Below are 144,179 nucleotides of genomic sequence, written 5' to 3' on the forward strand. Positions count from 1 at the left end.
AAAAGCGTTGGTCTCTATGATCCAAGTGCAAGTCTTTTCCATGATCTGACTATGATACTTATGGGTTCGGTCAAATCAGTTCAGTTAGTTAAGGCTCTTGACTACGTTAGAGTAAAAATATCATGGAGGAATCACCCGTGCTTTCCGGGCGAGGGAAGTTTTTCCAGGTTCGGTTTTGGAAGAACCGAGGGATTAGTCTCTTGTTCGGATATTCGTGGGCGAGGCCTTGACTGAAGGACCCTACCCCGCATGCAAGAAGTGCTACTTTCGCTTCTGCTAGCACCCCATGATTCATTGCACAGCTGGTATTATAGCAAATTGGCTAAAGTGAATCAACCGAGAAGCCAGAAATGTCAAAAATTTATGAAGTAGCCAATAAAAGGTTATAATTGTGTGATGAAATTCATACAAATTGATATTCAGAATGAAGATTCATAAATAGGTAATTGGGTCTTCAAATGGAAGTACCGCAATTGTATGGAATTCCTTGAGGCCTAGACATGATGATATTTACCTTAAAATTCCAAGGACCGTGACTACCCGTATATACTAAGAGTATAACTGCAGCTCTTTACTGGCAGTATATACGAGTAAATCTAAGACCTTGAAATTATAAGCAAAAATACTATCCAGATGATGAATTTGAATGTGGTTGATATGATTTTAAAATTCTGCTTGAGAACTGATGAGTTGATTTGGATTCTGATTGAAAAATGATGATTCCTGAATTTTGGTTGAAAAGCGATAAGCTGAGCAAAACCACAATAAGGATGAATGGGACGAGTCCCTATGATGATGTTCGTAACTGGAATGACGTTAATGACTTCAACAAATCACTATGAGATTAGTGGATTGTGCTGACAGATTGCTACTGTTAACACTTGACCCAGTGAATCAAGTTAAGGGATGACAAATTAAAAACCTATATAATTGAAATTTCCCTTGGAGGAATGTTCAGATGGAAATTTCGGTCTAATGAACCATAATTATGGTAAGGATATGAATGATATGATTTGAATGAATTGTTATCTGATGATGAGTTCTATATAAGGGATCTTTATCCCAGGATTCTGTTGGGTTCACCAGACTATAAGAAACCCCAGAATCAGTTGGATCTTAAGGGAAAGAGTTATCCTCTAATTGCGAGATGAGGACATCTCGCATTTTTTAATTGGGGTAGGATGTAAGATTCCTCCCTCCAGCTTTTGAGGTGTGTAGGTGTAAGAACCTTCCCTTCTGATCTTATAATTATTCCCCTCTTTGAAATAAGAGAAAGATCATGTTTTACCCTCTTTTGGCCTAGAGAGAGAAAATGTCCAGAGGGAGGTAATTCAAAATTGAGATATTTTTGGATATAAAAATCCTCCTAGTGTCTAAAATGGTTTCCCTTGAAATAAAAATTCAAAAAGAACTTTCCAATGTGCAATTGGAACTAATTGAAAATAGGTATAAAAAGGACCTTAGCCTAATTGAAAATAGGTATAAAAAGACCTTAGTCTAATTGAAAATACCTAATTGAAAATAGGTATAAAAAGGACCTTAGCCTAAGGGTCCAAATTTTTGAAAATTTTTAGATTATGGTCTAATTAAGGTTCCTATGGGACCAATAAGATTAATCCAAATGTAGGGAGGAGATAAATTGAAGAATAAAAGAAAAACCCCCCAAAAATGAGTAAATGCTCACATAAGATGAAGAGTGGACTAAGGACCAAAGAAAATAATTAAAAATTTGAATTTTGACACCTCTCAGAGTGGGGATCTCCCCTCATGAAGGAGGTGCCTTTTTTCTCATCATTACCCCCAATTGCTAATCAATAAATTGAGATATTTTATCTCTCCTCTCTCCTATTTCAAAACTAGATCCAAAAAGTAAGCTGAACTGACCCAAAAATGGTCAAAAATTAACCAAACTGATCTGGAAAATTCTAGAATCAGTTTGCTTGGTTAGAGGCTCACTTTTTCCTATAAATAGAAGCCTCCCCCTTTGTAAAAGCTTAATGGTATTTATGCACTATTACTCTGCTCTTGTCCTTACATTGAATTTTTTAATAATTCAATTGTTTTTATGCACTATTACTCTGCTCCTGTCCTGAGCCATTTACATTGAATTTTTTAATAATTCAATTGTTTTTATGCACTATTACTCTGCTCTTGTCCTGAGCCATTTACATTGAATTTTTTAATAATTCAATTGTATTTGGCCTAATCCTCTCTAAAGTGAATTGGTGGTCACTCTTGCTTCAAACAAGAGTAGAACCCTCAATCCCTCAAGCCAAAGGAGAGCTTACAAGCTCTATGTAAGTTATTTTTCTTACTTGTTTAATTTATGGTTTTCTTGATTTTCATGTTTTACAGTTGATTGAATTAAATTCAAATGCTATGCCTTTGAGGAAAAGGCCACCCCCTTCTCTTCTTTACATTCCAGCCTTTCTTAATCCTAGAAAGATTAACTAAGGGATTAATTAAACTCTTCTTATTGTTTACTCTCTTGAATTTAGAAAATTATGTAGATTAGAGCTCTATGAATCTAATTTGAGTTAAATAAGGTAAAAATAGAATGATAAAAATGAGAATTGTTTAGCCATACAAGGGAGTTTATGGTAAAATTTTCCAGAATTTTGTGAAAAAGAAAGTTGTTTTTATGTTATTCCAAAAGAGTAATTCCCACTATGTCTGCATCTAAAAGAAATATTCTAATTACTCCATGTACATATTCAACTATGAATATGCATGGATATCACTGATATTAATTATTAAATTTGATTTTTATGCATAGAAAGATGCATAAAGGAATTATTTTTATTTCAAAAGTGTTACTCTCATTAAATTTGATTTTTATGCATAGAAAGATGCATAAAGGAATTATTTTTATTTCAAAAGTGTTATTCTCATTAAATTTGATTTTTATGCATAGAAAGATGCATAAAGGATTTATTTTTATTTCAAAATTGTTATTCTCATTAAATTTGATTTTTATGCATAGAAAGATGCATAAAGGAGACCGCTGCTGCTTCGCGACCTTCCCTCCCTCTTTCCCCCCGCTCTCTTCCTCCCTCTTGCCTCCTCTCTCTCCTTCTTTCTAGGCAACAGATACCCCGATGCTGGGCAGGAGCTCTCAGGCCAGCCAGGCAACCTAGAGACAGCATATCGTCATCCTAGTGTTGAGAGAGAGACAGCTATCCCACGAGGACGACAGGCCCCGTTAGCAGCAGTGGGTTCCCACAGAGAACTGATTTAGTGTCCTTCAAGAGGAGCCGACTGGGGACTCCTTGAAGGGCGCGTCGACTTGTCATCCGCAGAGAGAGCCGCAGGAGGAGCCTACAGGCTGGGCGGCCATTCATCCTCTTCACCCTCTGCCACCACCATTCTGCCTTCTTCCTCCTGCCCACATTCAACCCCTTCCTCTACTAACACTTGAATGAGGAAAACACTTTGTTGGTGGATGATTGTTTGTACAAGGTTTGGATGAATCCAATAGGAATAACCCTCTGCCTCCCTAAGTTGATGAATTAAATAGAGGATGAGATGAAATCTTTTTTCCTTAACACGTTGAAGCCATGCTTATGGTTGTAGATACAATCTCCAGATCATAAGGAGCACATACGCGTAAATCGCCTTAATATTTGCAAGGATGATGCATCCATCATGATAATGGAAGCGTGGCTTAAGGCTAAAAAAACATGTTGCGAAGGCTAAAAAATAGGCTCGATAAGATGAAGGTACTACTCAACAAGAAGAAGAGGCTCAACAAAAAGGGCATGCTCCAATAAGAAGCTCAAGCATTTTGAATTATTCATTTTGTTAGTATACACTCAATGCCCGTCTCTTAGCATGTATTTCACATCTATGTTTGGTGTACATTTGTAAAGGCCCCCATTGTGGGGAGAAGCCATTGGTGTACGTGTATTTGGTGGGAACCCCAGTGGGGTCATGATTGGGGATAAGAGATACGGAGGGGTTAAATGGTTTAGCTAGGGCCTAACGGTATGGGTTCACTATTAGGGGATAGTGGTTGATTGGCCACGTTTTCAGGGCGATGACCATGTCTATGCCACGTAACCACCCACGTTGTGTATGCGTCTACCACACCACCCACGTTGTATGTGTGTCTACAACACTATCTACAACACTATATATGGACATAGTTATCATAACCCAAGCTATCCAATGCTTTTGAGTATCCACACCCTTTACACTTAATCCTGAGTTTGTCTAGATCGCCATCTAAGCTCTACTTGAGAGTGCACATTGTACCTGACTCAAAATTTTTCCTCACGAAGTCAAAGAATGGGCTTTCCCTCTTCTAGAAGAGATACTCGTGCCTAAGCTCCACCCTATATCCCAATTTGACTGCTAGTTTGAACTCCTTCGTAAAGTAAACACCCGTAAAAAGGACCCTACCGGGAACAGGAAAGTTCCATTCTTGGGATTTCTATAAGGAAGCAATGGTACCTTGATTGAGTCGGGACACGTCATTTTAGCCTCCACAAAGCTAAATAGCTGCTCTAGATCGCTTCCTTTCAAGTTACAATTCCATACAGGTTTTTCGTTGGGCATTGGCTTTGTCATTACGCATAGGGATATAACGAGTTGACATCGTAGTAGAACAATCCCTTGCCATGGGGTATGTACACGTCAGTGTGACCACCGTAATAGCCTCGTCGAATGAAGGCTGCTTTGTTTGGTTCAGGCCTATATATAGGGTATGTATTAGGGTAGTAATGGGTTCGATAAATCTTCATAGCCATTAACGATACGGTCATACATTTCGTTATATCTATAAGATACTGATTCCAATACTTCTCTTGTGCTTTCCTAAGAATTCCTCCCAGAATTAGGATGTCCTGCTCGAGATACTTGATCAATTCCTCTCTCTTATCTGTGATATTGAACTCATTCAGTTCGTTGTGAGGGATTGATCCCTTGCTGCCCAACTCAGGGTACATTATCTAAACTAAAGACTTCAAACTGCCTGGAAATAGCTTGAGGGAATCCCGTAAGTCCACTACCGGTATTTTTGGCCTCATCTTATCATATACAAGCACTTGATACACATTATGTTCCTTAATAATTGGTTTTAATAACCACTTATTAATAATTGGTTTTAATAACCACTTAGTCTCATCTTCAAGCAGTGATTTCAGGAGCAAGATTCCATCAAATCGGGATAGATTATGGAAGTAAACCTTTTTTGTACCACACTTTTTTGAATAGCTGATTAATCCCTTAAGGAAGTCCTCAAACATCAATCGATTCTTCCTTGAAATTACCTTTATAGTATATGTTTTCAGTACAATATGTGATTGGTTTCTTAATTTCCAATATAGAAATACCTCTTTCACCTACATAGACGTAGCCCATGGCATAAGAAACATGTATATTGTCTACTAGAATAGTTTCAATGTCCCCAACAAAGAAAGCCTTTGTGTTATTGTTGTTAGGCTTGCTTGTGGTTATATACAGTGCTGTTCTTTTCGAGGCCACAAAACCCTGAGTCTCATTCTTGGAGTGATAGTTGCCCTAATTCTCGTCCTTAGATTGGAAACAGTTAACCTTGAAAGCTTTTCTTAAACATGATTTGACCGGAATGGGTTTTACCCTTTGAACTAACTCTAGTTCAAGGGTCTTAATAAGATTGAAATAATCTCATAATTCATTATAATTCCTTATGTTAGGCTATAATTCTTTTTCCCGTTTAGCTTATTGAAATAGAATGATCTAAACTGAGACATCCGTTTTTTGATAGTTGTTCGTTGTTGATCTATCAATTCCTTAGCGAAATCTTTATTTCCATATAAACTCTCTCTATAACCCTACCACATAAAGATCGAACGTAATTATTATAGCATTCTATCACTTCATAGGCATGTTCCTCGAAATTCTTAGACTTCTCACAACAACTTCTTGGAAGGGCTTTCGCTTTTAAACACCACTAGTTGGGAATCCGTTCTTTGCACGTTTTTTAAGGCTTCCAAAATCAAATTCTACCCAAACATCCTCCTTCGTTTCCCGAACCTTCAAATTTGTGGTAGCTTTGTGAAACTCTTCCTTAAGATAATATAGAGAAGAGAAGAGGCTCCTGTATAGGTCACATTTGTGCAGGTTAAATATCCCCGTATACGGTATACCCTACCTCTAAAATCTTGAAATGTTGGAAAGTACAGGTTATAACCACTATAAGCCTTAGCCATTGATAGACCACTTTGCTCAATATTACGAGCCTTATTCGATTCAATCATGAATTCTTGCAATAGTGATCTGTAGTTAATATCTACCGAGTTCTTTAGCTCAGATACGAAACCATCGCGGTCTATGCCTATAAAATCTTCATCTGCTATCAATCTATTCTCTATCAGTTGTTCATGTTCTTTGTCAAGAATCCTACAACACTATCATCAATCCTAAATCCTATAGACTGTAATAATGAGATAGCAGGCAAATAATCATCCTCTAATATTACAGTTATTCTTAGCTTAAACAGTTCGAGGTTCTTACTGCTTATTAGCTGGTAAACGATAATAGACATCCAGTGAATCGGTTAAGTAAACCACCCCACAATGCTGTAATCATTAATTTCCCATCTTATCACTCTCTTTTGTCTCTATATGGGATGGGAGGAACTACCATTGGTAGGTTAAACTTAATCGGTACCAGGTTTAACTCATATAAACACTTTACATACAAATACTTCTTATAAGGTTTACTCACTAATTTATTGTCTGTAGGATGGTCTATAAAAACACAGACTATCTTAAGGAAACCTGTTCATAGGAAACATTATGAATCCTTTCAGACACTTATCGTCCACAGAGATGGGCGCAATTCCTTTTATTACGTTAACAGCCACCCCCACCACAAGTCTTGTGAGTAGAACACAACCCCAAACCTTTATGTTCTTATACCACGCAGGCAGTGCAGTGGGCCCATCCAGTTTATCTGAGTTAATGTTATTGGGCTTATAGGGTGGGTCGATCTTATCACAATTCTTTGAGCTAATCTCATTGGAATAAGTAAGAAACTCAAGTAGGAAATAGATCAATATGAATGTTATCAACACTTGAAGGAAGATTCTTACAAGTTCCACTAGATTCAGCATATTTCTATAATTTAAGGCATACCATACCGCTAATGCAGCGACCAAGCTTGGGATAATCAACCTATTAGCCACCATTATTCTCTCTAATAAAGATTCGTGAAAAAGTTTGAACGAAACCCACTCATTTAAGAATGAATTCTCCCTTAAACCTATTGGAGGTAGGACAATCGGTAATAGAAGTAAACCTCACAATAGAACGATCTTTATGGAACTAAATCTATCAGGGGTATTAGAGAAATCTAGGGATTTGAAAAACTTAAGCAAGCTAGCCTTTACATGGGATTCTAGTGAAGGGAATGGGTTTGAGGGCAAAGATACTAGGTCTGATGGTGGGGCTATGTCTAACGGAGGGTTTGATACAAGGTCTGATGGCGGGGCTGTGTTTGACGGAGGGTTTGATACAAGGTCTGATGGCGGGTTTGATTGTGTGCTTGACGGTGGCACAAGCTTTATTTGCACAAAATGTAGAAGAATATAGTATAACAGAAAGATCGATAGAAAACAAAGTGCAATAGATAGATAAGTAAACCTCCCTAGATAAGTAGCGTTAATCGCTAGATAAGTAGTACGATCCGAACGAAGTATTGAAAGACTAGATAAATCACACTAATCGCTAAAGACTAGAGCGAGTTACTCCAAACCAAATGATCTGCACCGATAAAAATGGTTAAGCCACCACCTGCAACGCTAGATAAGTATGCAAGAAGCCATTCGGCAGTGCCGATAAGTATGCAGTCAAACCAATAAGTATGTAGTCGGGACCGTCCCAAACCCCACCCCAATAACAATAATAGACATCCACTGAATCGGTTAAGTAACCACTCCGCAATGTTGTAATCATAATCCCCATCTTATCACTCTCTTTTGTCTCTATATGCTAAGGGACGGTAGGAACTACCATTGGTAGGTTAAACTTAACCAATACCAGGTTTAAGTCATATAAACACTTTACATACAAATACTTCTGATAAAATTTACTCACTAATATATTATCTGTAGGATGGTCTATAAAAACCAATAGGAAAGGCCTAGAGTAACATAATTGAATAATTGTTTGGCTAATGAGAAATTTCATGCCACAAAGATTGTTGAAGGACTATATACGTTTTCAGCACCTGCTACTGCTCCCGCTGAGGCCATTATAGCCTCTTCTGCTCTAATTAATTTCACACCTTCTAGCATAACTAACTATTGGGTGTCTATTAGGGTTACGAGAGGGGCTACAATGCGCCGGCTGTTTGACTTGACTGGAGAGGTCTTGGTCGAGTGTATTTCGCAAAGTCGCCAGGTTGCTGACACTGTGTGGGTCTACTCAAAAGCTCCACATTCGATCGGGGTAGAATTGCAATACGAGAAGTACAGTCCCACTCCTACTGTGCAGCACCAAAATCTTCAATAACTCACTGAAATATGTGATTAGGTAATTACAATGGCTCGTATACACTTTCAAGGATCACTCTCCAAGTGGCAGGGGACTATTCGCCCAGTGATTGAAGGCCTAACAGCAAGATAAGAAACCCATTCGATTTCTCATTAAAGGCTTAGTGATTGCATAATTTCGAGGTTCCAACTGCTATGGATAGAGGGATTTGAACCCCAACGACTGAGTAAGGTCACCATAACCTAAACCTAACATGTCTACCAATTCCATCATATCTGCACATCAATTCTTATTTCGAAACGTTCTTATTGAGAAATCATTTTTCATGTTAACTGGGTAGAGCCGAGAACGCCAATGGTGGCAGAGCAAAGCTCGGATGGCATAGCAATTAGGGGAAGCTGAAACACCACCATATATTTTGATTATCTCTCAGAAGCATGACTCGCTCAATGAAATGGAGCCTATTGGACTAGATGCATCATAAATTACGACAATCCCTTTCAACCCCTTTGGTTCGGCCCTCAAAAAGCGCTCTCCAAATCAAGTTGGGGTGGCGAAAAATGCACCACATGAGAATGCTAACTAATGACCATACTCACGGATGGAGAGGGATTCGGACCCCCGGTATTTTTCCAAATACTTCGGTTTTCAAGACCGACTCTTTAAACCGCTAAGACATCCATCCCTTTCCCAACAGGATCATGAACCTAGAGCCATCAATAATCAACGGGAAAGCGTGCCAAGCCTGCAGATCTTTGTAAATTTCTCGCAATGTAGGTTGTACCGTAGGGATGGGGGCTTAATGAATCCCCCCTCCTTTTTGGCCCCTCCGACCAAAAGGGTTAAGCATGGTAATTGATCATTCTATTTTAGATTGATAAGAACTAAGGCATCCTAATAACTGGGTTTACAGCCTTGGGCAATAACAAACTTGAACCGCTAACTCTCTCGGTGTAAACGAGGCACTCTACCGATGGAGCTAATTGAACGAGGGGTTTTCACCCCATTTAACGATTGATTCTTATTCGTAGTTGGGATGCAGGGATAGATTCATTTCCTCCTCGAAGAACTATACGAACTATAACATAGGCTACCGCTTTGCCCTTCGGGGTAATCTCGGGAAGAGGGACTCAACCAACTATCAATGTCTACGGCGTTGGGACTACCCTTTCGAACTGCACTTCGGGGCTCAACCAACTATCAGTTTCTATGGCGTTGGAATTCACTTCGTGCCCAAATGAGCACGTAGACATGGATTTATTCATACCCTGATTGAATAGGGTGTCATTCGCAATGACATGGAACGCTAGCTGGAAACGCGGTCAACTAACGGGCACAAGTGCGGTGCATTATTTTCATGAAGGTGTGACTCTTGGTTGGAGAAGGTGTGACTCTTGGTTGGAGAAGGCCTTGGTCTCGTCTCCATAATCCGGACCGCCAACGTCAAAGCGAGATCATATTGGTCCAGTCCCCATCGGCAAGGGTGAGGTGCATCCACTCAGATAGCATGGGGAGGTCGTTTCTTACCGGTTCTCCCACCTCCAATAGGTTTAAGGGAGAATTCATTCTTAAATGAGTGGGTTTCGCTCAAACTTTTTCACGAATCTTTATTAGAGAGAATAATGGTGGTTGATAGGCTGATTATCTCAAGCTTGGTTGCTGCATTAGCGGTATCGTATGCCTTGAATTATAGAAATATGCTGAATCCAATGGAACTCATAAGAATCTTTCTTCAAGTGTTGATAACATTCATATTGATCTATTTCCTACTTGAGTTTCTTACTTATTCCAATGAGATTAGCTCAAAGAATCCTGATAAGATCAACCCACCCTACAAGCCCGATAACATCGACTCAGATAAGTCTGATGGGCCCACTACACTGCCTGCGTGGTATAAGAACATAAAGGTTTGGCGTTGCGTTCTGCTCACAGGACTTGTGGTGGGGGTGGTTGTTTAAGTAATAAAAAGAATTGCGCCCATCTCTCCGGATGATATGGACTCGCTTAATGCCGCATTGTCTGAAGCGATTCAGAATGTTTTCTCAATAGATACCTATATTACGAAAAAGTATTTCAAAGATTCGAGTGGGATCTATTTTGTTTAGAGAACCTAAACTTAGATAAGTTTGATATGGACCAAGAAAGATTTCAATCTATGTGTGAGGATTTCAAAGGGTTTGACAATAGAAAAGTGAAGGTATTACGACGTATTTACATTGATTTCAAGGGGTATAGTGACTTAACCGGGGATGTATCAAAGTCTACAGAGATCCGTGATATGATTCTTAGATGTTCCGCACGAAATCCTATGATAAAATAGGAAGATTACAAGATTTTGTAAACAAACTTCTAAATAGATTATCTAAGGAATGTGCTAATCGATAACAGACAAGACAAACATCTCTTTTACTTGATACAAACTTGTTAAGTGATACAACCTTTAACTCTAGTGTCTCAAACCCTGGCTTACCAAAAAATACGGATTTCGTCCTCCCCGTTTCTATCGAAAATACCTTCATCCTTGGATAAGCTTAGGCCTACGCCTTCGGAGAATGTTTCTTTGCTAGAATACACTGAGGGCAAACTGAAAGAGAAGCCCTCACCCTCCAATGCAGGTAATTGTGTGCCACCATTAAGCACACAATCAAACCCGCCCATCAGACCTTGCATGAAACAATTTGTCACACATAGCCCCGTCGTCAGACCTAGTATCTTTGCCCTCAAACCCACTCCCTTCGTTTAGAATCCCGCACAAAGGCTAGCTCGCTTAAGTTTTTCAAATCCCTAGATTTCCCTAATATCCCGGATAGATTTAATCCCATAAAGATCGTTCTATTGTGAGGTTTACTTCTATTATTGGTTCTCCTACCTCTAATAGGTTTAAGGGAGAATTCATTCTTAAATGAGTGGGTTTCACTCAAACTTTTTCATAGATCTTTATTCTTGTCCTTACCAATAGATTCACACAAGCTTAACAAGTAAGTTTTTTGCATAATGATGAGTAAATAGATCTGGATCAACAAATTGTTCCCCGAAATCTAGAGCGATCACCGACAAGCGGAGCGGAGGGCTTCCCCGAAGGAAGCCTGAGCGAAGCAATCACCTTTCAATTATCTGATCACGTTTCACCTCCAAGTTTGCTCTTTGAATCGCCCAAGAGCGGGTCGTTTGCAGCACACGGACCGACGAGCATAGCGAAAGGCTATTGGAGGGAGTCCAAAGAAAGTTGGAAGAGCTTGTCGACTTGCATTCATGGGCTTCTACCATTCAATTCCACCAACAAATCAACTTTGGACTCTTTCAGGAAAAGGTCAAACTTGCTTGTTCGGCAAGCTTGCCTTTGAAGTCTTTGACATGCATGGTGGCTTTCTTTCGAGTCAATGAAACGTGGCACTGAATCTGCTTGAACATTCATTTTCGGGGTCTTTAAGGGAGCGATCATCTGCAAGCAAAAGGCTTCCCCAAAAGGAAGTATGAGTGATCACCCTTTCACCAACAATCTAACTTCACCGGAGCTCTCGCTTCTTGTGCAAATCTGATGGTAAGGTAAGGTCTTGTTAGGGAGGATAATTTATTTGCGATCGCCCCTAAAATGAATGTCTTTTTTCGGTCCTTTTTCCAGAGACAGTCTTCTTATTTCCAGTCTTCTTCTCGGAAGAAATCCTCTCGATCTCATTTCTAGTGGATTCCAGGATTTTCGCAGCTTCTTCGTTTGATTTTTCTTTCAAATGTAGTATCTTTTCCCTCTCCTTTTCTTTTGGCCAACTCGTTAGGTTCATGACCTGAAGACTGCGGGTTCGAACCCTATCCCCGCACGTAATGCTCACAGTAGTAAAAAAGCAAACAAAGATTATCATATGATAATCCATGCTTAAGAATGGGAAACGTTCCCGTCCTGTAGTTCGGTAGGAAAGTAGTAAAAAAGTAAATACAGATTATTGTATAATAATCCATACTTAAGAATGGGAAAAGTAGCCTCACGAGGTGAATTAGGAACAATTGGTGAGAATAGCCTTTTTCGATGACGAAACAGGATCGTAACTAACTGCTTATCGGGGGTCGAGGCGGTCCCGACTGCATACTTATCGGTTTGGTTGCATACTTATCGGTTTGACTGCATACTTATCGGTTTGGTTGCATACTTATCGACACTGTCGAATGGCTTCTCGCATACTTATCTAGCGTTACGGTGCAGATCATTTGGTTTGGAGTAACCCGCTCTCGTCTTTAGCGATTAGCGATTAGCGATTAGCGTGACTTATCTAGTCTTTTAGTACTTCGTCGGATCGTACTACTTATCTAGCGATTAACGCTACTTATCTATGGAGGTTTACTTATCTACCTATTGCACTTTGTTTTGCTATCGATCTTTCTGTTAAGCTATATTCTAATACAATTTGTAACTTGTAAGGAAAGACTTGCACTATTGTAACTCGTAAGGAAATATTTGTGTACTATGTATGAACTCCATACTTAATGTTATTACAAGTTAGGACTTTAGTTTTCTCATCTTGGTCGCAATATGAATTGATGGTGATGCAAGTTTATTTTTTGCATTTTGAATAGCATTTTTCACACAACTTGATGTGAATGATTGATGAGTTGCATTTTGAATAGCATTTTTCACACAACTTGATGTGAATGATTGATGAGTTACATCTGACACACAAACCTTGCTATGCCTTGCTCTGAGTTGTACACATAACTTGTTGTGCCTTGTTTTGAGTTGTACACATAACTTGCCATGCTACTTGGCATATTTTTCTACATAAAACTAGGCATAAAATAACCCTATAAGCTACTCTAGGATACATACAATAGAGCTATGTATGGGTTAACAATATGACGTTTGATGGGTTAAAGTGAACTAGTATAACACCAATGTTAATAATATATTGAAGCTAATATAGAGTAGTGTAACAAGGTATTAATTAGAGTTAAGGAAGTAATAATGATAAGCTTACCCATAAATATTTAATGTGGTGATGCATCCCTAAGCTTAAGGTTCAACCAATTTTAGATTCTTTCTAAGCATGCAAAAACAACAATAAGTTTCTAAGTACATGAAAGGGAAAATAACATGGAGAAAAATCCAATTCATCATGTTGTTAACGGGATCTGTGTAGACATGCACATGTGGCTTGAGCTAATCTATTAGTGGGCCAAAGTAAAGCATGAGGTGCCCTTGGAATCCAATTTCATAGGCAGATATTGTCATAGGTGTATATGCTCCCCTTGATATTCAATTTCATGCATTGGTTCTAACATGAGAGCTTGAAAGTGGTGGTTTGAGCCACACTTATTTAGTGGACTTGAAATTTCTATTCTTATTTTATTTCCAATTATAAAACTGCTCTTAAGAAATTCAAAGATGTGGCAATGAGGAAGTTGTGCTCATTTGTGGTCTTGTGAATGAAGGATATGATGTGATTGACAACTATATAATAGTAAGGGTACATATATGTTTAGAGCTTGAGACAAAGATGGAGGATGAAGTGTTGAAAAATAGAAAGGATGAGGGTGCTAAAATTGTGAATATGTCATGTGATTATGATTTTGGTGGTATGTAGCATGTGTTGGTGGTTTGGAGTAAGGGATATGATGTGGAATGGAAAGATGTTTGGGATTGGAATGACATGTAACATATTGAATGCTTCTACAATTTATCCTCATACAAGCATGCCAATATAAGGCAATATTCTTAATGATTCTAAAATATGGTAAATACAAGGTCCTAATGTTATAAATGTTCATTCTCGGGTTTCATAGTATCTAATAGCTTTCAATGAAATTTCTATATTGATGGTAATAACATGATTTGAACATGTGAAGATTGAAATTTTATCTCTTGTTCATAATATAGGTTCGCATACTTAGTTTTGTAGAATCAAAGTCCATGTAGGCGAAGATCCAAACTTATTACTAATCTACGAGCTACTTACCATGCCCATCCAACTCCTTTGGGTACCGAGTTTAGATGCCACTAAGGTAGATTTGAACCCAGTACCTCCTTTTGGGAGGCATGTGCATGTTATCGTTGGGCTATAGCCCCCAACTACACCAACAACATAAAGATAATTAAAGAGCTTGCGGAATATATTCTTTACTCAATAAGAGTTTTATAGGTGATAATGTTCCATGCATTCCAAATAAAATGGCCACATCATTGTACATGATTGCGAATCTAATTGCTATTGAAATCCATCCCCTTACGCTTCCTCTTAGCATGCCTTCATCTATGAGATCGATTAGTCACAAGGTTGCATCATGTTTGTTGGTGATGCCATAGTTGGATGTTTATTGTTAACACCTTTTTTCTTTGTCCCTTTCCATAGTTGAATGCTTCTCCTTTAAGATCATATATTATGCAATCAGATAGAGAGATCAATTACAAGTCACATCTTTGCCTATTCTCGAGAAGTTTTTTTAAAATTATCTTATGGAGGGAATTTTATTGAGCACTTTATCTTGGATGTAGTAAATCATACCACGTATCATTAATAGATTCCCATTGAAAATATACATTACATAAATGATTATGCCTTTGAAAGGGTTGTTTCTCCTTCTAGTTTTGTTTGTTGTGGCATGTGGCAGCTTTAAGCTTTGAATGGCTACTAGCTTAGTGTGCATGATGGTTAGGGTATTTAAAGGTGGGAGGTCCAGTTGAGGGAATCTTCCCCTTCGCTGCTGTTGATACAAAAAATGTGTAAGCACCCTTTGACATTGAGGTTTTGATTTACCAAATTTATGACATGTGTTTTTTTGCCATTATATCACAGGACAAGTTAGGCTCAAACTAATGCTTGATACTTTTAGTCTTCATACACATGAATCGATCTCTTGATCAGATTGAGCGAGCTTGTCTCACAGCTCTAACAAGATGCGTGAGTTATGACTGACTCTTGGGCTCTATGTGTGGCAAGAACAAGGAAGTAGTGTATAGCCATGGTCTTCAGCTTGGGAGATTGGTTTAGTAGATTTTTTATTCATTATAGTTAGAAATTTTGCTAATGTGTGCCCGCTGGTAGAACGATCGGGCCTCATGATCGAGGTTTGGGTTTGATGTCTATGAACTACATGGCGGGGGCAACTTGTGTGAGCCGATGGATCATTCCACCTTCCCAACACAAGAAATTTTGCTAATGTGCATTGCATTGCAAATTATGGAATAGGCTTGCTACGAGGTGGCGACTCCAATGTGACCGGTAGTTGCAATGGAGAGCACTGGAGGTTACAGGTTCACACTCGTGAGACTTTGAAGTAATAAAACAACAAACATAAGAAAAATGTATGTTCTTTGGGTCCACAATATATTAAATTGATTTGTTGATTGTGGGTCCTTTTTCCACGTCACAAAGCTAGTGATAGGTGGGCCTTGCCTCATGACTAGGGGGCCTTGGGCACGTGACTATTGCATAGCACGAATTAAAATCACGCCGCGAAGATTAGCTAATTTACTCGATAAAGGAAGGCGCCCAATTTTCTCGATTGGAATGCATTTTGACGTCCGGTTCCAGAACCTCTCACAGTTCACTTCCTGCGGATCCGCCATAGCCAGACCTCAAAAATGTCCGTAACTGTTAGGGTTTTGCATTCTGCTGCCCTGTCGGATCGCCATAGTCAGACCTTGCAACTTTTATCCGCTAGGTTTCCTTCTGCAGCAAGGTCAGAAAACGGATCTCTATAAACAGACCGAGGCTTCTGCACCATCGACACTTCTACCGCTCGCATTACCAGGCTGCTCTGTGGATCGTCATAGCCGGGCCTCGAAAGTTACTGCGCGCTCGTGTTTCTGCGATTGCCATAACTAGAAGTTCACAGCGCCGGGGTTTTCTTTTTTTTTTGCTGCGCTGTATCTGCAGAGTGGAATCGCCATTGCCAGACCTCGGAAGGCAGGGTTTTCTTTCTCGCCGCGTAGAAAGCATTTCTAATCGTCATAGCCCGGAAGCTAAAGATTTGTCGTTCCTTTTTCCAGCTGCAGAAGAAAGCGTTTCCAGTTACTGCACTGTTGTATCGATTTGGAAGCTGTGAGCTAGGATTACCATCGGCATTTTCCCCATGCTCAACTTGCTCTAATTCTCCCCTGATGCTGCATCAGCTTCGCCTTCATCGGGCCGAGCCCTATGCATGCGTACACACGGTTGCCATCGGGACAGCACAGCCTTCCGTCTCCTTCCCCTCCCGTCTCGCCCCGCCTTTCGTCTCCCAAACTACGCTATGGGCGGACAAAGAGCGGCCGCATGCAGAGTATTGCCCCACCTCTCCCACCCCGGACCTTCTGGCAGCGGTTCGCATGCCTCCTCCTGTCCGTGCTGCTGAGGCGCCATGGATTCTTCCTTTTGGCCCCCCTCATTTACATTTCGGGCATGCTCGTGTACATGGGCACCATCTTGCCGGACGCTTCCAAAACCGCCAACATCACCCCGCGAGGATCAGTTTATCGCAGCCCGGAAGTTTACAAACGTCTGTGGCCGGCAATGCAGAAAGCCAACAGCTCCTACGGGGTAAGTGCTCTCTTCGCTGAAAACATTTTGTCTTGCTAAAAGTTCATGCGTTCGTGTTAGAATGATTGAAGTTGCCTCATGCATTTCCAGATAATATCATGATTGCTTCCTACGAGTGCCTTCGAACGATGCATGCATCTAGCTAAGTTCTTGTCATTAAAACTTTTAGAGCAAACTTACTCTCCCATAACACTATTCTAAATGGGTCCTCTATGTATGGTTAGATTCCCGAATTTTCAAATTATAATCTCCATGGATATTGAAGTTCTCACAGGCTTACAGATCCGAATCAATGGAAAAAAAATCCAGGTTGTTTAGTGTATCTGCGACTGGAGCCAGTATATTCAACAATTGAAGGGTTCTAATCTGAACTCTAGAGTTTGATCTTTCAATGGCTACACATGGAATTCAGGTTGTGCATGACAACGATACGAGATTTGGTTCCCCAGGACAACAACATGCAGCATGCAGAAAAAGTAACAATCACTTACCAAGGTGAAGGTACTTGACTTAAAAGCCCAGAGAGTACATGGAGGCACAATGGTGCAAGTTGGGCAATAGGTTGGTTTAAGGAAATTGGCAAGAAAAACCACCAGCAGTTTATGTGGTGCAAATTGATGAAAACGGGACGAAATTGGGCCTCACAGAAGTATTGAGGGTTTAAAGGAAGATTCTCCACCAAATACATCCGATATTTTGGGGATTTTCACATACATGGCTGGAAACCTTCTTGTGCGGTGGCTATGGTCTAGGGTACCCTGTCCAGGTGACCCACTGGTAAGCCAACTCATGCATAATCTCGGCATAGCATGGTGGCTGGGGCATTTGTGGACTGCTTATCTGGCTCCTAACAAAGTAATCCCTTGTGGAAGATGTATGGAATGGGAGACAGGCGTTTCATTTAGACCCGCAGAAAGTAGACCAATCAGCATCAATTTGTGCTAGTTGCACTTTGCATAGTTGGGTAGGCACCCTATTGATACTTGCTGTGGGCACCCTGCCTAACAGTCATAGCTGCTTTTTTCTGTTATATATTAGGGCTTGCAGCATGGGCAGATTTTCTGCTAAACCTTAATCCTTACTATTCACCTAGCATCGATTGAAGCCCATGCATGAGACATCCATTCCTAAAGGTCAGGAAGGGCAATCATCCTCAATGCTCTGCTTGGATGATCTAGATCAACTAATATCCATGCCATTGCTGGAACTGAAGCGTCTGAAAATGATGACCTAGGTACAGTTCTTAGTCCATGTATGCAATATTTTTGGAGTGTAATGATTTCAAATGATCTTGATGGAAATGCTGGAGTGTCACTTGCGGAATCTTCTTACCTCGATTACCAAGTTAAGTGGACAATTTCTGTGGTGCATTAACCCAAGAGAGAGACTCAAGGAAGAGAGAGACACCAGACAATGATTGGGTCCCAAAACCCATTGAAAGAGCCACCATGTAGATCAACTGGTGTTGTGAGATTGTTTATAGAGAGAGAATTACAGGGGTAGACTCATGCAATACAAGGACAATTATCTACTAAATTTAGAGAAGCCAAAGATAAAATGTACAACGCTTTTTGGGAAATAGAAAGTGATCAATGATAAAGTAGAAGTGTCCAAGTGGATGACAAATGTCACCAAAGCATCAAAATACAGGTTGCTGAAATGCAAAAATGCAATGTGTAAAAGAAGAAGAAGAAGAAGAAGAAGAAGAAGGAAGTGATATGGTGTTGATGGTGTGGCGATGGTGACGTGGTACTAACATGTGGTAGGATAGCAGCGCAGGGCCACCCTACAGGCTTGGAATGATACGACTAGCTTTTGGAATGCAAAAGATCAAAAGCTTTTTAAATAGTAAAAAGAGGAGCTTTTACTATTAAAAAAACGCTTTTTGGGCTATAAGTGAGTTTTAAAGCGCTTTTCTCAAGTGCTTTTGGGCAAAAACTTTAAATTTAGCTATTCTCTCATTGTTGAGACATGTAAAAAGACAAAAGAGCTCTCTAGCTCTAAGAACTTGTACTCAAGACTCCCCCAAGGAGTTTTATCTAATATAACTCCGAGGGGGGGTCGATCCCAGGCTATTCCGAGCCCTAGTGTGGTGTCGAGCTAGGTTGAGGTTAGGGTTAGGGTTTCCCCCATTGCTCCTTTGCTTCCTCTTGCTCCTAGCCTATTGCACGCATTAGACACACCTTCTCTCTCCAGCTCATATAGGTCATTGAGCTTGCACTCTCTCTCTCTCTCTCTCTCTCATAGGCCCATTGGGTCTTTAGTGGACGCTTATATCTCTCTCTTTTTTTTTTTTTTCCGTGAAATGGTGTTTTATATTATATGTAAAAAATGTACATCAGCCACATGGCTCACACAGAACCTATGGCCCCCAAAAAACCCCCACAAAAGATCCTCTAAAGGATCATGACCATGCAAACCTGTACACTAATAAGAAAGCCTCCTAGCAAAATAAGCATCCCAGATAAAAGCATCAAAGATGAGCCAGCCGAGCCGCCGTAGACCATAACGAAATAACATCTGCATCCAGTAGCTGAGCTGAGAGAAGAGAAGAAAACTGCCAAAGCAGCAAACCACGGATACGTAGAATGTGCCCATGTATTCCAGACAAGGAATCAAAGATGAACCCATTCCGTGTAGTCCAAATATTCCAAAGTCCTGTCCATCTAAGGAAATGGAATATCACAAGGTGACTGTCCGAAGTAATGACTTGAGGACAAATCCCAAATATCCACTGATGAGCCAAAACAGTAGACCTCTCTACTGCCTCCCAAAAGTGAGAGACAAAAGACCAAATCTGACGGGCCACTGGACAACACATGAACAGATGCATAACTATTTCAGTGCATGTCGTGCAGAAGAAGCAAGAGGCCAATGTAATTTTACGACGGCTGAGCTGATCCCGTGTAGGTAACCCTCCTACCAGCATCCTCCAAATGAAAACCTTACCTTGGTAAGGGAGTTTAGATTGCCAACCACGCATAAGAGTTTTCAGCCACCATGATTTAGACTTGTGCAATCCCCACACCTTATTGGCCTTGGCTGAAACCCAATCTTTCTTTGATACGAGCTTATGATAGACCTGGTTAGCTGAAAGTGATATCAAGTCACTAGATTTACATAGTGCCCAATCAAGCCAAGGCTGATCTGCAGATGGCCGAGGCAATGGAGTAAAAGGCTCAACTGCATGCATGATGTCAACCCATAGTGGCTGAAATGTCCGAGGAACCCTAAAGTGCTGCCGAATACGACGAAATGAATATGGCCTGTCACGACCAGGTATCACAGCATCTCGGATTCTAACCAAGCCTAACCTGACCATGCGGTTGAGTCGTATGCGTGAAGCATCTCTGTCTGGCCAAACAATGACACGCGACTCCACAAATGTTTCGAACTGCAAAGAGTTCAAAAGTAGTCTTTCATGACCAGGATCCCACCGAGCCAATAGTAGAACTGCATGCCAAGAAAGGAGAATATGCGATAAAATGTGAGAGGAGCGAATACGGACAAGATGAGCCGCATTCACAATGTCCCACCATGAAGCCTGCACACGTGTCCGTCCATGTGACAATCCCTCCAACTCAATCAAGTCACGAGCCATGAATACCCAAGGCTGCTCCTGCAAACACATATCCTGAAAAAGCGCCCACCTACGCGCCACCATATGCAAGTGGACATCCAGTAAAGCAGCCCCACCCATTCTTTTGGGCGTCGTAATGTGATTCCAAGCTATCCATGTTTGACCCATAATATTTCCTTGCCTCTTCCACAGCATAAACCGAATGGGAGCAACCAAACGAAGAAGAGATTTGTGCGTTCAAGGTAGCAAAGGCAAAAAAATAGGAAATCATGCTAAGCATAATAACCTGAGCTACCTTAACCCTCACGTGCACAAGCCACCCTTGAGCTTTCCAATACACAAATTTATCCGAGATCTGAGCAGAAATCCAAACAAGAAGCGCTTGGGGGTCCACATCCACACCAACCGGATACCCAAGATCCCAAAACAATTAGGACCCTTTTTATCATCAAAGTACTTACAGAACCTCTTTCTTGAACACAATTTGAGAAAAATTTACCCCCAAAATCTATCTTCTGCTACGTTGCTCTTTGATGGAGATTCTGATCGCTTCGTTGGCTTCAAAAGGGAGGGTAAAACCCCAAGACACCTGCTCCAAATACTCCCGGGTCTCGCCCCTCCTCCGTTTTTAATGTTAAAACTACAGTTTGCTGTTTTTAATCACGCGCACGCGATGCGAACTCGAGAGCTTTTTCTTTCTTTGCATGTCTTCTAAAATTAGATAAAAAGCAAATCCTTTTTGCATGAAGGTCTATTCTAATGGTTTACATTGAGTTTGGGTTATTGTAGAACATAGCTTGCCGAAGCCGTGTATTCTGGAATACAACTCAAGTGTAGAGAGAAGTTGTATTCCAGAATACAACTTGATGAAGCTGTGTATTCTGGAATACAACTCAAGTGTAGAAAGAAGTTGTATTCTAGAATATAGCTTATTGAAGCTCTGTATTCTAGAATACAACTCAAGTGTAGAGAGAAGTTGTATTCCAGTATACAGCTTGCTGAAGCTGTGTATTCTGCAATACAACTCAAGTGCACAAAGAGAAGTTGTATTCTAGAATATAGCTTGTTGAAGCTGTGTATTCTGGAATACAATCTCAAGTATAGAGAAAAATTATATTTTTGAATATATAATCTCAAGTATAGACCATGCGATGCCATAGCATCTAGGCGAGATAACATAGGATGAGTGGCAATGGTAAAGAAAAGAGGGCTAAGAGGACAGTCTTGCCGGAGAGAACGGGTAAGAGAAATACCATCCGAAAGTCCTCCATTGAGCATAATCCGCGTGATAGAGCCAGAGCCAAGTAAATGCACCAAATTAGCCATTTTGGGACCAAAGCTCATAGCTGTCATTAACTGAGAAAGGAAAGACGAGCTGACATGATCAAAAGCTTTTTCAAGATCCAGCTGCACCATCACAATCTCTTACTTCTTTGCCTTGGCATAATCCACTCCAATTTGAACATAAAGAATATTATGCAAAATATTCCTGCCATGCACAAATCCATATTGATATGGATGAATAAGAGTAGGAAGCACCTTCTGCAAGCGATTGGCAAAAATCTTTGTAAAGATTTTATACATAATACCCATAAGTGAGATCGGGCGCCATTGAGCCAAAGAAGTAGGCAAAGGGACTTTGGGCAACAAACGAAGTATGCCCAACTTCCAATCGGCAGGCATATATCCCTCATCCCAAACCCTTTGACAAATAAGTGTCAAAGGCTCTGCAAGCTGATCAGCATATTTTCGGAAAAACTCATTTGTCAAACCATCCCAACCAGGGCTCTTTCCCTTGGGAAGTTTGGAGAGAACAGCTTCCACTTCCCCTTGAGTAACAGGAGCATCAAGCTGAACCGCCACATCAGGGTCAACTTGATATCGAACTTCAGCAAACAATGACTCCCTTGTAGCCAAGACAGCCGGCGAGACATCCTCTCGAGGGGCAAGCAAATCTTCATAAAACCTGATGCAATGCTGAATAACCTCAGAAGGTTGAGTAACAAGGTTGCCTTGGGCATCCATCAACCTAACAATATTCTCACGCATATGTTTTTGATGCAACTTATCATAGAAACGATGAGATTGACAGTTAGCATCCCGCAAAGCATCAAGACGTGCAAGTAGTTTAAAGCGAACATATTGTGCTTCCTGCACCCTAGATAGCTCCTTTTTCAGCCATTCTATGGCATCCACAACTTCAGCATCCATAGAGTCAGTAAACATGAACGCCTGCAAGCCCTTTAAAAGCGACTCAAGAAGAGCCACATGCTGTTTTTGTATAAAGGCATTAGCAAGACCATAATGCCGCGCTAATTTCCGAGTGTTGGTAAGGAACACTGGCCAAGCATGATAATCAGCCATGGACACTCTTGTGGAGAAATGTCGTATCAACTGACGTATATAAAGATCAAAAACTTCATGCTCCAAAAAAGTGTGATTTAAGCGCAAAGGCAAGCGTCCCAACAAGCCTTTATATGCATCCATAGGAGGAAGTTTATGTATCGCAGCCTCTTGGCTTTGTTCAAAAAGGTGCAAAAAGAAAGGTATGCCGTTTACATAAAGCACTATATGGTCTTAAACAGGCTCCTCGTGCTTGGTACCACAAGATACATGCATACTTGACTGCCAAAGGGTTTTAGAATAATTCAGCTGAGAGTACACTTTATGTTCGCCACATTGGGAACAATGTTCTCATCCTTATTCTTTATATGGATGCATGCTCGTCATTGACCCTAAAGAGGGTGATATTTCAGCTTTTAAGGCTGATTTGCAGCATGCATTTGATGTCACAGACATGGGGCATTTACATTACTATTGGGCATACAATTTATACCTTTTGAAGGGGGTATCATGTTATCTCAGTGCAGATACGTTGAGCAGCTCCTTGAGCATTTTCACGTGACAGATTGTAAACTTGTTTCTACTCCTATGGAACCAGGTCTAAAACTGTCACTTGAACATGCTGGTGAGCCTTTTGATGTTGCCACCTATCAACAGGCTGTGGGATGCCTTATCTATCTATGCTCTACTCGTTTCAACATACAATATGCTGTTTCTCAGTTGAGCAGATTCATGCATTGTCTGAGCATTATGTTACGACCCTGTGTTTTTCCCTCTGGACAACGAGCAGGTGGACACGGGCACGGGACACACAGTGTGGACAAGCATCCAGTTTGGGTATGAAAAGGAAAACCAATATGTGGCCAGCCCAAGTGTGAAAGGGGGCAAAAAAAGGATTTTTCAAGTCATAAGGTTTTTAAACCTTTGAATGATAAAAAAATAAATATTATTCTTTGAAAAGCATGCGTTTTTGCTAAAGTTGCTTTTGGCGTTTTTGGAGAAAAAAAAAACACATTGCCTCTTTAAAAAGAGCGAAGGGTGGCGGAATCATGAGGTGGTCGCCGTGTGGAGTCGCTGACTTCTACGCACAAAAGCTATAACGCCAGGCGGCTACCAGGCTGAGGCGCATACGGTTACAAGCGGCGAACGGCGTTGTTGCACATATGGCTACAGGCGCTAGGCGGGTACTGCTACGCTGAGTGATGTTGCTGCCGCCGCTATGTGCTACTGTTGGTCGCCGCTAGCTGCTGCTACTGCCACTAGCCACACTGTCGTTACTGTTGTCTGATGCTGTTGCTGCCGTGCTGCTTTTGGGCGCTGATAAGATGCTGATGCACATGACCTACAGCAGGGTGCTGCTGCACATGGGCAGCTAGGCAAATGATTAGGTGGTTGAGCATGGGTTTCTACCAAGTAAAGAGCGACCAAGCGACTACATCTATGGGCTACTGTCAGCAATGGGCAGCTAGGCAGACGTCAGGCAAGAGTTTCTCTGCAGACAATATGGCAGTTAGACGAGGGTCAGATGGGAGGCTCTCTACGCCAGGTGATTGCATGTGTGGAAGCAGTTAGCGTGGGTCTCTCTCTATCACTCTTGGAAGAAGGTTTTTGGCACTGTGATTGGATGGTGTATGTGTGGGTTTCTTATGGAAACAATACATGGGTCCTTGGAGAGGAGACAGGACTTTGGTATCGGGGATACAGGCCTATGGTTTATGGATACATGTCTATGGTTTATCAGATACAGGTCTTTGGTTTCGTGAGGAAAGCATGTCTCTGGATTCATGTGAACAGGTTCTAGTTTTCTCGAGGTTACATGCAAGCTGTGACTGTAGGAAGGACATATGGTTTGGTACAGCCCTACTGTTGTTTGGGAAAGGGTTGTGGGATCCATGATAGAGATGGATAAGACCTTTTCAAGTAGGGAGGTGTCGTACAGGTGTGCCTTCTCTATGGAATGCCTTGCTGTAGTAACGAGAGTTCTTATTTGGAAAGTCATGGGTGAAAAGCTGAAAGGGATCCTATTGGTAAAGGATTCGACAAGTTGTACTTTGTACTCATATTTGATCAAGTAAAGAAATACCGCAAGGGGCGCGTTTTGGGGCCAATCGGTGTCCTTGTACTATTTGCAGGAGCATTCTAGCTCCCCTGTTTGATTTCCTTTTCCAGGTTCTCATGGTTGATGAAGTGTTTTGTGTGTGAGTGTTTGTTCCACCGCCCGTTAGATTTCTGAAGGCCGGTTTTATGGTTCCGTTGCTGGGACATCGTCTACTTTCTCAAGGAGGCGAGCCCGTGGTTGTCACATCAAAAGCTTCAACATGTGGACAGTGAAAAGGAAGTACAGGAGACAGTGCAGGATTGTGTGTCTTTGCCTGTATGAGGTGAAGAGTAAAAGCTAAAGAAGCTCAGGAGAAAAGACACCAAGGACATGAAATAGTCAGCCAGGAACAAGAAGCAGTTGAAGTGTTATGGTGCAAAACATGGGTTGAAGGCTATGGCTTTCGACACTTTGTCACCAGTGGTATCTTCACGGAGGCTTCATGGGTTCAGAAGGCAGCTTCTTTCTTTGTCTAGCAGTGGTGATCTACTATGCTTCATTGGGACTTGTGCTTACCACTTGGATGGAGTGTAAGCAAGCTTTGGGTGCCTGTGGATGTATCAGATGAGGCTCAGTTGGAAGAGGAGGAGGTTTGGCCTTATTGTTCAGGATGATTGTTTCATCACCCAGATGCACTGGAGGGACATTGCTTTGGTCATATGGGGAATCTTTCTTCATTGGATGCTTACTGTGTTATTGAGTGCAATCGAGGACGCTTGCTATTTTTCAAGAGGGGGGTATGTTACGACCCTGTGTTTTTCCCTCTGGACAACGAGCAGGTGGGCACGGGCACGGGCACGGGACACACAGTGTGGACAAGCATCCAGTTTGGGTATGAAAGGAAAACCAATATGTGGCTAGCCCAAGTGTGAAAGGGGACAAAAAAAGGATTTTTCAAGTCATAAGGTTTTTAAACCTTTGAAGGATAAAAAAATAAATATTATTCTTTGAAAAGCATACGTTTACGCTAAAGTTGCTTTTGGCGTTTTTGGAGAGAAAAAAAAACACATCACCTCTTTAAAAAGAGCGAAGGGTGGCGGAATCATGAGGTGGTCGCCTAGTGGAGTCGCTGACTTCTACGCACAAAAGCTAAAATGCCAGGCGGCTACCAGGTTGAGGCGCATACGGTTACAAGCGACGAATGGCGCTGCTGCACATATGGCTACAGGCGCTAGGCGGGTACTGCAACGCTGAGTGATGCTGCTGCCGTCGCTATTTGCTGCTGTTGGCCGCCGCTAGCTGCTGTTGTCGCTACCACCACCGCTAGTTGCTGCTACTGCCGCCAGCCACTGTCGTTACTGTTGTCTGATGCTGTTGCTTCCGTGCTGCTTTTGGGCACTGATAAGATGCTGATGCACATGACCTACAGCAGGGTGCTACTGCACATGGGTAGCCAGGCAAATGATTAGGTGTGTGAACCCAACTTACTCACGGGCACTTTTTCCTTGTGACTGGACACAAGTTTTTTCCTCGTGTGAACACACTTATGTGTGTTGGGCACCTTGTCCTAGGCTTTTATGTGCTCCTTTTACTTTGTACAACATTATTATTATTGAGTATTTCTTCCAGCACTCTAGCTCTCTCATGTTTCTGGTTCAAGCTGTGTGTGTGTGTGTGTGTGTCTGTGTGCAGGCAAGCTTCTCCCATATCCAACACTTAAAGATAAGCTAAGTATCTGTGCCACATGGCACAATCCTTATTAAGGCTTGTTATAGTGGTATCAGAGCGAAGGTTATATCTCTCTAATACGAGGGATAATGATCTTTACACATGGTACTTTTTGCTCTTTCTTCAAGCATTGGGAAGCACTCACCAACAAGAAGAGGACCAAGCCACCAAAAGTGGAAAACAAACCCAAGAATCCACATGGTCAAAGAAACTATTACCAATTTGGATACTATCCTTCAAGATCCCAACTCGATGAGAATTTTTGAGCAACTATCTAAGAAGATTGTTCAAATGAAGAAAGGGGATGTGCAACCAACAATGGAGGATGCGGTTGAAAATCAAAAGTCTTCATCAAAGAGATCTCTTTCAAAGAGATCACCTAGTCCTCCACCTTCTCGTGGAAGAAAGAGGAGCCATTCTAAATCAACCCACTCTCATCTTGGGAAAAGCCACAATCGGAAAAGGTTTTGGAGCCCCATCTTCTTCATCAAGCCTTTCATCTTTCTCATCATCATCATCATCATCTTCTTCTTCTTTTTGTTCCCCTTCTAGGTCACCTTCTCCATGGCAAGAAAAGAAAGGTAAGCGCAAAGCTACGAAGTTCAAAGGAGGAAGAATATTGCGGTTTACACCATATGATGGAGTTTATGGCTACACAGACAAAGCCCTCACTTTTATTTGCCAATTTGATATTGCTTTTGGTTCGGAAAACTATTTGGAGTCATCCAAGATTCGCATGGCTAGTTTACATCTTACCGAGACAGCCGATGCATGGTCGGGTGCACTCATGGTAGAGGGAACATCTTCCAAGAAACGGAAAGACTTCAAGAAGCAGTTTTATGATCAGTTTTTATCTAAGAAGTTTGAAAATGATGTGCACCTTGCATGGAAAGATTGTGGATGGAAATCGGTGAAATAGTTGATCACTATAACAAGAAATCTTGAGATGCATATCTCAAGACTCAAGGTTACTCCTTTTAAGGAAATTTTGAGAAGTCTAAGTTAAGAAAGTATCAAGTGGGTTTGCATTTCAACATTAGGGATTTTGTGAATGTATGCCCGAATGATACCATTCAAGATTTGATGCATCTTTAGTTGTTACTAGGGTCTATATGGTAGACAAACCAAAAGAAAAAGACAAGTATTGGAGATCAAAAGTCTTTGGTACTTGATAAGCGTGAGAACTCCAGGAATAGGTTTCAGCCTATGAAGTCGAGGGGTATTCCAAACTCGTACAAAGGAAAGCACAACTTGATCAATGAGCAAATAGAGGCCTACCGCAAGGAGGGGAAATGCTTTAGATGTGGCAAAGAGGGGCACTTGTGGACCCAATGTTCGGATTTTCCTAAAGGGACCTAGAGAGCAAGAGAAGTCCAAGGAAAAGTCTTAAGCCAGTGGTTGGTGGGATTCCTGGTGTATTAAGAAACACTTCGGAACCCGAGGCTAGAGAGTTATGTCTCTCTTGCGGAAAAATGCGGGACAAGACTAGTCTACTGCTGTTTGACATGGGAGCGACACATAATTTCATTTCCATAGAGCTTGCGGAACAGTTGGGTATCAAACTCGAGGAGATGGGACTGGCGTTGCATGTCATCAATGGGAAAAAAAATGAGTGATACAATACCTTGGACATGTAGTGTCTTAGGAAGGAATGCGGATGGACCTAGCAAAGCTTGAGGCCATCAAGAATTGGGCAAAATTGAAATCTGTACATGAGGTGCACAATTTCTTGGGGTTATGTTCCTATTACAGGAGGCACATTAGAAACTTTGCCACCATTGCCTCTCCATTGCATGATCTAACCAAGAAGAAACTAGTGTTCAAATGGTGTGAGCGTCACAGACATGCCTTTAACCTATTGAAGGAGAAGCTTACTATTGGACTGGTATTGGTCATTCCAGACCTAGTGAAACCTTTTGTGGTGGAGTGTGATGCAAGTGGGGATTGTATAGGGGCAATTTTGCAACAAGAAGGGTATGTGGTTGCCTTTGAGAGCTGAACGTTGCAACATGTCGAGAAACACTTGTAGGTTTATGAGAAAGAACATCAAGCTGTGATTCATGCTCTTACTTCATGGAAGCATTATTTGCTTGGGGTTGATTTCATGGTGAAGATGGATCATCAAAGTTTGAGACATTTTCTGACCCAAACTAAGCTTTTGGAGAAGCATATAAGTTGGACAAATTTTTTGTCCAAACTATCTAATCGTCCTCTAGCTTCCACATAATCCCACCAAAGTCCTTATCATGCACATAGTGATCTCTCATGGAATCCAATTCTCTATGATAGCCAATGGTCAATGAATTTACCTGTGGTCTCCTAGATAGAGCATCTACAACCACATTCTTCTTTCTAGGTGTATGGATATTCTAGAAATGAAACAAATCATTATTTCTTAAAAGAGGGATAATTGATGATGGATACACGGTTATGCATAACCAAGGATTTGTGGCAAAAAGTGATTGAGGAGTCACTTGCACCACCTTCTGCAGGGCATAACAATATTTCTTCTACTACACAAGCATTGGAATGGTACTTTTATTGACCTAGCACGAGAAAGGATATTGACAAGTATGTATCCGAGTGCTTAACTTGTTAAAAGGTCAAGTATAATTGTCAAAAGACTCTAGGACTGCTTATGCTTCTATTTGTGCCGAGAGGCCATGGGAAAGTATAGCAATGGACTTCATTTTTGACTTGCCAAAGACAAAGTTTGGGAATGATGGTATTTGGACCATTGTGGATAGGTTTAGTAAGCAAGCTTATTTCATTTCAGTGAGAAAGACCGTCAAGGCAGACCACATGGCAAGGATTGTGTTCAAACATCACGGAATGCCCAAGTCTGTTGTCGGTAATCAAGATCCCAGGACCATGAGTTTGTTTTGGAGGGTATTGCTCGATAATATGGGGGACGAAATTGGATTTTTCTTCATCATCCATAGATAAATGGCCAGAGTGATAGCAAATTCAGCCATATTGGATTTGTTAAAGTGCTATGTGGCAAAATAGACGGAGTGGGAGAAGTATCTTCTACTATTGGAGTACAACAATACAATGCATAGTTGCATAGGAAAGGCATTGTTGATCTTTTTAGGAAGAGAATTATACTAGAAAACTCTTGCTTGAGGGGGACTCTAGAGGTGCAAGGGGTGGGAGTATCTGTTAGAGGTCAAATCCAAGGTTATTTTATGTGAAGGGTGAAAACTGTGAGGGTAAGATGTTCCCCGAAGCCAAAGTTAATCATTATTTCTTGAAAGAGGGATATTTGATGATGGATACATGGTTATGCGTAACCAAGGAAGGTGATTGGGTATTGTTGAAGTTTGAGAAAGCAAGGCTTTGCAAGAAGAAGGGCAAAGAGAAGGTTTATCCTAAGTTGTACAACAAGTACTACGAAGATCAATGATGCGGCATTGAGACTAGCATTACCCGATCATTGGAGGATGCACAATGCTTTTCATGTGAGAAGAGCTTATAAGGGTCCCAAACCTTTGGAACCAATGAATGAGGATCCACCAGAAGTTGAAGAGTTAGAGGAAGTTCTTCAACTAGAGCAGACTGTCTTTCATAAGGAAAGAAGGGGATCGCATGGCAAGGTTACTAGAAAGTACCTTGTCAAGTTCATGAATTATTCTTCGCGGTTTATCCACAGGGTTTACAGGTATATCAAGAAGTTTTTCAACTGACAACAACTGATTAGAAGTAGAGGCGATGTGAGTGGCCTTTGTATTTTGACATTCAAGAAACCAGGAACAAAGGAGAATGTTCAAGGTTTATATTCCACTGTAGAGAATTGAGTATTCTAGAACTTGAGGGTTATTGTCCAAGTCGTACCTAAAAGGAGCAACTTTGAGATTGAACAACACTAAATCTTTTGTACAAGTCATGGGATTAGCCATCTCATGGAGGCACTGTTTATCAATGAAGGAAATTAGAAGTGAGTACATGGATATGAATACTGTTAGTCTAGCATAGTCAGGGATATGAATATTGTTACTCTACCATAGTTAGACACTGGCATGGGTAATTGGACTACAGTAGAAACTGGTGTAAAACCAAGAAATTGGTGTCAAAAGCAAGGAATTGTTTGTATATTCATTTGTTTATTTGATTTATGCTTGTGAGGATATTTGGGTTAGGGTTGCCCGGTTAAACCCAAGGACGAGTAGGTGTGCACGTGTTTGTGTCTTCTGACATATAACGGGTGCGTGTTGATCTTGACAAGAAAAGAATCATGTTGGGAAACCCCTCCTTGAGGGCGACTCTAGAGGTGCAAGGGGTGGGAGTATCTGCTAGAGAGGTTAAACTTGAGGTCAATCTATGTGAAGGGTGAAAGCTGTGAGGACAAGATGCTTCCCAAAGCCAAGCACAAGAGAAGAGGACATTCCGCATGAAGAACCATGTCTCAAGAGCCAGAGAGAGAAGAGCTAAGTCCACAAAAAAAGGAGAGAAAAGTAGAGAAAAGCAAGACCTAACAGTTGAGGACAACTGTTTAATAAGTTGGATGGATGTCACCGAAAAAATGCAGGTTGTTGATATGCATAACGCAACGCGCACGCAAAAAAAAAGTTAGAAAAAAGTTTTGAAAAAAGAAGAAGTGGCGTGGTGTTGATGACGTGGTAGGAAAGTAGTGCAAGGTCACCTTGTAGGCTTGGAATGATGCGACTAGCTTTTGGAAAGCAAAAGATTAAAAGGTTTTTAAAAACTAAAAAGAGAAGAGCTTTTATTATTAAAAATATGCTTTTTGGACTATATTTATAAGTGAGTTTTAAAGCGCTTTTCTCAAGTGCTTTTGGACAAGAACTATAAATTCAGCTATTCTCTCATTGTTGAGACATGTAAAAAGACGAGAGCTTTCGTGTTGTAAGAACTTGTACTCAAGACTCCTCCAAGCAGTTTTATCTAATATAACTCGGGGGGGAGGGGGGCGGCCCAAGGCTATTTCGACTCCTAGTGTGGTGTCTTCTCTCTCCACACACACTCTCTTTTGTTCATTTTCAGATTTTCTCAAGGTTTTACGCATGAAATTGTTGTTTTCTTGAAGATAAGCTAAGTACCTGTGGCAGAGTCCTTTTATGAAGGCGTGTTTCATCAAAAGCTGGAGAGAGAGGAGCTAGGTCCACAGTAAGAAAAAGTAGAGAAAAGTAAGACCTATCAGTTGAGGATAAATGTTTAATAAGTTGGGGGATGTCACCGAAGCATCAAAATACAGGTTGCTGATATGCAAAAACGCAACGTGTAAGAAAAGTGACGCGGCGATAATGATGTGGCACTGACATGTGGTAGGATAGCAGCCTAGGGCCACCTTACAGGCTTGGAATGATGCAACTAGCTTTTGGAAAGCAAAAGATTAAAAGCTTTTTAAATACTAAAAAGAGAGGAGCTTTTATTATTAAAAAGATGTTTTTTGGGCTATAAGTGAGTTTTAAAGTGCTTTTCTCAAGTGCTTTTGGGCAAGAGCTATAAATTCAGCTATTCTCTCATTTTGAGACATGTAAAAAGATGAGAGCTCTCTAGCCCTAAGAACTTGTTCTCAAGACTTCTACAAGGAGTTTAATCTATTTTAACTTGGAGGAGGACCCAAGGCTATTCTGACCCCTAGTGTGGTGTCTTCTCTCTCTACTCTCTCTCTTTTGTCTATTTTCAGATTTTCTCAAGGTTTTATCCGTGAATTTATTGTTTTCTTGAAGATAAGCTAAGTACGTGTGCCATAATCCTTACGAAGGCTTGTTACAATAAATGTTGATTTCCCTTTATTGTTGTTAGACTCTTGTTGATTCTTGCCTTGGGATGCACACTTGGTCCTTGCTTTAGCTGCTAGACCGTTGTGGAAGGCTGATGGGTCGGTGGACAAGCACAAGGCTAGACTTGTGGCTAAGGGCTACGCTCAGCGGCTTGGCATCGACTATGAGGACACTTTTGCACCTACAGCTAGGATGACCACGATTCGGACACTTCTTACCCTTGCCTTTTCTCAACGGTGGTTGGTGTATCAGATGGATGTAAAATCTGCGTTCCTGAATGGTGACTTGCAGGAGGAGGTGTATGTTGAGCAACCTCTAGGCGTTGAGGTTTTGAGATCAAAGGGAATGGTTTACAGGGCACGGAAGGCCTTGTATGGTCTTAAACAGGCTCCCAGGGCTTGGAATCAGAATATTGATTTCTTTTTTCTTTGAAAGGGTTTCTTGAGATCAGTTGCAGATCCGAACTTGTATCTTTTTAAGGAACGCGGTATGGTCACCTTGATTATCCTCTATGTGGATGATCTTATTCTCACCATAGTGGTTGAGTACTTTAGGTACGGTGTGGTATGGTATGGTGCGGTACACGTACGAGTACAAGTACGTAAAGTACGCATCGAGATGAGTACTTTAAGTACGTTCACTTTTTTTTTAAAAATGTGTATTAAAAAAACACACATTATAAATCATTCATAATTTAGCAACACTAGTTAGTACACAAAGATGTACAAAAACAATTGAAATGCAAACATGTATGCTATATAAATGTCAAATGAGCTGTTAAATGGGCTGCACTACATACAACATGAAGTCTTGCTGAAGCTGAAATCCTAGTATATACTACAAAGTACAAACGCCAATAGCCATATGGCTGGCTCTCACTCATCATCATCCAAGCCTGAAGATGAGGCTCCTTTCAGTTTCCCACCCTCCCTCCCTTTCTTCTTGCTGTGCACAGCCTAAGAGAAGGACTTATTGATTTTTTTCAGCTCCTTTCTTCAAAGAAGGTTTCTTGTCCGAGGACATGGCTTCACGAGATTTCTCTACTGTTGCTCCTTCCCCTGTTGATTCTCCAGCACCATCACAGCCTGGATCCCCTGCTCCCGCCGCACCACAAGTGGTTCCTATTCCCAGTCTTTCCTCTCTGAGTTTCTCTCATCCAGTCTTGCTCCCACCCCTACCCACATACCATCCTACAATCCTCCCCAAGTGAGTGACTCCATGAAGCTTACCGCAATCAACTATCATACTTGGTCTTTCTACACTTAGTTGTTGCTGGAAGGAGCCGGCGTGTGGATGGCTATCTCCACACCTCACTTGGTGGACCTTGCTTTGAGAAGCATATTGGATGCTCGAGCTGGTCTTATCATCATCCATTGCATGACTCCATCCATACAGGCACAGTTTGTCTCCTCTCGGAGTAATGCTCATTAGATGTGGACAGAGATCCAGAGGAGGTATGGGAGAGTTTCAACAGTGAAGATTGCCAAATTGGAGTTAGATCTGGAGAAGCTTACCATCACTGAGTCAGATAACCTGATTGAGAAGATTGGAGAGTTTTCCCGTATCAAGCTGCAGCTTGAGGAGTACGGGAGCACCATCAACAATCCCATCCATAAACTTCTTGGTAAGTTGCTTGCTGTAACGCGCGGAAGCTCTGGGAGTCTTCTTTCAGCCCTAAACACTCCTGGCAACATGCTGATGCAAAACGCAGATATAGAGAGAGAGTAGAGAGAGAGAGGTGCTGGAAATTCAGTATATTTCATATGGTACAAAAAGGTACTCTGCTACAGCCCTAGGCTGCCTTCATAAAAAGGTGTAAACACCCAAAAATCTGGTCCTACTATAGGACTCCTTTTGACCCAAACCCCTAGAGAGTTGAATGGTTACAATAACAAGCCTTGGGTGCCTTTTATAGGCCCTTGGGAAATATGAAGCGCTGGCTGACTAGCAGTCGGCCAGGCGACTGGACCAAATAAAACCAACGCTGAAGCGCCTGCCCTCCACATGCAGCCGACAGGTCCTGTAGTCAGCCGACAGCATCCTCTGGTCCTCTCCAAGTTTGCCCTAGCCAATCTGCACCCTGTGCTCCATAATCCAAGCTCTAATGGTCTTTTTCTGGTCACCTCTGCTGGAGAATCTCTGAGAAATGTTCATGGCACATTCATGCACATGACACTTGCTTCCTTTGATTCTTTAAGGGATAATATTTATTTCCGTGATCCTCTCTCCCCTTTTGACGAAGTCGTGAGTTATCTCCACGACAAGTGCATGCTTCGCGGAAAAGGCAAGTTGGAGTCTGCTTTTGTTGCCTCTGACAAGGGCAAAGGCAAAGGCGGAAAAGGGAACTCCAACAACAGCAGCAACAACAACAAAAACAAAGGCGAAGGCAAGGGTAAATATGATTCTAAGGAATCCAAGGACAAAAGCAATGAATGCGATTATTGTGGCAGGACAGGTCATATTGAGGCTTGCTGCTTTGCTTGTCGTGATGATTCTCGAGTAGCAAAGCCAAGTATAAAGCCTAGGATGCTTCTAAAGCATTTGACAAGGACAACACCAAAGATAAAGGCAAAGTTTCAGAGGAGGGATCTGCCAAAGTTGCATACATGGCAGTCACAGATTCATCCACTTCTTCAAAGGATTCATTCTTCAAAGGATTCATTCCTCGTGATCACAGATATGACTTCTCCTGAAGAGGTTAGTGTCACATTTGAAGCGGTGGAATGGGTTGGTGATAGTGGTGCTTCTGCCCACATGACCAATCAGGCCCATATCTTGGAGGGCTACCAGACTATCTTTTCTTCAGATCGTATTGGCGACTACTCTTCGCTTTTTGTCACCAGTGTTGGTAATGTTTCTTTGGGTTCCTCTGCCACCTTACATGATGTTCTACATGTACCACGAATTTTCAAAAATCTGTTTTCAGTATACAAGAGTTCTCAGAAGGGACTTGGTGTGTGCTTTGATGATGAGGTCATCGAAGTAATCGACAGGAAGACTCTCACGGTTGTTGCCAATGGAGTCCATGATGGGAGTCTCTACAAGATCACCAATTTTTCTTCCCAGATCCCTCACATTGATTCCCATATTCATAAGCTTTTCTCATGTGTGTTGGCTTTGGTTTTTGAGGCAGATACTTCTTTGTGGCATTCTCGCTTCGGTCATGTACCCATTGCTACCTTACAGAAGTTCCATTCTGAGTAGGTTGTCAGCGGACTACCTCAGTTTAGGTCTCTCTCACACATCTGCTCATCTTGCATGATGGGCAAGCATCATCGAGATGCATTTCCAATGGAGGCCACTCATTGAGCAACCCGAAAACTGGATCTTATACATGCAGATCTTGCAGGACCTATGGAGGTTGAGTCTCTTGGCGGGGTTCGATATTTTCTTCTTCTTGTGGATGATTTCACTCGCAAAGTTTGGGTATGTTTTTTGGCTCGCAAGTTAGATGCTTTTGCCAGTTTCAGGACTTGGATCGCGATGGTGGAAAATCAGTCTGGGGGTAGAGTTTTTGTAACATGTAGCGGAAGTATTCGTATTGGAGGATCCTGTCACACAAATGCTCAGACCGTCTTCTGTCTGGCAAAGACCTACGAATGAGCGGATCTCTTGGGCAGCAATGTCCCAATCTAAGATTTCTTGAACCTTTGATGGATCCAGTCAAATCCCATGGGAACCGATGATATAGTCCAAATATTGAACTTCTTTAATACCAAAGACAGACTTTTTGGTGTTTATGTAGAGCTCATTATCTCGCAAAAGTTGCAAGACTTTCTCCACATCTTTCTCATGCTGCTCCGCAGTGGCTGAGAAGAATAGTATGTCATCAAGGAATATGAAAACACACTTCCCAATGTGGACTGTGAAAATCCTGGACATCATTTTATTGAAGGTTGTGGGTGCATTTGTAAGTCCAAAAGGCATGACTACGAACTCGTAGTGATCACGCTCTGTCCAAAAAGCTATTTTTGGAATGCCAGCTTTAAAAATGCGGACCTGATGGTAACCACTCTTGAGGTCGATCTTGGTGAAAAATTTTGCACCGTCTAAACGTTCCAAAATGTACTCAATCCTTGGCTCTGGAAACTTATTCTTAATGGTGAGTTTATTTAATGCCCTGTAGTCTACACAAAGGTGTGCAGACTTGTCCTTCTTTTGGACAAATAGGATGGGTGCAGCAAATGGTGAGGAAGAAGGCCGAATAAATCCGGCTCGGAGGAGCTCAGATAACTGTTTTTCTAACTCACCCTCTAACGTCTTGGAAAGACGATAGGGAAACCTGTGTGGAGGACATAGTCACAAGGAACGGGGGACGGTAAGGGGGGACGGGGACGGGGACGGGGATGGGATGGGAGACGGCCATAAGTAGGGAACGGGGACGGGGGAGGGAACGACACTCAAAAAATACTTTTTTTAAAAAAGTTTTTCTACTCTACACTTGTTCTACTTTGGAAGTCCGTCAAAATGAGCACAAATTTACATAAAATGGTAAGCTTTTGAGTCATATTAACAAAATACGCCAATCAAAGAGTGAAGGCGTTGATTGTATTAATAATTAAGTAGATACAAAATGAGAGAGAGAAAGAAAGAAAGCTGTATTAACGTCTACGAGAGAGAGAGAGAGAGAGAGAGAGAGAGAGAGAGAGAGAGAGAGAGAGAGAGAGAGAGAGAGAGAGAGAGAGAGAGAGAGGCCTAGAGGCCTAGAGGCTTGGAAGTTGGAAGACTCGAGGCTTGAGGGAGAGGTGAGAGAGAGAGAGAGAGAGTCTAGATAGTAGAGAGTAGGGCCTTGTGTGAGAGGCTTGGAAGTTGGAAGTTACTAAGTTAGAAGAAGCTTGAGGGAGAGAGACTAGAGAGAGAGAGTTGCTTGAACTTTGAAAACTTGAAGGGGTGTGTGTGTGCTTGTAGCCTTGTAGCCTTGTTCTTATATAGATATTAGATAGGCAAGAGAGAGAGGCAAGGGCAAGAGAGAGAGAGAGAGGCAAGGGCCAAGCCTCAAGGGCCAAGGCCCCAAGGCTCAAGCCTAAAGGCCAAACCTCAAGGCAAGAGAGAGGCAAGGGCCAAGGCCCAAGGCCCAACCCTCAAAGGCTCAAGGCCTCCCCAAATGGCCAAGCCACACGGCTAGAAACAGCCAAGGCAAACGGCTAGAAATGGTTCCGCAAACGGCTAGAAACGGGCAAAAGAAACCAGTCTGATTGCGTAGAATGGCTCCCTGCCGTCCCCCCACAGTGTCGTCCCCCACAGCCGTCCCCGTTCCTACTGCCGTCCCCTTCGCCGTCCCTTGTGAGGGACGCCTCCAGGGGGACGTCCGACCGTCCCCTGCCGTCCCCGTTCCTGAATCGTCCCGACTCGGCGTCCCTCTGTTCCAACAGTCCGTCCCTTCCGTCCCCTGTGACTATGGTGGAGGATTTGATCCAAGGACCAAATCAATATGATGGTCCTCAGGATGAGAGGGTGGGAGACTAGGCGGGAGATCGTCCCTAAGCATAATGTCCTAATGTCTGGACAGGTCGTCTGCTAACTGAGGGACTGAAGATGAGATGGATGCTACCGATGAGGTAGAGGCTGTTTGAGCACGAACATAAAGTAGTGCTCCTTCTGCTCCCTTGCAGATAGCTCATCGGGCTTGAAGATGCAAAATCAATGGGATACTAAGAATGCTTCTATCCCCACGAATCATGATAGGCTCAGGAAAACCTTGACAGATAGTAAAAGTGTCCTGCCCCCAATCGGGAATAGGCTCATACTGACGGAACCACTAAATTCCTAAGATCATGTGACACCTCAATAGAGGCGAGACAATGAAATCTCGTTGGAATGAGGCCTTCTGAACATCAAAGGCAAATAGCTGTGCCTTCTGAGAAATGTGGGTGCAGAGACCAGGTGTAAACCCGTCCACATCCAGATGGTATGGGACTAATGTGCAGCTCATTTTGTTAGCCAACCCTCAATAGAGGCGAGACAATGAAATCTCGTTGGAATGAGGCCTTCTGAACATCAAAGGCAAATAGCTGTGCCTTTTGAGAAATGTGGGTGCGGAGACCAGGTGTAAACCCGTCCACATCCAGATGGTATGGGACTAATGTGTAGCTCATTTTGTTAGCCAACTGGGGAGAGATGGCGTCTTCAGAACTGTCCATATCGAATAGGACTACAAACTATCGGCCCTTGGCAGAGCCATAAGCTCGGATGAGGCTTTTTTGTGTAGTATCGCTCTCACCCTCCTGCTTAGCATCAAATACCATGGATGGCATAGCATGCATAGAAGGTAAAAGTTGAACTGCATTGGTGGTAGTAGGTGGGGCTGGAAAAGCTGGGGAGGCTGTGGCAACTGTGGCAGAAGGGGCTTTTGTGTCTTGTTCCGCTTGCCATTTGTGGCAATCCTTCTTACCATGCCCTATGATGTGACAGAAAAAACATCTGTTTTCTGACTGATACTTCTTTTGCTCCTCTGGAGGAAGATAACCTACAATAATGCTTGCTTTAGCCTTTTCATCGGGGTTTTTCTTAGGCTTAGATTCTTTATCTTTCTTACCCCCTGAACTGGAGCTATTATTGCCGTTCTTCTTAGCATCTTTAGAAGATGCATTACCTTTCCCTGGCTGATTGTGGATTGTTGCTGTTGGGGTTTGGTATTGGACTGAGATGACTGCTTGGGCTTGCCTCCGTTCATCTTCATTTCTTCATTATGAGCGACAGTCAAAGCCCGGTCATATGTACTGGGTTTAAAGTTACAGACTGTGAACCGAATGTTAGGATCCAATCCACGAATGAATTGCACCATCTTGGCCTACGTAGATAGCCCTAACTGCTGTGCTAAAGTAATAACCTTGCCAAAAAATGTTTGTCACCATGCAATACAGTGCAGAGTGCATGTGACAGTTTCATTCCTCCGGATTGATAATGGTGGCGAGTTTGTACGATTTGATGACTTCCTTGCTTCGAAGGGCATTCACCGACAAACTACAGTTCCTTACACTCCTTAGCAGAATGGAGTTGTGGAATGAAAGAACCGGACCGTCAAAGAGATGGCTCATGCTTTGTTGCATCATGCAGGTCTCCCTCCTACTTTCTGGGGTGAAGCTATGGCTACCTTAGTTTATCTCATCAACCGCTCTCTCACAAATGCGGTTGAGGGGATGATTCCGGAGGAGGCCTTTACAAGACACAAGCCTTCTGTATCTCATCTTTGTGTTTTCGGCTGTGTTGCTTATGTGCATGTCCCAGATAAGAAAAGGACCACACTCACCCCGAAGTCAAAGAGGATGATCTTCACAGGCAACAGTCTGAGATCCAAAGGGTACCGCTTCTGGGATCCGGAGGTTGATGACATGATCATTTCCCATGATGCTCCATTTGATGAGAGCTTGTTTGGCATTGATTCCTCTCCACCTGATGCATCTTCTGACTTTCTGGATAATCCATTCTCGGTAGATGCTAGTCATCTTTTACCTCTTCCACGTCTAGCTCCTCCTCCTCCCCGTGTTGCAAGTTGCAACCCCGGTGCCAGCTGCTCCTTTACAGTCACCCATTCCCGTTGCATTAGTTCTGCAACTCCCAGTCCCTCGACGAGTCCTACTTTGACTCCAGGATTACCCTCACCAGTGCTTACCTCATCACCACTTCCAGCAGCATCGGATGAGACCTCTACTGTAGCTGGATCTTCTTCTTCACGCTTTGAGAGGAAGGCTGGCCTACCTCGGTGGATTCCACAACTCTTTAGAGATTTTGTCTCATTGATGCACAGCTTCATAACCAGATCTCTACCACCACCCCTGGCCCTCGCCGTTCATCTCGAGCTTCCACATCTCATCACACAGTGAATTATGCTCTCATGAGTTCTCTCTAGGAGATTGATGAGCTTGAGAGTCCAGAGGAGGCTCTTTCACAGCCGTAGTGGCGGCAAGCCATGGAAGCAGAGATGGCCTCTATTGAGAGGAATAACACTTGGTCTTTGGTACCACGGCCTTTCCATCACCGTGTTATTGGTGTGAAATGGATTTTCAAAGTCAAGTTTCATGTAGATGGTACTTTGGAGAAGTATAAAGCCCGCCTTGTTGCACGAGGATATGCTCAATAGGGAGGTGAAGACTTTGGTGAGACATTTGCTCCTATAGCTAGGTATACCACCATCAGGATTGTTTTGGCTCTAGCTGCACACTTCAGATGGCCCGTGTTCGAGATGGATGTTAAATCCGCTTTTCTGAATGGAGATTTAGAGGAGGAAGTTTATGTTGAGTAGCCTCTTGGCTTTGTGATTCAGGGACAGGACACCCATGTTTATCTTTTGCAGAAGGCTCTTTATTGTCTCAAATAGGCACCCCGTGCTTGGTATCAGAAGATTGATGCCTTCTTGTTATCTCCTGGCTTTGAGAGGGCATATGCTGACAGCAATCTCTATGTGCTTCTTTCTGAAGGAGATATTTGTGTCATTGTTTTGTATGTTGATGACCTCATTCTTTTGGCTTAGATACTGGGTTGGTCACACAGGTTCAGTCCAAGCTTTCAGAGACATTTGAGATGACTGATCTTGGCCTTCTACATTATTTTCTTGGGCTGGAGGTTTGGTAGAAAGATGACCGTATCTTCATTTCTCAGCAGATGTATGTGAGGAAGTTGCTCACACTTTATGGGTTGTTAGATTGTACGGCTCTCTCGTGTCCCATGGATCCCAATGCCAAGTTATCCAAGGAGGATGATACACCCTTCGTGGATTCCACAGAGTACCGGCAGGTTGTTGGCTCATTGCTTTGCCTTGCCAACACCCATCTAGACATCTCCTATGCTATGAGTGTCCTCAGCCAGTTCTCATCATCCGCTCGAAGGTCTCATTGGCAGGCAGCATTGAGAGTTCTTTGTTATCTTCGAGGTACTTCAGATTATGGCATCACCTACTCGTGGTGCTGATTTGGTTGGCTTCACAGATTCTGATTGAGCAGGCTGTATTGATACTCGGAGGTCTACATCTGGATATTGCTTCATGTGTGGTTCTGGATTGGTTTCTTGGAAGTCTCAAAAGCAAAGGACTGTTTCTGCTTCTTCCACCGAGGCTGAGGATAAATCCTACCTTCTCTTCTCTATTGAGGTACTTTGGATTCATCAGATTCTGGAGCATTTGTGTTGTGCCGACACTTCCCCGGTTATTCTCAGAGTGCTAATTCTCTAGCACAGAATCCTGTGATACGGGGATGATCCAAGCATATTGAAGTGCATTATCATTTTGTACGCGACTGGATCGAGTTGTGCCTTCTTCGACTGGCCTATTGTTCTACCAAGGACAATGTGGTTGATCTCTTCACCAAACCACTTCCAAGACCAAATACATATAAGCGAATCTGGTCTTGGAGGGTCGTATGATATCTTTTGCACTACGAGAGCGAAAAATAGTCAATGCTTGGTGCTTCTTTCTAAAGAAAGAAGCTATGCGTTTAGCATCCTCGATGATGGGCTTCACCCAACTCAAGCTCCCAATATCCTCCATAAGAAGATCCAAGGAGTGTGTAGCACAAGGAGTCCACACAATGCTTGGAAACTCTTCCTGAATCAGCTCACCCATCCTATTGTGGTTAGAGACATTGTTTGTTACCACTTGCATCACATTCTCTGCCCCCACCTCCACAATAGCTTGACGTATGTGGTGGTAGATAAAATCAGCTGTGATTCACTCCCTTGTCTTGCCTGCATCAACTGCACGCAAAAAATAGGTGCCATGACATGAAGAGACCAAGATATTTATTATGTGGCGCCGCCTCGTGTCACTCCAACCATATGAAATGATGGTGCAACTAAACTTCTTCCAACCTTCTTTGATAGATTGGAGAGAAGTCTCAATCCTCTCCTTCTCTTCCTCCAACATGGTGGTCCTCATCTTATTGTACTCTAAACCTGTCCACCCATCCACATTGCCTACAGCTGCAACAACGGCAATCATCCTCTTCCACTGGTCTGTGCGTAGCACATTGAAAGAGATATTACACTCAATGAGAGTGCGCTCTATCTCAATCTTTGCCCTACGTTGTCTCTCCTTGATCCATGACATGGAGTGCAAGGAGGAATCAATGTTGTGTTGCCTAGAAGGCTGTCCAATAGGTGCAGAAGAAGCAGGCACTTCCTCATCCTCAGATTTCGTAGCCTTTTTCTTGCTAGGTGTTGCATCTGTGGGCAAAGGATCTAACAACACATCATCATCAATGATAGTGCTACGAATCTCTCTGCCATGTGGAAACTTCTTGGGGTTCTTCCTTATAATAGCATCAGCCATCTCCTGTGGAATACTTGGGCACCCACCAATTCCCTTGCCCCCTATCTTTGACATGTGGCGGATGACCCGCGTGATCGAGCTAGACTGTTGCAAGTTACAATAATGGCACTTCCAATGACGAGTGCCTGAACCTGCTGATGATGTGTTGTTAAGGTGATGGTGTGTGCAGCCTAGTAAGGATTTGGTGCCTTTGGCATCTTGGACAAGTTGCAATTTACAAAAATCAATATTAGAAGTCACATTAGCGACTGAATTTTTGAAAATAGAGGGATTCAGGAATGAAAATTGAAAAAAATACATTAAAAAATTGGGGATTAAATTAGGGATTGTTAAAGGGGCTGAATTTCTGAAAATAGAGGGAATAATTGGAAAAAAAATTAAAAATACATAATTAATAGAGGTAATTTTCTAAAATAGAGGGCTTAAGGAATGATTGAAAATAGAGGGAATTCTTGAAAATAGAGAGAGAGAGAGAGAGAGAGAGAGAGAGAGAGAGAGAGAGAGAGAGAGAGAGAGAGGCACCACACCTTAACAGGTATGACAGCAGACAACCGGCGTTGGTACGGGTTTCGGAAGCGCACAGTACGGTGTAGATACAAGACACGTATGAGATACGTGACAGTGGCCCAAAACACAAGAAAAGAAAAAAAGGTACAGAATCCTACGCGATGCGAAAGCAACCAATTGGGGATTAAAAAAAAGTCCACGTCAACTGTTCCATACGCCATACGTAACGTACGAAATGGATTGAACCAATCCGTACAAGTACGGAATGCAACTATGATTCTCATCTCACTGGCGGTCATGTGGAGTACATAGATGTGACGGTGGCTGCCTTGTCAAAGGAGGTTGAGTGACAGATTTAGGCTTACTCCATTTTCTTGTGAGCAGGTTGATGCCTCCTTGTATCGGAAGCTTGTTGGTTAGATTGGACTTGATTTCTCCAGTGGGGTTGTTGAGCTCATTTATGCAGACACCTTTGAAGACTCATTGGGACGCAGGATTGCCGATCTTGCGGTATCTGCAGGGTACAAAGGATCTTGGACTCTTCTATGACACTGGAGGGGGAATGAAGGACCGAGTCAGTCTCCGAGGTTGGAGTGACTTTGACTGGGGAGGAGATCCAGACACGAGATCTACATCAGGCTACGGATTTACCCTTGGCTTAGGAGCTATTTCTTGGAGCAGCAAGTGGCAACCAACTATTGCCTTGTCTTCTATTGAGGCAGAGTACCGGGCTGCTTGTGGTGCTACTTGCGAGGTGGTTTGGTTGCAGAGGGTACTTGGCGAGATTGGGTCTCCACAAAAGGAACCCATGGTCATCCAGTGCGATAACCAGAGTTGTATGGCTATTGCTTGGAACCCGGTTTTCCATGCCCTGACCAAGCATACAGAGATACAATATCACTTTGTTCGTGAGAAGATTTTGGCTGATGACATCTTGCTTATCTTTTGTTTGACAGCGGACCTCTTCACGAAGCCTCTACCTGAGCAGATGCTCCGTTAGCACTCCAGCTCACTGGGGTTGGTTCCACATCCAGGAGCTGAGAGGGGGTGTTAGCAGTCATCTCCTGTCTTTACCATATAGGGAGTGAGAGCCTTGTGTCCCCACTCCAACTCAGTGGGGTTGGGGTGTTAGTAGTCATCTCTTGTCTGTGCCATATAGGGAGTGAGGGCCTTTGTTGTGGGTGTGCCCGTCCATGTTAGGTTTCTCTCCATTTTTTCTCATTGTCCATTTTCCCTGTTTTTAGGACCCGTGGGGGGGTGTTCTTTTCTGCTATCGGTTGTGGCAGTGCTGGCTGACCAGGTGTGGCCTATTTTTGCTGGCTGACTCTTGTTTTTATTGGCCGACTAGACTTTTTTCCAGTCGTGAGCAGTCTTGCTGCTGTAGGCTTGTTTTAGGCTGGCTGACCAGCAGTCCAGGATCTTCTGTATATAGTTGAGTTTATACAACTTCTCTCTCCTACAGTTCTGCGTTTTCTCTCTCACAGCAGTTTCTCTCGTTTCCGCTGTGCATTCCGACAGGTGAGAGTAAAAAGCTTGAGATTTTGCAGGACTTAGATTTTGATTAACGTGTAGAAAACTTCAATGAGCATGATGCTTTTATAGGCTTATAGCCTTATCTTACACATCACACACACTAGAGCAATGAAACATGCTAGGCCTATCACATCACTGCTTATTACATTCACACATAATATGTAGCTATAAGTGGTTGTTGACACACATAAACACACTAACACATACTAAGAGGTGGTTTACACACAGACGGTACACATGAGATTCCAAATCCCAACAATCTTACAAACTAAGGAAGACACCGCAAGGGAGGCAACAATAGAAGCCAAGAGCTGGAGGTCCGCTTCAGAAAAATGGCAAGGGGCGGTGTTCTCGGTTGGGAACAAACAGAGCTGCTGCTATGGAGTCCTCGTGTAAGGGAAAAGACTGAGCTGACTCTTGCGAAAAGAAAAAGCAACTCAAGAACAAAACCTGTGCTAGGAAGACAAGGGAGGGAGGGGGATGGAAGGAGGAGAAAGCTAGGGTGAGGGAATCATTGGGGGATAGCTAGAAAAGGGAGAGGGGTGGTGGAAAGCATGAGGGAGGAGGCATGCGTGAAAGGGTGCATAGGCGGAGGGAGAGGGGGCATTAAACAACAAGGTGAGCAGCACAAGGGGGACATGGGGGCAGCAGTGCAGCGGAAGGTGGTAAAAGGGGGGGAGGGTGCACAAAGTGGAGGAGGATGGCGGAAGGCGCATAGGAGGGGCGGTGTAAGGCGATGGCGAGGGTGGGAGGGGCGGGGACTGAGAATAGAGGGCGGTGAAAGGGTGGGCGGTAGGTGCGTGATGGCGGGGAGAAGCGCGAGTTGGGGAGTGTGCAGGTTGCACAAGGAAGGTGTCATGTGCACGCTAGGGGCAGGCAGATTGGCGAGCTAGAGTGTAATATGTTGTGGGCGGACATGTGCTTTTTGGTCCGCTATTGATAGCGTGTGCGCTGGCTCACTTCTTTGATTCCGGGAGTGCGGATGCATCCGGGGTTCGCCACTTAGTGGTCCGCATAGTGGCAGACCTAGCACGCGACCCTGGATATGTATGTATACACGAGGTTGCTCTGTCTGAGCGGGAGGCAGTCGCCATGGGACACAGCCACTGGCGCTTGATCCGAGATTCTTGCAGCACACTGGGTGGGCAGATTCGTAGCCGCTCGGATGGGGACTATTCTCCATCCAAGCCGCTTGCGAAGGCCCGTCGTATGGCTGAGACAGCCTCCACCTCAGCAGGTCATCCATGAGGATCATCTCATGGAATGTACAGGGCCTTGGCGGCGCACACTATGTATGCTATCGTGAATGCTTGAGGCAGGAGCTTCAGAGATGCCTGGTTGGGGGCAGTATTGATATTCTGATGATGCAGGAGCACCATTTGAGTGAGAGCAGGATTCGGAGATATGGTTCCGTGATGCCTGGCAGATGGGACACATTTTGGTCTGCAGGGTTTGGCCCCTTGGGTGGGCAGGGAGGAGTATGTATGGTCATTGCAGATGCATGGCGGCAGGCCATTGAGGATCGCGGGGTCATTGTGCCGGGTAGAGCACAGTATGTTATTCTGAGGATGCATGATGAGCTCTTTGGCGTGCTCAATGTCTATGCGCCTAACCATGCTAGTGCCAGAGCAGAGTTCTGGACCCTTGTTAGAGATGCATTGCCCGAGGCCGCACATTGGTGTGTCGGAGGAGACTTCAACATGCTTGAGGACCCGGTAGATAGGGTGGGAGGCAGTCATGTTACCGTGCACGGCACGGAGCTTGCAGCTTGGGAGCGATTTTGCATGACACTGCGGATTACTGATGCGTGGCAGCATGAGGCATTCTCTCGCTCTCAGGACAGTCTTAGTTTCTCTCGATCGGATCGCCGGCAGGGAGGGACTAATCTATCACGGATTGATCGCTTCTATGTGGGCGACAGGTTTTGGGAGCGTGGGAGCTCCGTTGGCATTCTCGTTGGCACTTCCTTTTCCGACCATGCGCCAGTTATTTTGACACTTGAGGAGGGGACTAGGGAGACCAGCTTGCAGTTGAGGATCCCAGAGAGGATACTCACAGATTCCAGTCTTTCTGATGATATTGAGAGGATATGGCATGATAGCCAGAGCTCTGACTTGGATGCAGCAGGCCAGTGTGCCCAAGGACTCATTGAGCTCAGCTCTTTTTTGCACGCTGTAGCCTTGACACGGCTGGGAGAGACATGAGAGCGGGAGCGTCACTTGAGGCGTAGCCTTGCTTCGCTCCAGCGCCTTCAGGAGCAGCAGCCTACATGTGAGTGGGTGGCGTCCCAGCTGAGCCAGGCACGCCAGGAGGTTAGAGAGGCAGAGGAGCAGAGACATGAGTTCTACTATCATCGCCAGGCCTCACAGTGGACGCAGCTGGGTGATAGAGTGACTGGGAGTTCTTTGAGATTACCAGACCCCGCCATGCTCGAGCAGGTGTACGCCAACTCAGGAGACAGGACGGCTCGTTAGCCACTGAGCCCGGGGAGATTAGAGTCATTGCCACTGAGTTCTATAGAGACTTGCTCTCAACGGAGCCACCCACGGAGGCATGTGATGCTTGCAGACAGACTGTGTGGGCCCATGTACAGAGAAGGGTCACAGATCGTATGCGCACAGTTCTGGGTGAGCCTCTTTCAGAGGATGAGCTGGTTGAGGCTTTGAGGGTCCTTCCGCGTCATAGTTGCCCTGGGGAGGACGGTTTGACGCCAGCCTTTTTTATGCGTTATTGGGACATTTTGGGGCCAGGCCTCCGCAGGGGCTTTCAGTATGTTTTGGACACTGGGGTGATGCCACAGAGCTTTTCAGAGGGCTTGATCTTTCTTATCCCCAAGGGGGCGGGAGTGTCTGATGATATTCGGCAGTGGAGACCTATTACGATCCTCAATACTGTCTACAAGGTCCTGGCCAAGGCCTTGAGTTTGAGGATCCAGCCCTTCCTTGGGGAGTTGATTCATGCTACCCAGATAGGATTCGTCAAGGAGCGCAGTATCCTTGACAACATTTTCACCTTCTGGGAGGCGACGGCCCGAGCTCGATTCCTCGGCGAGGACCTCGTCGTTATGCTTCTCGACTTTGAGAAGGCATACGATAGAGTCGATTGGGGTCTCCTAGAGGGCACTATGCTTCGCTTGGGTTTTGAGCCAGTCTGGATTCGAGGGGTGGCGGCTCTATATTCCACAGCCCGTAGCCAGGTGGTGCTGATGGCAGGAGGACGGGGACCGAGTTTTGAGTTGACCAGATCAGTTTGTCAGGGATGCCCTCTCGCCCCGTTTCTTTTTCTCTTCTTTGCTGAGGCCATGAGTATGTATCTGACAGCAGAGGAGGTTGGTTTGAGAGGACTCCAGCTCCGAGTCCGGGGAGAGGACCTGCTCGATTCTGAGTTTGCTGATGACATGGGATTATTTTTGCATGGCCAGGAGGCCAATCTTCAGAGGGCAGAGCAGTCGCTACAGGTTTTTGGGACAGCTTCGGGAGCATTGATCAATTGGCGCAAGACAGTGGCCTTTTGGATCAGTAGCGCTCCCATTCCGGCATGGAGCCCAGACCCGGGTTTTAGATGGATTCCTCCTGGCACAACAGTGCGGTATTTGGGATGCCAGATTGGACTTGATTTGTCACTTGAGCAGCAGATCGCCCCGCTTCTTCTGAGTATTCGGAAGAAGCTTTTGTATTGGAGTACAGCTTCGCTATCCTTGGCTGGGAGGGTGGTGGTGACAAATCAGGTGCTTCTAGCGACCATGTGGTACATCACATCTTGCTGGATCTTCTCGAGCTCTTGCATCAGCCAGGTACAGAGGCTGATTAGGAACTTTCTTTGGTCTGGGCGGGACGGTCAGCCAGCCCGGGCTAAGGTTGCTTGGGTAGTTATTACTCTTTCATTGGCCCAGGGAGGCTTGGGCATTATAGATCCAGTTGATCAGAGTAGAGCCTTATTGGGGAAGCTTATTGTTCGGGGGCTGCTTCCAGGCGCTGAGCCTTGGAAGGAGCTTCTTTTTCAGCGACTGCAGGCTAGGGCTCCTCCAGCAGGGGGCACTTGGGCACCAGAGATACGATGGATCTTCATAGAGATGAGGAGGACAGGTCTCAGTAGAGGATGGGAGGATAGATTTGCCTTGAGCATCCTGCGAGCTTGGGAGCTGCTGAGACCGGGGCTTCCTCAGAGACCTCCTACTTGTGATGAGGAGCGGGCCAGACAGCCGCTCATATGGAGCCCCGCGGTACGCACTGAGCAGGGTCATATGCTGGGCTCTCAGCCTCGTCTAGCCTGGGGACCATTGGCGGCAAGCCCAGCACGCAGTTTTGGAGACTGGCAGGCTTTTTGCAGTCTCCCAGAGGAGGTCCAGGTAGAGAGGCTGAGTCACCTCAGAGGGGGGCTGATTATGCGGGATGACATTCAAGAGGCACTCACTGAGGAGTGGTTCACGCCTTTCGAGCCAGCGGCCCCACGATGGATGGGAGCCTTTACACAGTTGGAGATCCTGATTGCTGTTAGAGCTTGCACTGAGGATGTTAGATGCCTCTACTATGAGATCCAGGATGAGGGCAGACTTCAAAGAGTGGAGGCGGAGTCGCCTTTGGTTGCAGAGTGCATCTTTCAGAGGATACGGGTAGTGGCCGCCGCTTCCCGGAAGTGGCATATTGATCCAGACCCTGCAGATGTGGACTCTGATTGGCGCATTTGGGCATATGATGCGCGCCCTTTGGCCCGGCTCCAGTGGGACCCTGGCGAGTACGAGTGGCATGATCCTTATGCGTCCCCTAGGGCCACAAAGATTACCTTTTTCCAGTACACTGTTCGGTTGGGGAGGCATATTCTGACTGCGAGGAGGATGGTCTCTCCAGCCGCAGCGGAGCATTGGCGGCTGCAAGGACTCTCACAGGAGTTCCTGGAGGATTTTTGGACCAGGCTCTGGGCTAGTCAATAGGCACGCAGGATCTCGACTTTTCAGTGGCTGGTTGCCCACAAGGGCTCTGTGGTTGGCACCTGGCTTGTCTACAGTGGTCTTCCGGCGGCCTGTGGCCGATGCGGCCACCCTTTGGAGACATAGAGACACTGCCTATGGGACTGTCCACAAGCGCAGCAGATTTGGCTGAGGATGCTGCGCATTTTGGTCCCCCTCTCTCCAGAGGGCATGTATAGGTGGGGTGCCGCTGCTTGGTCGACATCGTCAGGGCTTGCTCTGGGATACGAGACGGAGCAGGACAGCCAGGCTATCAGATTCATTAGGGGCCAGCCTCGCCTTGTTCCTTCACCGGACTTCTTGTTCGCCGTCTGGACACAGGAGAGGGATCTACGATGGGAGCTCCTTAGCAGCCTCACCATCTGGTTCACCTGGAGAGCCCGGTGTTTCAGGGCCTTTGAGGGGAGACTGTTCGGGGGATTTGGCAGGAGCTGATCCACACCCTGCGCGGACAGTATGACCGCATCCGGGGCGACTCGGATGCGGCGATCTTGCGGCGCCAGGCCTTCCACACCACTTGGTGCAGCGGCCCCTTCTATACGCTACACGCGGGAGTCCCGCGCTGGCATTACAGGCCACCTGTTTGGCTTTTCCCCCCTCCTATTGTATGATATAGCTCTCAGTTTGTTGTACTGATCTTTGTACCCTCTTTGCACCTAGGGAGAGTCTCCCTAGCTGCCTTGATTGGATCTCTGCTCTGCCTTCTTATGAGCAAGAGAGGTTTTTTTGTAGCCCAGTGGGCGATTTTTTTAAACTAATGAAAGGATCTTTTCTCGGAAAAAAAAAACATATTACACTCTAGCTCGCCAATCTGCTTGCCCCTAGCATGCACATGATAGAAGGGGAGTGATAGGGCACAGACAGTGCAAGGGAGGGAGGGACGGAGGGGGGGGGGGTGGGGGGGGTGCACCCCAGCTCTAGCGAGCTACTCGTTTGCACATTTTTAGCTCTTTACCTTTTGAAGTGGGTATCTTTTAAAGTGGGATTTAGACATCTGATGGCCTCACAAAATTTAAGTGAAGTGGCATATGGGGAAGGGAGGAGGCCAATGTAGTATCTGTGAGGACATCTTTTGAAACAAAATGATTGCTCAGTAGATGCTTGGAGTTGGTGTGATTTTGGCACTTGTATATTAAGTATTAAGTAGATCCTTGAACATAGATTGAATAGAAATTCTTAAATGACATAGTAAGGGATTATGTTTGGATGTATTGGGTTCGAATTGTGTGTTTATAGCATTGGATTTTATTGAAAGAAGTTGTCTTGCAGATTATGGCAGCATGGCAGCATCAAAAGGAAGGAGAATTGTGGAAACCTTGTATCAACCGCTCGGGATCTTTAAGAGGTATTGGATCAGCTTCGTTAAGCAGTGCATTTGTATTCCCATAATCATGCATATAAGAATAAAGTCAATTCTTTTCCTATGTAGCTGAATTAAACTTCATGCCATTTAGACTTATTTAACATGTTCACAAATGTCCATTGCTAGTGTTCATTATGGCTGAGTCTGCCCTTCATCTCCGGAGAAGTGATATAAACTTAGTTTGTGTAACATGCAGAAGCTTAATGAATAGAATTGGTTACTTCAATCAACAGAATTCAGCAATCTTTCGTGATGAAGATAACACACACGAGAGAGAGAGAGAGAGAGAGAGAGAGAGAGAGAGCGAGAGTTGTATTAACGTCTTCAAAAGGTCAAAATGATCTATGAGACCAAAATGTTACATCAAGTCCATGGAATACATCATCATGGTACTGAAAGTAAAACTAAAAGAAAATATCCGTAAAAGAGAGAGAGAGAAAAAAAGATATAATAAGCGTCTACTAAAGACCCAATGGGCCTATGAGACCAAAGTGATACAATAATGTCCATGGCATATCTCATCATGGAATGGAAAATAAAACAGAAACAAAACATAAACATAGCTATCTCACTGGGGTGATACAAAACTATCCATGGAAACTCATCATGGAATACTAGGAACATAGAAACATGAGAGAGAGAGAGAGAGAGAGAGAGAGAGAGAGAGAGAGAGAGCTGTATTAATGTCTACTAGAGGCCGAACTCGACCTATGAGACAAATCAATGTACAGCTATCAATGTCTTTTGGATGTCTAGAAAAAAAAGGACAAAATGAACATGAAATAAAGTATGAAAGTACTGAGCTAGTGGAGGGGTGTGATGGATGGAGCACTACTGCTAGAGGCTCAGTATGCAACCTATATGCGTAGGGTATATAAGAATGCAATGCAGATCTGTCTAGCTCCAACCAGTACCATAATGGGGGTGTAATATGTGATACATAGGCGATGGCGAGGCAAAAATACCTCGGAGCATGATCTCCGGGTGTGAGTGTAAGTGAGCTAGCCGCTCTTAGATATGGTGCTGATGTCGAGCCCGTATCTCTGTGATCTCCCTCTGATGTAGTTTGGGAGTTTGGTAGCCTGGTGCTCTCGGTCTCCGTCTGGCTCGGAGGTCTGCAACGCGCTGAAGTGTAACCCCCTCCTGTGTCAGGGTAGGCACTAGGATAGATCTCTGGAAGAAATCAGTGAGCTAGAGCTGTCGCCCACCTCTCCCTGTGGTATGAGTGTCTCTGTGTGGCGCTGTCTCTAACAAGAACTGGCCAAATCTGCGCTGGTCTGCGGACTCCATGATCTGGCAGAGTGAGGGATGTCCACTGAAGATGGTGGTGTATCTCTCTCTAATGACACTATATGCTCTGCATCTGCATACATAATGTTCCTCACTCTCAACCTCCTCTTGGCATAGTCTGCATATCCTCTCTGCTCTGGGGATCCGTGCTGCCCTGCTTGCCTCAATCTCAAGCTGGTGTGATGACACTCTGAGCTGGCCAATCGCCACTCGGGCACTGTAAGGCATGTACACATCCATGTATCTAGGTCTCTGTATGAATCCATCTGCTGAGATACGCATAAACTGATCTCTGTAGTATAGCATCTTCGGCAGTAGAGGCTGATTGGGTGTAATCCAAGTCTCTTGAGTGTATCGCTGCCATAAATCCTGCCGAAGGACTCTGTTCCTCTCACTGTGAGAGTTGGATGTGTGGTGCATGTATATCATACTGGAAAGGTGGCAGGTGATCTATGTCGAGACCATTCTGAGTGAGCCACTGTATCATCTGTGAATACCATGATCTCCTATCTCCACTCTCTGCGAGCTGCCTGGACGCCTCAAAAGCTCTATGTGAGAGTTGATCTGATGGCATATCTCTGATCCTCTGTATGAAGCAAATCGTCTCGAAGAGGGCCTCTACTAGCATACGAGGTGCAACAAACTCCGTCCGGACAATGTCATGTGGGACGGAGGGTTTGTTGCGGATCATCCGTGAGAGCATGAGAATTTGAGGCCTCTCTATCTGAGACCATGTGGGGGTGGCGAGCCCAGGTGCCCATACTGCTGCAGCATACATCAAAGCAGGGTTGACTAGTGTGTCAAACAACCACCCCTTCGTGCGGGGCTCTTGGAAGTGTGCTTGGTGACATTGTCTCTCTAGCATGGCCAGAGCTGTATACCCTCGTGTGAGTCTATCCTTGGCTGCCTGTGCCATAGTAAATCTTCCTGGCGGAGTCGTAAATGTAACCCCCGGGGGTACACATATGAGTCTACCACCTCTACCTGTCCTCTTGCTAGTGTGAAGATGGCCTGTTGTCGAACCGGCCCTGAGGTGTGGAAAATCATGGCCTTGGTTTTCCCAAGGTTCACTGTAAGCCCCCTCTGTGTGCAGAAGTCATCGAGTGCATGGAGATGATGCTGTAGTCCCATCCGCGACTTAGAGACCAGAATAATATCATCTACATATAGCATAATGTGGACTGTGGTACTTGAGATGTCTACCCCGTCCCCACCACCGTGACCAATGAAGTCAGCCACCTCATCGATGTATAGCCCAAATAGTGTAGGAGAGAGTGGGCATCCTTGCTTCACACCTATGGTGCTAGCAATAACATCAGATAGTCCCCCGGGACCTGCTCATATAAAGCATAGATGCCCCAAATCATCTCTGATGGGATCCCCAATGACTGTAGGCGTTGGAAGAGTCTCTCTCGTGGCACTATGTCAAATGCTTTGCGGAAATCCACAAAGCAGCAGTAAAGTCACTTCTCCCGCGCCCTAGCTTGGTCAATCAGACATCTCAGAGTGAATATATGGTCAATCAGACATCTCAGAGTGAATATATGGTCAGTAGTGGAGAAAGCTCGTCGGAATCCAGCTTGCCCTGGTGCTCGCAGTCCCTCCTTCTTTGCATATGAGCTCAACTCTGCCTCGAGCATTGCGCCATAAAGTTTGGCCAATGTATGACCAATCATGATAGTCTTGTAGTTGCTGGGGTCTAGCATGTCTCCCGCTTTGTGGAGAGGCACGATGGTGTGCATAGTCCACCCAGCTGGTAGGCCCTCCACTAGTGCCCTATTAAAGAGGTGAGCAACAAAGGGTCCCAGTGTGTCAGCTGCATAAATAAGATGCTCACTCTGTATACCTATGTGGTCAGCCGATCTCCCATGCTGTAATTGGCGGATAGCTCTCTCTACCATCGAGGCGGTAAAGAAAGTAAAAGTGGTAGGGCGGGACTCTTGTGGCTATGGTATGGGCGGTTGCTGAGGGATATGGTAGAGGCTCTTTGCATATGTGTGCCATGTGTGTGGATCCTCAATCGGGGTACGAGGGCGAGGCTCTCTCATCCTGCGCCATGCAGTGGCTGCATCTCTGCTCATGAGTAGGTGGTATATATCCCAGTACTGTGCCTGCTCATATGCACGCCTCTTACGGCGTGTGAGGGTCCCCATCTGTCGGCTTGCCTCTCTGTGTGTAATGGTCCCTAGTGCTCTCTGGGCACGGAGGTGTCTATATAGCTCTCTGCACTCATCATCATACCACCGATTCTGGGGCATGCTCCTAGATCTATCTGTGTGTGCAATGTGTGTATGATGGGGGAAGCCTGCGGGTGGCGGCCGTATGTAGTAGAGATGACAGCTGGGTGGTGAGTGTGTCTAGAGGTGACAGGGGATCCATCTGGAAAAGCCCGTCATATACATGATGCTCATATATGTTTGCCAAGTCATGGGTGAAGTAGAAAGTTGTATGTGATGCTTGTGTGGGCTGTGTGGGTGCTGGTGTGGAGCTCGCCAGTGACAATAAGAGGTACGTGTGATCTGCACCAATAGTGAATGGGAGAGTTAATTAGGGTTAGAGTTCATGTGGGAGACATACACAGAGAGAACAAGGGAGAGAGAGAGTTGTGGGGATAAGTCAACTCATCAAGATGAGTGTGTGACTCCCCTATCACACATGTATATTGCACTAGTACACATAGTGCACTTAGTACATTAAAAGTACTAAGTGTACTATGTACTATAACTTATGGGCTTGTACACACTATAAGGGTGGGCATAATGCCTTTACCCCAACAACCTCCCACTTAAAGGCAAAGTGCCCTTAAATGAAGGAAAAGAAAAATCAGCATGTACATGATAATATACAAGGCCATATCAAGGCTGAAACTGGCCTCATCCAATGCCCATCAAGTGTCTCCGGAGGCAAACTCTTTGTCAACAGATCAGCCGGGTTGTCATCCGTATGAATCTTAACAAGCTGAATTTGCTTGTTCTCTATCACCTCTCTGATGAAGTGATACTTCACATCCACATGCTTCGTCTTTGCCTGAATGACAGGGTTCTTTGCTGGATGGCACTCTGACTGTCACAATGCAACAATGGAATATCCCCTGTATAACCCAAATCAACCACTAACCGAGATAGCCATAATGCCTCCTTGCAAGCCTCTGTGGCTGCAATATACTCGGCCTCTGTATAGTAGATAAGGCAGTGCACTTCTGCATCCTGGATATCTATGACACACCACCTCCTGTGAATCTAAACACATAACCGGTAGTAGACTTCCGGTTATCTGGATGAACGGCATAATCCGAATCCGTGTAACCATGCACTAATGCATCCTGTTTGCCAAAGCAAATGCACATGTCCTGTGTGCCCTTCAGGTATCTCATGACACCTTTCACTGCTTCCCAATGCTTCTTGCCAGGGTTGGCCATGTATCTAGAAACCACTCCCACTGCAAATGCAATGTCCGGCCTAGTAGCAACCATGGCATACATGAGACTGCCACAAGCTGAAGCATACGGAATCTTGGCCATATCAGCCTTGCCGCTATCTGAGTGTGGGCTGTCCATAGCACTGAGTTTCACATATGGAGGCAAAGGAGTACTAGTCTTCTTCCCCCCGTCCATATTGAACCTCTGCAAAACTTTGCCAATGTATTCCTTCTGAGACAAATACAACACATGCTGATTTCTGTCCCGAAGTATCCGCATACCCAAAATGTGATTTGCATCACCCAAATCCTTCATATCAAAGGTTTGATGCAGCCTCTTCTTCAAGGCATCCATCTCTTTACGAGATTTCCCGGCAATCAACATATCATCAACATACAAGATGAGGATCAATAGACTGCCATCCAAAGCTTTCTTGGTGTACAAGCAGTGATCTATGTCACTTCTCCTGAAATCCTGTGATTTCATGAATGTATCAAATTTATGATACTATTCCCTTGGTGCCTGTTTGAGCCCATAAAGACTCTTTTTCAGCTTGCATACAAGCTTCGCCTTTCCACTCACTGCATAACCCTCTGGCTGTTGCATGTATATCTCCTCATGGAGATCACCGTGAAGAAAAGCAGTCTTCACATCCATCTGAATCAAGTCCAGATCATCATGTGCAACCAAAGCTAACACAGCTCTAAGTGTGGTCATTTTGACCACTGGAGAGAAGATCTCCTCAAAGTCCACACCATATTCCTGCTTGAAGCCCTTAGCCACTAACCTGGCTTTGTATCTTGGCTTTGCATCTGGTGCAACTTTGAGCCTGTAAACCCACTTGCATGGCAAAACCTTCTTGCCTGCAGGCAAATGCACCAACTTCCATGTTCCATTTTTGTGCAGAGAATCCATCTCTGACTTCATGGCACGCTCCCAAAGAGCCTTGTCTGCCCTCTGTAAAGCCTCCTTATAACATGAGGCTCCCCACAGTCAGTAAGCATCAAGTAGTCAACCCTTGGAACAAACCTGTCAGGGGCTCTGGAGGGTCTTGTGGACCTCCGTACCCAATGACCATCATTTGCAGGTTGCTGTCCAGCCTGCATATCACCTATTGGTGGCTCCTGTTCCATGCCATAAGGCTGAAATATCATGCCCGGTATCTCCTCTAACTGTGGTATATCCATAGGGATATCTTCTGCCATCTCTGGCTGTCCATTTGGACCATTTTCAGCACCATTTAAGGGCTGGTTTTGCTGCTGTAATGGCTGATTTACAGCCCTTGGTTGTTGTCCATGATGTCCATCATCATCAAAGATGACTCTGCTAGGCTCCTGTTGCCGTGCAGGCTCCTTATACATGCATGTTTCATAAAAAACGACATCATTGCTGCGTATAATCTTTCTATTCACGGGATCCCAAAGTCTATACCCCATTTCACCTCTGTCACCATATCCTAGGAATATGCATTTGTGAGACTTAGGATCAAGTTTGGTGCGCATTTCCCTGCGTATGTGCACGTACGCAACGCAACCAAACACTCTCAAGTGCTTGTAGGACGGAGGCTTCCCTGTCCATACTTCCTCTGGCACTTTCCCACCAAGCCTCGTGTTAGGTGACCTGTTTATAAGATGAACGGTTGTCATAACAGCTTCAGCCCAAAAACCATGAGGTAATGCAGCATGTGACAACATAGAACGGACCTTCTCCTGTATGGTCCTGTTCATCCTCTTTGCTGTCCCGTTTTGTGGACGATCATAAGGAGTAGAGAGCTCCCTCTTGATGCCTTTAGCATCACAAAAGTCCTGAAACTGTTTTGACATATACTCTCCACCATTGTCGGAAGGCAAAGTCTTCAGTGTTTTGCCAGTTTGATTCTCAACAAGAGCAACAAACTTCTCAAACACTGAGAATGTATCACTCTTCAAACGAAGAGGATAGACCCACACATTGCGTGTGGCATCATCTATATTTTTGCCCCTCCCAAAGAAAGTTGAGGCATCTCACATACATCTGTATGCACAAGCTCTAACTGAGCATCTTTCTGTCCAAGAGCTTTCTTGTGGGGGCACTGGAGTTGCCTACCATATATACAATGCTCACAAAACTGAAAACTTGAAAACTTTAGAGAAGGCAAGTAACCCAAACGAGACAATTGCTCCATTCCTTTGACACTCATGTGTCCCAACTGGCTATGCCACATAGAAATTTCCGGCAGCTCGGTTGCATTTACATTAGCATGGTGACAAACACCTGCATCCATGAAGTAAAGAGTGTCCACCTTAGAGCCTCTGGCAACAACCAGTGAGCCTGTACTAATCTTCCACTTTCCACGACCAAATGTGGTAACATAATCAGCATCATCAAGCTGTCCAGTAGAAAGCAGGTTCTTCTTGATCTCAGGCACATGCCTGACATCATGGAGCATAAGCTGTGAGCCATCTGAAAACACAAGCCTCACATCACCTCTGCCAAGAATCTTGCATGCATGGTTATCACCCAAATAAACTACTCCTTCATTGCCAGGAGTATACCTGACAAACAAGTCTCTGCAACCTGTGACATGAAAGGAGGCACCTGAATCAATGATCCATGAGTGCATACCATGACCATCTCCTGTAAGAAGTGAACGGGCATCAAGTGAAGACGTAAATAGGACCTCATCCTCACTGTTACTTGCATGTGACACATTGATTTCTTTAATCTTGACTCCACTTTTGCCCTTTGGCTTTACATCTTTGGCTTCATCTTTGTCTTTGTCTTTGCCTTTTCTCTTTTCCTTTTGATCATTCTTCCATTTGTAGCATTGCTTTTTGATGTGTCCCTTCTTGCCACAATAATGGCATTCCAAGTCCTTTTTGGAGCGGGACTTGCTCCTTCCCGGTTCTTGGCTTTTACCCCTTTGCTGGGATCTCCCACGTGCATTCATTGCATTGGACTTTCCATCTCTTCTTGAAGAAGAGCACCCTCCACATCTACATATGACAGCATAGCATTCGAATTGCTAGTGGCTGTCCTGAATGTGTCCCAACTCTCTGGCAAAGTGCATAAGAGAAAAGTGGCTTTGAACTCATCGTCCATCGCCAACTTTTGATTAATGACTTGGCTGACAATACTATTAAACTCATTTAGATGGGCTGCCATAGACGCCCCTTCCTTCATCTGAAGACCTATGAGTTTCTTCAACCAATACACTTTGCTTGAGGCACTTTGCTGGGCATACAAGTCCTGCAATCTCTGCCACATTCCCCAAGCTGTCTTCTCTTCACGAATGCTGAAAAGTAAAGTGTGTGACACAGGCAACATGATGGTGGATCTTGCTAGCTCATCCATATCTTCCCACTCTTCAGCAGTAAGAGAAGCGGGCATTACACCCCTTTCTTTGATAGGCTTGTGCTGCTTTTTTTGGAGCAACACATTATAGCACTGGGTTTGCCAAATATCATAGTTATGTGAGCCTTCAAGCTTCTTGATGTGAAGCAATGAAGAGCTCTCACCTGTGGTTGCCATAGCAATATGCAACCTGTCAATGCCTGACTCCCTGCAAGTGTGCAAACATTGCACCAAAAGCACACAAAGTGCTCACAGTTTTTCTCCCAAAGTTTATCTCCCACTGCGGAAGCACAAATGCAACTTTTCTCCCACTGTATATGATGAAATCACCAAAATCTGGTTGCTACAGATTTAGGACAGCACCTTAAATGTGCTCTTATGCCCTTCCAAAGTACTGTACAACAGTACCAATTGCTCACCAATGATGTATCAAACCTGTACCGGCAAGTACAACAGCTGAAAATGAACCTTTTGCTCACTCAAATCAATGTGCAGCCATGCCAAAACTTGTACAAAGCTGTACCAAATCTGTACCAACAGGTACAGTAGCAATAAATGCTCTCCTGGCTGTCCAAAAGAGTGAAAATCAGACTTTTACAGTCCCGAACACTGCATACAACAGTCCCGAACAGAAATTGGGCAAAAGCCCCTTGAGTGCAAGCTGATTTCTGAAGATTCAAGGCATAAAAGTCTTGCCTATTGCTTTGCCAAGCTCAACAAGCATAAAATCTTCAAAAGCCCCTTGATTTAAGATCAATTGCTGATCATACATGGTACATTGACGCACATGAAGGCATCCAAAGTCTTCACAGTGCTTCCCCCTGGCCACATATACATCCAATACATGAAAGCCCCTTGATTTAGAGGCACATTGAGTGCTTGACAGGCATCAACACATTGCCCAAAGCATCAAATACGAGTGCCTGCATGCAAATCAACTTAATCGGCAGAAAAGCCCCTTGATTTGCACTGCAATTTGTTGCAATTTTGCCCGAATGTGCGATTTCTCACATCATACAGCATGTATGAATGCTTAATTGCACAATTACATCAAAAGCCCCAAATTTTGACATCCAATTTCCTGCAAATTGATCCTGATTGTGACCAATGTCACCCAATTTTACCGATTTTGCTCAAAATTTGAGCAATTTTGGCACCTGTACCTGCTTAATTGATTATTGTACATGCTCAATTGCAAATGCCAAAAAAAATGAAGCATGTACCTCTGAATTTCTGATTTTTTTTTTGTTGCAGAAAAATATTGTTGCCTATTGAGGTTGGTCCAGTGAGGTTCTCATGACCCGAAGATGACAGCGTTCCACAGCATGATGTTGTTGTCCTGTGGTGCACCGCTGATGCCAACAGGAGGATGTAGCCGCTTGAAGTCGCGAATTAGGGCAGTGTTGTGTTAGTGGCAATGGAGGAGGGGAGGCTGTTCTTGCGTCTGCGTTCTTGTCTTTCGAAGGAGATGGTGTAGCGGCGGTTGTGGATCTTCTCGTTTGCATGCGGTGCTGAAGATCACCGGCGTGGAGAGAGAGAGGGCTGCAATGTCTACGCCTTCTCGTAAACGCCTGATGCGATGCCGCCTCCGCCTAGTGGCCGTCTCGCAACACTCCAACGCCGGTTGCTGCCGCCTTCGCCTTGTACTCGTCTGTTGTCATGGCATATCTCGATCCTCTAAGAGAGAAGTAGCATAGAGCAATGTATAACACCCTGTCTGCTGAGAGTTGTAGTTCAATCCACATGTATCTAGCCTCCTGGTCACGTGCTACCACCTATAGGCGCTCCTGTAGCTCTCGCTTGAAGAGTATTGCTATACCTCCAGATCCTCTCGATGTGCTCTGCCGTGTGGTCTCCCTGTATGTAAACTCCCATTGATAGCCCTCTACTTTGGGTAGCCCCCTCTCTGGGCTCTGGTGCGTCTCTGTAAGTAGTATGATGTCCCGTCCTTCCATGACCTCCTCCATCCTCCTAGGATGTGTCCAAAGTGCTCCACTGCAGTTCCAAACTGTTGTGTGTATCTGTGAATCTGGATCCTCCATAGCCGATGTCCCATAGGCCGCCTGGCGCTAATCGGTGGCCTTGCCATCGATGATGACACGGCCATTGCGATAGAATGCTCTCTTGCCCTCTTTCCGGGCCTGTAGGACTCTCGGCATGCATGTTTTCCTGTGTTCTATCTGCATCCTTGTAAGGTCTTCATCCAAATAGATGGGATCTCCCTGTACTCCTCCTAGAATCACCCTCTTCCTCATGAAGGTGACCCTCTCCGTCTCTCCTGCAAACTGTAGGATGAGGGCTTGCTTGTGTGTTGAGTCTTTCGCGGCTCTCCATGCTTTGGTGAAGGGGAGAGGGTCCTCTTCCCTGTAGCCGAGCTTCATGCATAGAAGCTGTCCATCTTTCTCGGGAGTGGAGTCGGGTGTCTCGGCTATATTTGTGACTCGAATGTTGAGGCGGCGGGCATGCCTCATCTTCTCCTCCTCAATGGTGGTGTGAATGATTTGGTGTTCTTCCCTTTGAGTCTCCTCCCTCACTTCTTTACGGATGTTCTTCTTCACCACTTTAACCCATCTTGACTGCTTGGCTTCGAGTTTTCCCTCCATGTCCTTTGTGATCTCCTTGGAGATCTCTTCTTTGATGGCCGTGAGAGTGTTGTCATTGATCTCCCCTTCTTCCTTCTCGGTGTTCTTGATGGCTACCAGTTCCACTTTCAATGCACTCACCTCCTCCTTGAGTGCCGTGTTCTCTTGTTCAAGGTCTGTGACCCATGCTTCGAGGGCCATGATGTGCTGGTGTAATTTGTTCTCCACCTCATTGAGGTTGGAATAGGATGTCTTCTTGTTCTCCTTGATTAGTGCCTTCATTGCCGTCTCGAGGGCCTCGAGCTTCTCTTGGAGACTCGGAGCCATTCCTCGAGATTACTTTGCAGCGCTTCCCACAGGTTGTGAGTATCGAGAGAGAGAGAGAGAGAGAGAGAGAGAGAGAGAGTTATGTTGCTACCTTGGAGGCCTGACGAAGGGTGGGTGGGATTACGGTGACGAAGGGTCTATCAGGCAGGGTGCACAGTGCGAGTACAGCAGAGCAGTCAGGCGCAGCACAGCGTGGACAGGGCAGCGCGAGCAGAGCAGCATGGGCGGGTGGATACGAACAGGGAGAGGCCACCATCGCGTAGCCCGAGAAGGCTAGCACAGCCGGCAGGGTGCACAGTGCGAGCACAGCAGAGCAGCGCGCCAGGCGCAGCACAGCGTGGACAGGGCAGCGCGAGGAGAGCAGCACGGGCAGGTGGATACGAACAGGGAGAGGCCAGCAGCGCGTAGCCCAAGCAGGCCAGCACAGCGGGCAGGGTGCACAGTGCGAGCACAGCAGAGCAGCGCGCCAGGCGCAGCACAGTGGGGGATGCGCAGCACAGCGTGGACAGGGCACCGTGAGCAGAGCAGCACGAGCGGGTGGATACGAACAGGGAGAGGCCACCAGTGCGTAGCGCGAGCAGGCTAGCGCACAGAGAGAGAGAGAGAGAGAGAGAGAGAGAGAGAGAGAGAGAGAGAGAGAGAAGCGAAGAGCAGAGAGAAGCGAAGAGAGAGAGAGAGAGAGAAGCGAAGAGCAGAGAGAAGCGGGCGAACAGAGAGAAGCGAAGAGAGAGAGAGAGAGAGAGGCCCCAACCTTATGTAAGGGTGGGATTACGGAGGTGAAGGGACTAGCGGGCAGGGTGCACAGCAGCGCCGCCAGGCGCAGCACAGCGTGGACAGGGCAGCGCGAGCAGAGCAGCACGGGAGGGTGGATACAAACAGGGAGAGGCCACCAGCGCGCAGCGCGACCAGGCCAGCACAGTGGGCTGGGTGCACAGTGCGAGCACAGCAGAGCAGCGCGCCAGGCGCAGCACAGTGGGGGGTGCGCAGCACAGCGTGGACAGGGCAGCGTGAGCATAGCAGCACGAGCGGGTGGATACGAACAGGGAGAGGCCGCGCGTAGCGCGAGCAGGCCAGCACACACAGAGAGAGAGAGAGAGAGAGAGAGAGAGAGAGAGAGAGAGAGAGAGAGAGAGAGAGAGAGAGAGAGAAGCAAGTAGAGAGAGAGAAGCGAACAGAGAGAAGCGGGTGAACAAAGAGAAGCGAGAGAGAGAGAGAGAGAGAGAGAGAGAGAGAGAGAGAGAGAGAGAGAGAGACCAACCTTATGTAAGGGTGGGATTACGGAGGCGAAGGGACTAGTGGGCAGGGTGCACAGTGCGAGCACAGCAGAGCAGCGCCGCTAGGCGCAGCACAGCGTGGACAGGGCAGTGCGAGCAGAGCAGCACGAGCGGGTGGATACGAACAGGGAGAGGCCACCAGCGCGTAGCGCGAACAGGCCAGCACAGAGAGAGAGAGAGAGAGAGAGAGAGAGAGAGAGAGAGAGAGAGAGATGAAATGAAATAAATTGTTATATTAACGTCTTCAAAAGGCCAAAGTGACCTATGAGACCAAAGTTACAACCATGTGACATCTGATACACTGTCTGGAAAAGAAAAGAAAGAACTGAAGGTAAGTATCTAGCCCTACAATACATCAGTAGGGAGCATCCGAAAGCAGCAACTAGGGAGAGTGGGAAGCTAATGCTACTAGTCAAAATGGGGTACATGAGTACATGGATACATGAATATGGGGGAGTACAAAAGTGACAGTGAGTAGAACAGTATATGGCTGGAGTGGTAATCATCCTAGGAGCTCTAGCATGGGTCTTTGCCGGATGGCCTGGATATCTGCCATAGTGAGATGCTTGGTCGGACGAGCCTGATGCCTTGCAATGATGCTCTGAATCCTCCGGTGTAGGCACCGTCTCCGATGTGAGGATCCGTGAACCCTCGGGCGTCTGGATGTGCCCAACTGGATAGCTCTCTCAACTAGAGTCCCATGGGGTGCTCATTGCTGGGCTGTCGGTTGTGTGTCCTCCCGAGTCCCTCTAAAGAAGTTAGTAATCTGTCTCTGTGCCTGCCAGTCGGGCGTCTGCTCCTGATAATGGACTCTCTAAGCCTGCGGATCTCCAGGAGATAAAAACCCAAGCATTGCTGATCACACAAGTCCATGACTCTAGCCAGTGGTCCTACGTCTCTGGCTCTATCTAACAAATCTGACAAATCCTGTCCCTTGGAGGTATGCCTCTAAATCTGCCTGTCTCTATCTCTAACTGATGTGAAGAGGTGCGGATCTGCCCAATGGCGCACCTCAATCCATGAGACAGATGGGTATCCATGTAGCTCGGTCTAAGTATAAAGCCATCCTTAGTGGTGCGGAGAAGATGGTCTCTATAGAAAGCCATCTTTGTCCCCAACTCCTGTGAGGGCTCTAGCCATGTCCTCCTAGTGTCCAACTGAATGAGGTCCTGTCTAATGACCACTAATCTCAGAATGTGTCAAGGTGAGAGAGGGTGCCTCCAGAGTATTCGAAGGGTGGAAGTTTGTCTAAACTAAACCCGTGGAGCTCAAACCAGGATGCTATCTGCGCATACCAACATGATGGCCCTCCTCACCATCTCTACTGCGAAGAAGGTAGAAGTGAGTGGACAAGGCTCTGGAGGGTTCGGTAGTGGTGGCTGCTCTGGTACTGTGTAGAGGGAGGCTGCATACTCGCCCCATGTATCCGGAGAGGTATTGGCCGGAGGCGGGGGGTGCTCTCTAAGCAATCTCCAGGCCTCCCCAGAATCCTGACTCAAAAACAGCTGATACATGTCTCTCTCCAGCCGAGCTAAGAATGCTCTCTTCTTCCGCCGAATGAGGCATCGGAAGATGATGCGTGACTGTCTATATGTAGTAACACCTGTGGCCACCTCTCGCTGTAGCCGGGCTCTGAGCTCCCTACAGTCATCATCATACCAACTATTCTGGGGCATGCTCCCAGGACGTGGTTGTAATGTGGGCTGCGTGTGTGGGAAGGCGGTCGCTGCAGCTGTATGTAAAGTCTCTGTCAGGATCTGTGTGAGCTCTGCTAATGGCCTCTGTGGATCCTCTGCACTCAACAAGCTGTAGATCTCTGTGGTGTATACTCCATCAGTCTCTCTACAGAAGGTATATCTCGGGTGATAGGAGGACTGCCCAACTTGGCAGGTACTGTAGTGGAAATCTACCGTAAAGGAGAGAAGTGCTTGATCCACCGTAAGTCCGATGGGCTTGGGGCCAATCGCAAAATCCTGGATACTCAGGATGAAGGTTGGCGAGGCTAAAACATAATCCACTGTGCTGGCCCCATGTCTGTGTGGAAAGCAAGTAAAGCCACTAGCAAGTGGATACCTCTCTAGGCCATTTAAAATGGCCAGCCCATGTGCAGTCCCCATCTCCAAGAGGTATCTCCCATACTCAGTACACTCCACCTCATCCTGTGATCTCTGGGTGAAACACATCTCCTCCACATCTATCTCTCTCAACATCTCCTCTGAAGGGTCTGGTACTGAGCCGTTTGAGCATGAAAGTCCCCAAGTATGATAACATCTCCCTCCCTGGAGAACTCCCATATGTCCTCATCTAGAATCATATATGGAGATTGCCCCTTGGGCGCTGCATAATGAGATGTGCTGGGCGGAAAGTAACATATAGCAATGTATAGGGGTCTACCCTCATCTGCCCTCACTCTGACCCACATGTACCTCGCGCTCTCATCACGGCGCATAACGTGGATGAGTGGTCTCTTGTCTACAAGTCGTCTCCCATCTGTATCCCGCCACTCTCGGTAATGTGCTGCTTGGGGCCTGATGTGTCTCCGAGTAGAAGATGATGTCACTATCTCCGAAGCTATCTTCAAAGGCCCCCACATCCAGTCTCAATGCTCCGTTGCAGTTCCATACTGCAAGTCTTAGATTGGTCCCATAGGTCTCGCACCGTCAGGTGGTGCGTCTCTCTAGTATCACCACTCTGCCTCCCCTGTAAAATGCTAGCTTCCCTTTTTCTCTGGCTGCCCTAATCTCCGGCATGCACTCCCTCATATGTGCTAGCTGTGCCAAGGTGAGGTCATCTCCTAAAAAGATGCCCGTTTTCTTAAGGGCGGAGCGCTTGGCCAAGAAATCCTTTTTGGTCTCCAAGAGTGAGAGAGAGAGAAGCGAAGAGAGAGAAGCAAGTGCAGAGAGAGAAGCGAACAGAAAATCGGGAGAATAGAGAGAAGCGGAGAGAGAGAGAGAGAGAGAGAGAGAGAGAGAGAGAGAGAGAGAGAGAGAGAGAAGCGAGTGCAGAGAGAGAAGCGGCCAGAGAGAAGCGGGCGAATAGAGAGAAGTGGAGAGAGAGAGAGAGGCCCCAACCTTATGTAAGGGTGTTCCACACCCTTATTGTCATGACCCTGTGTTTTTCTCTGGACAAGATGTAGATGTGCACGGGGACATGGTGGACAGTGTGAATGGCATCAGGTGGGAGTGAAGATGGAAGCCCATGTGTGGATAACCCCATGTGTGAAAGGGGGCAAAAAGATTTTTGCTTAAAAGGTTTAAAAAACCTTTAAAAATTATTAAAAAACCCTTCATTAAAGATAATCGTGGCCCTTATGCTATTTTGGGGCCACGTGTGCTTTTTAGGAAAAAGGAGGGGCTGCCAGGAGAAGAGGCGCCTAACTCTTGTTGGGTGGTGTGCTTTTTCGCTGAGAAGGGCTGGTCGCCTGAAGACCCATGGGCTGGCTTTTTCGTTGGAAAGCGGGCTGCTTGGCTGGGCGCACAGAGCTGCACGCTGAACATCCTCTCTCATGCTCGTGTTGAGGGCGGGGCAGGAGATACAGAGGCTACAGGCGGCTGCAGGACAGCAGGCGCACAGAGCTGGGCGTGCTCTCTCTCTCTTTTCCTTGCCAACAGGTGGGCTGGATTTCAGGCGCAGCATACAGGAGGCTGGACTGTGTGTTGCTTGGGCAGTTTTCAGGGCACCTTTTGATAGGAGAAAAAGCGCATGGCTGCAGGCGCTTTTCTATCTCTTTCTTGGTGCAAAAGCGGAGGACTGGACTGAACAGGGGGCTGGTTTTTTCATGAACATAGACATCATGATGATGGTGTTCAACTGATGGAACTTTCAGCCTTTCTATGCTTTGATTCAGGACTGTTTTGGGACAGTTTATGGGCTGTTTTTGTTTGGTTGCAAATTCAGCTATGTGCTTGGGTTTTTGGCTGCTAGTACAAGGTCATTTGGTTATGTTTCTTGGCATGGGAGTGATGCAAGCTTGCATGGTTGCGTGCTCATGGAGCAGATTGTTTTCTTCCTGCTAGAAAAGAACAGTGGGACCTACAGATATGGACATCTCTATGTTGCCAGATGTTTCTTGAGGGAACAGGTAACTAGATGTATGGAAACAGGACAGAAGTTTCAAAGGGAAACAGGCCTAAGGGTTTCATGTGGAAACAGGTCGTAGGTTTTCTCGAAGAGACATGTTTTTGGGTTTCTCCAGGAGATAGGTCACATGCAGGCAGAAGGTACAGGAGTGGACACATGTTTGGTACAGCCTTGCTACTGATAGGACAGGGGACAGGGAATCCATGACAGAGATGGATAGTACCCTTGGAAGGTAGAGAGGGTTTGTACAAGTGTGTCGACTGTATGGTATGCTGTGCTGTGATACGAGTTCTCTTTTGAGAGACAGTTTGGGAGTCTGTGTTGTGATGCAGAAGCACTGGATGTGTCAGGGTGTGATGCTGTTCATAGTGTGAGAGGCTATGGATGGTTGTGGCAGCCTTGATCATGGGAGAAAGCTTCTGTATGCAGTCTCAATGTGAGAGAGTCTTTTGATATGAACAATGGCTGGACTTGTTTGGGGATGCCGTGTGGACAAGAAGCCAGATGCAGGTTCTTTGCAGGCTTCAGGAGTTCTACTGGGACGGTTGAATTACCAGCCTTATATTGTAATCAAAGCTCTTATATTCAATTAAAGAAATACCGTAAGGGGCGCCACTGCGTTTTGGGGCCAATCGGTGTCCGTGTACTATTTGCAGGAGCACTCTAGCTCCCCCTGTTTGTTTTCCTTTTCTAGGTCCTCAATGGCGTTGAAGTGTTTTATGTGCAAATGTTTGTTTCCACCGCCCTTTGGTTTCTGAAGGCCGGTTTACACTTATTGCTCATTTCATTCGCTTGCAAGAACCCCAGGTCCATAAGCATGCCTGAGGCAACTCATAGACAAGAAAGTGCAAGCTTGTGAGATGCAGGAGCAGGAGGACCAGCAGCCCCAGCAGGAAGAAAAATGCAGAAATTCTTCCCCTATAGAGGAAAACGCAAGGTGCTAGCCAGCTGTCCAGCAGCGTAGATCAAGGCATCCAGTTCAGCCCCCTTGCCGGGTATTCTGCACAACTAGAAATAGTGAGACTTTAGGGCTGATTGCAGCTCACAGGTCAGTTCATTCATGATGTCAGAAATAAAACAAGTACACGGTACACCTTAACAGTGAGGGCTCTTGAGAGGGTTAATTGGGACCCAATCTGGTGTATTCTCTCTCTCTCTCTCTCTCTCTCTCTCTCTCTCTCTGTGTGTGTGTGTGTGTGTGTGTGTGTTTTGTATCACCCCAGTGAGATAGCTATATTTATGTTTTCATTCTGTTTTATTTTCCATTCCATGATGATGAGATATGCCATGGACATTATTGTACCACTTTGGTCTCATAGGCCCATTGGGTCTTTCTTTCTTTCTTTCTTTCTCTCTCTCTGAGCATGGTGAGAGATGCTATTGAGACAGGATGCAAACTGGGAGAACCCAGGATCATGATGGACTCCTCACCGATCATTTCTTTCATGCTAGGGACACGCTTGCCCCTTTACTGGTTCACATGTTTAACAGGGCTTTATGTGAGGGCTTCCTCGCCAGCTGGTCATCGAATACTGTTGTACCTATCTTGAAAGCAGGTGACCCCATGGACCCCAACAACTATAGGACTATCATGATTGGTCACATTTTGGCCAAGATTTATGGTTCGATTTTGGAGCACGAGCGTAGTAGATGGTCCGAGGAGCAGAGGCTCAGAGCAGTGGGGTAGGCAGGCTTCAGGAGAGGGCACTCCACACTAGATCATATCTTTACACTACGAGGGATCGTTGAGGAGGGGAGAGCCCACGGGTATCGGATATTGTGATATGCAGCGGAAGTCTTTGTATTGGAAGGATCCTGTCACACAAATGCTCACACCGTCTTCTGAATCCCGAGTTTCGTGAGTTTAGCAATCCACTTTAATACTTCAAACTTTAAAGAGATATGAGAACTTTACACCAGATTGGGTCCCGAATTACCCACTGAAGGGCCCCCTATCCCAATAACGGGATAGTATTTACTTTATTACTTTAGAGAGAATGACTGTGGACTGTAGATAATTAAGCCAAACGCAAGATCTCGGAGGATCTGAAGCCTGGCTGAACTGTACACGGCTGTAGAAACACCTCAATGAATTGATCTCGAGCCTATGCACTCTTCCCAAGGGCATGAGGAAGGGCTGTACACCCGAGGCTGAGAAAAGAAGGCGGTGGACTGTTCTAAGCTATGTTAGAATGCTGTAAATGCTTATGAATGATAGAATACCTTTACCAGATGACTGGTGTATGCCTGGGTGATGCACTGAATGCTGGATGCTGATGTAGACTGATGAATCAAGGCTGAAACTGCTGGGAATCTGCAAACACAGGTCTGTAGGGCTGAATACTGGTGTAGGACTGATGCTGGACTGAAACGCAGACTGTAGGGCTGCTGTGGGACTGTAAACGCAGGGCTGGGCTGCTGTAGAACTGTGAACGCAGGGCTGGGCTGGACTGAACACAGGCCGGCTGAGTTATATGCAGAAAACGCAGATGTGTTTGCTGATTTGGGCCTGTGGATGTGCTGTATGGCTGTGCCTATGGCTGTAGGGACTGCTGAACTGCTGCGTTGGAGAAGCAGGGCTGGCTGAAGCAAAACTCAAGTACTCCAAGGGTTGGATGAGACTAGTCTAGGGCTGAAGGCAAGGGTACTCCTAGGGCTGAGGAGGAAAGCTCTTAGCACACTGAAGACTGAATGAAGAACTAAGCCTTGTGCAAGCCTATTTATACTAGATAGGGGTTGGTCAAGTTGGTTGGTCATAATTTAATAAACTTTATGTTTATTAATGACAATAAATGCTGAAATAAATGCCATAAAATATGGGAAAAATACCAGATAAATCCTAGTAAATTCCCTAAGGCTTTTGGGATGTTCTAAATGATGCACATGCATATGAATGCATATTATGCAAAATGCAGAGTGCTTTCTGATGCAAACCCTAAGGCTTCTACTGACTCTACATGCATGAATGATTCCCTCCAAGTGGGTTAAGGGACTTGACTGATTGACTGACCCGCTAAGGCTGAGGAATGACCTACGTAGCTTGTGCGTGACTTATCCTAGACAGAGGATGTACAATGGGGTCACGGCGTACAACAAATATCATCCTACTGGGTTCTAATAATGGACAAATGTTGCACTGCTGATGATGAGCTAGTTTGTCACCATGCACTGAGTGCAGAGTGCATGTGACAGATATATTGCTGCTTTGTGGATTTCCGCAAAGCTTTTGATACCGTCCCACGATCCACCCACCATACTCGGACCACAGGCTAGTGCAGGAGCTAGGCCGAGAGGTGTGACACTCGCCAGAGCCACTAAGTTATGTAGACCTCGACGCCCTAGACCCCATGGCCCTCACCCACGGTCACGCCACTATAGGAGGATCCGGGACATCATCTCCCATCATCGCAGGACCTTTCGCGCCGGCTCAGTTTTGAGCACCCTGTCATAGTGGCCCATGAGGGATGTATTAGGGTGATGTGAGAGCTCTCTGCTCATGTACCTAGATTAGATTTTATAGTGCTAGATTTTTGTTATCTTTCTTTATCACTATTTTGTACCCAGGATGATGTACCTCATGGATACGATGTAGCCTTTTGTATAGAACTTTCTCTCTTTATTTCTTTCTCCCTCCCTCTCGGGCAAAATTCTGGTTTATGGATTCGCTAAATTACTGCTCTAACCAAATTAGCGATTCATACTCCCAAGTTCTCGCATGTAACACTAACATTGAAGTGTAGGCTACTTGTGTGTGGTATTTGGTATTTCAGGCAAACTAGTTCTTGCTTGATAGGAAGTGTGCCTTGCTTTTCAGGTTTACATGAATCAAATGGATTTATTGTTGTGGAAGCAAATGGTGGATTGAACCAGCAAAGATCATCGGTATGTCTCCAGTCTTTTCCAAGTTTGTTATCCTACACTAACTGCATTGGAATTCAGAAAGAAACGTATTTAATTATTTATCGTTTATCTTGCAGATTTGCAATGCTGTTGCTATTGCTGGGTTGCTTAACGCTACTCTGGTCATTCCAAAATTTCACTTGAATAGTGTTTGGCAAGATCCTAGGTGCGACCTTGCCTTCTCATTGCAATGTGCATGAACCATTGCCCTTATGTATAAATCTTATGCTTGTTATGATACTGCTTGATATTTCAGCTTGTTTGGAGATATCTACGACGAAGAGCATTTTATCAGCTCCCTTGCAGAGCATGTGCGAGTAGTGAGCGAACTACCAGATTACATTATGGAGGGTGTCGGGAACAATATAAGTCTCATTTTTAATTTCAGGGTCAAGGCTTGGGCGCCTGCAAGCTATTATATTTCAACAGTACTCCCCAAGCTACTTAAAATTGGGTAAATTTTTCTTGATGCCATATAGTTTATTGTATAAACTGTTGAGTAGAATGTCATGTGTCTTTGTTGCCTTTTTTTTTCCCCCCCTTAAAATAGATCCTGCTATTAGGTCAATGAAAAACTGGCCAACAGGCTGAAGTACATGCTCAGAGCCTCCAAAAGAGACACTGGGGAGGATAGTCCCCTACCTGGCTGGCCACTCTTGGAGGGAACTACCTGATACAAAGGGGGGGAAAGGGGGAAGGAAGGGGGGGGGTGGGGGGGAGAGGAAGCATAAACCGGTGGCCTGTCATGCCAAGTGAGATCATTGGCTCTGTATGAGAGGAAGGGGCCCTTCTGCCATGTGTGGAGGAAGGCTGCTCGACGTCTCCGCATGTGGTTTGAATCTCCGTGAAGCTTCCCCTACTGACCTTGGAGGGTATGAATGATATCTGTCCATATGGTATGGATGCACTCCGCTGGGGGGTTGGGGGTGAGGGAGAGGAGCCTCAATGGCCTCGCTACACCATGCCTGCTAGATGTGCCATAATGCAATGCTGTTGATGATCTCCCACCTTTGGCAAGTGCCGGGGGACCAGACTACTACTGAAGAGTCGGGGGTGGGGATAGACTCTATCCTGCACTAGGTAATCCTGAGCGCTGACCATTATCTGTCTCCTCATAGTGAAGGGCAGGTCCTGACTCCATCACCCAGGCAACTGCCCCCCAAGTGATGATGTGGAAGGATGTTCGGGAGGTGGTGAATAGACAGAGAACCCCCAACAAAACCTTCTGCGCTTGGAAAAGTCTCAAAGCTGTGACTCCTGTGGGTAGTTGGATCTTGGGGCGCTGGAGGACCACCAGTGGCCAGCCATGTGCCAACTGCTAAACTTCTGCGAGCTGCTTGCCAAAGGAAGAGAGTGACCTTCCGAGGTCGGAAGCTGTCCCATAGTCGCTTGCTTTCATTAGTCTCTAAGGAAACTATGTGAGGTGTCGTGGGAGAGCCAGTAGTCTGTTGAAGGGGAAGTATCGTCACTCTTGTGCATCTGGATCCGTTGGTGGCCAAGCCTCGCCGAGTAGTGGTTGGGCTCTCTAGGCTGAAAGGGGTTTGTCCACTCCCACTTGCCTGGGTCCCTCTGAATCCATGTCAAGGGCTGGCCCTCCCAGAGCCAGAGTCCCTAGGACCTATCTCGAGCTTCCTGCTCCTGGGGGGGCGGGGGGGGGGGGGGGGGGGTGTTGGGGGTTTCGATGTGCAGCGGTGCTCATGGAAGGAAATGATCTGGACCCTCTGAAGTGAGCCACCACTGAAGTCCTCTGTTGGTGAAAGGGTCAGACATCCATGACATCCGATTGAGAAAATGACAGTTGGTCCCCTGTTTGAGCCTAGTACTGCCTAGGGGATGTTGTTACGCGTGAAAGCTTCCAGCCAGTGAGAGGGGGGGGGCGTGGGTTGTGTGTGGCTGAGTCGATGGTGAGGATTATCTGCTCCCCACCTTTGATCTCTGTGAGGCATCTGTCATGAGCCTCTTGTGAAAGCCGCTTGAAGCACGTCCACTCGCCAAGAGACTGGGCTGGGCTGGGAATGGCCCGTGCGGTTCGGCCGTTGGACCTCGCCTCCATAAAAAGTTATGGATCAGCCGTTGTTGCTGACCCATGCAAGCTCAAGAAAACGCCCAGCAAGTACCACATGGTGCCATGAGCACATGGTTGGCCATGATCATGTGGCCAGCAAGGAACAGGTGGATGGTGCTTCAATACAAAACCTTCTTTTGGATGCTTTGAAGAAGGGGGGTAAGTTTCTGCTCGGCTGAGATGTCAATCCCTACTTTACACCCGAGGTATCTGACGCGGTGTCCTTGATAGAATGTGCAGTGGAAGAAGGGAAAGTGGAAACACAGGAGAGAGAGTGAGAGAGAGAGATGGAGAGGAAACATAGGTGAGAACCTGCTCTCAATATCATCACCAAAAGGAATATATGTCCCGAGCAAGAGGGGAGAAAACCTCGTATGTGAGGGACCGCAGCAAACAAAGCTAAGCAAGCAATGAGAAATGAGGGAGGCAAGCCAGCTATATATATGCCCATGTGTAGGCAGCTGACTAGAGATAAAAAAACCTCCACGACTGGGAAAATACCCAAGACTCCATAATATGGGGAATAAAGTGGGAAAAATATATGTGAGGGGTGACCAGCCCCTAAGACTAACATGGTGAGCCCTAGAGGCTAAAATAGGACACCAAATAGGAAGCCAGCAAGAAGGGGATGATGTCTAACAGTCCCTTGGGATCCATGAAATGACTCAACTGGACGCCAAGCCGGGGTGGGTGAAGATCCAACCCAAAAACCACATGACTTCTGCCAGTTGATCTGAGCTTTGGAGGTTAAGTAGCAGGTCTCGATGCCAAGGGAAAATCTCTACGGGTTCCCTTCCTCTCCTGAGAGTTAGACGGGTGTGTTGTCAACAAACACCAAGTCAAGTAGCTCCTCTCGGGATCTAATAGAAATCCCATCCTGAGCATAGTGCCCTCCAGAAAAGCCCAATCAACCTTGTTATAGGCCTTCTCAAAATCCAAAAGAAGAACATCCATGACCCCCTTGCAAAGTTTGGCCACAGCTGTTGCCTCCCAAAAGGTGAAGATGTTATCGAGGATGCTCCTATCCTGAATGAAGCCGGTTTGGGTTCCATGGATCAAGTCAGGGTGATGATGCTGTAGGTGAGGGCTGATGGATTTGATGAGCGTTTCCTAAGAGAGTGATGGGGTGCCAGTGTTGAATCTCCAAACGGTCATTGCCAGCATCTCCAACTATTTGTGGCTAAGGTCCTAAGTCTTTGAGTTAGCCTATTGAATCCCGCTGCCCCTCCTTTGGAATCAAGTGAATCTGCCCCTCAGAGAGCCACATACATAATGAGAAAACAGTGGTGAATCGATTGGGTGGCCAAATGGTGACACTCCCCGGCTTCTAAACAGTCGTCCGCAACTGAAAACATAGGGGTGAGCGGCATCTTATCCTTGAATGAGCCTCTTCCAATATGGTGACGAACTCATCCTCTCTAACGCACGGTAACGCCTGACAACTTTGCCTGGAGCAACAAGCTTGTGTTCCTTGTGATACACAATCTGCTCTGGCTGCAAAATCTCCTCAAGCTTATCCACTTGTGGTGGATCCTCAATGATCGGTTCATTGGGCTCTGGCCGCCCTGCATAGTTGCGAGGGAGACTCACATGAAAAGCATTATGTATATGTCAATGACTAGGTAATGCCAACCTGAAAGCCACCTCATTGATCTTCTCGATCACTTGAAAAGGCCCATAGTACCTCGATGCAAGCTTAGGGTATGCACCCTCTTTGCCAGGCCTCTTTGTAAGTCTTGCTTTCTCGAATTTCAGCAATACCCAATCATTCTCTTTAACATCAAATTGTCCTCTATGCTTGTCGGCAGTCTTTTTATGCTTGTCTTGAGACCTTGCAATGGCTATCCGCACCTGAGCAAAAGCAATATCCAAGTCTCTTACATACTCATCAGCTGCTGCAAATATCTCATCCTTCGTGCGAAGGATGGGTGGCAAAACTTGAAGGAAATAGTGATCACATATTTTCAGATTTGTAGATGAGCGTGTGCTTCATTGGATAATGCTCGCCAAGAGCTTCGCAATGACATATAGGATGTGTGAAACATTTACATTATTAGATAGACTTTTATGCAAGTTTTAACGTATGGACTTTAATAAGCGACTTTAGGACATTAGTAAGTGTGAAGACATTATGGTTTATTTTCAGCCATGAAGAGGTACGTTCAGTTAACCTCTATTCATTCATGCAAACCTTGTATTCGAGATGTCTGATGAAATCAACAGTGCTTTCCATATTCATTCAATTTGTTTTTTATATTCAAGTTTTAATGGTGATCTTGATTGAAGCATTAGGTTGAATTTGTTTATTAAATTGGTATCAGAGTGTAAGCCTAGCCGGGCGTGCCGTGACGTACTTAACCACATGTCCAAGAGATAAAGATATAAAGAGAGGGGAGAGAGAGAAGGGAATATGGATCTTGCACAGTACACCACATTGAGCGGGGAACAAGCCCTGCCCCCTTTTCAAGAATTTATTCAGGAACAATCCACGGGCACGTTGGCCAGGATCAATACAATCAATGAATACAAAACAAATAGATATGCCAATGTAGGATATCCAAGTCGATGTCGAGGCACAAGATCTCTGATGCTGAGCACCCCACGGGGATGACCCACGAGTATCTGTCACCGGGCTAGTATCAAATCCAATATCCAAATCCAATGAATCCAAGTCCAAGTTCCAAGTCGAAATCAAATCCAAAACCAAGTCCAAATCAAGTCCAAGTCTAGATCCAAAACCAAGTCCAAATCAAGTCCAAGTCTAGATCCATGACCAAGCTACACATGGTTGGGTGGCGAGTGTGCTTGCACCCGAGACTTGTTTCTTCTTTGCTCTCTAGGGTTAGGGTTTGCTGCGTTTTTTGTGTTTCATGGCTGTTTTGCAGGTTTGCATTTCAGAGAGATCTAGGGTCTTGACAGTGGTATCAGAGCGGCTCTAAGATCATGAGAAGAAAGACGGGGGTGAGATCTTTCCTTGTTTTGCAGTAGTGTGTGTGTGTTGGAGGGAGGAAGGAAGAGAGGATCAATTCGTTGCTCATCAGCAGCAAGATGGGAGAGAGAGCATCGTGTAGCTTTAGGTTGTGAGCTGTTCTTGCCTAGTTTTTGGAAAAAAAGCATAACCAGTTTTTGGTTTTTGCAAAAAAAAAGAGCAAAAGTTTTCTAGAAATTAGTGCAAAAAAAAACATCAGTTTTTTCGGGGCAAAAAAATGCTCTCTCACACCCACAAGAAACTCTCTTTTCTCTTCTCTTTTGGATTGTCCATGGGCATAGGCAATTTTTAGCTTGTTCTAGTCAGTTTATGGGCCAAATTTTCCACAGTTTTGGGGCAGATTTCGATCCCCATAACAAGGTGATGTGGTGTCGGTGCGTGAGGGATGTTGGCGTGTGAGGGCTGTTGGTTTTGCTTCGGCTGCTGACATGCGACGGGCCAGGCCAGACGTGGGCTGGTACTAGTCCACATGGGGAATGCTTTGGCTGATTATGGGCTCGTAACAGCCACATTCGGACTGCCTTGGCTGGTGGGGGGACCCTTTTGGGGTGTGGCAGCCAAGCTTTTGGGTTGTTTCCCACACATGCATGACGTGTGTGCACCCATTCATGTAGATGCAGGACAGTCTAGCAGAGTAGCACGTGTAACAACCATCTGCGTTGTTCGACGTCTACCGCACACAACCACGCGTGGTTCATCAGATGGGGGACAGACAACCGTTAGTGGGCTGCTCTACAGCAACAAGAGACGGTGACAGGTCTTCTTGAGATGTCCGGGATGTGTACGGGACTCTGTGTTGTACTTGCGAGCTTTGGATGCACGTGCTTTGTTATATCTCAGTTTTGGACCAGCGTGTTATGAGGTATGTGTCCGGGTTCACATGCAAGAAACATGCTAGATAGGGATTAACAGTAAAAGCACAGTGGTGTATCGTGTTATGAAAGTAAAAGCACAGTGGCACAGTGGTGTATTGTGCTTTGTATGTTTCGGGGTACACCCAACAGTTTTTACTCCAAGAACTTGATGGACACACACACACACGAGAGTGTATTATTGTATTACACCATGACAGCTCAGCCTTGAAACCTAGCAATTGATCGGAATGACCATCATTAGTTTGGTTTGATGGGCCATACCTACCGAGCATGTGTAGGATTAAGGAATAGTTGACCACACTCATACGATGTCTACAGGGATTTCTGTTTGGACACATCGGGACTAATATTATATAGTGGGATGTCAGTTTGCATGACAAGATCGTCATGTGACTCCTTACGATATGTAATTCTTTTTAGCTTTATTGTAGTTAAAGCTATGATGTTCCTCTAGTTTTACCTTCGATAGCTAGGAGCCTGGATCTAGTGCGACGTGTACCTGCTACTCATACATAGCTGAGGCCTGCTCTACAGACCAAGTTCCTCACGGGAACCTATTTTGGTGGTATGGGACACCAGTAGGTTGCAGTCTGGTTGGGCGTTGCATTAGCTCAGCTCAGCAAGAGTGTGTACATGGATCCAACCTATTTCGAGTGTTCAGGCCTTCTTTCTTACCAACGATTTAGACCTATGTTTGTTCATAGACTAACTCGTAAGAGTGCAAGATTCGGAAACACGTTTAGTTTCCACGATTTGATGGGTTTAGACAGATGCTTTGACTAGGACAGTGGACACTAGTCAGGGAAGTTTTTATTTATTTGTGTATGCATGCAGATGTTGTCTATTCCTTGGACGGAGTTATGGTCCCTAGTATCGATTAGAGTTACACTTTTCAAGTGGTTGTTTCAGTTTGTGGCTATTTCATTAGCCAAATCCACAGACGAGTGTTGTAGTAATCATAGCACGGGGGCTATGGTGTATTATGATGGTATGGGACGCCATGATCCATCACATGTTGCCGGAGTTATGCTAGAGTGTCCAGATCTCCTTCGGACTCTGCGTCTACGAACACACGACTATCTTTTCATTTTTGAAAGATAGATTACTTATACAGACAGTTATGAGGTGTTGGCTTGAGTCATACCGATGTTTGTAGGAATAGTTGTTCTCGATACTCATAGCTTCTCTGAGATTAGCCCGGCCAGATTTGCTTTGAGTTAGGACAACGGATTTAGCTTTTCGCGGTTGAAAAGTAGATATTTTTTATCTTTCCGAGTTTTTGACTTTCCGAGTTTTTGACTTTCCGAGTTTGGGAAGTTAGATTTGACCTCGCTTCCGAGTTTTGGAAGTATGGATTTGATCTTTCCGAGTTTGGAAAGAAGATTTGGTATTTCCCCCTTTTGGGAAGAGACTATTGTAGTTCAGTAGTAGCTTCTGGGTTTTTTCAGAGTATTCGGTCTTTCCCCAGAGGAGAGGACATCGAGATTAAAGCATGGTGGTTAAATGGAAGATACTTATGTTAGGTACAACTCTTTGGGACAGTTGCTGCTTACCTTGGGTATTGGTAACATTGTCAGAGTAGAGTTACCCAAATGGTTCATTTGACACACATGTTGCTTTTTTGTCTAGGATTTCATGCTCATGGGATATTTTTTGAGTAGGTTGATCTCTTGGTAGGATTGTCCTCCAGACTATGGGTTTCGATCGATAGCGGGTCATATGCGAGTTGACTACCTTTGAGTTTTCTGTGAGCTCAGGAGTAAGCTCTTTGAGGAAGGGGAGAATGTCATGTGCACGCTAGGGATAGGCAGGTAGATAATGAGCTAGAGTGCTATCCGTGGGAACATGGGTCAGCAACATCACTTTTTGCTTTTTTGTGCTTTTCTTGGCGGGCACTTTTCTTTCAGCCTATATAAGGAGTGCCAGGGCCATAGAGTCACACACCAGCCAGTGGAGATGTAGAGCGTGGAGCTAGCAGCGCAGGCGATCACCCGGCGGTATGGGACACCAAGGGGTGTGGCTTGGCTTGCAAGGCAGCCGGTAGTTTCCACGAGGTTCTCTAGCTTGGGCTCGGTGGGGCTGATCGAGACATGATCAGCATGGTTGGGTGGTCAGTGTGCGTGCACCCGAGACATGTTTCTTCTTTGCTCTCTAGGGTTAGGGTTTGCTGCATTTTTTTTGTGTGTTTCATGGCTGTTTTGTAGGTTTGCATCTTAGAAAGATCTAGGATCTTGACTGTACTTTGGTATCTCAAGGGTATGTTTAATTTTGGTATTGAATACACATCTTGTGATCTTGTTCTCTCGTGTTATTGTGATGCGGATTGGGCAAGTAATGTTGATGATCGGAAGTCTATATCAGCATATGTGTTTTCTCTTGGGTCCGGATCTATTTCATGGAAAAGTAAAAAGCAATCAACAATTGCTTTATCTTCAGCAGAGGCCGAGTATAATTCAGCCAAGAACGCAGTGTGTGAATGTGTTTGGCTAAGGAGACTTCTTGGAGAGATCATAGAAGAACAAGAAGATTCCACTCCTATTTTGCTGTGACATTAAAAGTTGTATTCAGCTTAGCAAAAATCTTGTGTTTCATGCGAGGACAAATCATATAGAAGTTCATTATCACTTTGTTCGAGAAAAAGTCCAAGCAAGAGAATTAGAGTTAGTTTATTGCTCTACAAATGATCATGTTGCAGATATCTTAACCAAACCACTTGCAAAAGCAAAGTTTCAATACTTCAGAGACATGATGGGAGTAAAAGAAAATAAGCCGATCATTAAGGGGGAGATATGAAGGAAATTGTCACGTGCACAACAGTCAAGTGTACAGTGACATGGCATCATCATATGGCATCATTAGCATCATAGATATTATCAGGCATTTAATCAGCATTTTACAGGCATTTTTAGGCATTTATGAGGCAGCCGACTGGTTATATTGGTATTTTTATGGGGATATGTACTGGCCGACTGCAGTCCACCTGGCCGACCAGCAGCCTCTCACCCATATATATATGCAGGCGCCTCATCCATTCAGTCATCAAGGGGCTCATCAGTGAAGCGCATCCTCCTCAGGATCATCTGGCGTTTCAGCATATCAGCATCAGCCCTCATCATCAGCAGCAGATAAGTTAACGCATCACTCTCAGCATCATCTACAGTTAACGCATCATCCTCAGCAGCATCCACAGTTAACGCATCATCATCAGCCATCATCATCAGCAAACGCAGCCAGTTCAGCCCAACAGGTCAGCGTTTCAGCATATCATCAGCATTCAGCATCTGTTCCCTAAGCTTCCCTTCAGCGTTTCCTTCCAGGAGACAAGGGAAAGAGTGGACAGCAGTTCAGCCCGCATTTACAGCATATAGGCAGCATATTCAGCAGTACAGATCCATTTGGATCTCATTGTAACATCATTCATTCATCTAATATAGTTGCATTGCATTGACACATATCTGTTTGTCTCTTAAACATCATTAAGTGCAGTTAAGTGTAGACTAAGGTTGTGTTTACTACGGTCGAAGCCTCTACATGTCACAGAAATAATGATCCTATATTTTCAGATTTGCAGATCAGCGTGTGCTTCATTGGATAGTGCTCGTCAAGAGCTTCGCAATGATATATAGGATGTGTGGAACATTTACATTAGATAGGCTTTTATGCAAGTTTTAATGTATGGACTTTAATAAGTGACTTTAGGACATTAGTAAGTGTGAAGACATTATGGTTTATTTTCAGCCATGAAGAGGTAAGTTCAATTAACCTCTATTTATTCATGCAAACGTTGTATTCGAGATGTTTGATGAAATCAATAGGGCTTTCCATATTCATTCAATTTGTTTCTTATATTCAAGTTTTATTTGTGATCTTGATTGAAGCATTAGGTTGAATTTGTTTATTAAAACCACCTTACCATAAACAATCTCAAACATATCGTTGCACGCAAACTCCACAAGCGATAAGTACTTTTCCCAAGAAGACTTCTGATCCGCCACGTAACATTTCAACACTTTGCCTATCCGTTTGAAGGTGATAAGCTGATGAGAAGTCCAATTTGGTGTCCATATTATCAAATAAGGCTCGCCAAAAGAGACTTGTAGTCCTGGGATCTCCATCCCCCACAATGGACTTCGGTATTCCATGATGCTTGAACACTTGTGCAAGATATATTTTAACCATATGCTCAGCTTTGATGGACTTCTTGACCGACAAGAAGTGAACTTGCTTGTTGAACCTGTCCACAATTGTCCAAATAGTATCATTACCCTGTTGGGTCCATGGCAAGTCCATAATGAAATCCATTGTAATACTTTTCCCATGGCTGCGTGGGAATAGGCAATGGCTAAAGTAAACCTGGTGCCTTTTGCCTATCAAATTTCACCTTTTAATAAGTGATACATGCACATACCGCTCTATGTCCTTACGCATACCTGGCCAAAAGAAATACCGCTCAATCACGTGCGTAGTAGGCATTATGCCTCTATGACCAGCATATGGAGGAGCGTGGCACTCATCCAAAACCTTTTGCCTCATGTCAGACACGAAACATAGACAATTATCTTTCATGAGATAACCCTCTTTGATTACATATGAGACATGTGCATGACAAGCCATCAAATCAGTCCAAATAGTGGCACAATCAATGGCCGACAAGTCTCCATGAGAGGCAACCGAGATAGTTGCTACATATGGCGTTCGTGACAATGCATTTGCCATTACATTCTTCTTCCTTGGGTGTGCGAGATTTGAAAATGAAACATAGAGAGGAAATTGGCTATCCTCATATGCTTCTCTAACAATTTAGTTTGAATAAGAAAATACCTCAAACTCTGGTGATCTGTTTTCACAGTGAAATCAGCCCCAAGAAGGTAATGTTTCCATATGGTAAGTGCATGAATTACAGCCAGGAGCTCTTTCTCATAAATGCCAAGAGAGAGCTCTGCATCGTGCACTCTATGGCTCTCATAAGCCACGACATGTTCCTCTTGATTTAGAATAGCTCCTATGCAATTTCTAGATGCATCACATTCCACATTGAATGGCTTTTGCAAATCCGGAACGATCAACACTAGACCATGTGTAGTTGCATCTTTCAACTTGAGGAATGCATCCCTCTCTACATCAGTCCATTTGAATGTAGCCTAATTCTTTGTCAAGTCATGCAAATGAGAAGCAATCCATGCAAAGTGCCGAATGAACCTACGGTAGTAAGAGCATAATCCAAGAAAACTACGGATCTCATGCATTGGCCAATTCCAAATTGCATCAATGTTTTTAGGATCCATCGGCACTCCCATCTTTGGACACAATATGTCCAAGATAATGTATCTCTGACAAGAAAACTACGGATCTCATGCATTGCCCAATTCCGAATTGCATCAATGTTTGTAGGATCCATCCGCACTCCCATCTTTGGACACAATATGCCCAAGATGTGTGGATAATGTGGATTGATGTGGATGGATGTATGGATGATGTGGATTGACGTGTGAATGGATGTATGGAAGATGTGGATGGATGTATGGATAATGTGGATGGATGTGGATGGATGTATGGATGATGTGGATGATGTGGATGGATGTATGGATGATGTGGATTGATGTGTGGATGATGTGATTGGATGAGATTTGATGTGGGAATGATGTGATATGATAGGGATCGATGAAGAAAAAAAAATTGTGGGAAGATGAGAAAAGATGGGGACTAATGTGAAAGGATGTGGAGTGATGAAAAAAGATGAAAATATTGTTGGAACTGTATTTGTATGTGAAATCTGTTTTTTAAATGACTATTTTATGTCAAGAATGCAGGGGAAGATTTTTGACCGTCTTGTGAATGAGGTCGTGGAGACCTATCTGTTAAAGTTGCAACTGCTGACGGAGAGTCAACGGAGGACGTCTCACGTAGCAAGGTCGTCGGCCGAGATCTTGACCAGCCTCGGTTTGATTTAAATGGTGAGCTTCCGGTACAGTGGATGAGGGACCAAGCTCTATGCTCTTCTTTGGTCTTTGAGAAAACTAGGATGTCATCAAAGAAAACACCTTGTACCCACGGAATATGCGATCGATCATTCTATTGAATGTAGTCGGGGCATTTGTAAGACCAAAAGATATAACAAGATACTCATAATGCCCAAATGCTGTCTTGAAAATAGTTTTATGTACATCCTCAAGCACCACACGCACTTGATGATACCCACTCTTGAGATCAATTTAGCTAAATCATGCTGATCCATCCAACTTGTCAAGGATGTCATCTATGCATGGATTCAGAACCCGATTCTTAATGGTAAGTGTAAGATGTGCAGTGAGACAGGTTCAACCATGTGTACAAGAGATATAGATAGAGAGAGAGAAAGGGGAGAGAGAGATGGGTATAGGGGTTTCACACAGTACACCACGTTGAGCGGGAACATGCACCGTCCCCTCTTTAGGAATTTATTTCAAGAACAATCCACGAGCTTTTCCAAGCCAGGACCAATACAACAAATGAATACAATATCAAATAACAGTGCCGATTTCGAGGTCGGGCTGAAGTCGATGTTGAGACACAAGATAGCTGATGCCGATCTCACCATGAGGATGACCCACAAGAGTCTTACACCGGGCTAGTACCGAAATCCAATGTCTGAATCAAACTGATGTTCCCAAATATCCAGAAGGCTCTTTGCACTCAATCCGGACAAAGGCAATTCCAAGAGGCTCTCACCAAGGTGGTGAGTATGTGTCTCCACAAGGAGTTAGAGAAACTGGCAGCGGCGGCACTTTAGGGTGGTGCTGGCGCAATGGCGTTGGCAGCGTCTGGAGGCAGTAGGCGGCACACACAGGTGGTTCTGAGGAGGTACAGTAGGGTAGCACTGGCGCACATGACATAGGTGGCGTAGGTAGGTCGAAGGCGGCGTAGCCGGCGGACGGTGGTGGCAGAGCTCTTAGGGCAGCGCTTTGGGCAGTGGAGCACTGGCGGAGGTTGGTGCTAAGCGACGGAGCACCGACGGATGTGGGCGATACAGGGGCGGTTGCCAGCGGAGATGGAGGAGCTAGGCGATGCTAGAGGAAAGAAGATGATGATGAAGGTTCCTCACAAGTTCTTCCTGAAAATCTCCACGAGTTCTTCTATGTTCCACCATGAGGATACAAGCTTCTTATATACTTGGTAGGGGGTCCATGCTTTTGTCTTGCGTTGCTTTTGCTTTGCCTCTTTGCTTTTGTTTTATTTTTCTTGCTTTTGCTTTGCCTCTTTGCTTTTGTTTTATTAAATATTAATAATAGTCAAGTTGGCTCAACTGTCCCAACAATGGCAGAATATTTCCGAGATGTCAAGTTCTTGATTTGTGCTTTTACAATCTTCAAGGCCTTGCTTTTTGGCCCTGGAGCTGCTTTTTTTTTTGAAAAAGCGGCTTTTAGCTTTTTGATCCAGTTCGATGTTCTTTTTCCAATGGTGCCTTGAGCTTTTGGTCAACTTAGTTTGACTTTTTTTCTTTTTCTTGCTTTTTGACCAAGACTGGTGCTTTTTCTTGTGCTAATATGAAGATCCCTGTTCCCATATGTCCATCACCTAGTCCAAGTGTCCGGGCATGAGTTCCATCATGTGAAAAGAGCTAGGAGGACCAAATAGTTACATTCCCTCCCTCTTATATCACAATTGTCCTTAATTGTGGGATACAAATATGCCATATGATCGTGGTACTAGTCCCATCTGGTGCTCTTGTGCATCTGGTCTTTCCTCATATATGTGGTGCCTTGTGCTCCCCTGGCAATATCTTTATGCCTTTCTTTGGCCGATGTCCTTGTTCTTGATGGTACATGTTCTGCATAGCTGGTCACATGTGTTAGGCAGATATAATAAATGCACTCTCACCTTTTGCAAAAACTAGACATAAGCTAGTTAAGAAACAAGTATGCATCATTTGCGTCTACTGGGTATTCCAGGTACTGGCCACGTAGTCTGGAGCCCAGTGGACTATCACATGCCATGGATCCAAGCATTGTCCACACATCCAAAAATAGCACACAAAGTCGAACAATTTCAAACATACATCAGTATGCAATGCACAAGTAATGATTCTCCTCTTCATGGATTGTCTTGTCTGGTCTCATCGATACCGTGCTGAGCCATCTGGTTCTCGAGGGAAACCACTTAGACTATTCGCAAGGCCATCTGGTCACTAGGACCGCCTGAGAAGTCTTCCATAGTCCTCTGGGCCATCTCGTCACATTGACCGCCCAACTATGAGATCCAATACAGTCAAATGGACCATTTGGTCGCAATGACTGCCCGACTGCGAAATCCAATACAGTCATCTAGGCCATCTGGTCTCAAAAATGACCGTCCGACTGCGAAATCCAATACAGTCATTTGGGCCATCGGGTCGCTATGACCACCCGATTGCGAAATTCAATAGTCATCTGGGCCATCTTATCGCAATGACCGTCCAACTGCGAAGCCCAAAAGATTCCATCCAATGGGTCTTCTGGCATCGTTGCCTCCCATATACAAATGTTGCTCCTTGGGCTTTCGGGCATCGTTGCTACCCAAACTAGAGCATATCCAATCAAGACCATTATATAAGCAAGATAATGATCAATTCCATTTCAGTATAAATATATATAATGAAGAGGGCTAGAGGTACAATCCCTCCCTCTTAAATCTGTCTTGATAACAAGATGCTTCAATCCTGTACTTCAAATACATTTGGACCAACTGCTTCTTCATAAGCTTGAAGAATATGTGGGTAGTCTTTGAAATACTCTTCCAACATCCATTTCGCATCTATAGGCAAATAGTTCTTAAACTTCAAGAGGAATTTCCTAACCACTGTCCTTCCTCTTTTTTTTTTGTGACGGAATGGAATACAATCTGTTCCGGCTGGAAGATTTTTTCATGTTCTTCCACTTTTGGTGGATCCTTCAATATAGGCTCCTCTTGGGGTAATCTTGTATATGGCTTCAATAAACTGACATGGAAGGCATTATGTATCCTCCAATGATCTGGGAGATCCAATCAATAACACACATCATTGATCTTTAAATTTTGTCAAGGGAGGCTCCAAAGTATGGGATCGATGTGTTCCTACAACAAAGATGCAAATCTAATAATGTGAGATCCATTCTAGCTATGGATTGCATGGACATTTTTTTTGTCAAAGAATGGTTCTATCGTACCCAGTAGTGGTTCTATCTAGCTGCAAATTCAGAGTGTGGAAACACAACTGGATCAGGGGATGATACTGTGAATTGAGAGCCTGCTAATACTTTGGACAAAGTAGAAATTCATCTAACCAGCTCTCTGTTTCCCCCTGGTTGTCGCTAATGCAATGTTTCTTGTTTGCACCATCTCAGAATGACTGTTTTTTGTTTCCCCACTTGCCCAATACTAAAATAGTATTGTTGGATTGAATTGTTCAGAAAGTCGGTGTGACGTCTGATTCAGCAGCTAGTCAGCCTTAGCCTTAATTCAATAAGCAACCTGTATGGGTAGTACAGTTTTACAAAGAGTCAGTCTTAAGTTTCATTCAACAGCTAAAGTCTGAGTCAGCAGCTAGTCAGCTTTAATCTTAATCCAACAAGAAACCTGTAACGGTAGTGCAGTTATACAAAGAGTCAGTCTTAAGTTTCATTCAACAGCTTAGTTTGATTTATCAAGCTGTTTTTTTTTAATGGTCAGGGTCATCCGCATTTCACCCTTTGCAAATCGGCTATCTTTTGACAAGATCCCTCCCAGGATTCAGCAACTCAGATGCTTGGCAAATTTTCAGGCCCTAAGATTTGCACAACCAATTGCAGCTGTTGGTCAGAAGCTAGTTGATCGCATGATGCATTATAGCAGCAGTACTGGTGGGAAGTACATTTCTGTACATCTTCGATTCGAAGAGGTCTCTACTTTTACCAATCTGGTTGGCTGTATTGATTTTGTCTTACTGCTAGGCTTTTGTGATACTTTTTGGCTCTGGTATTGTCATTGTAAACTTGTGGCAAATGGCTTGTAGCAGGATATGGTAGCATTTTCATGCTGTACCTATGACGGAGGGGAAGATGAAAAGCGAGAACTGGATGCTGCGAGGGAGAGAGGATGGAGGGGAAAATTCAATAAGACTGGTCGTGTCATAAGGCCAGGTGCTATCAGGATGGATGGAAAATGTCCCTTGACACCTTTGGAGGTGAGTAGCTTAGGTTATTAAGCTTTTGTGCAAGTCGAATAGCATCATGCTTGGGAAAGTTTCACTTGAAGTGTGATGATGCCTTACTGACGATGTTTTGTCCTCTACCTGAACAGGTGGGGATGATGTTGAGAGGCATGGGATTTCAAAACAACACTCCCATCTTTCTAGCCGCAGGAAAGATCTATAAAGCAGAAAAAAATATGATTCCTCTTCTCCATATGTTCCCATTTCTTCAGACGAAAGAGATGCTGTTGTCACCAGAAGAACTTGAACCCTTCAAGGTTGGCTTCTTTGTCGCAAGTGTTCTGATCAGACCGAGTGATTGGTGGTGTGTAATGCAATTTTACCTAAACTTTACTTGATTTGAGCATAGTCACATGGGACGCGAAATGGGAACGGGGAATGGAGTTGATAGCTATATAGTCTTGTGGGTTGACTACCATGAGTACATAACATGCACGTTCCTAAAAGGTGAATTTGGGCATGTTCCTGGATTCATCTAGGTATATAGTCACATGGGACGCGAAATGGGAACGGGAAACTGGGACGGAAAAGATTGAGAATGGCCATTCCCTGTGACTATAGAGTGACATGGGATGGGAATGGGAACGGGAAGATGCTGCCATCCCCAACATTCCCGAGTCTAAAAATGCCTATTCCTTGTGACTATGGATTTGAGAGCCTAAGGTTAACAAAGAATTGTTAAGATTCGAATGGATTGCAATTGGCAAAGATAGAGGTGGTAGATGCGCGCGCACGTGCACACACAAAAAGAGAGAGAGAGAGAGAGAGAGAGAGAGAGAGAGAGAGAAGAAAGAAAGATATATTAACGTCTACGAGAGGCCAAAGTCGGCCTATGAGACAAAAAATAATACAACTGTGTTCTTCCGGTCATCGGAAGAAAAGAAAGAAAAGAAAAAGCGTGCATGTGTCTGGATACAACTGTGAATCATCATGGATCGGTGGAGCCCATATACAAACAATATAAAGGGGGGTGGGGATGTGGATGGAGTGCTAAGGCAAGATGCATCTCTATATGCTGAAGGGGTAGTACAAGCATGCTATGCACATCTATGTCTAACTCCATCCAGTGCCATAAGAGGGATATAAGATATCATACATCGCCGATGCTGAGGCTGTGAATGGCGTGAACATGTACCCTGAGTCTGAATGAAAGCAAGCTAGCCTCTCATGTGTCTCCATCTTGTGTCTCATTCGGATAGCTGCTATCTCTCAGTGACGGAGTCGGGGTGCTATATGTCCAGTCTGTCTAGGTCTCCTCCTGGCTCTCAATTCCTCTGCTCTCTGTGCGGTCACCCCACGTGGTACATCAGCTGGCACTGGCATAGCTCTCTGGAAGAAATCTGTGAGCTGGGACTGTCTCCCACCCCTAGTGGGAGTCGGTGTCTGGAGGAGTCTCTCTCGAGAACTATGAAGCTCTAGTAGTAGTTTGCCAAGCTGTCGCTGGTCCGAGGCCTCCATCAACTGATGTAGTGAAGAGTGCTCCTTAAACAATCCTGCATATCTATCTCTGATCCCTTGGTGGGCTCTACATCTACATACAAAGTGATCCTCAGTCTCCACCTCCGCGCGGCACAATTTGCATATCCGCTCAGCTCTGGGAACCCGTGCCGCTCTCCCAGCCTCTATCTCTAGCTGATGTGATGAGACTCGTAGCTGTCCAATAGCAACGCGAGAGCTGTGTGGCATGTATACATCCATATACCGCGGTCGCTGTATAAACCCATCCCCTGAGATGCTCATAAAGTGGTCTCTGTAATACAGCATCTTTGGTGGTAGTGGCCTCTCCTGTATGTAGCGCTGCCATATGTCCTGTCTCATCACTCTGTTTCTCTCATTGAGAGAGAGGTAACCCCGTGGGGCAGACTGATCATACTGAAAAGGTGGCAACCGCTCAATGTCTATCCCATGATATTATGTTGGGCCCCCAAATTGGAGCTCCGTACAGGAGGGCCGGTGTGACAAGCGTATCAAATAGCCACAATTTGATGCACGGCTCCTGAAACTGTATGTGTGCACATTGCCTCTCAAGTGCCCCCAAGGCTGCATGCCCTTGAGCTAATCTAGCTGCTGCTGTCTTGTTCAGGGAGAAACGTGGTCTTGTTAAAGTAACTCCCAAGTAGACATATGACCTGACGTACTCAACCGGCTCCCCTTGGAAAGTGAACTGAGGATCTGATCTCGTCACCCATGCCTGTGTGGTGTTAAACACCATAACCTTGGTTTTCCCAAGGTTCACTGTCATATCTCTATCCGCACAGAAAGCCTGTAATACATCGCTCCGGAGAATCTGAGATTAGAACAATATCATCAGCATATAACATGATGGGTATCAACACCCTTGCCAGGCATGCCCTTGGGCCTCCCAGTCTGTCGACATAATCGGAGACCACATCAATGTACAGTCCAAAGAGGGTGGGCGATAGCGGGCATCCCTGCTTCACCCCTATCGTGCTGGTCACCATATCGGATAGTGGGCCTGGAGCTCGGACTCTGCCTGTCCCACAGACTCATACAAAGCATATATCCCCCACTGCATATCCTCGGGTACCTCAATGTCATGCAATCTGTGCATAAGCTCGGCACGTGGTACGGTACCGAAGGCTTTGCGGAGTATATCCTTCTCTTCTGTGCCCTGCCCTCTTCAATAAGTGCCCGAAGTGTTAGCATGTGATCCAAGGTAGTAAATCCTCTACTGAAGCCGGCCTGTCCATGTGCTCGATGACCATGCCTCTCTGCCCAGCAGCTTAGCTCGGACTCCAATATAGAGCCATATAGTTTAGCCAAGTAATGACCAATCATGATCGTCCTGTAATTGCCTGGTACCATGGGGTCCCCACTCTTAAAGAGTGGTACAATGATATGCTCTGTCTAGCTTACCGGGAAACCCTCACAAATGGCACGATTAAACACATGTACGATGAGCGGAGCCAAAGTGGCGCGCGCATATGAGAAGTGCTCTCCAACTAGCCCATCATGATCCTGTGCCTTTCCATTCTGTAACGTGTCTATCGCATCTAGCACCATCAGCATAGTCAAAAAGGTGTTGCTAGCCGGTCTAGGTCCTAGTGGAGGGGGGGTGGGGGGCCATCCTGGTGCATCATATAGCTCTCTAGCATAAGTATGCCATGCCTCAGGTGCAGTAATCGGAGTAGCCGGTCTAGCTCCTAGTGGAGGGGGGGTGGGGGGGACTGTCCTGGTGCATCATATAGCTCTCTAGCATAAGTATGCCATGCCTCAGGTGCAGTAATCGGAGTACCAGGCTGTCTCTCCTAAAACGTCTTCCATGCCCTCTTGCTGTCTTTCCCCAGGAAGAGTTGGTAGATCTCCTCCTCTAGCTTAGCCAGGTAGGCTCGTTTCTTCCTCCGCACAAGGTGCCGCAGATCTATGATGGCAAAAGCATCAAAAACGATTATCTAGGAGTGGTTTTTGGGTTTCTTTTGGTATGGATTTTGGTGTGGACTTACGAAAATCTTCAATGATAGGATAGATTACCCACTTGCCTAGAAAGAATGAAAGAAAGATATATTAAACGTCTACTAAAGACCCAATGGACCTATGAGACCAAAGTGATACAATAATGCCCATTGCATATCTTATCATGAAATGGAAAATAAATTAGAAACAGAACAAAACTATCTTACTGGAGTGATACAAAACTGTCCATGGAAATCTCATCATGGATACTAGGAACATGAAACAATGATGGCCCTAAGGATAAAGTTAGGATCCAAGATCCAATGTCGAATATGTAACATGGGCTTTATAGAAGCGGTTTAGGATTAGTGTATTGTGTGATAAATTTGAAGATAGATACACAATAGATACCTTGTATTCTTATCATGAAATACGTACAATGATGAACTAGAGATAATTAGTGGTTGCACAGCCTTTGAGCTCTCAATGACTCAATGATGCTTGACTGATCAATAGATGATGAATGAATAAATGAATATGATTGATCAATGAATGACTCCTTTTTACTGTGTCTAACGTTGGTAAGTTGGCTACCAACCCTAATAATAATGTCCAACTAATTGTGTTTGCACAATAATCCAATAACTGTGTTTGCACTTGGCTGCTCATTGGCGCTTGGACATACTACAATGAACTAGCACAATAGCCCTTTAAGACACATGAATCCTGCCACACACTTGACCTCTAAGCTGGCCAATGGGTAGAAGCATGTCCATGTCACACCTCGGATGAGTGTGCACCTAACATTGAGACCGAAACATAGTACGATTTCTCTATGAGAATATTGATCCATGGGAAAAGAAATTTTAAAACAGGCTCCACGTGCTATGTATTGGCATATATTACATGGTTGTAATGCCAGATGTGAACAGGGCATAACTAGGGGCACTTTTTCCCTTTGGGGTTTTCCCCCTAGCACACATGGTGTGAAAGGACACCTTTTTCTTGTTCTTGTATTTTCATATTAGATGTGGATTGACTTCTCAACTCCACACACATTCCAGTGCAATACACATCTTTGCATCTCCATCTATCACCATCTCTGTGATCTATGTATTGTGTGTACTTTTGTGTATAGGTGTAACTCTCCTCCCGGGTCAACAGTGGTACTAGAGCCTTGCCTTCGCCAGCCAGTCTTGTCACAAGGAGTTTTAGTTCGCTAGCTGGTCACCTGATAGTGGAGCGTGGAGCAGTGTACGTAACACAGACAGCAGTGTACATAGCACATGCAACTTCCATGATGGAGCATAGGCGACAACCCAGCCTTGAGTGCCACCGTGGACGGCGGGCTCCATTCTTTCCCGAGGTCTGTCAAGCGCTGGCGGAGCCTTCGGCGAAGGTTGCAGGGCCCGCAGTAGTGCTGTTAGACTCCCGTAACCGCTCTCGAGGGGGGCATGAACTTCGGTGGTTATGCTCCCTAACTTCACCAAGTTGCTCGCCAGCCATCGCCAACCTGTTGGGCCTCCCGTCTTTTAACTTCCGGGGCGCCTTCCCTGAGTTGTCGATCGAGTCGAGCGCTCCTTGTCCAATTGCAACGGGTGTGCACTGTCCGATAACTGTTTCCTCCCCGACATTCCGTTTGATAACTACTTCAAACCTTGGGGCCCCTTGTTGCTTCCGTGTGGCAACCGACCTTCACATCTTGACTGCCTGCTACCTCTCCATCATTGCTTTTGAAAGCTTCCCATTTGCCAATGCTAACATGGTCGGTGCGTGTCCCCTCTCGAGTGACTAAGATATATTTTTTGGATTTTGCTTTTGGGGTTTTTGTGAATTACATGCTTCAGTGCAAGATTCCTAGTGCAGGATTTAGCCAAAATCGAGCTCAATGGTGCATTAAAATTTGGGGCTTTTCACATTTGTGTGCAATTGGCACATCATACATCTCATTGGTGCACTTAAATTTTCGGCTTTTCATTCTACGGGTCTTGTTTGGATATTTGTGTAGTGAATGTGCACGGATGTGCATTGCAAGTGTTGTCAGGACACTCGAAACACTTATTGCAAGCTTGTATTTGGGGCAAAAAGTTTGCTCAGGAACTTGTGATTGCCTGACATAGCACTTTGGTGCATTGCGATTTTGCCTGCAAGTGTTTTTTACAACACACTCGATTGCAAGTGTTTGCATATCTCTTAGCAGAGAGATTTCACGATGATGGCTTGGAATGCAATTGATATATTCGGGGTTTTGTCCCAAGAGAGCAAATTGGATGGCAATAATTTCTCCCTATGGAGTTTCATGGTCCAAAACCTTCTTGTACCCAAAGGTTTATGGTGTTATGTATCAGCTGAAGATGTACACCCTATAGACATAGCACCTAACACACCTGGCCGTGGCGCTCAACAAGTTGCAACACTTGTTTCTCCCTCACATATTGAGTCTTGCAGGACCTCATGGCGAGTGTAGCGGACTCGGTTGCGCTACGTATCGACACACTAGAAATCACTAGGGTCCTCTCTAGGTCAGTATACCCTCGGGAGTTGGCACATGCTAGGAAGATGGCGACCTCTCTATCCCAATCCTCTACGCACTCACACAAACTCAAGAACGGAATACAACACAGGAGTCAACAGTCCCCAAGAGTGACATGCACAAGACTGAAGTAGACAAGAGTTGGAACAACACAAAACTATGTATTGCATTGGGGTCCTCGCTCAGTACACCAAGGTCTCTCTTTATACAATAGGCATGGCCCCTTGGGCCATCACGAGCCAAGTGCTAAAAGTGGTGCTGTTGGAGTAGGTGAGAGGTGCCAAGCACAAGTAGGTGAGCTCTGCTTCCAAGGGGCCAAGTGGTTAGCCAATGTGGCCCCTATGTTTGGGGAGTGAGGCAGCCAAAGATTCCCTCTTTGTGTGACTGGGTTATCCTTTGGAGTGCCCGAACTTGGGGGACCTCGATCTTGGGTTTACGAACTGGGACCATCAGTAGTGAAGGTGGATACAGGTCCTCCACCAATTAATCCGTTCACCATCCCAGTGAACACTAGAAGCATAGAAGCACATGTTGAGGTGAAGCTGCAGATGGACCGCCACAGGTCCAAGAGAAGGTGTTGAAGGAGGACCACCACAGGTCCAAGAGGAAGTGTCGAGGAAGAAGGGCCCCACATGTCCACAAGAAGGACATGTAAGAAGAGAGTGGCCACCACGGGCCACATCCGAAACGAGAAGTAAAACGTGATGCATGCTGGTGTGTGGCAAAATTGAACTAAGCAATGAACCAACCAAGAATAATATAGCAATAACCATGTAGCAGTAGTCCAGATGTGTATATACAATGAGTTGCCATGAATGGCAGAGTAACATAATAGGGAAAAATAGTCTAAAAAGAACTAATAGCAACAAACACGAGGAATGGTGTAATCCTCCAAGGTCAGAGTCGTCCACCAGAAGGACCAGGGGAGCTGTGAGACGGGCAGGAAACCCCTGAGTGGTAGCAGTGGTAGCTGTGGTGCTCTGAGAAGGGGTGCTGGAAGGAGGCGCCGTAGGAACAATGCCAAGACCACCAAAAGCAAACTGGAGTGTCTGTTGAATGCCTTGAAACTGTGCCGCTTGCTCCCGAAGAGATGGTAGCTCGGAGAGGTCATGCTGGGCGGGCTCAAGGCGAGAGCGAGTAGCCTCAAGGTCGGTCTTAGTGGTGGTGAAGAATGCGGGGGAGCATTGTCTAGGATGTTGCTATGGCCTCAGCTCACGGGTCAGTGTGGAGGACTCTGTGGCTGGAAGGTGAGCCTTCAGCCTTGTTCGTATGTGGTTGTATGTCAAGTAATCCTCGGGATCAGTCTGTTGAGACCTAACGGTGGTATCAGAGCAAGGATCTGGTGCCGCTGCCCTGGGTCCATATCTTGCAGTCTCCACTCTCAACTGGTGGGACGAGGTGCGGATCTAGCCGATCGCACATCTCACCCCAAAAGATAGAATTGTGTCCATGTAGCGTGAGAGAGAGAGAGAGAGAGAGAGAGAGAGAGAGAGAGAGAGATTAAGCGTCTTCTAAAGACCCAACATGCCTATGAGACCAAAGTGATACAATAATGTCCATGGCATATCTCATCATGGAATGTAAAATAAAATAGAAACAAAACATAGCTATCTCACTGGGGTGAAACAAAACTATCCATGGAAACTCATCATGGAATACCAAGAACATGGAACATGAGTGGAGCATTAGCCCCCAATAGATGGTATACCATTGTCCAAAGTATCAAGCATGGGGCTAATGAGTATGGCTGAGAGGTCTCCCTTAGCTATGTCACATGGAAAGGTTGCTGCATGTAACTATTTGACCCTCCTAGCTCTATTTCACATAATGAAATCCATGCTCGGACACGAGACGGGTGGAAGAAGACATGGGACAGGGTCCATAAGGATTGATTAAGAAAAAGCACCATTCTTGGTTAAAAAGCAAGAAAAATGAAAAGTCAAATAGGGTTGACCTCGAGCCAAGGGAACCATTGGAAAGGGGAGACTAAGACGGACCAAAAAGCTAAAAGCCGCTTTCTCAAAAAGCAGCTCTAGGGCCAAAAAGCAAGGCCCTGAAGTTGTAAAAGCACAAATCAAGAACTTTGGTTATTATTAATAATATTTGATAAAAAGACAAAAGCAAAGCAAAAGCGTCACTTTTTGGCAAAAGCAAGGCTGCCCCAAGTATAAAAGAAGCATGAGCCTCTCTTGAGCATCAAGTTGAGGAACCTCTTGATCGCGTTGCCATCTTCGTTCAAGCATGGAGATTATCTTCTTCATCATCATCTATGAACCAAATCATGGAGTTTTTCATCGCTACTCGCTGATTTCAGAATGCCTCCAGCAACTGCAGTGCCACGTCACCATCTTTCCATGCGACTGTACGGATCCGTATAGCTGTACAGACTATACGGACATAAAATTTCAGAAATCCTAAAACTGCTCAAAAAACCCTAAAAACTGCTTTTTGGAGATTTTTATCGCCCGAAAACCATTAAAACAGGTTTTATATCAGTTTTCTTGCCAGAAAAAGCTTCTCTAGGGTTTTCATCATTGACAAGGCTATAGTAATTGTGGAGATTATTCATGGGATGAGTGAGTGGTTTTAGAGCTTGGACATGGAAGCTTGAACTTGAGCATAGACATGAAGAACTTGGACATAGAGCTTGGGCATGAAGGTTGGACATGGAAGCTTGAACTTGAGCATATAGACATGAAGAACTTGGACATAGAGCTTGGGCATGAAGGTTGGACATGAACATGGAACACAGAGCTTAGACATGGAGCTTGGATTTTGGACTGGGATTTGGACTTGGACTTGGACTTGGATTTGGATTTGGATTTGGATTTGGATTCATTGGACTTGGGATCCATTGGATTTGGATATTGGATCTAGTACTAGCCCGGTGAGAGTTACTCGTGGGTCATCCACATGGTGTGCTTGACATCAGAGATCTTGTGCGTCGACATCGGCATCGACTTGGATATCCTACATCGGCATATTTGTTTGTTTTGTATTCATTGATTGTATTGATCTTGGCCAGCGTGCCCTTGGATTGTTTCTGAATAAATTCTTGAAAGGGGGTGGGGCCTGTTCCTCGCTCAATGTGGTGTACTGTGCAAGATTCCCATTCCCTTTTCTCTCTCCCCTTTGTCTCTTTATATTTTTATCTCTTGGACACGTGGTTGAGTCTGTCACTGCACGCCCCGCTGGGCTTACACTGCATGTCCTGGATTTGGAGCCAATGAGGCGATCGTGGCCGACGTTCGGGGACTAGTTGGAATGCAGAGGCCCGGTTCGAGGTAACCGATCTCCGGTGAGGTGGGTCCGGAGCAGCCAGAGGTGGGTCCACAAGATCCATTGTATGGGTGTCCTCCATCTCTTGGGTCTAGAAGAAACTGGTGATGGTTGGCTGGCGAGGGAGGGGTCCGGGTGGCTTGGGCCAAAGCCATAGTCACAAGGGATGGGGGACGGGACGGGGGGCGGCCATAAGTAGAGAACATGGACAAGGGAGGGAACGACACTCAAAAAATACTTTTTAAAAAAAAAGTTTTTCTACTCTACACTTATTCTACTTTGGAAGTACATCAAAATGAGCACAAATTTACACTAAAATGGTAAGCTTTTGAGTCATATTAACAAAATACACCAATCAAAGAGTGAAGGCGTTGATGGTTGACTCAAGAGGCTTGAGGGAGAGGTGAGAAAGAGAGAGAGAGTCTAGATAGTAGAGAGTAGGGCCTTGTGTGAGAGGCTTGGAACTTGGAAGTTAGAAGAAGCTTGAGGGAGAGAGGCTAGAGAGAGTAGATACACTCATAGAGTGTGGCTTGCCGCTTGAAGCTTGAGGCTTGAGCAATGAGCAAACTTGCAAAGTGCCAAAGACTCAAGACTCAAGACTCAAGACTCAAGAGACTAGAGAGAGAGAGAGTTGCTTGAAGGTGTGTGTGTGTCTGCTTGTAGCCTTGTAGCCTTGTTCTTATATAGATATTAGATAGGCAAGAGAGAGAGGCAAGGGCCAAGCCTCAAAGCCTAAAGGCCAAGGCAAGAGAGAGGCAAGGGCCAAGGCCCAAGCCTCAAGGGCCAATGCCCAAGCCTCAAGCCTCAAAGGTCAAGCCTCAAGGCATCCCCAAACGGCCACCCAAACAGCCATAAACGGCTAGAAACGGCCAAGGCGTCTCCAAACAGCCATAAATGGCTAGAAACTGCCAAAAAAACAGCCGTTGCACTCCCTGCAGTCCCCCCACATTGCCGTCCTTTAGAGCGTTTCCTGTCCTGAAGCCGTCCCCATCCCCCGTCCCTTGTGAGGGACGCCTCGAGGGGGACGCCCGACTGTCCCCTGCCGTCGCCGTTTCTGACGCGTCCCAAGCTTCCGTCCCCTTCGTCCCTTGTGACTATGGCCAAAGCTCTCTCAAGAAATTGTCCATGTGTGTACATAGCTCAAGCAGGCAGAGGCGTAGGCAATGCTTGTCCAGGAAGTCAATGATCCTAGAGTATAGACCAAATCTCTCACGAAACAAAGAGTGAAACCTCATGCGGATCTCATAGTATACTGGGCAACGACATGTAATTCTCCTTTGTCTCAACCTCTCCTCTCTGGGTCTCCGTATGAGCTCCCCAGCTCTGAAGACGGGCTCAACTCTACCTGTCTCCACTATGAGTTGGTGGGATGAAGCCCGTATCTGATCAATCGCAATCTGTATGGCGTGGGACATGTGAACACTGAGGTAGCCTGACTGCTGGATGAATCCATCCTTAGTGAGTGTGAGAAAGTGATCTCTGTAGAAGTGCATCTTGGTTGAGAGCTCCGATGTGATCCATGTGCAGTGGGTGTAGAGGCTGAGAAGATGTACCCGGATAACCTGGTTGGTGTCCAAATGAGAGAGTTGGAGAAAACAGGAGTCCGGACTGTACTGAAGGGTCGTAGGTGGTCCATGTGGAGCCCATATACTGAGAACCAAGTGGAAACTAAGGCATACCATACTCCAGAATGACCCTCGAGTGCTAGCTGTCTCGAGGACTCCAGGGCAACTTGCAAGCCTTGGGTTCCTGTGGGGATCCATCTCTAGCAAATTCTGTCTGGATAATTTGGTGTGGGACTGATTGTTTTATGCGGATCATACAGGAGAACATCATGACATGCCTCTCAACTCGTTACCAATCCTCATCGGATAAATCTGGCCCACATAAGGTTGCTCCATACATCAAGGCTGGTGTGATGAGGGTGTCAAAAAGCCAACCCTTCGTTTTGGGCTCTTGGAAATGTGCCTTGAAGCACTGCCGCTCAAGTAAGCTCAAGGCTGTATATTCCCATGTCACTCTAGCATGTGTTGCCGGAAGCATGGTGAAGCGTGGGCCACTGAAAGTGACACCAAGGTAGACATAGGATGAGTCAACCTCCACAGGATCCCCTCTATATGTGAAGCTCAATCTGGATGTGAAGGGGCGGGAAGTATTGAAGACCATTATCTTGGTTTTACCAAGGTTAACAGAGAGGTCCCATTGAGTTTAGAAGTGCTGTAAGGCATCCAACTGTGTCTAAATCCCCTCGACTGAATCTAAGAGGAGGTGATGTCATTTGCATGAAGTAGTATGGAGATCAATATACTTGCCAGTGTGGGACCAGCCCCACTTAATACATCAATGAAGCTCGAGATCTCATTAATGTAGAGCTCAACTGAATCTAAGAGGAGGTGGTGTCATTTGCATGAAGTAGTATGGAGATCAATATACTTGCCAGTGTGGGACCAGCCCCACTTAATACATCAATGAAGCTCGAGATCTCATTAATGTAGAGACCAAAAAGAGTGGGTGATAGAGAAAAGCCTTGTTTCACGGCATCCAACTGTGTCTGAAGCCCCTGGGCTGAATCTGAGAGGAGGACGATGTCATCTGCATGAAGTAGTATGGGGATCAATATGCCTGCCACTGTGGGACCAGCCCCACCTAATCCATCAGTGAAGCTCGAGATCTCATCAATGTAGAGACCAAAAAGAGTGGGTGATAAGGGGAAGCCTTATTTCACCCCAATAGTCATCACTAGTGATAGTGATGCTGACATATATGATGGTAGGATGCTCTTGAAGCAGAAGTTTGAGATGAAGGATTTGGCCGAGCTGTGGTATTTCTTGGATATAGAGGTGGTGAGATCACCTCATGGAATTATGGTTTTACAGAGGCAGTATGGCTTGGACATGTTGTTTAAGTATGGTATGACAGGCTGGAAGCCTATTTCAATGCCATTGGAGCATAACACAAAGCTTTCCGTAGATACAGATGAGCTTTTGGAAGACCGCACTATGTACATGTGCATAATGGATAGCTTGATCTACATGACCATTATTGGGTTAGACTTGAGTTATGTTGTTGGACTTGTGAGTTAGTTTATGCAGGTCTCCGTAAGCCACACTTAGATGTGGCTAGAGGGATTCTCAAGTACATAAAGTCCATGGTTGATTATGGACTTTTTATGAGGCTGGCATAGAGGTATAGCTACATGGGTACACATATGCTGATTGTGCTGATAGTTTTGCAGACAAGAGATGTACCAACGGCTCTACGTTTTCTTTTGGGAGTTGTTGGAGATGCAATCCACACTTCTAGAGAGAACCAGCTCACGTGGTGAGACTGGGTTTGAATCTTGGCAAGTTGAGGTTTCTACAAATTGGATTACCAGAGGTCACCTAACACCTTAAGGTTTTGGGGTCTAGATGGCCAGACCAATTTGTGGAACACCTCAGTTAAGCGCGCTTGTGCAGGAACACAACTGGGACGGGTGACCTCCCGAGAAGTGGGAGGATCCATGTTATATTATTATCTGAATACACAAAGAATCGTGTTCTCTCTCTCTGCTTCCCACGCTTGTGTTTGCTGTACCTCCAAACCCTAACCCTAACAGCACAAGGCCTTCATTTGGTATCAGAGCTATTGAAGCTTTGCCCTAGCCCTGCCCGTACACAACCAAGTTTTTGTTGCTGCTGCCCGTACAGCACCCGTACATCACTGCCCGTACACCTGAGCGCCGCCTGCAGTATTCGTACAGCTGCTCGTCTGCAGCAGCTTCCGTACCAGTTCGTCGCTGTCAGCACCAGTACCTGTTCCGTACAGTAAGCGCCGCCCTACGCTTCAGTTCCAGTCAGCGCACGTGTATCAGCTTCGATACACTGCGCCTGTCATCAGCGCTGTTGTACCTGCTACGTACGCTTGTACCTGCATACAGCTCGACTGCAGCTGACGTGTACCTGCTGTGTATCTGGTCGCCCTGCTCCGTACAGTCTTCTGTACACACCTGCGCAGACAGCCGTACAGCTGTCAGTACAGGCGACCAGCAGCATTTGGTGTTCCGTACTTGTTCTGTACCAGTCAACAGTACCTGCAGTGCATTCGATTCCATTTTCTCCTCCTGTTCCGTACTGTACCTGCTCGCCCAGTTTTAGCACTGCTTCCGTACAGTACCAGTCGACTGTACCTGCACAGTACAGTCAACTGTACTTGCTCTATGGTGGACTGTACCTGCATGAGTACAACAATCAACTCATATCTCAGCTGGTAAGCATTACAGGTTTTGAATTTTGGGCATTCTTATTTTTCTCTGTGAAAAATATACAGGCACAACAAGCAGTTTTTCTATCAAGAAAAATATACAGGCACAACAGGCATATTTTCTAGCAAGAAAATATACAGATTTTTTGCACAGTTTGGGTGCAGTAAATTTGGGCATTTTTGGGGCATTTTGGCATTGTGTACGCCATTTGCTGCTCTACTCAGTCATTGGTGCATTAAGCTGCACATTCAAAGGATTGAGAGTGCAGGCAGATTTGGGTAAACTGTATTCAGTGGAGTACAGTTGTTATCAGGGTTTTTGCTATTGGTTTTTTTGGTAAACAGGTACAACATTGTGCGTAAAGCATAATGGCAAATCAACAGCAGAGTGATGTATTCACGTATTTGTCTAAGGAAGACAAATTGGACGGCACGAACTACTCCTTGTGGAGTTTTATGCTGAAGAATGTGCTTGTGGCAAAAGGTCTTTGGGATTTTGTTAGTGGTGATGAACCACGTCCAGGTCCATTGGCTCCAGAGACTCCTCCCCAAGGGGGTGCTCGTGGACGAGGACAACAGGTACAGGCTCCAGGACAGCCATTGCCTGTTCAGAGAACAAATGCTCAAAAGACATGGGATGCCAGGGATGCACAAGCTTTGTCACTCATTGCATTGTCAGTTCAGAGGTCCATTATACCTCATATTCGTTCAGCTGGCACTTCACAGAATGCATGGGTGACTTTGGAGCAGATGTATGCTGCTCGTAATGAGGCTAGGATCTCATTTTTGAAAAGAGAGCTGGAAAATCAGAAAATGAATGAAGGAGATGATATGTCTAGCCACTTAAACAAGCTGCAGGATTTGAGAGAGTAACTCATCAATGTGGATGAGATTATTCCTGAGACACAGCTTGTGTCCACCATTTTGCACTCTTTGCCAAGATCTTACTTGGCTTTCCATACCTCTTTGAACCTCAGCATGAGGAATGCTGTTGAACCCCTCAAGTATCAGGAACTTGTTGCTCTCTTACTACAAGAGGAGCAAATGAGGAAGAATATGAATATGAACACAAATGCTGAACAAGCATTTACTACAGGTCAAAAGGGGAAAGGGAAATCTCAGCCAAAGAGTGCAAATCAAAATTCAGGTGATAGTGGTTCTTCACAGGATACCAAGAAAGGTGATGGACAGCCCAAGAAGAAGGGAAAATGTCATTACTGTAAGAAGCCAGGTCACTACATCACGGAATATAGGAAGAGGATTGCCAAAGAGAAGGCAAAGGAAGCTGGGATGTCTGTTAATGATGCTCCTAAAGCTCCTCCAGAGACTGCTTCTTTTGTTGAGGACAGAGATTACTGTTTTTTTACATGCAGCTATGATGCCTCTTGGTCTACACAGGCACTCAGTTTGACAGAGCATGCATGTACTTGGTATTTTGATAGTGGTGCCTCAAAGCATATCACATCTCGCAGGGATTTGTTTAGTCATGTTGGCCCTGCCCCTGTTGGCAAAACTGTTCAGTGTGCCAACAATGCTTCATATCCAGTGTGTGGCATTGGGGAGATTCAGCTTACAGCCATTGATGGCTCCATTCTCCGCCTTACAGATGCCTTATATGTACCAGGGATAAAGAAGAATTTGTTGTCCATTTCTTCTTTAGCACATTGTGGAATGCAAGTCCACTTTGATGATGATAAATGCATGGTCAGAGACAAAGCAAATGCCTTGACCTTGATGCTTACTGGTACATTATGTCATGGACTTTTTAGTTGGATGCATTTCAGCCAGTGGATCAGTCTGCTTATCATGCATTCACTCTTACTCCAGCTATGGTTGATGCGGAGTTATGGCATGCTCGCATGGGGCATGTAAATTTTGGTAGTCTTATGCTTATGCAGCGACATAATATGTTTACAGATCTACCTCTCATGGAGAAGCCTCCAGATCACATTTGTGAAGGATGTATTTTGGGAAAAATGCACAAGTTTTCCTTCCCACGTGATCAGGCTCTAAGAGCAACTGCAAAGTTGCAACTTATACACAGTGATCTTTGTGGTCCCATGCAGACGAAGTCATTAGGTGGTTGCTTTTATTTTGCAACATTTATTGATGACTTCTCTCGTATATGCTGGGTCTATCCTTTGACACAGAAATCACAGGTATATGATGCATTTTTGGCCTTTGTAGCACTTGCTGAGACAGAGTCAGGATGCAAGGTGAAGACTCTCCGTTCTGACCGAGGGGGGGAATATGTCACATGTGCTGAATTCTTTTCTTGGGAGTAGAGGTATAAAACATCAGTATACTACTCCTTACACTCCACAGCAGAATGGGGTTGCAGAAAGGAAAAATCGGTCACTCATGGAGATGGCCAGATGTATGCTAAAGGCAAAAAGACTACCACATATCTTTTGGGTGGAAGCAGTAATGTGTGCTTGTCATATTTTGAATCGATGTCCCACAAAGGCATTGGTTTCTATTACTCCTTTTGAGGCTTGGCATGGCCGCAAGCCTTCTGTATCACATTTTCGTATCTTTGGGTGTCTCGCATATGCACACATACCCAAAGAGTTGAGGAAAAAGCTTGATGATAAAGCCACAAAATGCATTTTTGTTGGGTATAGCCGTGAGAGCAAGGGCTACAGGTTATATGACCCACTATCCAGGAAGATATTCATCAGTCGGGATGTGATTTTTGATGAAAAATCAGAATTATCCATGGCTGGTTATGAGGCAAATCAGGCTGAAAATGATGTATTTGAAGGTCTTCTACCCATGGAGTTTCATTCCACAGTTGGTGATCCAATTCATGAGGGTACTGGACAGCCAGCAAATGATGTAGGTGGTGCAGAAATTCAGCAGCCAAATCAGCCAGAAGTTGAACCAAATATGGGACAGCAGGCACCACAGGTCAGACATATACCTAGATGGTATTTGAGGACATTACAGGACAGCCATTTAGAAGGTCCTCTTGCTGGTCGTACTCGTAGGGAGACAAGGACCAATGAACATGCACACATCATGGATTTGAATCTGGTTATGGCAGCCAGTTTACAGGATGATGATGAGCCTGATTCATTCGTGGATGCACGAGATAATGTGCATTGGAACAAAGCCATGCAGGATGAGATTGATTCTATTAAAAAGAATCAAACATGGGATTTGGTTGATCTGCCCAAAGGCAAGAAAGCCATTGGTACTAAATGGGTCTATAAGTTGAAAAGACATGCAGATGGATCCATTGACAGGTGCAAAGCCCGTCTAGTTGCAAAGGGCTATGCACAGAAGAAGGGCATTGATTATGAGGAGACATTTGCTCCTACATCCCGTATGTCGACACTTAGGTGTGTCATTGCATTGGCTGCACATCGTGGTTGGGTTGTTCATCAGTTGGACATAAAGACTGCATTCCTACATGGGGACCTCGAGGAGGAAGTTTATGTATTTCAGCCCATGGGATTTGCAGAACATGGTCATGAGGGGAAAGTATGCAGGCTGAAAAAGGCCTTGTATGGTTTGAAACAAGCTCCACGAGCTTGGTATGCAAAAATAGATGCTTTTCTACTCACTCAGGGATTTGTGAACAGTCCATCAGAGACCACTTTGTATGTGAAGAAAGAAGAGACAGATCTGCTGGTCATCAGTCTTTATGTGGATGATCTCTTGCTCATGGGATCAAATGATGACAAAATTGCAGCTTTTAAAGAGATACTGCAACAGACATTTGACATGTCTGACTTGCGCCTTGTACATTACTATTTGGGCATACAGTTTGTGCAGGATAACAGAGGCATTGGGTTGTTGCAATCACGTTATGTTGCTAAACTTCTGGAGAAGTTTAAATTTCAGGATTGCAAGCCTATTAGTACTCCTATGGAGCCTGGGATGAAACTGTCACTACAAGATGACAGTGTTTCCTTTGATGCCACTACATATGCTCAGGCTGTTGGGTGCCTCATTTACTTGTGTAATACAAGGCCAGATATTCAGTATGCAGTCTCTCAGTTGAGCAGATTCATGCACAGCCCACGGTTGTCACATTGGCAAGCTGTGAAGCGTGTATTCCGTTATTTGCAGGGTACCTTGTCTCTTGGGTTGCTTTATCCTGAGGGGGGTGACATGCAGTTACATGCTTACAGTGATTCAGATTGGGCTGGTGATTTTGATACCAGACATTCCACTAGTGGAAATTGTTTCTTCCTTGGTGCTTCATGCATTTCTTGGCTAAGCAAGAAACAGACCACAGTGGCCACTTCATCTTGTGAGGCAGAGTACAGAGCAGCCTACACTACTACTGTTGAGTGTGTTTGGCTGCGTCGTCTTATGACTGATATGGATATTTCAGTGGAGGAGCCTACACCTATCTATACTGATAGTCAGAGTGCCATTGCTGTGGCCAGGAATCCTGTGTTTCATGCTCGCACGAAACACATTGAGATTCACTATCATTTTGTTCGGGAGAGACTCCAGGCAGGAGATATCAGTCTGATCTACTGTCCTACAGATCAGAATGTGGCAGACATCTTCACCAAGGCATTACCACGTCCGAAATTTGAAGCATTCCGCAATGCTTTGAATTTGTTTCCTTTTGGTGGATGATGTACAGTGATCACATATCACTCCAGGGGGGTTTGTTGGGTTTTATGCTGTGTATGCACCCAGAGGAGTGCTAGTGATCATCAGTAGGTTACTGGGGCACTTTTTACTTCAGTTAGTGGAGGTTTTTTCCCCCAGTTTAGTCTAGTTACACTTATAAACAGTTTATAAGTGTTTTGGTCCACCCGGCACATTTTATGGCCGGACATGTGAACACATCCTTTTAGGTCACTTTATTATGTGGCTATTGTACTTCATATTATTATCTGAATACACAAAGAATCGTGTTCTCTCTCTCTGCTTCCCACGCTTGTGTTTGCTGTACCTCCAAACCCTAACCCTAACAGCACAAGGCCTTCACATGTCCTAGTTCTCGCCATGCATTTGGGCATGATGTTGATCATGCTCTAATGAGCAGCTTGTGCAATGAAGAAGAGCTAGTTTCATTTCATGAAGTAGAGGAAGATCAAAACTGCATGCATGCCGTGCATGGAAATATGATTCCATTTTGAAGAATGGCACTTGGGTTCTTGTTGACTTGTCTTTTGGCCAGGAGGCTTTTGGTGGGTCTATAAGATCGAAAGGAAGTCTGATAATAGCATTGATCACTACAAAGCCAGACTAATGGCAAAGGGCATGCACAACAGAAAAGCATAGATTATGAGGAGACCTTTGTTCCCCTTCACGCATGACTACCATCAGGCGTGTTACTGCATTGGCTGCTCATCATGGTTAGCAAGTGCATTTGTAAGCCTAGCGGGGCGTGCTATGACATACTCAACCACATGTCCAAGAGATAAAGATATAAAGAGAGAGAGGGGAGAAAGAAAGATATATTAAGCGTCTACTAAAGACCCAATGGCCCTATGAGACCAAAGTGATACAATAATGTCCATAGCATATCTCATCATGGAATGGAAAATAAAACAGAAAGAAAACATAAACATGGCTATCTCACTTGGGTGATACAAAACCGTCCATGGAAACTCATCATGGAAATACTAAGAACATAAACATGAGAGCAGCACCAGCTCCGAGTAGATGGTATACCACTCCAAAATATCAAGCATGAGAGAGGAGGGAATAGGGATCTTGCATAGTACACCACATTGAGCGGGGAAATGGCCCCGCTCCCTTTTAGGAATTTATTTAGGAACAATCCATGGGCACGTTGGCGAGGATCAATACAATCAATGAATACAAACCAGACACATATGCCAATGTAGGATATCCAAGTCGATGTCGATGTCGAGGCACGAGATCTTTGATGTCGTGCACACCAAGGGGATGACCCACAAGTATCTCTCACCGGACTAGTACCAAATCTAATATCCAAATCCAAATCCAATGAATCCAAGTCCAAATCCAGATCCAAGTCCAAGTCCAAGTCCAAATCCAAGTCCAGATCCAAGTTTAAATCCAAGTCGAGATGCTAGTCCAAATTCCATGTTCATGTCCAAGTTCATATCCAAGTCCAAGTTCAAATAGTCCAAGCTCCCATGAGTAATCTCCGCAACTCTTACAACCTTGTCAATGAAGAAAACAATGGAAAAGCTCTTTCTGGCAAGAAAACTGATATAAAACCTGTTTTAATGGTTTTTGGGCGATAAAACCTTCGAAAAGCAATTTTTAGGGTTTTTGGAGCAATTTTAGGGTTTCTGAAATTTCTGTCCGTACATGTGCGTATAGCTTTGTACACGTGTCCATATCACCCATGCATATGCCCATACAAGTCTAAGGCTAACCGTACATCTGAAAAGCAAGTTGGAGAAGGTGTTGATGGCGAAGAAGACGCTCTCCATGATCATAAATGATGTCCACACACACTCCACAATCTCCTTCAATCTTCAATGATCTTGTTCATGGTACTACAAGAGAAGTCCAATCCTTTTTATACTTGTAAGAGACCCTACTTTTTGCCAAAAAGCCTTCATGCTTTTGCTTTTGCCTTTTTCCCTTTGCTTTCCACTTTACAATAAGTCAAAGTACTTAAACTTTTCTTTTCCAACTACAGGGCCTTACTTTTTGCAAAAGCGCCTTTTAGCTTTTTGGTCCGGCTCAGTCTTCTCTTTCCAATGGTGCCCTTGGCTTGCGGTTAACCTTGTTTGACGTTTTGCTTTTTCTTGCTTTTTGACCAAGAATGGTGCTTTTTCTTAATCAAACCTTATGGACCCTATCCCCATGTCTTCTTCCACCTGAATGGTGTCCAGGCATGGATTTCATCATGTGAAATAGAGCTAGGAGGGACAAATAGTTACATTGCCTCCCTCTTACACCGAGTGTAGTCATCAATGAACGTGATGAAGTACAAGTGTCCTTCAAAAGATGGAGCCCTCATGGGGCCACAAAGATCACTATGAATGAGCTGTAATAGACGGACAGCCCTCATAGTACCATCTTTAGGAAAGGAATCCCTGTGCATCTTTCCAAGGATGCATCCCTCACATACATGCTTGAAGGGAACTTGCATAGGAGGAAGCTCATGCACCATACCTTGCTTCTGCAAGCGTACAAGAGATGGGAAGTTCAAGTGACCAAACCGAGCATGCCATAACTCAGTGTCACTCAATACACGGGAGGTGGATGCAAGCATAGCATCATGAGATAAAGTACTCCTGTCATGCATGTCAAGCTTATACAAGCCACTGCATAATGTCCCAGAAAGCATAAGAGAAGCTGAATCTTTGCTGTCATACACTGAGCAACAATGGTCAGAAAATTGAACCTTAAACCCAAATAATGCAAGGGCTGAAACAGAAATAAGATTCTTCCCAATGCGTGGTAAATATAAAGTGTCACAAAGAATAAAACTATCCCCATTACATGCTGTTAGCTCCACATTGCCAATGTCTTTAATGGAGTAAGAGGCATCATTGGCACACATAACTATGCAACCTGGAGGTGAATCTTGCAAATTGGCAAATAGATCTCTGCAAGAAGTGATGTGCTTAGAAGCACCACTGTCAAAGTACCAATCTCCAGCTGAGATAGACATACAAGAAGTAGTGAAACTGCATGTAACCACCAATGCATATCCCTCATGAGCAAAGTTATCCTCTTTTTTAGTGTCCACAGTAGTAGCCAAACCTTGCTGCTTCTTTTTCTTTTCACTGTCAATGCGCTTCCTACATTCCTCAATAAGATGGCTAGGTTTTCTGCAGTAGTTGCATCTCTTCTTTTTCTTGTTGTCACCCTCTTTAGACGAGGTAGAATCTGAATGGGCATGTGGTTTGCCCTTAGGTTTACCACTAGATGCAGCCCCAGATTTACCTTTGTTTCGATCAAAGGCACCAAATGCGTGATCAGCAGAAAGCATAGTGGTCCTATTAGAAGAAGACTGCTCCTCGTGCAATAAGAGAGTCACCAACTCATCAAAGGTATACAAGTTTGGATTACACTTCAGGAGTAGACGAAGAGTAGTAGCAAAACCCTGATAGGATTCTGGCAAACCTTGAAGCACTGTAGATACAAGTGAACCATCTGGAATGGCCTCATCAATGTTGATGAGCTGCTCTCGCAAATCCTTGATGCGGATAAGAAACTTGTCCATTGAATCACCCTCATCCATATGCTCAGACTCAATCTTCTTGTGAAGATAGGCAACACGAGCCTCATTGTGAACCTGATACAAACAAGCAAGTACATTCCATGCACCCTTAGAAGAAGTGCATGAACGAATGTGCGGTATAACCTGCCTTTTGCATAAAAGGGCAATCAAAGCATGTGCTTGAGCATCCTTGGCATCCCATTTGAGCTGTTCTGGAGTCGGTGGCAAAGGTGCAAAAGATGTAGCACCACCTGAAGATACATCATCACCTGCATCAATGGTTCCTGAAGTACTTGCTGCTCGTGGAGGCGCAATAGACTGACATCAGCCCCTAATACATAAACCCACAAATTCTTTGAACAAGTATATGTTTCATCATGTACCCACATAGGATAGTTGGTGTCATCCAACTTATCCTCAACGGAGAGCATTCCAAATAAATCACTAGTGTTCGTAGACATGGCTGTCACAAGTGTGTACAAACAAGTAGTAATGCTGCAGTAATGTTGTAACACCCGAAAATTTGGGGGAAATACCCGAATGTTAATTGAATCTGCCTGTAACACCCAAAATGCCTACACCCGAAAATTTGGGGGAAATGTTCGTAGACATGGCTGTCACAAGTGTGTACAAACAAGTAGTAATGCTGCAGTAATGTTGTAACACCCGAAAATTTGGGGGAAATACCCGAATGTTAATTGAATCTGCCTGTAACACCCAAAATGCCTACAAATGTCTATAAAAGACCTGCAAATGGTGTCAATTTTTGCAAAATCCCCAAATTTTTAGTGCAATTACGCATCGAGTCAGGCAAAATCAATGCTAATGTATGCCAATTTTGCAATTTTGAGCTCAATGTTGAAAAGCCCCAAAAATAATTCAGTGTAATTAGCAATTTCTGAGTATTTGAAAAAATTGCAGAAATACCCCAAATTGTGGGCAGCTTCAATCGGGTAGGTACAATAGTATAGTTGGCGGGTACAGCAGTACGGGCAGGTACACAAGGCGGTGCAGTACGGGCAGCGCAGGGGCGGAGTAGGGCGGCGCAGATATGGGGCGCAAGTACGATGCAGGGCGGCGTTGGTACAGTTGGGCGGCGGATCTGAGGGCGGATGCAGAGGGCAGTAGGGGAAACCCTAACCCTAATGCACAAAAACCCTAATGCAGGATGCAGGGAGAAACCCTAACCCTAATGCTCAGAAACCCTAACCCTAATGCTCAGATACCGATGTTGGGTATGGGGGAAGAAGCCTACACACAAACACACACACACACACACACACACACATCTCCAAGAGAGAAAACGTATGAAGCTCAAGAGTGCTGGAAATGATGTACTCAATAATAATGATGAAAGTACAATGTGAGTACATAAAAGTAACCTAGGGCAAAGTGCCCAACACACATAAGTGTGTTCATACAGGGAAAAAACTTGTCTCTAGTCACAGGGAAAAAATGCCCGTGAGTAAGCTGTGTTTACACCTGAAATAGTCGGGAGTGGTCATGACCAAAAGTGGTGCTAGGTGGTTGTTCCCTTGTCTAGGTGGTGTGTTCAGACGGGCTATAGAGGTAGGTCTCCTCGACACATCACCGTCTATTGGTAGATCTTAATATTCAACAGTTGTCTACTATCATTTTCACTGACTGCCAGAGTGCATTGGCAACGGCGTGGAATCCGTTTTTTCATGCGCGGACAAAGCACCTTGAGGTGCATTTTCATTATGTTAGGGAGAGGCTCCATGCAGGAGTGATAGCCTTGACATACGTGCCTACATAGGCCAATGTGGCAGATGGGTTTACCAAGTCTCTTTTGAGAGAGAAGTTTGATGCTTTCTACAAAGCTTTAAACTTATTAAGGTTAGTCTGCTACATGATGTACACATTCACACCATTCACTGCAGGGGGGTTTGTTGACTATTTGGCCTACAAGAAGTCTTGGTGTGAACACCTCTACCCACATGCAATTTTTACTCTACCCACGGGCACTTTTACTCTGGTTGGACAGAGGTTTTTTCCCTGTGGGAACACACCCTTGTGTGTTGGGCTTTGAGTCATAGAGTATTTAGTACTTAGTACTTTGTACTTTCATTAACATCAAGTACATTTTTCTAGCACGTCTCACTCTCACATTTCTCTCTAAGCTCGACTCTGTGTGTCTTTGTGCGTGTTCTCTTGCAGAGCTCCTTCACATCAGCCAACAAATATAAAAACCACCTTTTTAAATAAGGATTCACATGAAGAGATGTATGTATCTCAATCCTGTGGTTTTGTTCAAAAGGGTCAAGAGCATCAAGTATGCAAGCTAAAACGGCTTTGTATGGTCTTAAAAAAGCTCCTCAAGCTTGGTACGAGAAGATTCATGCGTACTTGCTCATGGTTTTTGAGAACAATCCAACTAAGGGCACCCTTTTACATCAAGAACAACATAGAGAATTTGTTGGTCATCACACTATACGTTGATAACATGCTGCTTACAGGACCACATAAGGACATTATTTCAACTTTCAAAGCTGAATTACAGCAATCATTTGAGATGAGAGATCTTGGTATATTGCACTACTACTTGGGTGTTGAATTCGTGCAGTGCCATGGTGGCATTTTTGTTATGCAATCTAATTACATTTAGAGATTGCTTACAAGATTTGGTCTTGAGGATTGTAAACCTAATGCTACACCGATTGAGATAGGTGCTAAGCTTACCCTTCAAGATGCAGGTGATCCAATTGATGCATTATTATATGCAGAGGTTGTTGGATGCCTTATCTACTCGTGCAATACCAGGCCAGATATTCAGCTTGTGGTCTCTTATTCAGCAGATTCATGCACAACTTGGGATACAAAACGTTGGCAGAATGTGAAGAGAGTCTTCAGGTACTTGGCACTCCGTTTCTTGAATTGTACTATGCCAGTGGGGTGATTATGGGCTGCATGCTTTCAACGAAGATAGTGACTGAGCAGGTTCCTTTGACCCGCGTGTGTCCACTAGCAGATTTTGTTTCTTTCTTGATGGTTCATGCATATCATGGCTTTGTAAGAAACAGCCGACAGGGGCCACATCAAGTTGTGAAGCTGAGTATAGGGTAGTATTTACAGCTACCATTGAGTGTGTATTGCTCAAACGCCTTTTGACCAATCTTAGTGTTGGTGGACAGCAGTCCTCCACTCCTATCTACACTAACTCTCAAAGCGCATTGGTAGTTGTGAGGAACCGTGTGTTTCATGCTGAAGCACATTGAGGTGCATTACCATTATGTCAGGTAGAGGTTCCATGCAGGACATATTTGTTTACAAAGGCTCTTCCTTGTGAAAAGTTTGAAGCCTTTTGCAAGCTTTGGGCTTATTGCCTTTCGGGGATTGATCTGCCATATCGTTGTACCTATTCACATCATCGCTCGAGAGGGGTTTGTAGACATCTATGTCGTGGGTAGTGTGTGTGAATGCTCTAGGACCTATTGGGGCATTTTTTCCCTCAATAGGAGGTTTTTTTCCAGGTGCACAGGAACACACTGTATCTCATTTTTGGAAGTGTGTGAAGTGACTTTTGTACTTCATCATTTTGTACTATCATTGTGGTACACTCATTATGGCTGAGTCTGCCCTGCATCTCCGGAGGTTTGACAGAAACTCAGTACAAAGGCCTTTGTGTGAATATATGCTCTTATGTGTGTGTGTGTGTGTGTGTGGAGTGCGTGTGTGAGAGCATATCTTGATACAGAGTTCTACACCCACTGTTGGGCATTGATGACATTAGTGGGGATGTCATAGTATCTAGTCCATACTATGCATAATGGAGTTGATAGTTATATAGTCTTGTGGGTTGACAACCATGAGTATATAACATGCACATTCCTAAAAGGTAAATTTGGGCATGTTCTTGGATTCATCTAGGCATATATATATATATATATATATATAAGAGTATTGTGCCTCTTGCTCGCAATTGTTTTCTCCATGTGTGTGTGTGTGTGTGTGTTGCATTTCTGATAACCCTAACCCTAACCCCACCAATTTATCTATGTCATCCTCCACTTTGGTATAAATTCATCAAAAATTAAGCCAAGTATTTCTGTAAATATGAGGATTACTTTTGCGTTAGCATAAGCTTTAAGTTTTTACAACCACATTAGGCTATAAGCTAACCCATGTCGGGACAAGGAAAAGTTGGATTATGTTTCTGTGAATGATTTTCAGGAAGAACAATTAAGATACTATAGAGCTTGTTTTGCTCTTGGATTTAAAATATTTTTCTTGGAAGAGATCTATATGACTTTACATAAATCAAGTAAAATTATTAGGATTCAGATTATGCATTCTATGGTCGAGACACCAATCAACTGTGTGTAGCACAAATGCTTGTGTCTCGTCAGGCAGGCCTGGGCAGCTGGTCTCATGGAAAAGATCGGGCTCGTAAAGGTCAGATCAGGCCTGTAAAGTAAAGGTCACTCTGGCATAAACATAAGATGAGAGTATCTCCACTTGGGCTCCTGTGTGTGTGTGTGTGTGTGTGTGTGGAGAGAGAGAGAGAGAGCTTGTACTTGACATTTCTTTAAATCTAGTGTTTTCCAAGAGCTTGATTTTTAAAGTGGACATCCACATTATTATACATATACCATAAAAGGAGCACCATGTTTCTGTACTAACAGCAGGCACAAGCATATCTTGCTAGCGAATGTCCCTGTTTCTAGTAATATGACAACTCTTTGAATGCAGAATTTTTCCTCTCGATTGGCAGCGCTCGATTATACTGTATGCCTCCACAGTGAAGTTTTTGTCACCACCCAAGGGGGTAACTTTCCTCAGTTTCTGATCGGGCATAGACGGTACCTCAACAAGGGCCACTCTAAAACCATCAAACCTGATAAGCGGAAATTGGCTGTGTTATTGGACACCCCGAACATTAGGTAGAAAGCTTTCATTACCTATCAATGGTTTAACCTCTAAAATTTTTCGTTGAGTTTCAGCCAGAAGCCAGTGCACAAACCTGCTTTGAGTATTCTGCAGGTGGGAAACCTTTACAAAGCAAATGCAGGCCATGCGGCGTCATAGTGATTTCAAAGGACACGAGCTTCGAAAGGCCAGTGCTTCGATTTACACATATCCTGCACCAGACTGCATGTGCCCCAATAGACGTGAAGAAACTTGGAATCACCAGGTCACTATCACCAACAGCACTCGTGAAATTTTGCCAGTAGTGTAGCTTTTTGTGTTTGGGACTATGGTAGATGAAGGTGGCGTCAGCAGTAGGATGTCTGTAATCTATCTCTTCATTGAATCAGCATAATTTTTTGTAATTTTTGAACATTTTTATTCATTTGGTTGTGCTTCATTCTTTTACTTGGATGGCTGCACTCGCTCTTAGCTGAAGCCAAAGCTCACCATCTCAGCATGGCTTTCTGTAGACGCTGATATTTATTTATTTATTTCTATTGGAGTTGTATGAAAAATGGAAAACTTCTGATTTTATTTCCCATGGTAAGAACCATCGGCTATCAGCTGATTTGCCTCCCATGATTTTATTTCCCATGGTAAGAACTCTATAGTGCCTTGAGCTCTCTTAAAGCACAGCACTCCTTGTTGTCAATAGGTTTTAGTTGGAGTGGTAGCCGTTGTAGCCCTCTCAAGGGGAGGTTGTGGATTTCAAACCTACCCAAAAAACAACACTAGTTCACCAACACCTCTATAGGTTGATTTGTATGGACATGCTATACATACCTTTTGGAATGTGATATATTTTATGACTAACTTTTAAGCACATGTTATACATACCTACAAGGAAATAATCAACTTCATGTATATACATGCAACTAGAAATAGTGGACACGAACTTTTAAGTTTTTTTTGGTATAGTGTGAAAGCTAGTAATTTGTATATAGGTCAATTTTGACACTAAGCAATACAAATTCAATCCCTTGTAATAGGATACTTGTGAACTCGCCTTCTCTCTACCCATGCTTGTGTTTTATTGATTCTTACTTGCTTGATGGATGCTTGTTGAATAGGTTTGATTGTAGGATCTCACTTGCATGAGCTTCTCGTCTCGATCCACCTCTTGTATGATTCATTCATAGTGTAAGCGATCTTATTCTTACCTCAATGAAGGTGATTGAAGCACTACCTTTATACCCACAATAGTCATGGAAGCATTCTAGTGTGACAACGAAGTGAGGGCCAACAATCAAGCTAGTGCTCCCAGTTACATTTGCATCTCTATAACAAAATACCAAATGACACTTCTTTGTAGGAGTATACATGCATAAGCAAGGGTGCGTGTATAAGTACTCTTGTCCTCATGCTGCACTTTTGTCATAACATTATTGTTAGTATTAATCTCTTTCTTACTCTCTATCATACTAAGACGATTAGTTTAATTCATTTCTATACCCAAATTAACTCTAGATGCAAATTTCAAGTTTGTATTAGAGTCATCCATCATCCCTTTAGTAGTTTTGTACCATAAGATAGGTTAGATTAAGAAAATGATTAGTTTTCCTAATAAGTTTTTCAAACATTTTTTTTTCTTAGTGAAGCTTTGCCAAGCTTTGAATAATCGAGAATCAAATAGTTTTGATTCATTTTTTGCAAGAAGGCATAGCTTAGTATTGGGACATCAACTCAAGGAGCTACAACTCATCAAAGGAGGGACATATTGATTGATTCAAAAGCAACAAACTGGGTAGCAGTTGGTGGCGAAACTTTTAGCCTTGTGAAGAGTAAAATTTCAGAATTGTGTGCATCATTATTGTAAGTTTTGTTACATGGGTCCACTGCTTATGCTATGGAGGATGCGTGCATTAGATTGTCGAGAGCACAAATAATAACTAAGCTGTAATTGTCTAATCATTCACTGCTTTGTTAGCAAAAAATTACGTCTGTTCATAAGGTAATGATTACTTATCATAATTAATTTCTAGAGCCATTGAGGGTTCTACTCTACATTTGGGGGTGCTAAACACTCACGCATCATCAAAACTAAATTTTTTCTCCGTTTAGTATCTCAAATCACTCTCCTAAATCAAGGTACTTTTTGGTTTTACAATTTTGAATTTGGAAAGTGTTAATCTTATCTAATGCATATCTCCACTCTTGTAAGGGACTAGACATTGGCTTTGGGTAAACCCATTGCAAAGACCTTTCCATTTCCAAAAGGAAACCTATGTCAAATCCACGCATAGTAACTAAATTTAATAATGAAGGTTTCCATACATGGCAAATTAAACTCAAATTTGTTCTTATGAAAGATGACTTTGGGGGATGATAAGTGGAGCAAAGAATTGTCTAGGATTAAAAGGAGCAGACAAAAGCTTTTGGATAGGAAGAGACGAGAGAGCTCTAGCCATCTCTATGTTAGGACTAGGTGATAGTTTCATGGATCACATTACATTAGAAGATAACTCTAAAGGAGCATGGGATGGATTAGAGAAACTATTTGATACCAAAAAGAAAAGAACTTAAAAATAAGCTTAAAATTTTAGTTTTTTGGGTTGCACATCAAAGAGAGTGAGTCAGCCCAAGCACATTTAAATAAAATGAGACTTCATGTATTGAGATTCCAATGGAAGAGGAGGATGCTATAGCAATCCTTCTCTCAAGAGCATGAACTTGGAAGCTTTAACCCGTTTACCTTGAAGAACCTGCTTGATCTGACTTTCATCAAAATTGAGGGAGCCTTGATTGAGAAAGAAAAGAGATTCAAAGTCAAAGTTGGGGGATCCTCACAATATGAAGAGAAAGCTTTCTTTATCAAAGGATCAAGAGCCAAAGTGATTGTGACTTGTGGCAAGCCAGTCCACATAGAGAAAGATTATTAGAGCAAGAAGAAGACTCCTAACAACAATCAAGCAAATAGCATGACGAAAGAAGAGCCAAACAATGGGGCTTCCTAAGAAGGAGGTCGATCATCCGGAAGACTCTTTTAGTCAATGGAAGAGGGCATTCTTGTCACTTTGTATTTATGTCCAATTATTATATTCTTACCCATGCGTAAGTCTGCATGCTCTTAGCCAACATTGTATGTAGTCTATGAGGCACTTGCGAATAGACTATTCTGTAAGCGACACACCAAAACATTGTAGCCTATGAAGCACCTGCAATAGACCACTCTAGAAAATAACTAAGAGTGTAGGTCTAGAGTATGTACAGTGGTAGAACATCACTTGAGTAGGAGTGTTGAAATATCAAGTGATGTAGAGTAAATGTTTGGAATAAGGGGGAGTGGTATTATGTGACCCTCAAAACATTTGTAATGGTTGTATAAGTCATAGACTATGGTTCAAAGGGTTAAAGGGAGTCCAAAGATTGATGAAAAGGTGCGATGGAAAACCCATGTAAAGGCCAAAAGTAGGAGCCTTGAACAAATGCTTCATGGGTGCTCACTTCAAGGGAGATGGTGCTCAAATCTAAAAAAGATTAGGGTTTTCTTAGCAAGCTTATGAGCCATGTTTAATGGCTAATGAAAATGTACTCAAGCTTATAAAATGTCATCTAATGGATCAAATATATGAGCTTTTGAGGTAAACTCTCTTGTTCCCTAGTTATCAATTGTGGCCATCACCATCATATGTATCCAATGCAGATCATCTTTAGGTTCTATGGCTTATTTTTCAACATCCTTGTAAGGTAGGTCCTTCCCTACATCGATCTTTTCTCTGCAAGTATAATAGTATTTCAATGGGGTTGATTGGATGGTGGTGCTAGAATGATTTTCAAAGAATCTCCCATTACCCATAGGATATATGAAGACGGTGACAAGATCAACCTTAATGATTGAATCATGGAATTGGAGATAGACGTGGTTCTTAGACCAGTCGCGCGTGTACTAGCTTTCATGGTGAAAGGACGTCGTAAGATTATTTCATACGATTTAAGTTGTTTGGAAAAGCCCATAACAATGAAAGTATGTTTGACTCGATGTTTGAGCACCTTATTCTTAAGATCTCACAACAATCTGATAGGTTTGGTGAGTGTTCCATCAGCCATCTTGACAATAATATCCACGACTTCAAGACAGGGGTTGCCATCTTTTTCAAGAATTTTTTGACAATTATGCTTACTCTTGTGCCTCCATCTAGGACTCACATTGTTTCATACCCTTGGCGGTTGACTTGTAGCAATTCATTAGACTCATCACCTTCAAAATATTGGCGTAATTTATTGAGGAAATTTTAACCATAGACTTAGCATTTTCTTCTTCCACTAGGGGTTTTTGACTCGGGCATATGACTCCATGTGTTTCCATCACATAATGGGAGCATGTCTTATGCATGTGTACTAATGGTGGTAATCCTATGTTGAGTTCTCAATTAAAAAGAGCTCTCATTGCTATAAGCGACTTGGGATCTCCACTCGACTGAGCGGTTACAGTTGTGCTTTTCTGTGAACCTATAAAATCTAACAATTTAGGGATGTTTAGAGGCAAACCCATCACCCCCTTTTCATAGGAAGGTGTTTGTTGTGAAAATGGAATATCCATCTCTGAGATAAGCTTAGGGTTATCATACTCTAAGTGTCCCGTGAACCAATAAGGAATTAAACTATGAGCAGTGGATACCGCAGTCTCTTCTATGATGACACTTGGCAGTTTTAGGGGTTTGAGAGTCTTGACAGGTGTTAAGGTGCTAGGGTACGCAATGTCTAAAACTCACATGTTTGGTTCTAATTCCTCGTGTCTTAGTAACTAAATCATTATGCTCTTAGAATTAATCTCCTTCTAAGGGTTAGGATAAGAACCTAGTTTGACTTTGCATGGTTTAGTTTCAAGAGCTCTGTTTCCTTAAGCGTCTCATTTTTTGTTTCCTTGGTTTTGGTTTGTATGTCTTTGCTATGTTCGAAATTAGTTCGTGTATCCAAGCAATCTAAGTCCTAATCTACATTCCTTATGAAGACTGGTTCTTAGTGATAGTTTTTAGAATGCCTAGCACTTTGGTATTCTTGTTATTGATGCCTTTTACTCTTAAAGGAGAAGTTACCAACAACTGAGGCTTTCCCAATTGGTTCCATACATTAAAAGAGAGTAAATTGTGACTTGCTTCTTCAGTACACCAAGTAATGCATTGTAGAGCACTTTATCATAAGGGCTAGGTAATTCAACTTGCATTTTGATAGGTGCAATGTGATCTTCTGTTTCTCCAACAACCTTTCCTACATAAGCTTGTGCAGTTTTCAAGCTTTCTTTGTGTCGCTTTGGAATTTTTATTTGTCTAGCTCGAGCTTTCTCTCAAGCTTGAATTTTCTTTTGAGCAGCCCATTCTTTTGCAGCTTGCTTATTATGGGTGGCATGTAATGCTTCCTCATTGAGAAGGCGGCATGTTTGAGGTTGAGTCTGGTTAAGTTGAGGAAACTTTCCAGGGCACTCCGAGACTCGATGGTGACCTTCCCCTAAACTATATAATAGTCAGGGTGAAGTTCCATGGGGTCCTCAAAGAAGTGGGTGATGGCTTTGACATCAACCTTATACTCTTGGTAATCAGTAGGCTCTTCAAAGCTTACTTGATTAAGTGGTGTAACCCGTGGTGGTGGCAGCAGTGAGGTTCTAAAACTGGTCTAGGTAATAGTATTTTAGATGCATTGTTTAGGCTCTTGGATATAAGTTGTGTGAGATTCTCAACAATGGCCTGATTTGTTGTGGAAAGGTACTAGGGTTAATGTTTGTGGTGGTGATGTAGCAAGGTTAGATGTGGTCTTGCTATGTTAACAATAGTGTGTAGTAGAAAAGTTCAACAATCTCGGGCTTCATGATGACCATAGGCACTCACAAAAGCTACAATTATTATTATGACGAGCTCTTAGATTTGGACATTCGCTTGTGGTATGTCCTTAATAGCAGATTAAACATCATTGAAGCTCTCTCCTTGGGTATATATGTACATTTTCAGGAGCTTTGTTGGTCTTCCTTTCCTCTTGTAGAGCCTTTGAGAAATTAGTTCATGTCATTTATGCTAAAGTTCTACCTTTAGCCATAGTTTTTACAGTTGTGGTGTTACAACCACTGGCTACTAATGCAACAAACTTGGAATCTAAATCTCTAACTCCCTTTATGATCAGGTTATCCTTCTCTAGCTACATGGCATTAGTTGTCACTTCATCCCACGTGGTGATACCTCTAATGACTAAGCCATTATAGTTATCATCATGCTTAAGGGTAAATCAATCAAGCAATTGACCATTTGAGAAGCGCTCATGTAGTGCACAATGCAAGTTCAAATGCTTAAGTCAACTAATAAAATCTCTCACTAACTCAGTTTCTTCTTTCTCAACTTTGTGTAGATGTTAGGCCACACTCCACAAGGCTTTAGGAATAACCTTCTAAGGCCCGTAAAGTTTAGATGCTCCTCAACTCTCACGATGGGTTCGATATCAATCACCAGTCTTGCCATCTAGTGTAAGGCCAAAGGTATTGGTCTTTGCAAGCTCATTCCTCTCGCCTGGGGATCCATAAACCTGATTAAAAAATTCAAGGTTTTTTCTAGGATTTCCCTCTTCGCCATCGTTAAACTTATGTGTGAGCTTTGTAATATGCGCAGACTTTCTAGAGCTACTCCATCCGTTATCTCTCATGATATGTGCTATACTCTCAGCTACTTCTCTTCCCAATACTTGTGCAAAAGCTACTCGATCGGTTGGTAGTGCAGTTTGCTGGAGCAATTGGTATAGCAAGTACAACATGTGGTATGAAAAATACTGCACACACTTGGGCATAGTGGCATGAATCTCGGTGGAGTAACATGAGTTTGAAAAGTGGAGGGTCGTACATAAGCTCCAGTGGGTGTTGATGAAATATGGACTAATGGTGCTAATGGTCTAGTTTTTTGCAAAGATGCATTTGAGGTAATGGGCGGCAGAGTAGAGGGAGATGCGACATGAAGGGAGGATATGGGGTGAAGGCTCCTCTAGTGGCCCTAGTAGGTTACATGGCCCTAGTTGCAGGTGATAATTGCAGAGTAGAGTGAGATGAAATGCAAATGGAGTATATGGGGTGAAGGCTCCTTTGGTGGCTCTAGTAGGTGATATGGCCCTACCACAATTGTGACCAAGGGCATGAAACTAATAGTTAAGGTTGTGGGGTTGGCCACGGGTATTGTTATGAGTGGTGTAGTGCTTAACACTAAAGGGTCTAGAATGGTGCTAGTACTATCTTATGTAGGCACATCTCTACGGTCTAAAAACATGAAGCTCATGCTCATGGGTTCTTAGATTCTTACGTAACCTTGTAGAATGAAAACTGGAGCTTGGTCTATGGTGTAGCCAGGTGTCACTAGGCATGTGGGATTGGCTGGGCTTATTGGTACTGTCTCCATCTTGCTTAGGGTAAGACCCCATGCATTGCTATCCCAATTTGTGTCACAAGATGTCGAGAGGGATTCCATGTCTCAGTCCCTCTTACTTCACCATAGCATGAATACAAAATCCATGACCATCCAAAGATGCTCTTCCTCATCCTTGGTAGTAGAGGCGGCTTGCTTAATTTCATCCCAATTGATAGCATAAATGAGGCCCATAGCCAGGTCCCCAGGGTCTTATGAGTCTTATCGAGTTGCCAATTCTTAGTCTCCTGCAATAGTGTATATGAGAATCTTATGCCTAGATCTGTTTTAGATACGAATTCACTGTGTTTGGTACCCTCTAGGCTATCAAGAGCATGGTATAAATATTTGATTTAGGTAGCATGGGCAACTGGTTCATTTTGGGTTGTTAATCTTCGTTGGGCTCGACGTAGAGTTTCTTCCTCTTTTGATCTAGCAACTTGAATCAGGGCCTCTACTTCTTGCACTTCCTCTTCTGTCCTACCATCTAGAAATAAGATTTGTGCATGGATTAGTTCAACAAGTGCTAGGTTGCTGGTCTCACGATAGGTTCCCTGTGTGGACATGAATCTCTATGTGCATGAGGTTCATATGTGATAAGGCTACATTGGGCTTGACCTCAACTCCTTCATCACCAATTTGATATGCTGCATGGGTATACCCCAGAGGTAGTAGTTGAAGTCAAACCCTTGAAGTAATTGGTCATGTGGTCAATCAGGCTAGTGGGCTGGTCTTGCATTCACTGTTTGATTGAGGTTTTCTCTCCCTAGGTCTTGTAGTCATTCCATTAATCTGAGATTAGAGGAAGTGTCACTATCTAAGAGTCTTGGGCCTTCCACCATGCTGAACTGAGTCCCCGAAGAAGGTTTTAAGTGGGTTGGTAGGAGCCTCGTTGCGTGGAAGTATTTTTCTTTAAATCCTTCTCTAAAATACACCTAGATTGCAATTGCATGTCATTTCAGGTTGTTTTAAGGCTAGGGAGATATCCCATACATTTTTTGATTTTTTTTAAAAGTGTTACCCAAGTTTGTCCAAAGTGGGTTTTAGGTGTCTCTAAACAATACTGAGGCAAGAAATGCCACTTTTTTCAGGTGAGATCTAGGTGTTAGTTCTTATAGTTGAGGGTCCCTTAACTATATAAATTTAAATATTTTTGGGTCATATATAAGCTGCATCAAAATGATCGCAAGCTATTTGGCAAGTTTATGCGCACACTTTTTCAAAAATTTCTATACCTTTTTTTGGGGGGCTACCGATAACTATTATTTTTTTATTTTTTTAAATTGTAATTTGTAAATTTTTTTCCCCATAATTCGAGTTTTGTTTTTGTTTTTAATGTCTGCTTTCAAGCTTCGGGGTCCAAGCAGTTTGATTGTTTCTAGGATGTGAAGCTCGTCTCGTAAGATTTCGCCATCTTGGGTGAAAGTATAGCTAGGTCCATTTACTACATTACCTAACCCAAAGGACACTTGGTATAATCAGTGGATCGAATTCAAGGGGATTAGCTGTTGGATTAATTCTAATGGTGAAAACTTTATTTACATAGAAATTAATCCAAAATTAATCTCTCTAATCCACCAAATCAAATCTGAATGTTGGCAACAAAAGAGACCAACATTGGCCATGTAATGGGTCTAAAGTAGGGTTTACCCTATGCCTAGATTTTGATTTTGGGGCGTAACTACCCAAATAAAATCCATTTTGAGACCCAATTATAAATTTTCAAAAATTGAAAATTGAAATAAACTTCACAGAAAAATAAAAATTACAAAAATTACAAAAATAGTAAAAGAATTGGGGGATTAAGGGTAACAAGAACCAAAATAACAATAGCAAGAATCATACATAATACAAATACAAGTATAAAACGCATCAAATTAGAACTGATTTTTCTACTCTAATCTTTCCTTGTTAGCATAATCTTGTTTTTGTTTAAAACAAAAACAACACACAGACATTCAAGATGCAATGGTGGTTAAGGAGTGGAGCTATTCCTCAGCAACGGTGGTAGTGGCGTCAATTATAGGTGTCCTTAATGCCATGACAAATACACAGGTGGGACTACCAATGTCGTGGGGAATTGATAAAATGTTGTCAGGAGCACACGAGCTCAATCGAGCAACCTATGATCGATGGCGTTTCATATAATGCACAGTCACGATATGTCACTTACCTTGTGAATACTCGGATTCCTTGATCCCCCATGGGAAGCATCGTCAATGGAGCATGTAAGAGTTTGACCTCCCCGCATAAGAGAAGCTCCACCCTCCTCGCAGCTCAATCTCTCACTCACACACACATGTATGCATGTGATAAGCACACTAGAGCTCAAATCATGCAAGGCAAGTAAAGAAGAAGAAAGTAGAGAAGAAGAGCACTTGATTGCTTAGCACATAGGAGAATACAACAGAGAATGAGGTGTTGGGGTTGTATTTTTTCTTTATCTCAGTTTTTAGGGTTTACCATTTAGCGGACCAAAGCGAAAAAATTATTTCCTAGGCCTCCTAGACTTACTGGTACCCTTAATTAATATATCCCATGGCATGCCGATTATATACAAGTGGCGATTGTGCGCAAACACCATTTTAGAAATTTAAAAAATTCTCGTTTCCCAAATGGCAAATTGAGCCTGAAAAGAAAGTGACTATTTTCATAATTAGGGGCACAAGTTGTGCTTATTTTAGGATGTGGACTAGGAATCACAACAACTTTCATGAATTTTATGTGGGCTTGTAATATATAATACATATAAAACATTCTAGGTACTATCATGCCATTTCCCAAGAATATTGACACCACAATGTACAAAGAGTTTGTGTATCTCAAAAACGGTGTTGTTTAGAAACACCTTATATAGCTTCAGTGTTACAAATATTCATAAAATTGTGAAAATGTATACATGATAAAAGTATTATTTTTTCACTTATCATTACTCTCTTCAACATGTTACAAAAAAACTCCACTTGTTGCACAACACTTATTGGCCATTTGGCCTTAGTAGTTGCTTGAATTGTGTGTCATCTAGTTTTGAAAGAGGAATTATCTCAAAAGAATTGTAGTGTGTAGAAACACCTTTTATTGATCTCATGACAAGCTCTGTTTAAATATTAAAACAAGTGCAAAATTGTGCATTATTTGGTTATGAAAGAGGAATTTTGCACTTATCATTACCCTATTAAATATATACAATAAATTTTCACTTTTTGTAAGGCATTTACATATGTTTGGCCTTGGTTGCTTGAATTGTGTGTTATCTAGTTTTGAAAGAGGAATGTATCTCAAAAGAATTGTGGCGTTTAGAAACACCTTTTATTAATATCATGACAAGCTTTGTTTAAATATAAAAGTAAGTACATATTTTATTGAATTGTGTGTCAACTGGTTATAAAAGATGAATGTATCTCAAAAGACCCCTTTTATTTATCACATGATAGCATTGGTTGAAATATAAAAACAAGTACATGGCGTGTTTGCCACCTTCAAGGTCACCTTGCACATGTCTTCATCAAAAGATTACATGGAAATACCTGACATTGGATTAATAATCCAAAATCTTCATTGCCGTGGAGGCAAGATTTATATATATCAAAACTATTAAAAAAACACAATTTGGAGCCCAACATTGAAACATCTTCAAATAAGCTACTTGTGGCTTCATGGAAATGAGATGTAGGATAAAACTTCCTTCAAATCTCCTTCATAATTGCATGCACTTTTCCACCTTCAAAGGTATCTTGTACATGTCCTTGCACTTGCATCACTATATTACATGATACTGGTTTTCTAGTTAAAGTGAGCATTACATGGACATACCTGAATTTAGCAATATAACCCATGCACTTAGTTGCAACATAGTCAATAGCATATATCAAAACTTCAAAAAATAAACATAAAGTTGATCCCAACATTGAAACACCTTTGATAAGCCACATGTGGCTACATGAATGTGAGTTACAACAAAAGAATTTCGTTAACACTTATTGTGAGTGCATATCCATCATGTATGAGAAAAAGAGATATGCTTAATTACAACAAACAATACAAGATATGGCTTTGTAGCTTGGATATAAAAATAATTTAATGACTTATTTAGCACTTGAAGGAATTTGGGATGTATAGCAATACCAATTAACTTTGTTCTCCTTTGTGTATCCTTTCAAAATAAACTCTCATCACATACTCGCTCTCATGATCTTTAGAAGTTGTTAAAAATGTGTTAAATGTGTACCTTTTTTTATCTCAAGCATATAACCATTTGCATAACCATATAATAACCATCTGCATAACCATATAATAACCATCTGCATAACCATATAATAACCGTTGTTTTCAAAAAGCTTTGAATTTGTTGAGTTGTTTGACTCCTCATTTTTGGAAATATAAGGTAAGAACTTGGCATGTTCCACATCACCCCATATAAAGTGTCATCCATAATGATCGTGTTGGTTCCATCAAACTCATGAAACCTTGCCCAAAATTAATCTACGTTCTTATGAATGACTTTCTTGTAGCCAATAAATATATTGTCCCATTATAACTTTAAATTTCTTGTGATGGTGGTTTCGAAAAGCACAACTCAATAATGCAAAAAGCCTTCACTACGCCATATGCACACCTCAAACCACTTAAAGCAAAAGTCTAAGAAAACTTCATCATTAGGTCACACTACATGGTGCACTTTGTCATCCTCGTTGACAACATGCATACTATGATCCCATGTCGGAATTTCATCACCATGTTTCATCTCCACCACTGACGTTGTAAGTACACCATCCAATCCCAAAATGAGATATCTCTTTTGGTGCATGGATGGTAGTGGTATAGGTAGCAATTTTGGCCCCAATGAATAATGCCACTCTAATAAAAATATATTGGATGGGTGGCAACACTTAAGATTTAAAAACCTCCTCCTAAGTATGAAAAAGAACACACATAACCTATCAACAAAAAAAGTACATCAAATAACTCTTATCAATCATGCAAACAACTATACACTCACCAACAACAAGCAAGACATAATAAGTTTTAAGACATCAAAAATGATAACTCTTATTAAGCATACAAACAACTATACACTCACCAACAACAAGCAAGACATAATAAGTTTTGAGACATTAAAAATGATAACTCATACCATATTTAACAAGACACAAACACACTCTATCACAAAAAAGAAGGGTCTTCCATCCTCTCAAAGCAAGAACCACACGAGAAGATTAGAGCCACTCAAATCATGGACAACATACAATTAAAAAAGAGAAGATTATAGTTCATAAATCTTGTTAGTACAAATGAAAAATTGTCATAACAAAGGAAGAACATTTGTGGTTTCAAAGAAACTCATAATCACGAAACAAATATGTCCCAAGTTCATTATCAAACTAGTTGAGACCATATTGCTTACGTAGCTATTTCAAAAAGCTCTTGGCTTCACAAGGCTTGATCAATAGACCTTTGAATCTTAACTTTTGTGCAAGCATTGTACTCCACTCATTTTTTATATGGATGGAGCACTCAAACTTAATTTTTCACGCTCTAAAAATTTATTTGAATGACGACCTTGACTTCAAGTAGAGTACACACTTGAAGTGCTAGAACTAGTACCCTTGGCTCTATTGAGATCTTGTACATGTGGGGGAAGCTTTCCTGTGTGTTATAGAGTTTACTTGACCAAACTTTATTTTCTTACTACTACTCTCCCACAACCACTTCAACCAACTTGTACCGCTAATGATCTTCCAACACTGGTCTTTGTCCATAATGGAAAGATCTTATCTCAGGATGTGCACATTAGGAGCATAACCAAGTTGAACCAAGTATGGTAGCAACCCTCCCATGAGAACACCATCATCCTCATCAATACTAAAAGAAAGTGGAAAGATACAATTACACATCCCTTGTATATGGAGTGTCATCAACAAGGACAATTCTTCTTGCATCACATCCAAATTTCTTTGAAGCAATGGCCAATGGTTTAAAACAAGGCTTTGGCACCTGGATTGTCTGGGCGACATAGTTTCCTTTTTTCATATGCTCGGCATGCACCTTGACCTGAATTGTCTGGGCGAGATAGTTTCCTTTTTTCACACGCTCAGCATGCACCTTGACCCCAAATAATAAAAAATGGAAGTTTTCCACCTACCTCCTTCTTTAAAGTGTTTATGATATCCACCACAATATCATCATTTATAGTTGACCACATTCCTACATTAAAATTGTCTAATAATGTCTTCAAGAAATCCATGCATCTAGGTCAAATAAGAACAAGATATTCATGGCCACACTTGAGGCTTCGATGCTTCTTGGATTTTTTTCAACATCGCTTTTTAGAACTAATTCATATAAGTTAATTATGATTGTTAGCATTGGCATGTCGCTAGTGGACCACTTATCTTCTTGAGTATGCTTGATGCTTGCCACATTAAGTCATCTGAACAACTTACCACACAAAACTCCCTTTTGACTCATTAGACAATTTAAACATCGCATCATCTTCAAATTACATTGGCTTATTGTCAGCATTTTTGTTAGACTCCAAAAGCTGGTTAGCTGCATCATCTGCTACCCCAACTTTTACGAGATTTGTAGTGGATGTGCTAAGAAATTGAGTGTCATTTAATTCTAATGGTGTGGCAGCTACCACATTATTGTTTGACTCCACTAGTTGATTAGAAAGTATATTGTGCATTGGGTTGCCACCATCTATATTATTTGGTAGCTCCAATACATGGGTGGCATTTGTATCATAATCTGTTGTGATCACTTCATTAAGCACTAGCATGTGCGTTCTAGGCAAATTATTCCCTACCATCTCCATTACTAAATCATTTAAGCACATTGCTCCATTGCCATCTATTGCTTTGACTTCTTTGATATTGTTATCCATTACTATATCATCTTTCAGCTTTATATTATTAGACAAGCCATGTAGCTTGATTGAAATCTACGAGTACTATCACCAAGGCATTGAAATCTTTTAGCTTTACAAGGGACAAGCCATGTAGCTTAATTTCTTTGAGATCTACAAGTACTATCACCAAGGCATTTAAAACTAATTCCACTTGGTGAGACTAGCCATTATATTGACTACATGGGGTTTGATGTGTAAATTTGATAATTGACAACAAGCATCTCTACCATCTTTTATTGTTCCAACTTCTTTGATCTCCACTTCACAACCTTGTTTAACAACTGTATACAGTAAGAGTAAAATCTAGTCATCATATTGACTACATGGGGTTTGATGTGTAAATATGATAATTGACAAGCATCTCTACTATCTTTTATTGTTCCAACTTCTTTGATCTCCACTTCACAACCTTGTTTAACAACTGTACATTAAGAGTAAAATCTAGTCAAGCCCAAAAGTTAATAGTATCCTAATCTATAAAGACAAGACCATTGAAATTTTAAATAATCTTGCTTTATGATCCTCCTTAACCATAAAGCCTTGTGGTCACGAAGTCCTATGACTGTGTAGCCATAAGATTACTTGATTTTATGACATTGTCACCATGTCCTCATGCCATGAAGTCTTGGGGTTTCCTCAAGCCATGGAGGCTTTGGAGTCATTAGGGACTTAGGCCTATGATTTTTTGGCCAATGAGGGTCTCCTTAGGCCATGAGTCTTGTAGTCTCCTCCAATCATGGAGTCTTTGGGGTTACTACTAGTAGTGAGTTAGGCATATGACCATATAGCCATAGGGTCCCTTGAGTTTATGACCTTATCACCTTGTTCTTGTTGCACCATGGAGTCTTGGGGTTTCTTCAAGCCATGGAGGATTTGGGGTCATTAGGGACATAGGTCTATCATTTTTTAGCCATATTGGTCTCCGTAAGCCATGGAGTTTGGGAGTCTCCTCCAACAATGGAGTCTATCATTAGGGACATAGGTCTATCATTTTTTAGCCATATTGGTCTTCGTAAGCGATGGAGTTTGGGAGTCTCCTCCAACAATGGAGTCTTCGTGGTCACTAGTAAGGTAGGCCTATTACCGTTTGGCCATAGGAGTCAAGCTATGAGGCATCAAGAGTTAAGCCTAACATTGTTTTCTCAAAGGAGTCTCCTCAAACCATGGAGTCTTTGGGTCACTAAGGATTTATGCCTATGACTGTTTGGCCATATAGGGGTCAAGCTATGGGGTCATTAGGAGTTAGGCCTAACATTGTTTGCTCAAAGGAGTCTCATCTCACCATGGAGTGTTAGGGCCACTAGGAAATGAAGCCTATGGTCATTTGGCCACCATAGAGCTAGCCTTAGTCATGGAGTCTTAAGGTCTCCTCATGCCATGGAGTATTGGGGATCACAAGAGAATTATAGTCCTATGATTATTTGGCCATAGCGGTCTCTTTAAGCCATGGGATCATTAATGAGTAAGGCCAATGACCGTGCGACCACGAGGATCACCAGCAGTGAGAAAGGATTGTGTGCTCATATTGTTTTCTCCTCAAGGAATGGAGCCTTGTGGGTCACTATAAGGACTTAGGCCTATGACCGCTTGGTTGTAGGACTTTTTTAAAGCCATTAAGTTTGGATATAAGGGTCAAGGTTCAAGGATTTTTGTGTGGCCATAGGGTCTACCTAGGCTGGTCTACTTAGGCTATGAAACCTTACTCTACCATTTATTGTTCGTTGGTCAAAGTTTCTTGACATGTAAAGAAAATTCTTTCCATTTACATGAAAAGTGATTGAATAAAAACTCAATGATGCTAATTTAGTAATCATGTTAGTCTATTTTTTTATTGATATATTTATGTGTGTGTGTGTGTGTGTACTATAACCAAGGAGTCCAAAGGTACCATCATTATGTCATGCCACCCTGCCTTGGTTTCTAATGCTTTATTCAAAGGTGCAATCTAGACATAAATATACAACTACAAAAAATTAGACAGGCTGAAACACGATGCTAGACACACTATCAACAAGTAGTTTCTCAAAATGGATAGAATCCCATCTACCATCTACAATCAAGTGGTGTGTGGCATCCACAATATAAACTCCAATGGACAATGATGGCCCATATCCATCCCTAAGGAACTAAATCCCCTCAAGGCTATTGAAGCTCTTGATACACCATGGGAATGTAGCATCTGTTCTTGGGCCACCATACTTTTGGGCAACTATCCATTTAACATAACCCATGGTTACTTTAGGAAACTCTGGTGTTTCCTTTGTTTGTTGTACCTTCAGATATAACCATGGAGCACAGTTGATAAATAGAGAATTATATATCTTATTTGTGATATTAAAAGAGCTCACACAATCCTCCCATGTTGTAACATTTGAGTTGGGATCAACCTGTTTGAATACCTTTATAAGATCCTCTTTCAAAACCTTGGTCTGCTTGATCTCCTTTGCTCAAGATGCTATGTACATTAGGTCTCCATGCACTGGAAACTTCACAAAAACAATCTTGCCTTCAAGTAGCTCATCTGAATGAGCATCACATCATGGTCCTCAAGCCCACGCAAGCATCTAAACATGGATATAGTTGGCTGTCATCTAGATGGTGTTGCACGATGCTTCTCAAGGATAGTGATCCAACTCATAAATTTTTGCATCATAAAGAACCATATGTGCATCACTTGTGGCAAAGGTCTGATTATTGAATGTGATCTTTGCCACACTCACAAAATCCTAAATGACATAGACAACAAACTAATTTAGTATGCAAACTAATGTAGTATGCAAACTACTTGAGATCTACACAAGATGAATGAAATAAAAACCAAAGAGGATACTTACTTGCGTGGTCCTCAAGCCCACGCAAGCATCTAAACATGGATATAGTTGGCTGTCATCTAGATGGTGTTGCACGATGCTTCTCAAGGATAGTGATCCAACTCACTCACAAAATCCTAAATGACATAGACAACAAACTAATTTAGTATGCAAACTACTTGAGATCTACACAAGATGAATGAAATAAAAACCAAAGAGGATACTTACATCCCAGAGTTTTTAACTTTCATGCCCAAGAGGCACACCAGGGTTTGGCTTGATTAGATTTGAGTAAGCTAACCATTGACCTCATTCATGCTTTAAAATCTCCACGATTGGCTGGGTTTTCATCATTGTTTGACTCTCAATGTTTTCCATCATGGAGATTCTCACTGAAACTTCTTTTGGAGCATTCACAACTATCTTGGCTATTCTCCTTTCATAGAACTTCTTGCGCATTGCATATTTGAGACTTGGGTTACACAAGAAAGATCGCATTACCATAATTGAGTGCCATCTTGAAAGACTCCAATAATGATATTGGTCAAATCTATTTGCATATATCTCTTACAGCAGTTTACATCATGAACAGGACTCCAACTGCTGCAGCCATACATGATGTAACTCCAGAGGAGAGGTTTACTGGCAGAAAACCTAATTTGTCTCATCTACAAGTTTTTGGATGCATTGCATATGTGCATGTGCCAGATGAGCTGAGAACTAAGCTGGATCCAAAAGCTAAAAAATGTGTGTTTATTGGATAATCCCTTAAGCAAAAGGGATACAGGTGTTATAACCCTGCTACACGTGAGTTGAGGGTAAGCAGGGATAATGTTTTTGATGGGATGAGCAACTGGTATGCTGCTGAAAAAGAAGCTATTGGGGCTGATGTGAGTGGAAGTGTGGTTGCACAGAATGCAAGTCAGCAATCACAGTCTTTGAGTGGACCAGGAGAGTCCTCGTCTAGTGGTTCAGTTGATAGACCACGGAGTGGCAGGCTGCGTCATAATAATAGTTCTGCAAATGTGATTAGTACATCACGTAAAGGAAAAGAGAAAGTGGTTGAGCCCCTTGGTATGCCTGACATTTCTGCAGGGCATTCTCATGTTGATGGAGAGTCTAGTGGCCCAATTGAGATCCTTAATCACCAAGAGATGATTAGTGACTTTTATGACCAGCTATCTAAAAAAATTTGGGCAACATCTCCTTTGCATCTTGGATAAAATCTCAATAAAATCTCAACACCCAATCAACAAATTGCATCACTTTGCATCCAAACAAAGGCATCATTTGCCCAATCATTTGCATACACCACTTTTCCAATGCATTGCTCATGTCAAGGGCCCCATTGCCCACATGCAATACTCAATGATGTCGATGTAGAAGTGTTGATGTGGGGACTGTGTCGATGGAGAGCTTTTGCTTGCCGATCTCCCGGCCAAGCCTTCCCACTCCTTTACCAAGTTCGGACCTCAAGGAAAAGGTTGGGGCCAAATCTTCACACCAAGTACCTAATCCCCCTCCTTGGCCACTTTACCAAAAGCACTCATGACAAGGAGAGTTCAATCCATTGGGGCCTCTCCAAGGGTACCCTCACACACATACTAGATTCTATGAATCAAAGTGAGTACATTGTGTGTGTGAGAGTGATATGTAATCCAAAATGTAGGAGGGTAGAGTGACTTACAAACACATTAGCATGGACTCATGTTCATTTATCACACACTTGGCATGTACTCATGCCCCACTCATTTCCCAATGGCTCCAATCACATCAACACCACTAAAAGACAATGGGAAGCATGAAAAAGCATCATATCACATCATATGACATCCCCATTGGCATCTCATGTGAAATATAGGCATCCCAACATCACATAGCATGTAACCACACATCCATAAGGCTCAATGGCATGTGAATGGCCTATGGAATCACTCAATGGCAAGCTTATAGCCTCAATGCTCACAAAATCCCCAATCTAGTACATTAGGGTTGGCATTTGGCTCATGTGGTAGTAGCCATTCCAATCAATATGAAGCATATTACATTCATGAAAGATGCAAATAGCATAACTGAATCATCAATTTCAACTCTAGGTAAAGAACTTGAGGTTTTCTTAAGATAAACCCTAAATCTTGCCCTTGGATGCCAAGAATCACCAAATTCAATGAGGAATTGAATGTAGGTACTCACCAATGCTTGATTAGCTTCAGCAGATGTGCAGAGATTGTTGAAAATGCGGCTTTCTCAGAAATCCCCTGCTCTTCTTGACCTCTTGATCAAAAGTCTTCAATACATGCCAAGGAAAGCTCCATTTGGCAAGAAAGAATCTCCAATGTATGTAGTAGCAAGGCTCAACTCTCAATGGACACTACATAGGGTAGAATCATCACCAACAAGGCAAAAATGTTGCTGAATTTCGCGATTCTGTGCCAATAATTTGTGGGTTTTGTAGCTTCACCTCATAATGATACTCCATAACACATGTCTAATATATAGAGTTTGACCTAGTTACATTGAAGATGAGTACTCTTGCAAGAAATGGCCATAAGTAGGGTTTCTTGGATTGAAATGAAGGTTGCAAATAGGGCTTGTGGAAATGGAAAAGAAAACTGAGAAAAGATGCAAGAAATGGATCAAAGTGGAAGCTTTGATACCATTGCAAGCAACTATTAGGGTTTACTATCAGAATGGAGGGCTCACATGTATTCTCAAGGGAGAAACCACCATGAAAGCTTGAGAGAGCTCAAAGATGTAAATCTTGATTAGTATTGGTTGATTGTGATTAGACTATTACACATTATCTTATATACTTGGACCCTTGTTCACACCTATTAACTAATGGCCTTCACACTTGACCATGCCCATGGGTCTCCATTCAACTATTTACACTTGTTTGGCCTTCCAATTAGCCCCATAGGCTCATGGCCCTCTTCCTCATGCCCGTGGCCCATTATTTATGGCTTTGTTACATGAGTTTTAGGGATTACTATTAAAAAAGGGATGCTATACAAAAGGCTATGTATTATTCTTCCAAGGAAAGTAGTATTGGAGATCACTAGTGGAGTGAGTCTATACTGTTTCGTCATAGGGTTTCCACAAGCCATGGAGTCTTGGGCTCTCATCAAACTATGAGTATTGGGGATAACTATTGAATGGGGCTTATGACCATTTGGCCATAGGGTCCTCCCAAAGCCATGAAGCCTTAGGGTCATAGAGAATTAGGGATCGTTGATTCAGGACCATGTTATTCAAAAGGCTATGGATGCTAGCAATTATTCTTAGAAATGAATGTAGTTTTTGAGGATCACTAGTGAGTGAGGCGTAAGGACAATTTGATTACAGGTATCTCCTTAAGCGAGGATTACTATTGAGTGAAGCCTATGACCATTTGGCCACAAGGGGGGTCTCCTCAAAGCAAGAAGTATTGGAGGATCAATAAGTGGGAGGCCTATGACTTTGGCCATAGGGTCTCACAAATCCATGAAGTCTTAGAGTCTCATCAAACAAAGAGTCTTAGGGATCACTATTGAGTGAGGCCTATGTTATTCAAAAAGCTATGGATGCTAGAAATTCTTTTAATGGAAGTAGTCTTGGAGGATCATTAGTAAGTGAGGGCTTTAACCATTTGGCCATAGGTATCTCCTCAAGCCATGGAGTATTGGGGCTCACTAGTGAGTGAGGCTTATGACCATTTGGCCATAGGGTTCTCCTCAAGCCATAGAGCCTTGGGGATCACTAGGTGAGTGAGGCCTACGACTATTTGGTCACACAGGTCTCCCAAGACCATGGACTTATGGGCATCACTAGTGAGTGAGGCCTATGACTATAGGGTTGAGGGATAGTGGATGAGTGAGGCTTATGGTGGTCGTTTGGCCATAGGGTCTCCCCAAGGCCTGGAGACTTGGGGATCACTAGTGTTGAGTGAAGTCTATGCCTGTATTCTATAGGATCTTCAAAAGCCATAGAGTCTTGGGCTCTCATCAAATAAAGAGTCTTGGGGATCATTATTAATTAAGGCCTAATTAAGGCCTATTAGCCATAGGGGTCACCTTAAGCCATGGAGTGTTTGGGATCACTATGAGGGAAATGATGTTTTACAAAAGGCTATGGATGTTAGCAACTATTCTTCTAATGGAATCACTATTGAGTGAGATCTATGGTTGTTTGGCCATAGAGTCTCCCCAAGCCATGGAGTCTTGGGGACTAGTGACTGAGGCCTATGACTATTTGACATCATTATTTAGTGAGGCCTCCACCTCAAGCCATGGAGTCTTGGGGATCACTATGAGGGAAGGGATACTTTTGTAAAAGGTTGTGGAACAATTATTCTTCCAAATAAAGTAGTCTCAAGGATCACTATTGAGTGAGGCCTATGGCCGTTATATCATAGGGTCTCCCTAAGCCATGGATTCTTGGGGGAGGATCACTAATGAGTGAGGCCCATGATTGCTTGGCCATAAGGTCCCCCAATCCATGGAGTCTTGGGGGATTAGTGAATGAGTCCCATTATTGTTTGGCCATAAGGTCCTCCAAGCCTTGAAGTCTTGGGGATTGAGTGATGCATATGACCGTTTGGTTATAGGGGTCTCCTCAAGCCACGGGGTCTGGGGGATTGAGTGATGCATATGACCGTTTGGTTATAGGGGTCTCCTCAAGCCATGGGGTCTGGGGGATCACTATGATGAAAATGTTATTTTGCAAGTGGCTATGGATGTTACCAATTGTTAGTCCAATGAAAGTAGTCTTGGGAATCAATATAGAGTGAGATTTATGGCCGTTTGGCCATAGGGTCTCTCCAAGACATGGAGGCTTGGGGATCACTAGCGAGTGAGGCGTATGATTGTTTAGCCTCCAAGACATGGAGGCTTGGGGATCACTAGCGAGTGAGGCCTATGATTGTTTAGCCATAACGGTCTCAAGCTAAAAAGTCTTGGGGATAACTATGAGAGAACGGATATTTTTGGAAAAGGCTATGGATGTTAACAATTTTTCTTCCAAATAAAGTAGTCTTGGGGATCACTAGTGAGTGAGGCCTATGGTCATTTGGGGTAGGGTCTCCCCAAGCCATGGAGTCTTGGGGATCACTAATAAGTGAGACCCATGATTCCTTGGCCATCGAGTTCCCCATCACATGAATTATTGGGGATAACTATTGCATGAGACCTATTACCGTTTGGCCAAAAGGGCCTCCTTAAGCAAGGCATATAGGGATCACTAGTGGGGGAGGCCTATGACCATTTGGCCATAGGGTCTCCCAAAGCCATAAGTTCTTAGGGTCTCATCAAACAAAGAGTCTTGGGGATCACTTTTGAGTGAGGCCCATGTTATTCAAAGGGCCATAAGTACTCTTGGAGGATCGCTAGAGTGAGTGAAGCCTTTGATCGTAATCTTGGGGGATCACTACTAATTGAGGCTTGGGGATCACTAGTAATTGAGGCTTGGGGAAAAAGGGATGCTATGAAAAAGACTATGGATGTTAGCATAATTATTATTCCAATGAAAGTAGTCTTGGAGATCACTAGTGAGAGTGAGTCCTATGAACTGCTTGGTCATAGGGCCTCCACAAGCCATGGAGTCTTGGGCTCTCATCAAACTATGAGTATTGGGGATAACTATTAAAGGGGACCTATGACCATTTGGTCATAGGGTCCTCCCAAAGCCATGAAGGCTTAGGGTCTCATCAAACATAGAGTATATCACTGATTTAGGACCATGTTATTCAAAAGGCTATGGATGCTAGCAATTATTCTTTCCAATGAATGTAGTTTTCAAGGATCACTAGTGATTGAGGCCTAAGGAAAATATGATTATAGGTATCTCCTTAAGCCATGATCACTATTGAGTGAAGCCTATGACCGTTTGGCCACAAGGGTCTCCTCAAGCAAGGAGTATTGGAGGATCAGTAAGTGGGAGGCCTATGACTGTTTGGCCATAGGGGGTCTCCCAAAGCCATGAATTCTTAGAGTCTCATCAAACAAAGAGTCTTAGGGATCACTATTGAGTGAGGCCTACGTTATTCATAAGGCTACAGATATTTAGCTGCTATTCTTTTAATAAAGAAAGTAGGCTTAGAGGATCATTAGTGAGTGAGACCTTTGACCATTTTTCCATAGGTATCTTCTCAAGCCATGGAGTATTGGGGATCACTAGTAAGTGAGGCCTATGATAGTTTGGCCATAGGGGTCTCCTCAAGCCATGAAGTCTTGGGGATCACTAATGAGTGAGGCCTATGACCATTTGGACACAAGGTTCTCTCGTTTGACCATAGTGTTTTCTCAAGCCATGTGGTCTTGTAGTCACTAGTGAGTGGGCTTATGGCCATTTGGCCATTGAAGTCTTAGAGGTCACCATTGAAGTCTTAGAGGTCACCATTGAGTGGGGTCTATGACCGTTTTGCCAAGGGGGCTTCTACAAGCCATTGAGTCTTATGAAAATCTAGCAAGTAACACCTATGATCGTGTGGCCATGGAGTCTACTCAAGTCATGTAGTCTTAGGGGTCACTAGTAAGTGGGGTCTCCCCAAGCTATATAATCATTGGAGTTACTGGTTAGTGAGGCTTATGACCATGTAGCCATGGAGTCTACTCAAGTCATGTAGTCTTAGGGTTCACTAGTAAGTGGGGTCTCCCCAAGCTATATAATCATTGGAGTTACTGGTTAGTGAGGCTTATGACCATGTAGCCATGGTCATAAGCCTCATGTAGCCATGGGGTCTCCTCCGAGGAGTCCCCATGTAGCCATGGGGACTCCTCAAAGACTCCTCAAGGAAAATTGTGTGTCTTCTTATGTGATGGCCATGTGGTCACTAGTGTAAGTCTTATGGCCATGTGGCCATGGAATTAACTAGTGAGTGAAGGCCTATGATCGTGTGGTTGTAGGGTCTCCTCTAGCCATGGGGTCTCCTCCAACAATGGGGTCACCTCAAGGTATGTAGTTGTGGGCCACTAGAAACAAGAAATTAGTATGGTCATGTATCCATGGGGTTCACTATAATTTCCTATGGCCATGTGGCCATGGGGTTCACTAGGGAGTGAGGCCTATGACCATGTGGCCGTAGGTCTACTCAAGCCATGGATTCTAGGTGGGTGAGGCCTAAGACCATGCAGCTATGGGGTCACCTTAAGCCATGTAGTCTTGGGATGACTAGTGATAAATTTCATATGGTCTTGTGCTCATGGGGTCTTTTTAAGCAATGGAGTCTTGGGGTCACTAGTGAGTGGGGCCTATGACCGGTTGGCCATAGGGTCTTCTCAAGCCATGAAGTCTTGGTGTCATCATTGAGTGAGGCCTATGAGTGACTATGTGGCCACCACGGGGTCTCTTCAAGCAATGAAGTCATGGGGTAACTAGTGAGAGTGTCTAGATGGCCTATGGCCATCTAACCATGGGGTCTTCTTTAGCCATGTGGCCTTTGGGGTCTCTAGCAAAGCTGCCCATCGCCAACTCATCACTCTCTTCTTTTTTAATGTGTTGGGTTCTCCTAGGCTTACCATTTAATTTTCAATTGCAGGGATGGACTTCATAAGGGGGGATATAGTAAACATGTATGTGGATGGTAGACTGGTTGTTGCTATCGGTAATGTGTGTGTGACACGGATCCATGTGGCTTCTGTTTTGGTGTGCTAATTGGGGAAGGACATGTATCAGTTGTGATTAGGAAAATGATGTAATCTTAATTTTTCCAATAATGGATGCTATAAGGATCTAGAAATCATGTCATAGTATTGTCAAGTGGAGTATTGGGTCATTTACAACATGTGCATGTTGCGCAAAGGGATGAGACTCATTTGTCAGGGGAAAATGTGATAGGTGAAACACATGTTACAGTATTCAATGGGTTTAGCTATTGAGAGGCTTGGAAGGACAAAAGAGTTCAATTATGGGATGAGGGCAAGTCGAAGAAGTTGGGAGAGGGACCTATCATGTATGTGTATCCACATGATACAGTGAACTTTGTGTATTGGGTGAGAATAGCATAGGAGTTGGTATTGAGAAAGTGAGAGGTGGTGATGATCACACCCCCATGGGTTATATTGGCCACCTTAGTTTTGTCAAGTGGCCAATCAAACAATTCACTATGATAGACGGGCGGACTTTGTTACAATATGAGGACTTGCATAATTTGAATGGCGCTGATGAGATGCACATTGATCATGTTGCCTTGGTAGAGCCACTCTCAAAGAAGCGAAAGTATTGCTTCTATCAAAGAAATCCAAAGATAGCTCCATTTTCATCTAATAAAAGCAAAAAGGTGTCATTAGAAGCTATACAATTGGTAGCTACTATCGATTATTTTTGTAAACAAAGATGTCAATGTGCAAATCGTAACAATATTCAAGCTTTGCGCAAGGACTTTTGGAGTCAAAACCTACAAAAAAGAACGGACTATGTATATGACACTCTCAATGTGTCTGGGAAGATGGACTAGGTGTTTTCATTGTATGACGAGGAGGTGTGTTGTAGAGCTTGGTACGAAATATATGATATTTCAAAAACATCATTTTATCGATACAAGGAACAGCTTGAGAGTGGTGTTGCATGTATGGTAACGCAGCACTTATAAGAAAGGGGCGAGAGCACATATAAATGGGAAGGGCAATCATACAAACTTTTGTGGAGAATTTCTCTGAGCCGCATAAGAGTAGAACAATGCTTAATGGCACCAGGAGACCCTACTTATGATACCTGATATATGTATAAGCAAGTTAACATTCTATATAAGGTTAACATGTCACTTAAGCAACTCAAATATAAGCCAATGTCTTCGACCACCTTTAATAGGATTTGGAATAGAGAGTTTAAGCATATCAAAGATAAGTGCATTACTTGCAATAGAATTAAGTCTCAGTTAGTATCCACAAAGGACAATGAAGTGTGTGAGATCCTCATAGAAGAACGAAGACTGTACATATTACAACAACAAAGTTGCATACATGTATACATTTGACCCTTTCATGCACCTTTCTTTTATTCTTTGTCTTGTGTGTGTAAGGTAGTATGACAAAACAAAACAAGGTTAATCAACCTACCAGTGGATTTGCACTCCAATCGGGCTAAATCAAAGACTCTAGCTAATGAATCAAGCTAAGGACCCTAAGGTAAATGCCTTCCGCGATAGCGGAGCCAAAAATGTTAAGGAATAGCATACTACCTTACACACACAAGAGAAAGAAGAAAAGAAAGGTGCATGCAAGGGTCGAATCCGATGAATGGCACTTAGCCAACCCCGGTAGGGTTAACTCTTCGATGTGAAGCCACTAGGGGCTCACTCCACACTCTCCTTGTGTCACCCAAAGAGAGATCCAATGCTAGGTAGAGATCAAGAGGGAAGGAGCTATGGAGAGCTCAACCTATACCTCATGCCATACATATGCAAATAAGACATGGTTCTTCCATCCCATCTCGTTTGGTTCTTCCATCCCATCTCGTTTGAGCAGTAGTGGGAGGTACTGGTGGTGGATGTGGAGGAGCCACATCTGTATCAGATTCTACTTCAGATATACCTGCAACACCTAGTTGCACTGGTAGTTGTGAAACAGGACGAGTTTCATTCACTGACCACATTCCAAGGGCTTTTAGCAACCAGTACATGCCTCATCATATAGGACCACAATGGGTAGTTAGTCCCATCAAGTTTGTCCTCAGTGTTGAAATATACAAGTAAATAGGGTGTGTGCGAGAACAAGCCCTTGGTTAGAGGCTGTAAAAGAGAATCTGTAAATGTGAGAGAACCTGTGAAAAGGTGAGAAGAATCTACTGGGAGAGAATAAAGGGTAGCATGAGAAGATTTAGGAAGTGTGGAGATATTCTGGGAGAGGTGGAGAGAATCAAGCAAAAGAGGTGGAGTGAATCAAGGAGAAATCAGTGGGATTAGATGCTTGGATGTAAACTCTATAAATTGAGGGATTGGCCTAATGAGAATTTGCTGGTTTTTGATTATCCATGCCTAGATTAAGCTATTTGTTAATTACCCACTAATCACGTCTTAATTATTATCTAATCACTTTGTGAATGATGTTGATTCTAGCATTTGATCCACCATAGCTCATCACATTGCTGTAATTTTAACATGGTATCAGAGCCAAGCCTAGAATCCATCAATTTGTGAGCCCATTATCTTGCTAATTACTTTGCTAATTAGGATTAGTAGAAAATTAAAATTTTCACCTCTTTTTTAACTAGTCTCTGCACCCCCAGCCAGTGGAGGAGCTCCCTCTCACTCTAGGCACAAAATTAAATTTTTAAATAGTCTCTGCACCCCCAGCCAGTGGAGGAGCTCCCTCTCACTCTAGGCACAACATTAGCTCAAAACCTTTTAACCCTAGCTAGCCATAACCATTGGGCACTAGCCCATGTAAGAAAATCATCAAACCGCCGACGCATTCAGGAGGAAATCATGTTTTTTCTAGCGTAGTTTTTTCTGAGAAATTTACAGATCTTGTCTACTCCAGATCAAATTGGTCTAATTCCTCATAGCTCCAGGGGTTTTCAAGCATGCTCTACAAGCTGGTGAAGTCAGAATTCAATTTGATCAAGTCTACACTGAGATCCAAGCTCTTCATCAAATCTGCAGACTTTGGTAAAACAGAGATTAAGCATTCAATGTTTGGTCAAATCTTGTGTTTCTTGGCTTAATCCTCAACTAGACTCATTGCTATTGATGACCTTGAAAGCATTTGAGCTCATTTGAAGTCTAAGGCACCAGATCTGGACTCCCCGCATACTCTGTTTTCTGAGAAATTTACAGATCTTGTCTACTCCAAATCAGTTTTTTCTGAGAAATTTACATATCTTGTCTGCTCCAAATCAAATTGGTCTAATTACTCATAGCTCCAGGGGTTTTCAAGCATGCTCTACAAGCTGGTGAAGTCAGAATTCAATTTGATCAAGTCTACACTGAGATCCAAGCTCTTCATCAAATCTGCAGAGCAGGTGACTTTGGTAAAACAGAGATTAAGCATTCAATGTTTGGTCAAATCTTGTGTTTCTTGGCTTAATCCTCAACTAGACTCATTGCTATTGATGACCTTGAAAGCATTTGAGCTCATTTGAAGTCTAAGGCACCAGATCTGGCATACTTTGTTTTTTGCACACAAAATAGAGGATTAATTTGCTAATCAATGATTAATCAATACTAATCACTGTATTTTGGTACAATTGAGGGTTCAAATTAACCATTAGGTATCTGATACAGATCCCTATAACTTCAGATTGCAATTCGGAGTTGGTTTGATACTCCAATCATTCCGTACAAATTGGTTATCCTTGATTTAATGTAATTTTTGGTGATTTTATACTGATGATAAATTTGTTGTAATCATCTCTTAAACACCAGATTGAGTTGTAAAAGGGTAGACATTACCCTTGAATCTTGAAATTGGATCAAGAGGTAAGACCCCCTTCACATCATCCATGAGTATAGCACAAGAAATACACATGGCAGACAAAAACCATGTATCTGTTCATGAGGAAAAATCTGTGGGGGCTAGTTGAGGGAAGAGATGAATGCCCAGAGGTGAGAGGGAAAATGAGTGGAAGAGCAGGAATGAAAAAGCATTGGGACTTATTGCACTCAGTTTAAATGATGAAATCATTCATCACATCATAGGGATACAATGGGTAAAGATGCATGGGATGAAAATAAATTATTTGGCACACAAGCTAAAAATTCAAAGATAAATCTGTTAATGCAATTCTACAAATTGGATATGAAGGAAAGTGAACCTTTAATCACACACTTGAACATATATAAAAGCATTAAGCAACAAACTGGTAGCTATTGGCAAAAAGGTAGAAGATGATGAGGCACAGTGCTTCTGAAGAGTGTGGACAAAGGTGAATATGAAAATATTGTAGCAACACTAAAGAATGTACTTGAATTGAAGCTACACGAGATAGAAGGAGCTCTACTAGAGCAAGAGAGCAGAGGCAAAGAGAAGAAATGGCTCGACTCAACAGCAGGAGAAGAAAAAGCATTCTTCACCCGAGGAGGATTCTCTCGAGGACGAGGAAGAGGCAGAGTAGGAGGAAGGACCTTCACTTGCCACAACTGTGAAAAGCCAGGACACATGGCAAGAGACTGCTACAGCAAACCCAGTGGAGAAGGAACGACATCAGCAAACTTCATGGAGGCTCCAAAGGAAGTGGAGTCAGATCATCTTTTCAGAGAGAGAGAGAGAGAGAGAGAGAGAGAGAGAGAGAGAGAGAGAGAGAGAGAGACCCCACAACCCAATGTAACCTGCCCCAACAAAGTAAAACCACCTCTAAGCCACCGATGATGTAGGCCACGTGGTAGGTAGATGTATGTGTGAGCACTTTAGTCAAGGTCGCGAGCACTTGTAGTAGTAAGCCCTGGACACATAGAGAGAGAGTGTGTCAAGGACTATGAGTTTAGGGACTTGAGGCACTAGTTGCGGACTATCAAGTAAGAGAGAAACTTGGTACAGGGTCCAGGTGTGCTAAGTTAACTTGAGGGGAGGTGTGCTAGACACTGGTCGCGCGGACTATCAAGTAAGAGAGAAACTTGGTATAGGGTCCAGGTGTGCTAGGAGTATTCACTTGAGGGGAGGTGTTGAAATATACAAGTGAATAGGGTGTGTGCGGGAACAAGCCCTTGGTTAGAGGCTGTAAAAGAGAATCTGTAAATGTGAGAGAACCTATGAAAAGGTGAGAAGAATCTACTAGGAGAGAATAAAGGGTAGCATGAGAAGATTTAGGAAGTGTGGAGATATTCTGGGAGAGGCGGAGAGAATCAAGCAAAAGAGGTGGAGTGAATCAAGGAGAAATCAGTGGGATTAGATGCTTGGATATAAACTCTATAAATTGAGGCATTTGCCTAATGAGAGAATTTGCTAGTTTTTGATTATCCATGTCTACATTAAGCTATTTGAATTACCCACTAATCACATCTTAATTATCATCTAATCACTTTGTTAATAATGTTGATTCTAGCATTTGATCCACCATAGCGCATCACATTGCTGTAATTTTAACACTCAGCAATGTTGAATACATCACTACTGCCAGCCATGACTTTCTACCAAATGCAAAATCTTTCAACACACTGTAAGTACTCAGATGCAACCCTGGATGGCTGCCAACTCTGACTGAATCACCTGCAAAGTGTGAAAAATAACACAGAGTAGATAATAGAGTGTTACTGGCAAAAGTATAATAGAGTGTTACT

General features: G+C 43.8%; 1 protein-coding gene across 4 annotated transcripts; it reads left to right on the top strand.

The window, feature by feature from the left end:
- The first annotated feature begins 15,933 nt into the window (after nt 1–15,933).
- On the top strand, nt 15,934–114,415 carry LOC147618800 (protein ESMERALDA 1-like). Of its 4 annotated transcripts, none has more exons than XM_086773868.1 (11): nt 15,934–16,369; nt 16,453–16,981; nt 50,951–51,026; nt 71,163–71,230; nt 71,326–71,414; nt 71,505–71,702; nt 86,841–87,048; nt 87,166–87,333; nt 87,450–87,617; nt 113,682–113,872; nt 113,973–114,415. In XM_086773868.1, the coding sequence occupies exons 2-11, from the start codon at nt 16,601–16,603 to the stop codon at nt 114,166–114,168; spliced, it is 1,743 nt and encodes a 580-aa protein (XP_086629994.1). In that variant the 5' UTR covers nt 15,934–16,369; nt 16,453–16,600; the 3' UTR covers nt 114,169–114,415. The 4 variants fall into 4 exon arrangements, with proteins under 4 accessions (XP_086629994.1, XP_086629995.1, XP_086629997.1 ...); XM_086773869.1 differs by having other exon boundaries at nt 16,459–16,981; XM_086773871.1 differs by lacking the exons at nt 113,682–113,872; nt 113,973–114,415 and adding an exon at nt 113,339–113,459.
- Nucleotides 114,416–144,179: the final 29,764 nt, after the last annotated feature.

The sequence above is a fragment of the Cibotium barometz genome, chromosome 34, assembly GCF_041138505.1.
Source record: "Cibotium barometz isolate CiBa-2024 chromosome 34, ASM4113850v1, whole genome shotgun sequence".
In the NCBI taxonomy this organism is placed as follows: domain Eukaryota; kingdom Viridiplantae; phylum Streptophyta; class Polypodiopsida; order Cyatheales; family Cibotiaceae; genus Cibotium; species Cibotium barometz.

What these genes read in the sequence shown, in the direction of transcription:
- LOC147618800 (XM_086773868.1), top strand. Translation starts at nt 16,601, where the DNA reads ATGCATGCGTACACACGGTTGCCATCGGGACAGCACAGCCTTCCGTCT. An exon ending in AAGCCAACAGCTCCTACGGG is followed by an intron (nt 16,982 to 50,950) that starts GTAAGTGCTCTC and finishes GTTGTCTTGCAG; the next exon opens with ATTATGGCAGCATGGCAGCA. An exon ending in TGAACCAGCAAAGATCATCG is followed by an intron (nt 71,231 to 71,325) that starts GTATGTCTCCAG and finishes TTTATCTTGCAG; the next exon opens with ATTTGCAATGCTGTTGCTAT.